This window comes from Scomber japonicus, chromosome 19 (genome assembly GCF_027409825.1).
Source record: "Scomber japonicus isolate fScoJap1 chromosome 19, fScoJap1.pri, whole genome shotgun sequence".
In the NCBI taxonomy this organism is placed as follows: Eukaryota; Metazoa; Chordata; class Actinopteri; order Scombriformes; family Scombridae; genus Scomber; species Scomber japonicus.
Window position 1 is genome coordinate 29,577,008 of NC_070596.1, and position 141,160 is coordinate 29,718,167.

At 41.1% G+C, this 141,160-nt stretch overlaps 10 protein-coding genes and 1 long non-coding RNA gene across 12 annotated transcripts; all 11 read left to right on the forward strand.

The window, feature by feature from the left end:
* Nucleotides 1-10,461: 10,461 nt before the first annotated feature.
* Nucleotides 10,462-12,224, forward strand: LOC128380150 (tripartite motif-containing protein 16-like). The gene has a single exon (XM_053339856.1). It carries the CDS (start codon nucleotides 10,480-10,482, stop codon nucleotides 12,154-12,156), a length of 1,677 nt encoding a protein of 558 aa, XP_053195831.1. The 5' UTR covers nucleotides 10,462-10,479; the 3' UTR covers nucleotides 12,157-12,224.
* Nucleotides 12,225-15,565: 3,341 nt separating this feature from the next.
* LOC128380148 (tripartite motif-containing protein 16-like) lies at nucleotides 15,566-17,334 on the forward strand. The gene has a single exon (XM_053339853.1). The coding sequence runs from the start codon at nucleotides 15,590-15,592 to the stop codon at nucleotides 17,264-17,266; it is 1,677 nt and encodes a 558-aa protein (XP_053195828.1). The 5' UTR covers nucleotides 15,566-15,589; the 3' UTR covers nucleotides 17,267-17,334.
* A 3,198-nt stretch (nucleotides 17,335-20,532) lies between these two features.
* LOC128380134 (tripartite motif-containing protein 16-like) lies at nucleotides 20,533-22,203 on the forward strand. Its single transcript, XM_053339837.1, has one exon. It carries the CDS (start codon nucleotides 20,533-20,535, stop codon nucleotides 22,201-22,203), a length of 1,671 nt encoding a protein of 556 aa, XP_053195812.1.
* Nucleotides 22,204-23,523: 1,320 nt separating this feature from the next.
* On the forward strand, nucleotides 23,524-30,278 carry LOC128380127 (tripartite motif-containing protein 16-like). Its single transcript, XM_053339827.1, has 2 exons — nucleotides 23,524-25,355; nucleotides 30,227-30,278. Exon 1 carries the CDS (start codon nucleotides 23,524-23,526, stop codon nucleotides 25,201-25,203), a length of 1,680 nt encoding a protein of 559 aa, XP_053195802.1. The 3' UTR covers nucleotides 25,204-25,355; nucleotides 30,227-30,278.
* Nucleotides 30,279-33,982: 3,704 nt separating this feature from the next.
* Nucleotides 33,983-38,525, forward strand: LOC128380126 (tripartite motif-containing protein 16-like). Of its 2 annotated transcripts, XM_053339826.1 has the most exons (2): nucleotides 33,983-35,614; nucleotides 38,499-38,525. In XM_053339826.1, exons 1-2 carry the CDS (start codon nucleotides 33,983-33,985, stop codon nucleotides 38,523-38,525), a joined length of 1,659 nt encoding a protein of 552 aa, XP_053195801.1. The 2 variants fall into 2 exon arrangements, with proteins under 2 accessions (XP_053195801.1, XP_053195800.1); XM_053339825.1 differs by lacking the exon at nucleotides 38,499-38,525 and having other exon boundaries at nucleotides 33,983-35,665.
* A 210-nt stretch (nucleotides 38,526-38,735) lies between these two features.
* On the forward strand, nucleotides 38,736-45,176 carry LOC128379917 (uncharacterized). The gene is made up of 9 exons (XM_053339555.1): nucleotides 38,736-38,821; nucleotides 39,506-39,674; nucleotides 41,061-41,154; nucleotides 41,363-41,404; nucleotides 41,569-41,640; nucleotides 43,967-44,094; nucleotides 44,414-44,534; nucleotides 44,623-44,693; nucleotides 44,955-45,176. Exons 1-9 carry the CDS (start codon nucleotides 38,736-38,738, stop codon nucleotides 45,174-45,176), a joined length of 1,005 nt encoding a protein of 334 aa, XP_053195530.1.
* Nucleotides 45,177-52,029: 6,853 nt separating this feature from the next.
* On the forward strand, nucleotides 52,030-80,213 carry LOC128379918 (uncharacterized). Its single transcript, XM_053339557.1, has 8 exons — nucleotides 52,030-52,137; nucleotides 58,086-58,311; nucleotides 58,629-58,827; nucleotides 76,955-77,123; nucleotides 78,984-79,077; nucleotides 79,471-79,512; nucleotides 79,675-79,740; nucleotides 80,053-80,213. Exons 1-8 carry the CDS (start codon nucleotides 52,030-52,032, stop codon nucleotides 80,211-80,213), a joined length of 1,065 nt encoding a protein of 354 aa, XP_053195532.1.
* Nucleotides 60,707-62,491, forward strand: LOC128380181 (uncharacterized). The gene is made up of 3 exons (XR_008323474.1): nucleotides 60,707-60,736; nucleotides 60,883-60,942; nucleotides 62,482-62,491. It is a non-coding gene; the product is annotated as an uncharacterized LOC128380181 (long non-coding RNA).
* Nucleotides 80,214-84,109: 3,896 nt separating the features above from the next.
* Nucleotides 84,110-91,615, forward strand: LOC128379919 (uncharacterized). The gene is made up of 10 exons (XM_053339558.1): nucleotides 84,110-84,378; nucleotides 85,522-85,720; nucleotides 86,899-87,064; nucleotides 88,425-88,506; nucleotides 89,151-89,192; nucleotides 89,341-89,403; nucleotides 89,750-89,877; nucleotides 90,197-90,317; nucleotides 90,406-90,476; nucleotides 91,394-91,615. Exons 1-10 carry the CDS (start codon nucleotides 84,186-84,188, stop codon nucleotides 91,613-91,615), a joined length of 1,287 nt encoding a protein of 428 aa, XP_053195533.1. The 5' UTR covers nucleotides 84,110-84,185.
* Nucleotides 91,616-96,295: 4,680 nt separating this feature from the next.
* LOC128380158 (zinc metalloproteinase nas-4) lies at nucleotides 96,296-101,960 on the forward strand. The gene is made up of 8 exons (XM_053339872.1): nucleotides 96,296-96,357; nucleotides 96,438-96,487; nucleotides 98,050-98,119; nucleotides 98,235-98,349; nucleotides 99,334-99,506; nucleotides 99,603-99,684; nucleotides 99,766-99,890; nucleotides 101,711-101,960. Exons 1-8 carry the CDS (start codon nucleotides 96,330-96,332, stop codon nucleotides 101,917-101,919), a joined length of 852 nt encoding a protein of 283 aa, XP_053195847.1. The 5' UTR covers nucleotides 96,296-96,329; the 3' UTR covers nucleotides 101,920-101,960.
* A 15,790-nt stretch (nucleotides 101,961-117,750) lies between these two features.
* On the forward strand, nucleotides 117,751-119,301 carry LOC128380138 (alpha-2B adrenergic receptor). The gene has a single exon (XM_053339840.1). It carries the CDS (start codon nucleotides 117,751-117,753, stop codon nucleotides 119,299-119,301), a length of 1,551 nt encoding a protein of 516 aa, XP_053195815.1.
* Nucleotides 119,302-141,160: the final 21,859 nt, after the last annotated feature.

The window sequence follows — 141,160 nt, forward strand, 5'->3', positions numbered from 1 at the left end:
AAGGAAGGAAGGTAGGAAGGAAGGAATGTATATGTATGAACAGTAATGAAGGAGGCGAGCAGAGCAGGATGAGGCTGATTAGGCAATCTAATGTCAGAAATGTCCTCAAGTCAAGGAAAGGAGGGAGGAAGGAAGGATGGATGGAAAGGAGGAAGAAGGAAGGAAGGAATGAGGAAGGGAAGGAGTAAGGAGGGAGGCGAGCAGAGCAGGATGAGGCTGATTAGGCAATCTAATGTCAGAAAGACAATAGTTGGAGGAGAGACCCCCGCCCAGCTCCTCGCAAATTGGAACCAGGAGACATCAGTGAATGAGTCCTCTGTGCTTTATCATGAGGCACACACACACACACACACACACACACACACACACACACACACACGCACACACACACACACGCACACACACACACACGCACACACACACACACACACACACACACACACACACACAGAGCACTTTTGGGGACATTACCTAGACTGTGATTCTGTTTACACCTGATGTTATTATGAGCTTCCTTCCTGCTTCCTCCCTCCTTTCTTTCTTCTTCCTCTCCTTCTCTCTTTCTTTCCTCCCTCCTTTCCTTCCTCCCCCCTCCTTCTTCCTTCCACCCTCCTTTCATTCCCTCCTTTCCTTCCTTTCTTCTTTCCTCCCTCCCTTCTACCTTCCTTCCGTCCTTCCTCCCCTCCCTTCCTTCTTTCTTCCTCCCTTCCCTCCTACCTTCCTTCCTTCCTTCCTTCCTTCCCTCCTTTCTTCCTTCCTTCCTTCCCTCCTTTCTTCCTTCCTTCCTTCCCTACTTTCTTCCTTCTTCCTCTCTCCCTTCCTTCCTTGACTCAAGGACAACAGGAGGGTTAAATTCGTCTTATGTCTCCAGCAGAAGTGTGTGCTAGAGACTGCTGCTGCTCTATCATTGTGAATCCGTTTGATCTGTGTTCGACATCATGGGCTACTCGTGAATGTGGTGCACATGCAATTAGTCTGAATACTCGAGCCTGTCTTGAATCAGTTTGATTGCGTGAACGTGGATTAGCCTGATCTCATTTGTTAGGCTCATTTAAGTCAGGTGTTCGACAATAAGCACAGCTTTTCCAAGCTTGCTTTATGGAACGGACCCCAGGTCAAACTGTACTCTTTAATTTAATTTAAAGAGACCCAACATTCTCCCATGAGCAGCATTCAGTGACAGCAGCAAGGACAAACCCCCCTTTAATGGGTAGAAACCCAAAGCAGAACTGGGCTCTAGGTAGGCGACCATCTGCCATGACTGGTTGGGGTTGCTTGAAACATTGTTATTAGCTCTTTATAGGGCTGGGTATCATTTAAACAACCAGTACCAATACAAGTACCCTTAAAGTGATACCAAATACCAATTGAGTACTTCATTTGATACCCATTCGACATTCTGTAAACTTCCTTGTATCCGAGCGTTTAGCATGGCTGTGGGCTGAGCAGCACTTTGGTTCAACTGAGGTTGTTTTTAAATATGCTTTATAAATAAACTTGACTTGACTTGACATGTCACATTAAATCCAAGAATGCTTGCATTGATTGGCTGTGAACAAGTTCATAGATAGTATAGTCCTATTTTCTCGCTCTGGGGGCAAAAAGGATCGACTGCAGGTATCGATTGACGGGAGACGTTTCCATACCACTTAGTATCAATTTATTTTGGTCCATACCTTAAAAGCATGGAGTACCAATACCCAGACCTAGCTCTTTAGCACTAACAACAAATCTGGTGCTTGTCTGACTGACGTAATAACTGTGAGCAGAGAACTTTGACTTTCTAGCAGAAGTGTTGAAGACAGCAACAAAATGAGATGAATAATATGTTGCTTTTCCACTACACAGTTCCAGCACTACTCGGCTCGACTCGACTCCAGGAACGACCTTTTCCATTACAAAAAAGTACCTACTCAACGTGGGCGGGGTTGTCATAGCAACGGCTCCGCGAAACTGCCGTGACTTCGTTTTATACGCGACACAAACACATAAACAATGGAGGACATGGAGGCGATGGTGTACTTGCTGCTGTATGTGGCTTTCTGTCACACACAAAGCGCCCTTCCTTCCTTCCCTCTGTCCCTCCTTCCTTCCTTCCTTCCTTCCTTCCTGCTGCTGTATGTGTCTTTCTGTCACACACAAAGCAACTAAATTGAGCCGTATGACTGTAACACTGTTGTTGGTGTTTAAAAATGGCGGGTTTGATTCTTGTGTGGGACGGCTCATGACTCTTCCAGCGACAACTCTTCTGACCAATCAGGGGCCGGTAGTCTGATGACGTCACATTTAGTATCGGCTCGGCTCGCTTGGAACCTCGGCAGAGCAGATACTAAAAAAGTAGCAGGTACCAGGTACTATCCCTAGTGGACACACAAACTGCTGTTTAGTGGAAAAGCGCCAATAGAGACAGATGTGAACAGAAATCAGCAATATGTCTCTGCTGTCCACTTGTGATCACTTGTCAGATCACCTGAGGCAGGTGTAAACAGGGCATTAGATTTGTTCCCATTACCACTACTTTCCTAAATCTTCCCTTTACCAAAACCTTACACTATCCATAACCTCAACCCCTGACCAAAAAATCAGCGCTTTCCAAATTAGGGACACAGCTTTTGTCCCCAATTGGACAAGTCTTCCCCAATGAAATGGTGTTGGATCTGAAATGAGTCCCCGAAAGTAGGATAGGACAGACCCCCTCCCCCCCACCACACACACACACACACACACACTCACACACACACACACACACACACTCCTCTCTTGTGGATGAAACTTTTGGGTAAATTGTGTAATCAGCCTCAGTGAGCTGGCAGTGTGCAGCTGTCTGGCTCGGCTCCTGATCACCATGGGCTTCAGTTTTCACTTCGCCTCCATGAGAACGCATCAGAAACCAGGCACAGGGGGGTCTTTTGAGGGCAACCTCCAGAAGAAACCCCCCTCTCCACCACCACTACCCCCATTTTTATTTACTTTATACTTCATTATGACTCAGCTGGGGAGGCTTTGGTTTAAAAACAACTCTTCTTCACACAAGTTCCAACAAGTAAAACACACATTCGTGTCATTAACTGGCTGGCAGCTGAATACAACGACCAGAAACATAAAGAAGGACAGAATGAAAGGAGGAAAGGAAGGAAGGAAGGGAGAAAGGAAGGAGGGAAGGAAAAAAAAGACAGAAGGAAGGGAAGAAGGAAGGAAGGAGGGAGGGAAGGAAGGACAGAAGGAAGGGAGGAAAGGAAGGTGGGAAGGAAGGAGGGAAGGAAAGAAGGACAGAAGGAAGGGAGGAAGGAAAGGAAAGAAGGAAGGAGGGAGGGAACAAATGCACACTCTATAGCAGGGGTGTCAAACATGCGGCCTGTGGGCCAGAACCGGCCCACCGAGGAGTCCAATTCGGCCCACTTTCCTTCCTGTCTTCTTTCCCTTCCATATTTCCATCCACCCTTTCTTCCTTCCATCTGTCCTTTCTTTCTTTTGTTCCTTCCTGTCTTATTCCTTCCATCTGTCTTTCACTCCTTCCTTCAATCTTTCCTTCCTTCCTTCCTTTTTTCCATCTTTCCTTCCTGTCTTCTCTCCTCTTCCTTCCTTCCTTCCTTCAATCCTTGCTTCCTTCCTTCATTCATTCTTTCCTTCCTTCCTTTCTTGCATCTCTCCTTACTGTCTTCTCTCCTCTTCCTTCCTTCCTTCCTTTTTTCCATCTTTCCTTCCTGTCTTCTCTCCTCTTCCTTCCTTCAATCCTTGCTTCCTTCCTTCCTTCATTCTTTCCTTCCTTCCTTTCTTGCATCTCTCCTTACCGTCTTCTCTCCCCTTCCTTCCTTCCTTCCTTCCTTCCTTTTTTCCATCTTTCCTTCCTGTCTTCTCTCCTCTTCCTTCCTTCCTTCAATCCTTGCTTCCTTCCTTCATTCATTCTTTCCTTCCTTCCTTTCTTGCATCTCTCCTTACTGTGTTCTCTCCTCTTCCTTCCTTCCTTCCTTCCTTCCTTTTTTCCATCTTTCCTTCCTGTCTTCTCTCCTCTTCCTTCCTTCAATCCTTGCTTCCTTCCTTCCTTCATTCTTTCCTTCCTTCCTTTCTTGCATCTCTCCTTACTGTCTTCTCTCCTCTTCCTTCCTTCCTTCCTTCCTTCCTTCCTTCCTTCCTTCCTTCCTTCTTTAATGGACCGGCCCACATAAGATCAAATTGGGCTGTATGTGGCCCTTGAATGAAGATGAGTTTGACACCTCTGCTCTATAGCATCTCAGCTGTGATGAGGTAATGAGTAACGAGGCAGATTTAGTATTTGGAGGCCGATTCAAGCAAAGGGGACGTCGGTTTGATACTGCTGAAACATAAACAAGATGGTGGCAGTCGAGTACGTTCCAAAATCAGCGGCAGTGAGGCAAAATAATCTGTTATTTTCTAAATTGAGAGCGTGAATGCCAAACACCAACAGACAATGACTGGAATATATGGAAGTCCTTTAGTTTATTAGAGAGGAAAACAGACAGGAGTCGAGGGACAGAGGTGGAGAAACATCTCACATGAGCCACGTCTGTTTCTGATATAGCACACGACACCAGTGAAGTATGACATCATTTATTATCACATATCCTTTCTTCCTTCCTTCCATCTGTCCTTCTGTCCATCTGTCCTTCCTTCCTTCCTTCTGTCCTTCTTTCCATCTGTCCTTCCTTCTTTCCTTTCTTCTGTCCTTCTTTCCATCTGTCCTTCCTTCCTTCCTTCCATCTATCCTTCCTTCCTTCCTTTCTTTCTTCTGTCCTTCTTTCCATCTGTCCTCCCTACCTTCCCATTTTCCTTTCTTCCTTCCTTCCTTCCTTCCTTCCATCTGTCCTTCCTCCCTTCCTTCCATCTGTCCTTCCTCCCTACCTTCCCATTTTCCTTTCTTCCTTCCTTCCTTCCTTCCTTTCTTCTGTCCTTCTTCCCATCTGTCCTTCCTTCCTTCCTTTCTTCTGTCCTTCTTTCCATCTGTCCTTCCTTCCTTCCTTTCTTCTGTCCTTCTTTCCATCTGTCCACGTCTGTTTCTGATATAGCACACGACACCAGTGAAGTATGACATCATTTATTATCACATATCAGTAGCCTGCGATTGTGGACTCGCTGTACATCAGGACACGACAAGTCAACCAGGCACCACAAACTCAATATGTGTGCTATCGTTCGACATACTTTAGTGCAGGGGTCTCAAACATGCGGCCCGCGGGCCAGAACCGGCCCATCTAGGGGAGCAATCCGGCCCACTTTCCTTCCTGTGTTCTTTTACTTCCTTCCTTCCATCTGTCCTTCCTCCTTTCCTTCCTTTTTTCCTTTCTTCGTTCCTTCCTTTCTTCCTTCCCTCTGTCCTTCCATCTGTGCTTCCTTCCTTCCTTCCTTCCATCCATCTGTCCTTCTTTCCATCTGTCCTTCCTTCCTTCCATCTATCCGTCCTTCCTTCCTTCTGTCCTTCTTTCCATCCGTCCTTCCTTCCTTCCTTCCTTTCTTCTGTCCTTCTTTCCATCTGTCCTTCCTTCCTTCCATCTGTCCTTCCTTCCTTCCTTCCTTTCTTTTTTCTGTCCTACTTTCCATCTGTCCTTCCTCCCTTTCTTCCGTCTGTCTTTCCTTCTGTCTGTCTGTCCTTCCTTCCTTCCTTCCATCTTTTTAATGATCTGTCCCACATGAGATCAAATTGGTCTGTATGTGGCCCTCGAATGAAAAAGAGTTTGACTCCTCTGCTTTAGTGTGAATAAACAGCGGTGAGCCTCCTTGCAGGTTGGAGTTGCGTAACCATGGTTACCCGTGCCAATATATAATATATTAGTAAGTGAAACCTTACTTAAATTAAAGCGTTACTGACGTTAGTGTCGAGTGCTTACAGACTAGAATATTTCCACTGGTTTCATGCTATGGTTTCGGATATACTACAAATCTAACAAACTGTTTTAGAGTATTAAATGACATGTTGTGTGGAGACCATAGCCATAGACATCCGTGACGTCACCCATTGGTTTGTGGACTGCTGCTCGGAAGCCAATAGTTTCTAATCTAGGCAGCGCCATCTTGAAAATTTCAGGTGCATGCTGGGAAAAATAAAAACACGGATTCTACTTATATGGGCATGAGGCGGAGTCATGGACGGAAGTATGGGCGGGACCAACGGCGGAGCGGGGAGGTTGCTATGGTTGCGAGGGCTGGATCTCAAGGATATTGGTCAATCAACTGTCAATCACAACGTAGCCACGTAGCCTGCTTTATCGTCACATATAAATTCAGGGAGGCCAAAATGTCACAAATGAACATCATACTGCATTGAAGAAGGCTTTAAACTAGCGATTGAGACCATAAACACATTTTGAAAACGTTTACTGAGGTTAGAAATCAAGTGAGAAGTTGGTGAATTCTCCATTGACTTGTATAGAGACGGTCGCCCCCTGGTGGCCTTTTGATAGAATGCAGCTCTAAGTTACTTCCGCATTGGCTTCTTTTCAGAGGACAGGAAATCCCCACCTGGTGGAGACATCCTTCATTTAATCTTAACTCTAAGAAATACAATGTTCTCCTTTAGCTGTTCAAACTATAATTACTTAAAATCAGAAACGGGTTTATTTGCCACGTGTTGAGGTGCATAACAATCAAAATAAGACACAACAAACAGTTACAATTCAATAAAAGTATATCATATTAGTATATTATAAGTGAACAGAGCTGCTACAAGTTTATTTTAAATTTCAAATGGAAATAATTTCAACTGTTAATTGGGTTAGAGTTAGGGTTAGTTACTACTACTACTTATTACTTTTGGCGAAATGTTTAAACCGCCATTACTTTTAGTTGGCTTCACATTATATTGAACTGTTTTAACTGTTTATCACTTTTATTTCATATCTGTAGTTTATTGCACTCCATACTAAAATTGCTTATATTTTACTTATAACTTATATTGCTTCATTGTTTATATCCTTTTTTCTGTCTGTGTATTTTACTTTGGAAATATGTGCGATGTCTTAACCTTCCTGTCGTCCTCCTGGGTCAAATTGACCCCGTCTGTTTAGACTGTTCCTTCCTTCCTTCCTTCCTTCCTTCCTTCCTTCTTTTCTCTGTCCTTCCGTCCTCCCTTTCTTTCTTTTCCTCCTTCCTTCCTCACTGCTACCGTCCTTCCTTCCTTCTTTCCTCCGTTCTTCCTTCCTTTCCTTCCTCCCTTCCTTCTTTCCTTCCTCCCTCCCTTCTGTCCTTCTTTCTTCCTCCCTTCCATCCATCCTTCCTTCCTCCTTTCTTCCTTCCTTCCTCCCTTCTTTCCTTGACTCGAGGACAACAGGAGGGTTAAATAGAAATACACCATTTAAGGTTAATGTAGTCGTAATGTCTTCATATTTGCTCAATGACAGTAAGGTTCTTGAATGTTGATCTTTCCTTTCCTTCCTTCCTTTCCTTCCTATGATGATAAGTGGTCAACTGGAAACTTCCTGGTTATTGTACATTTCCTATAGACTAGCATGGCACCAACATTATACAATCATAACTAGCTCTTCATTCCCCTCTATTGCACAAATATGTGGATATATTGTTTTTATTCAAATTATAATTTCCATTTTTTTTGGTTTGGTTAGTTGAATTAAGTGGAGTTCATTAATTGAGCTTTTAGTATTTTCTCCTAACTACTGAATGTGGCCTTCAGTGCTCCTCATTGAATGTACCCTAAGGTTCAAGTACGCCTGGCTGGGAATCACTGAATACTAAAGTACAAGTTGTGTCTGCTGTGAACTCGACACTGGTCAGTTTTTTCAAAGCCCTGAGCAGTTCCAAGAAAGCTTTTGCATCATTAGTGATGTAAGACCTTTTTTAATGCTCAACAGGGGAAGCACAGATACCCACACATACAAAACAAATAGCTTTATCTTCATTGAAAAAGTCTGGAGTGAGAGGCTGAAAGGGTTTTCTGCTGTTTATGAGGCTTCCTCTGAGAGTCTGTGAGAGCTGCAGTTTGTGTGTGTGACAGCCTCCTACTCTTTAGGTGCTGACGCATTATGTTTGAGGGTCAGTTTATAATGAAGTCAGGGTGTTGACAGCATTATTGATCGGTCACATAAGGCGCTGGCCTGCCCTCCTGCTGTGAAAACGATAAACAGACTGACTATTATCGCATTATTTCCTCACGTCCACAGGGAGGAAATGCGTCTTGCAGCTATGACACATTACTTTAAAGAGAAAAAGATGTGTTTACTGTTTCAACTGTCATAAGTTTTTAATGTAGAACACAACATTAGAAAAAAAAACCCAGCATGCAGTGTGTTACTGATGGTCTGAGGATCAAGATCAAGACGAAAGCACTGAAACGAATATCAACCACAAACAGACAGCTACAACTCCTCTCTCATGGGAAGTCTGCTGCTCTCGTCATTACATTTTTAATCATGCTATACTTCTACAGGTATTGGATTACCATGAAATTCAGACTGCAATGATCCTCTGACTTCCTCTCCAGCACCACCATGAGGATGAGTTTGAAATATCTCCACAACTATGTGATGGATGAAATTAGTTTTTCATATTCATGTTACCCAGAGGATGAATTGTAGTTGTAATAGAATGAGCAACTGCAGATGTCTTTGTGTTATTATTAGTAGTACTACTATTTATATTTGTAGTTCATTGATCGCAAGTTATTCTGGGTAAGTGTTAGCTAAATGTGTAAATGTATGTCCTCTCTCCTTGAGTCACAGTTTTGTATTAACCCTTGTGTCGTCCTCTCGGGTCAAATTGACCCCGTCTTATTCTTCTTTCCTCCTTTCCTTCCTTCCATCTGTATTTCTTCCATCCCCCTTTCCTTTTCTCCTTCCTCCCTCCTTTCCCTCCTTCCCTCCTTTCCTTCCTCCCGTCCTTATTTCCTCCGTCCCTCCTTCTCTTTTCTTTCCTCTGTCCTTCTTTCCTTCCTTTCTTCTTTCCTTTCCTCCCTTCTTCCTTCCTCCTTTCCTTCCTTCTTAATTTCCTGCCTCCCTCCCTCCTTCCTTCCTTCCACCCTCCTTTTCTTCCTTCTTCCTTCCTCCCTTTCTCCCTCCCTTCCTTCCTTCCTTCTTTCATTTCCTTTCCTCTCTTCCTCCCTCCTTTCATTCCTTCTTCCTTCCTTCCTTCCTTCCTTCCTTCCTTGACTCGAGGACAATAGGAGGGTTAAAGCATTTCCCTCTCCTGGCCTTCACTCCAGCACAGTCCTCCTCTGTAAAAGCCAGAAAACATGCATTACTCCTGCAGCAGCTTCAGATCGATATGAGCCAACACTGCCCCCAAGTGGCCGAATCCTGACATTACAGCTGCATGAAACACATTAACCCTCGTGTCGTCCTCCCTGGTCAAATTGACCCTGTCTGTTTTGGCTGTTCCTTCTTTCCTCCCTCCCTTCCTTCTCTCTTTCCTTCCTTCCTCCCTCCTTTCCTTCCTTCTTTCATCCCTCCTTCTCTCTTTCTTTCCCTCATTTCCTTCCTTACTTTCCTTCCCTCCTTCTTCCATCCCTCCTCCCTCCCTCCTTTCCTTCCTTCCCTCCTTCTCTCTTTCTTTCCTTCCTCCCTCCTTTCCTTCCCTCTTTTCCTTCCTTCTCTCTTTCTTTCGCCCCTCCTTTCCTTCCTCCCTCCTTCCTTCCTTACCTTCCCTCCTCCTTCCTTCCTTCCTTTCCTTCCTTCTTCCATCTCTCCTTTCCTTCCTTCTTCCGTCTTCCTTCCCTCCTTCCTTCCCTCCTTTCCTTCCTTCTTCCATCTCTCCTTTCCTTCCTTTTTCTGTCTTCCTTCCCTCCTTCATCCCTCCTTTCCTTCCTTCCTTCTTCGTCCCTCCCTTCCTTCCTTGACTCAAGGACAACAGGAGGGTTAAGTGAGTGCCTCGGATCTTTGCAACAACTGTAAACTAGTAGTATTAGTACTAGTAGAAAAAAAATCACTTTTCAGATTCATTGATTTATACTGATCAAAAACTAAGGTCCATCAGCTGATCTGGTTCATTCATGTCCTTTGGGATGATGTTAATGTTTGATATGTGATATTCTGGATTTGACCTGTTTTATCAAAAGTCTTTCTTACAAGTTTATTGTGAGAAAATTATCATTAAGCCATTAAATAAATTGAAAATACTTCAGTATAATAACTCCCTGTTGTCAGTCAGGTGTTTTTTTCTAAAGCAATAAATATAAATTGATCTGATTTCATGGAAAAGTTCTATCTATCTATCTAAAAGGTGAAACACACAGTCCTGATTTAAAGTGCTCCTCCTCCTGTAGTGACTCATTGATAACTCCTCCCTCTTCTTCCTGCTTTCAAACACAACAAGCTCCACTCTGTGCTCACACTCTATTTCCTTGTTCCCTCCCCTTCAGATCTACAGTTTGAAGATGGGTGTAACCAACATGTGATGCAATACAAGAGCTGTCAGCCTGCATTTATGACTGAATCACATGTTGTTCAGATCAGATATCAAACTTGTTTGACTTCTCAGTAAGTGAAACTCAAACAGTCGTTGCCACTGAGAGCTGAAATGGCACAGAAAGGAGATCAGCTGGACCGAGAATCCTTCTCTTGTTCGATCTGTCTGGATCTATTGAAGGATCCGGTGACTATTCCCTGTGGACACAGCTACTGCATGAGCTGTATTAAAGGATTCTGGGATGGAGAGGATCAGAGAAAGATCTACAGCTGCCCTCAGTGCAGACAGACCTTCACACCAAGGCCTGTACTGGTGAAAAGCACCATGTTAGCAGCTTTAGTGGAGCAGCTGAAGAAGACTGGACTCCAAGCTACTCCTGCTGATCACTGCTATGCTGGACCTGAAGATGTGGCCTGTGATGTCTGCACTGGGAGGAAGATGAAAGCCTTCAAGTCCTGTCTGGTGTGTTTAATCACTTATTGTGAGAAACACCTTCAGCTTCATTATGAATCTGCATTTAAAAAACACAAACTGGTCGAGCCTTCAAAGAAGCTCCAGGAGAACATCTGCTCTCGTCATGATGAGGTGATGAAGATGTTCTGCCGCACTGATCAGCAGAGTATCTGTTATCTTTGCTCTGTGGATGAACATAAAGGCCACGACACAGTCTCAGCTGCAGCAGAAAGGACTGAGAGGCAGAGAGAGCTCGAGGTGAGTCGACTAAACATCCAGCAGAGAATCCAGGACAGAGAGAAAGATGTGAAGCTGCTTCAACAGGAGGTGGAGGCCGTCAGTCGCTCTGCTGATAAAGCAGTGGAGAACAGTGAGAAGATCTTCACTCAGCTGATCTGTCTCCTCCAGGAAAGAAGCTCTGATGTGAAGCAGCAGATCAGATCCCAGCAGGAAACTGAAGTGAGTGGAGTCAAAGAGCTTCAGGAGAAGATGCAGCAAGAGATCACTGAGCTGAAGAGGAAAGACGCTGAACTGAAGCAGCTCTCACACACAGAGGATCACAACCAGTTTCTACACAACTACCCCTCAGTGTCACAACTCAGTGAACCTACAGACTCACCCAGCATCAATATCCGTCCTCTCAGATACTTTGAGGATGTGACAGCAGCTGTGTCAGAGCTCAGAGATAAACTACAGGACATCCTGAGGGACAAATGGACAAACATCTCACAGGCAGTGACTGAAGTGGACGTTTTACTGTCAGAACCAGAAACAGAGCCCAAGACCAGAGCTGAGTTCTTAAAATATTCATGTGAAATCACTCTGGATCCAAACACAGCACACACACTACTGTTATTATCTGAGGGGAACAGAAAAGTAGAACGAATGAGTCAACCACAGTCTTATTCTAGTCACCCAGACAGATTCACTGGATGGGCTCAGGTGCTGAGTAGAGAGAGTCTGACTGGACGTTGTTACTGGGAGGTGGTGTGGAGAGGGAAAGGAGTTCGTGTAGCAGTCGCATACAAGAATATCAGCAGAGCAGGACAGTCAATTGAATCTCTTTTTGGAAGTAATGACAAATCTTGGGCTTTATATTGTTACACTAACGGTTATAATTTTTGGTTCAACAACATTAAAACTCTCGTCTCAGGTCCTCTTTCCTCCAGAGTCGGAGTGTACCTGGATCACAGAGCAGGTATTCTGTCCTTCTACAGCGTCTCTGAAACCATGACTCTCCTCCACAGAGTCCAGACCACATTCACTCAGCCTCTCTATGCTGGACTTTGTCTTCACAATGTTGGAGCCACAGCTGAGTTGTGTAAACTCAAATAGACAGAAGTCATTTCAGACTTCATGTGTCAGATTCTTGATTTTTGTCTCCATGTTTCTGAACTGTACAGAGATCGTCTGTCATGCTAATAGGGATTGTCAACACTTTTTGTACTTTATATATGTGTTGTTGATATATTCAGTTTTTTTAAATGTGACTTTTTCCTGTGTGTTTTTATCCATGGAGGCTCTCACTGCTCATCACCATGTTTTTAACCTTCACTGACATTCCTTCAGATGACACTGTGAACTTCTCTTTGTTCTAAATGTTAGTTTCATGTTTGTATTGATGTATTTGTGTCTGTTGTTTCTTAAACAGAGAAAACAGCAGAACTTCCTTCATCACAGATATTTAGTTTTCACCACTTGTGAATGTTCAATCAAACTGTACAATAATAATTATCATGATAATAATCAACCAGGAGATAATAATGATGTTCTTGTACATAGCTGACACTCTTGGTTAAACTAACTGGATGTTTGGATGAAGTCAATCTGTTCATGAAATCATTGAACAAGAGTCATTGATCAGATTTAACTGATTGGATGTGTGAACAATCTGAAGCTTTACATATAATCAATAAAGATGATTTTTTTTCCTGTCATCTCAGGATCTCATTCAAAGCTTCTGAAGAAAAATGTGAAACTAGAATGAGAATTTATTTGAGGCAGTTTTCCTCCAGTATTTAATTTTGTCCTTTGCTTTGGATACAGTATGTATGCTATTCTATTCTATTCTCTCTCTCTCCCTATATATACAAGAGCTTTTACACACTTGAGTTTAAATTTGGATTAAATAAAACAATTATCTAGTACTTTAGCTATATCAAAAATATATTTATACATCGCCTTGCATATGACTTTATATTGTTAAAAACTTCCTTAAAAACATAATTTATGAAAAATGTATAAAAAAATCCACGTAGATCAGATTTTGTGGGTGGATTCTCCATTTTCTCACCTCTCTCTCTCTCTCACACAAACTCTCTCTCTCTCTCTCTCTCTCTCTTTCACACACACACACACACACACAGACACACACACCAGTGAGGTCAAGTCAACATGCTTTACATGATTCATTAAAACACCATTACAACACAAAATGCCAATTAAATGATTGGACTCATTTTTAAAGTTCAAACAGAGACATAAATCCAGGAGAAGTAAGAGGTTAGAAATACAGCTGTACTACAAAAGCTACAAAGGAAATAAAAGTGCAGCAGAGAAACGGGCCAAGATCAAGACAAAAGCACTGATCGAATATCAACCACAAACAGACAGCTACAACTCCTCTCTCATGGGAAGTCTGCTGCTCTCGTCATTACTTTTTTAATCATGCTATACTTCTACAGGTATTGGATTACCATGAAATTCAGACTGCAATGATCCTCTGACTTCCTCTCCAGCACCACCATGAGGATGAGTTTGAAATATCTCCACAACTATGTGATGGATGAAATTAGTTTTTCATATTCATGTTACCCAGAGGATGAATTGTAGTTGTAATAGAATGAGCAACTGCAGATGTCTTTGTGTTATTATTAGTAGTACTACTATTTATATTTGTAGTTCATTGATCGCAAGTTATTCTGGGTAAGTGTTAGCTAAATGTGTAAATGTATGTCCTCTCTCCTTGAGTCACAGTTTTGTATTAACCCTTGTGTCGTCCTCTCGGGTCAAATTGACCCCGTCTTATTCTTCTTTCCTCCTTTCCTTCCTTCCATCTGTATTTCTTCCATCCCCCTTTCCTTTTCTCCTTCCTCCCTCCTTTCCCTCCTTCCCTCCTTTCCTTCCTCCCGTCCTTATTTCCTCCGTCCCTCCTTCTCTTTTCTTTCCTCTGTCCTTCTTTCCTTCCTTTCTTCTTTCCTTTCCTCCCTTCTTCCTTCCTCCTTTCCTTCCTTCTTAATTTCCTGCCTCCCTCCCTCCTTCCTTCCTTCCACCCTCCTTTTCTTCCTTCTTCCTTCCTCCCTTTCTCCCTCCCTTCCTTCCTTCCTTCTTTCATTTCCTTTCCTCTCTTCCTCCCTCCTTTCATTCCTTCTTCCTTCCTTCCTTCCTTCCTTCCTTCCTTGACTCGAGGACAATAGGAGGGTTAAAGCATTTCCCTCTCCTGACATTCACTACACCACAGTCCTCCTCTGTAAAAGCCAGAAAACATGCATTACTCCTGCAGCAGCTTCAGATCGATATGAGCCAACACTGCCCCCAAGTGGCCGAATCCTGACATTACAGCTGCATGAAACACATTAACCCTCGTGTCGTCCTCCCTGGTCAAATTGACCCTGTCTGTTTTGGCTGTTCCTTCTTTCCTCCCTCCCTTCCTTCTCTCTTTCCTTCCTTCCTCCCTCCTTTCCTTCCTTCTTTCATCCCTCCTTCTCTCTTTCTTTCCCTCATTTCCTTCCTTACTTTCCTTCCCTCCTTCTTCCATCCCTCCTCCCTCCCTCCTTTCCTTCCTTCCCTCCTTCTCTCTTTCTTTCCTTCCTCCCTCCTTTCCTTCCCTCTTTTCCTTCCTTCTCTCTTTCTTTCGCCCCTCCTTTCCTTCCTCCCTCCTTCCTTCCTTACCTTCCCTCCTCCTTCCTTCCTTCCTTTCCTTCCTTCTTCCATCTCTCCTTTCCTTCCTTCTTCCGTCTTCCTTCCCTCCTTCCTTCCCTCCTTTCCTTCCTTCTTCCATCTCTCCTTTCCTTCCTTTTTCTGTCTTCCTTCCCTCCTTCATCCCTCCTTTCCTTCCTTCCTTCTTCGTCCCTCCCTTCCTTCCTTGACTCAAGGACAACAGGAGGGTTAAGTGAGTGCCTCGGATCTTTGCAACAACTGTAAACTAGTAGTATTAGTACTAGTAGAAAAAAAATCACTTTTCAGATTCATTGATTTATACTGATCAAAAACTAAGGTCCATCAGCTGATCTGGTTCATTCATGTCCTTTGGGATGATGTTAATGTTTGATATGTGATATTCTGGATTTGACCTGTTTTATCAAAAGTCTTTCTTACAAGTTTATTGTGAGAAAATTATCATTAAGCCATTAAATAAATTGAAAATACTTCAGTATAATAACTCCCTGTTGTCAGTCAGGTGTTTTTTTCTAAAGCAATAAATATAAATTGATCTGATTTCATGGAAAAGTTCTATCTATCTATCTAAAAGGTGAAACACACAGTCCTGATTTAAAGTGCTCCTCCTCCTGTAGTGACTCATTGATAACTCCTCCCTCTTCTTCCTGCTTTCAAACACAACAAGCTCCACTCTGTGCTCACACTCTATTTCCTTGTTCCCTCCCCTTCAGATCTACAGTTTGAAGATGGGTGTAACCAACATGTGATGCAATACAAGAGCTGTCAGCCTGCATTTATGACTGAATCACATGTTGTTCAGATCAGATATCAAACTTGTTTGACTTCTCAGTAAGTGAAACTCAAACAGTCGTTGCCACTGAGAGCTGAAATGGCACAGAAAGGAGATCAGCTGGACCGAGAATCCTTCTCTTGTTCGATCTGTCTGGATCTATTGAAGGATCCGGTGACTATTCCCTGTGGACACAGCTACTGCATGAGCTGTATTAAAGGATTCTGGGATGGAGAGGATCAGAGAAAGATCTACAGCTGCCCTCAGTGCAGACAGACCTTCACACCAAGGCCTGTACTGGTGAAAAGCACCATGTTAGCAGCTTTAGTGGAGCAGCTGAAGAAGACTGGACTCCAAGCTACTCCTGCTGATCACTGCTATGCTGGACCTGAAGATGTGGCCTGTGATGTCTGCACTGGGAGGAAGATGAAAGCCTTCAAGTCCTGTCTGGTGTGTTTAATCACTTATTGTGAGAAACACCTTCAGCTTCATTATGAATCTGCATTTAAAAAACACAAACTGGTCGAGCCTTCAAAGAAGCTCCAGGAGAACATCTGCTCTCGTCATGATGAGGTGATGAAGATGTTCTGCCGCACTGATCAGCAGAGTATCTGTTATCTTTGCTCTGTGGATGAACATAAAGGCCACGACACAGTCTCAGCTGCAGCAGAAAGGACTGAGAGGCAGAGAGAGCTCGAGGTGAGTCGACTAAACATCCAGCAGAGAATCCAGGACAGAGAGAAAGATGTGAAGCTGCTTCAACAGGAGGTGGAGGCCGTCAGTCGCTCTGCTGATAAAGCAGTGGAGAACAGTGAGAAGATCTTCACTCAGCTGATCTGTCTCCTCCAGGAAAGAAGCTCTGATGTGAAGCAGCAGATCAGATCCCAGCAGGAAACTGAAGTGAGTGGAGTCAAAGAGCTTCAGGAGAAGATGCAGCAAGAGATCACTGAGCTGAAGAGGAAAGACGCTGAACTGAAGCAGCTCTCACACACAGAGGATCACAACCAGTTTCTACACAACTACCCCTCAGTGTCACAACTCAGTGAACCTACAGACTCACCCAGCATCAATATCCGTCCTCTCAGATACTTTGAGGATGTGACAGCAGCTGTGTCAGAGCTCAGAGATAAACTACAGGACATCCTGAGGGACAAATGGACAAACATCTCACAGGCAGTGACTGAAGTGGACGTTTTACTGTCAGAACCAGAAACAGAGCCCAAGACCAGAGCTGAGTTCTTAAAATATTCATGTGAAATCACTCTGGATCCAAACACAGCACACACACTACTGTTATTATCTGAGGGGAACAGAAAAGTAGAACGAATGAGTCAACCACAGTCTTATTCTAGTCACCCAGACAGATTCACTGGATGGGCTCAGGTGCTGAGTAGAGAGAGTCTGACTGGACGTTGTTACTGGGAGGTGGTGTGGAGAGGGAAAGGAGTTCGTGTAGCAGTCGCATACAAGAATATCAGCAGAGCAGGACAGTCAATTGAATCTCTTTTTGGAAGTAATGACAAATCTTGGGCTTTATATTGTTACACTAACGGTTATAATTTTTGGTTCAACAACATTAAAACTCTCGTCTCAGGTCCTCTTTCCTCCAGAGTCGGAGTGTACCTGGATCACAGAGCAGGTATTCTGTCCTTCTACAGCGTCTCTGAAACCATGACTCTCCTCCACAGAGTCCAGACCACATTCACTCAGCCTCTCTATGCTGGACTTTGTCTTCACAATGTTGGAGCCACAGCTGAGTTGTGTAAACTCAAATAGACAGAAGTCATTTCAGACTTCATGTGTCAGATTCTTGATTTTTGTCTCCATGTTTCTGAACTGTACAGAGATCGTCTGTCATGCTAATAGGGATTGTCAACACTTTTTGTACTTTATATATGTGTTGTTGATATATTCAGTTTTTTTAAATGTGACTTTTTCCTGTGTGTTTTTATCCATGGAGGCTCTCACTGCTCATCACCATGTTTTTAACCTTCACTGACATTCCTTCAGATGACACTGTGAACTTCTCTTTGTTCTAAATGTTAGTTTCATGTTTGTATTGATGTATTTGTGTCTGTTGTTTCTTAAACAGAGAAAACAGCAGAACTTCCTTCATCACAGATATTTAGTTTTCACCACTTGTGAATGTTCAATCAAACTGTACAATAATAATTATCATGATAATAATCAACCAGGAGATAATAATGATGTTCTTGTACATAGCTGACACTCTTGGTTAAACTAACTGGATGTTTGGATGAAGTCAATCTGTTCATGAAATCATTGAACAAGAGTCATTGATCAGATTTAACTGATTGGATGTGTGAACAATCTGAAGCTTTACATATAATCAATAAAGATGATTTTTTTTCCTGTCATCTCAGGATCTCATTCAAAGCTTCTGAAGAAAAATGTGAAACTAGAATGAGAATTTATTTGAGGCAGTTTTCCTCCAGTATTTAATTTTGTCCTTTGCTTTGGATACAGTATGTATGCTATTCTATTCTATTCTCTCTCTCTCCCTATATATACAAGAGCTTTTACACACTTGAGTTTAAATTTGGATTAAATAAAACAATTATCTAGTACTTTAGCTATATCAAAAATATATTTATACATCGCCTTGCATATGACTTTATATTGTTAAAAACTTCCTTAAAAACATAATTTATGAAAAATGTATAAAAAAATCCACGTAGATCAGATTTTGTGGGTGGATTCTCCATTTTCTCACCTCTCTCTCTCTCTCACACAAACTCTCTCTCTCTCTCTCTCTCTCTCTTTCACACACACACACACACACACAGACACACACACCAGTGAGGTCAAGTCAACATGCTTTACATGATTCATTAAAACACCATTACAACACAAAATGCCAATTAAATGATTGGACTCATTTTTAAAGTTCAAACAGAGACATAAATCCAGGAGAAGTAAGAGGTTAGAAATACAGCTGTACTACAAAAGCTACAAAGGAAATAAAAGTGCAGCAGAGAAACGGGCCAAGATCAAGACAAAAGCACTGATCGAATATCAACCACAAACAGACAGCTACAACTCCTCTCTCATGGGAAGTCTGCTGCTCTCGTCATTACTTTTTTAATCATGCTATACTTCTACAGGTATTGGATTACCATGAAATTCAGACTGCAATGATCCTCTGACTTCCTCTCCAGCACCACCATGAGGATGAGTTTGAAATATCTCCACAACTATGTGATGGATGAAATTAGTTTTTCATATTCATGTTACCCAGAGGATGAATTGTAGTTGTAATAGAATGAGCAACTGCAGATGTCTTTGTGTTATTATTAGTAGTACTACTATTTATATTTGTAGTTCATTGATCGCAAGTTATTCTGGGTAAGTGTTAGCTAAATGTGTAAATGTATGTCCTCTCTCCTTGAGTCAGAGTTTTGTATTAAAGCATTTCCCTCTCCTGACCTTCACTACACCACAGTCCTCCTCTGTAAAAGCCAGAAAACATGCATTACTCCTGCAGCAGCTTCAGATCGATATGAGTCAACACTGCCCCCAAGTGGCCGAATCCTTACATTACAGCTGCATGAAACACATTAACCCTCATGTCGTCCTCCCTGGTCAAATTGACCCTGTCTGTTTTGGCTGTTCCTTCTTCCCTCCCTCCTTTCCTTCCTTCCCTCCTTCTCTCTTTCTTTCCCTCATTTCCTTCCTCCCTCCTTCCTTCCTTTCCTTCCCTCCTTCTTCCTTCCCTCGTCCCTCCCTCCTTTCCTTCCTTCCATCCTTCTCTCTTTCTTTCCTTCCTCCCTCCTTTTCTTCCCTCTTTTCCTTCCTTCTTCCTTCTCTCTTTCTTTCCCCCCTCCTTTCCTTCCTCCCTCCTTCCTTCCTTTTCTTCCCTCCTTCTTCCTTCCTCCCTCCTTCCTTCCTTTCCTTCCCTCCTTCTTCCTTCCTTCCCTCTTTTCCTTCCTTCTTCCGTCTCTCCTTTCCTTCCTTCTTCCGTCTTCCTTCCCTCCTTCCTCCCTCCTTTCCTTCCTTTCCTTCCTTCCTTGACTCAAGGACAACAGGAGGGTTAAGTGAGTGCCTCGGATCTTTGCAACTACTGTAAACTAGTAGTATTAGTACTAGTAGAAACAAAATCACTTTTCAGATTCATTGATTTATACTGATCAAAAACTAAGGTCCATCAGCTGATCCGGTTCATTCACGTCTTTTGGGATGATGTTAATGTTTGATATGTGGTATTCTGAATTTGACCTGTTTTATCAAAAATCTTTCATACAAGTTTATTGTGAGAAAATCATTATTAAACCATTAATTAATGTGATAAGACTTCAGTATAATAACTCCCTGTTGTCAGTCGGGTTTTTTTCTAAAGCAATAAATATAAATTGATCTGATTTTAGGGAAAAGTTAGAGAAATACGGAGCCATCACCAAACCCTGACATAACAGTGTTGTAGATCTACATTAAAAGCAGTTGTAATATGGTGATACTTCACTGTAAATGAGGAAACACAGTTTTAATTGACAGTGGTACTCCTCGCCCTGATGATCCCTTCCTGTTCTTTCAAACACATCAAGTTCTCCAGTCTGAGCACTTGGGAGTCATCTCAGATCCCAAACACACTTTGGCACCAGAAGCAGAGGTGAGCATTGTATTCAAATTAGAAATTAGCTCCATCTATCTATCTATCTATCTATCTATCTATCTATCTATCTATCTATCTATCTATCTATCTATCTATCTATCTATCTATCTAAAAGGTGAAACACACAGTCCCGATTTAAAGTGCTCCTCCTCCTGTAGTGACTCATTGATAACCCCTCCCTCTTCTTCCTGCTCTCAAACACAACACGCTCCACTCTGTGCTCATACTCTATTTCCTTGTTCCCTCCCCTTTAGATCTACAGTGTGAAGATTGGTGTAACCAACATGTAATGCAATACAAGCGCTATCAGCCTGCATTTATGACTGGGTCACATGTTGTTCAGATCAGAGTTCAAACTTGTCTCACCTGTCAGGAAGTGAAACTCAAACAGTCGTTGCCACTGAGAGCTGAAATGGCACAGAGAGGAGATCAGCTGGACCGAGAATCCTTCTCTTGTTCGATCTGTCTGAAACTGCTGAAGGATCCGGTGACTATTCCCTGTGGACACAGCTATTGCATGAGCTGTATTAAAAACTTCTGGGATGGAGAGGATCAGAGGAAGATCTACAGCTGCCCTCAGTGCAGAAAGACCTTCACACCGAGGCCTGTCCTGATGAAAAGCACCATGTTAGCAAATTTAGTGGAGCAGCTGAAGAAGACTGGACTCCAAGCTGCTCCTGCTGATCACTGCTATGCTGGACCTGAAGATGTGGCCTGTGATGTCTGCACTGGGAGGAAGCTGAAAGCCTTCAAGTCCTGTCTGGTGTGTTTAATCACTTACTGTGAGAAACACCTTCAGCTTCATTATGAATCTGCATTTAAAAAACACAAGCTGGTCGAGCCCTCGAAGAAGCTCCAGGAGAACATCTGCTCTCGTCATGATGAGGTGATGAAGATATTCTGCTGTACAGATCAGCAGAGTATCTGTTCTCTCTGCTCTGTGGAGGATCATAAAGGCCACGACACAGTCTCAGCTGCAGCAGAAAGGACTGAGAGGCAGAGAGAGCTCGAGGTGAGTCGACTAAACATCCAGCAGAGAATCCAGGACAGAGAGAAAGATGTGAAGCTGCTTCAACAGGAGGTGGAGGCCGTCAGTCGCTCTGCTGATAAAGCAGTGGAGGACAGTGAGAAGATCTTCACTGAGCTGATCCGTCTCCTCCAGAAAAGAAGCTCTGATGTGAAGCAGCAGATCAGGTCCCAGCAGGAAACTGAAGTGAGTCGACTCAAAGAGCTTCAGGAGAAGCTGCAGCAGGAGATCACTGAGCTGAAGAGGAAAGACGCTGAACTGAAGCAGCTCTCACACACAGAGGATCACAACCAGTTTCTACACAACTACCCCTCAGTGTCACAACTCAGTGAACCTACAGACTCATCCAGCATCAATATCCGTCCTCTCAGATACTTTGAGGATGTGACAGCAGCTGTGTCAAAGCTCAGAGATAAACTACAGGACATCCTAAGGGACAAATGGACAAACATCTCACTGGCAGTGACTGAAGTGGACGTTCTACCGTCAGAACCAGAGCCCAAGACCAGAGCTGAGTTCTTAAAATATTCACGTGAAATCACTCTGGATCCAAACACAGCAAACACACTATTGTTATTATCTGAGGGGAACAGAAAAGTACAAGGAATGAGCCAACAACAGTCTTATTCTAGTCACACAGACAGATTCACTGGATGGGCTCAGGTCCTGAGTAGAGAGAGTCTGACTGGACGTTGTTACTGGGAGGTGGAGCAGAGAGGAGGAGGACTTCGTATAGCAGTCGCATACAAGAACATCAGCAGAGCAGGACGGTCAATTGAATGTGTTTTTGGAAATAATGACAAATCTTGGGCTTTAAAATGTGACGCTAACAGTTATAATTTTTGGTTCAACAAGATTGAAACTCGCGTCTCAGGTCCTGGTTCCTCCAGAGTCGGAGTGTACCTGGATCACAGAGCAGGTATTCTGTCCTTCTACAGCGTCTCTGAAACCATGACTCTCCTCCACAGAGTCCAGACCACATTCACTCAACCTCTCTATGCTGGATTTTGTATTTACAGTGTTAGAGCCACAGCTGAGTTCTGTAAACTCAAATAGACAGAAGTCATTTCAGACTTCATGTGTCAGATTCTTGATTTTTGTCTACATGTTTCTGAACTGCACAGAGATCATCTGTCATGCTAATAGGGATTGTCAACACTTTTTGTACTTTATATATGTGTTGTTGATATTATCAGTTTCTTTAAATGTGACTCTTTCCTCTGTGTTTTTATCCATGGAGGCTCTCACTGCTCATGACAATGTTTTTAACCTTCACTGACATTTCTTCAGATGAAAATGTGAACTTCTCTTTGTTCTAAATGTTAGTTTCATGTTTGTATTGATGTATTTGTGTCTGTTGTTTCTTAAACAGAGAAAACAGCAGAACTTCCTTCATCATAGATATTTTGTTGTCACCACTTGTGAATGTTCAATCAAACTGTACAATAATAATTATCATGATAATAATCAACCAGGAGATAATAATGATGTTCTTGTTCATAGCTGACAATCTCGGTTAAACTAACTGAATGTTTGGATGAAGTCAATCTGTTCATGAAATCATTGAACAAGAGTCATTGATCAGATTTAACTGATTGGATGTGTGGACAATCTGAAGCTTTACATATAATCAATAAAGATGATTTTTTTCCCCTGTCATCTCAGGATCTCATTCAAAGCTTCTGAAGAAAAATGTGAAACTAAAATGAGAATTTATTTGAGGCAGTTTACCTCGAGTATTTACTTTTGTCCTCTGCTTTGGATACAGTATGTATGCTATTCTATTCTATTCTCTCTCCCTCTCTCCCTATATACACAACAGCTTTTAGACACTTGAGATTAAATTTGGATTAAATAAAATAATTATCTAGTACTTTAGCTATATCAAAAATATATTTATACATAGCCTTGCATTTTACTTTGTATTGTTAAAAACTTCCTTAAAAATATAATTTATGAAAAATGTATAAAAGAATCCACGTAGATCAGATTGTAGGTGGTGTAGTGTATTCAAATTAGAAATGAACTCCATCCATCCATCTATCCATCTTTCTATCTATCTATCTATCTATCTAAAAGGTGAAACACACAGTCCCGATTTAAAGTGCTCCTCCTCCTGATGTGACTCATTGAAAACCCCTCCCTCTTCTTCCTGCTCTCAAACACAACACGCTCCACTCTGTGCTCATACTCTATTTCCTTGTTCCCTCCCCTTTAGATCTACAGTGTGAAGATAGGTGTAACCAACATGTGACGCAATACAAGAGCTGTCAGCTTGCATTTATGACTGAATCACATGTTGTTCAGATCAAAGTTCAATCTTGTCTCAATTCTCAGTAAATGAAACTCAGACAGTCGTTGCCACAGAGAGCTGAAATGGCACAGAAAGGAGATCAGCTGGACCGAGAAACAATCAGCTGTTCGATCTGTCTGGATCTACTGAAGGATCCGGTGACTATTCCCTGTGGACATAGTTACTGTATGAGATGTATTAAAGGATTCTGGGATGGAGAGGATCAGAGGAAGAAATACAGCTGCCCTCAGTGCAGAGAGGCCTTCACACCGAGGCCTGTCCTGAAGAAAAACACCATGTTAGCAGTTTTAGTGGAGCAGCTGAAGAAGACTGGACTCCAAGCTGCTCCTGCTGATCACTGCTATGCTGGACCTGAAGATGTGGCCTGTGATGTCTGCACTGGGAGGAAGCTGAAAGCCTTCAAGTCCTGTCTGGTGTGTTTAATCTCTTACTGTGAGAAACACCTTCAGCCTCATTATGAATCTGCATTTAAAAAACACAAACTGGTTGAGCCTTCAAAGAAGCTCCAGGAGAACATCTGCTCTCATCATGATGAGGTGATGAAGATGTTCTGCCGCACTGATCAGCAGAGTATCTGTTATCTCTGCTCTGTGGAGGATCATAAAGGCCACGATACAGTCTCAGCTGCAGCAGAAAGGACTGAGAGGCAGAGAGAGCTCGAGGTGAGTCGACTAAACATCCAGCAGAGAATCCAGGACAGAGAGAAAGATGTGAAGCTGCTTCAACAGGAGGTGGAGGCCGTCAGTCTCTCTGCTGATAAAGCAGTGGAGGACAGTGAGAAGATCTTCACTGAGCTGATCCGTCTCCTCCAGAAAAGAAGCTCTGAAGTGAAGCAGCAGATCAGATCCCAGCAGGAAACTGAAGTGAGTGGAGTCAAAGAGCTTCAGGAGAAGCTGCAGCAGGAGATCACCGAGCTGGAGAGGAGAGACGCTGAACTGAAGAAGCTCTCACACACAGAGGATCACAACCAGTTTCTACACAACTACCCCTCAGTGTCACAACTCAGTGAACCTACAGACTCATCCAGCATCAATATCCGTCCTCTCAGATACTTTGAGGATGTGACAGCAGCTGTGTCAGAGCTCAGAGATCTACTACAGGACATCCTGAGGGACAAATGGACAAACATCTCACTGACAGAGACTGAAGTGGACGTTTTACTGTTAGAACCAGAACCAGAGCCCAAGACCAGAGCTGAGTTCTTAAAATATTCATGTGAATTCACTCTGGATCCAAACACAGTACACACAGAACTGTTATTATCTGAGAAGAGTGAAAAAGCAACATATATGAAACAAGAACAGTCTTATTCTAGTCACCCAGACAGATTCACTGAGTATCCTCAGGTGCTGAGTAGAGAGAGTCTGACAGGACGTTGTTACTGGGAGGTGAAGTGGAAAAGAGGGTTAGGAGTTTATGTCGCAGTCGCATACAAGAACATCAGCAGAGCAGGATGGTCAAATGAATCCGTTTTTGGACATAATGACAAATCTTGGGCTTTGTATTGTGACACTAACAGTTATACATTTTTATTCAACAACATTGAAACTCCCGTCTCAGGTCCTCGTTCCCCCAGAGTCGGAGTGTACCTGGATCACAGAGCAGGTATTCTGTCCTTCTACAGCGTCTCTGACACCATTACTCTCCTCCACAGAGTCCAGACCACATTCACTCAGCCTCTCTATGCTGGAGTTCGGCTTAATAGTGTTGGAGTCACAGCTGAGTTGTGTAAACTCAAATAGACAGAAGTCATTTCAGACTTCATGTGTCAGATTCTTGATTTTTGTCTCCATGTTTCTGAACTGCACAGAGATCATCTGTCATGCTAATAGGGATTGACAACACGTTTTTCTACTTTATATATGTGTTGTTGATATTATCAGTTTCTTTAAATGTGACTCTTTTCTGTGTGTTTTTATCCATGGAGACTCTCACTGCTCATCACCATGTTTTTAACCTTCACTGACATTCCTTCAGATGAAACTGTGAACTTCTCTTTGTTCTAAATGTTAGTTTCATGTTTGTATTGATGTATTTGTGTCTGTTGTTTCTTAAACAGAGAAAACAGCAGAACTTCCTTCATCACAGATATTTTGTTGTCACCACTTGTGAATGTTCAATCAAACTGTACACTAATAATTATCAATGATAATAATCAACCAGGAGATAATAATGATGTTTTTGTACATAGCTGATACTCTGGGTTAAACTAACTGAATGTTTGGATGAAGTCAATCTGTTCATGAAATCATTGAACAAGAGTCATTGATCAGATTTAACTGATTGGATGTGTGAACAATCTGAAGCTTTACATATAATCAATAAAGATGATTTTTTCCCCTGTCATCTCAGGATCTTATTCAAAGCTTCTGAAGAAAAATGTGAAACTAAAATGAGAATTTATTTGAGGCAGTTTTCCTCCAGTATTTACTTTGTCCTTTGCTTTGGATACAGTATGTATGCTATTCTATTCTATTCTCTCTCCCTATATACACAAGAGCTTTTAGACACTTGAGTTTAAATTTGGATTAAAGAAAACAATTACCTAGTACTTTAGCTATATCAAAAATATATTTATACATAGCCTTGCATTTTACTCTGTATTGTTAAAAACTTCCTTAAAAATATAATTTAAGAAAAATGTATAAAAAAGTCCACGTAGATCAGATTTTGTGGGTGGATTCTCTATTTTCTCACCTCTCTCTCTCTCTCACACACACACACACACACACACACACACACACACACACACACACACACCAGTGAGGTCAAGTTAAGATGCTTTACATGATTCATTAAAACAACATTACAACACAAAATGCCAATTAAATGATTGGACTCATTTTTAAAGTTCAAACAGAGACATAAATCCAGGAGAAGTAAGAGGTTAGAAATACAGCTGTACTACAAAAGCTACAAAGGAAATAAAAGAGCAGCAGAGAAACGGACCAAGATCAAGACAAAAGCACTGATCGAATATCAACCACAAACAGACAGCTACAACTCCTCTCTCATGGGAAGTCTGCTGCTCTCGTCATTACATTTTTAATCATGCTATACTTCTGCAGGTATTGGATTACCATGAAATTCAGACTGCAATGATCCTCTGACTTCCTCTCCAGCACCACCATGAGGTCGATTTTGAAATATTTCCACAACTATGTGATGGATGAAATTAGATTTTCATATTCATGTTACCCAAAGGATGAATTGTAGTTGTAATAGAATGAGCAACTGCAGATGTCTTTGTATTATTATTAGTAGTACTACTATTAATATTTGTAGTTCATTCATTGCAAGTTCTTCTGGGTAAGTGTTAGCTAAATGTGTAAATGTATGTCCTCTCTCCTTGAGTCAGAGTTTTGTATTAAAGTATTTCCCTCTCCTGAGCTTCACTACACCACAGTCCTCCTCTGTAAAAGCCATAAAACATGCATTACTCCTGCAGCAGCTTCAGATCGATATGAGCCAACACTGCCCCCAAGTGGCCGAATCCTTACATTACAGCTGCATGAAACACATTAACCCTCGTGTCTTCCTCCCTGGTCTAATTGACCCTGTCTGTTTTGGCTGTTCCTTCTTTCCTCCCTCCTTTCCTTCCTTCTTTTGTCCCTCCTTTCCTCCCTCCCTTCCTTCTCTCTTTCCTTCCTTCCTCCCTCCTGTCCTTCCTTCTTTCGTCCCTCCTTTCCTTCCTTCCCTCCTTCTCTCTTTCTTTCCCTCATTTCCTTCCTCCCTCCTTTCCTTCCCTCTTTTCCTTCCTTCTTCCTTTTCTCTTTCTTTCCCCCCTCTTTTCCTTCCTTCCTTTCCTTCCTTCCTTTCCTTCCTTCCCTCCTTTCCTTCCTTCTTCAGTCTCTCCTTTCCTTCCTTCTTCCGTCTTCCTTCCCTCCTTCCTCCCTCCTTTCCTTCCTTCCTTCCTTCCTTCCTTCTTCGTCCCTCCCTTCCTTCCTTGACTCAAGGACAACAGGAGGGTTAAGTGAGTGCCTCGGATGTTTGCAACAACTGTAAACTAGTAGTATTAGTACTAGTAGAAAAAAATCACTTTTCAGATTCATTGATTTATACTGATCAAAAACTAAGGTCCATCAGCTGATCCGGTTCATTCATGTCCTTTGGGATGATGTTAATGTTTGATATGTGATATTCTGAATTTGACCTGTTTTATCAAAAATCTTTCATACAAGTTTATTGTGAGAAAATGATTATTAAACCATTAATTAATGTGATAATACTTCAGTATAATAACTCCCTGTTGTCTGTCAGGTGTTTTTTTCTTAATCAATAAATATAAATTGATCTGATTTTAGGGAAAAGTTAAAGGAATACGGAGCCATCACCAAACCCTGACATAACAGTGTTGTAGATCTACATTAAAAGCAGTTGTAATATGGTGAGATTTCACTGTAAATGAGGAAACACAGTTTTAATTGAACGTGGTACTCCTCACCCTGATGATCCCTTCCTGTTCTTTCAAACACATCAAGCTCTCCAATCTGAGCACTTGGGAGTAATCTCAGATCCCAAACACACTTTGGCACCAGGAACCAGAGGTGAGCAGTGTATTAAAATTAGAAATGAGCTCCATTGTTGACAAAAATTTCCCCTAGGGGATCAATAAAGTTCCTATCTATCTATCTATCTAAAAGGTGAAACACACAGTCCCGATTTAAAGTGCTCCTCCTCCTGTAGTGACTCAGTGAAAACCCCTCCCTCTTCTTCCTGCTCTCAAACACAACAGGCTCCACTCTGTGCTCATACTCCATTTCCTTGTTCCCTCCCCATTAGATCTACAGTTTGAAGATGGGTGTAACCAACATGTGATGCAATACAAGCGCTGTCAGCTTGCATTTATGACTGAATCACATGTTGTTCAGATCAGAGTTCAAAGTTGTTTGACTTCTCAGTAAGTGAAACTCAAACAGTCATTGCCACAGAGAGCTGAAATGGCGCAGAAAGGAGATCAGCTGGACAGAGAATCCTTCTCTTGTTCGATCTGTCTGGATCTACTGAAGGATCCGGTGACTATTCCCTGTGGACACAGCTACTGTATGAGCTGTATTGAAGGATTCTGGGATGCAGAGGAACAGAGGAAGATCTACTGCTGCCCTCAGTGCAGACAGGCCTTCACACCGAGGCCTGTCCTGAAGAAAAACACTGTGTTAACAGCTTTAGTGGAGCAGCTGAAGAAGACTGGACTCCAAGCTGCTCCTGCTGATCACTGCTATGCTGGATCTGAAGATGTGGCCTGTGATGTCTGCACTGGGAGGAAGCTGAAAGCCTTCAAGTCCTGTCTGGTGTGTTTAATCACTTACTGTGAGAAACACCTTCAGCTTCATTATGAATCTGCATTTAAAAAACACAAACTGGTCGAGCCTTCAAAGAAGCTCCAGGAGAACATCTGCTCTCGTCATGATAAGGTGATGGAAATCTTCTGCCGTACTGATCAGCAGAGTATCTGTTATCTCTGCTCTGTGGAGGATCATAAAGGCCACGACACAGTCTCAGCTGCAGCAGAAAGGACTGAGAAGCAGAGAGAGCTTGAGGTGAGTCAACTAAACATCCAGCAGAGAATCCAGGACAGAGAGAAAGATGTGAAGCTGCTTCAACAGGAGGTGGAGGCCGTCAGTCGCTCTGCTGATAAAGCAGTGGAGGACAGTGAGAAGATCTTCACTGAGCTGATCCGTCTCCTCCAGGAAAGAAACTCTGATGTGAAGCAGCAGATCAGATCCCAGCAGGAAACTGAAGTGAGTGGAGTCAAAGAGCTTCAGGAGAAGCTGCAGCAGGAGATCACTGAGCTGAAGAGGAAAGACGCTGAACTGAAGCAGCTCTCACACACAGAGGATCACAACCAGTTTCTACACAACTACCCCTCAGTGTCACAACTCAGTGAAGCTACAGACTCATCCAGCATCAATATCCGTCCTCTGAGATACTTTGAGGATGTGACAGCAGCTGTGTCAGAGCTCAGAGATAAACTACAGGACATCCTGAGGGACAAATGGACAAACATCTCACTGACTAGGACTGAAGTGGACGTTTTACTGCCAGAACCAGAACCAGAGCCCAAGACCAGAGCTGAGTTCTTAAAATATTCATGTGCAATCACTCTGGATCCAAACACAGCATACCCACATCTGTTATTATCTGAGGGGAGTAAAAAAATAACATATATGACACAAAAACAGTCTTATTCTAGTCACCCAGAAAGATTCACTGTGTGGCCTCAGGTCCTGAGTAGAGAGAGTCTGACTGGACGTTGTTACTGGGAGGTGGAGCGGAGAGGAGGAGTTTGTATAGCAGTCGCATACAAGAATATCAGCAGAACAGTAGGGTCAAATGAATCTCTTTTTGGAAATAATGACAAATCTTGGGCTTTGTATTGTTACACTAACTGTTATACATTTTTGTTCAACGACATTGAAACTCCCGTCTCATGTCCTGGTTCCTCCAGAGTCGGAGTGTACCTGGATCACAGAGCAGGTATTCTGTCTTTCTACAGCGTCTCTGAAACCATGACTCTCCTCCACAGAGTCCAGACCAGATTCACTCAGCCTCTTTATGCTGGACTTCGGCTTAACAGTGTTGGAGCCACAGCTGAGTTGTGTAAACTCAAATAGACAGAAGTCATTTCAGACTTCATGTGTCAGATGTTGTAATTCTTCATGTTTTTGTCTCCATGTTTCTGAACTGCACAGAGATCGTCTGTCATGCTAATAGGGATTGTCAACACTTTATTTTACTTTATATATGTGTTGTTGATATTTTCAGTTTCTTTAAATGTGACTCTTTCCTGTGTGTTTTTATCCATGGAGGCTCTCACTGCTCATCACCATGTTTTTAACCTTCACTGACATTCCTTCAGATGAAAATGTGAACTTCTCTTTGTTCTAAATGTTAGTTTCATGTTTGTATTGATGTATTTGTGTCTGTTGTTTCTTAAACAGACAAAACAGCAGAACTTCCTTCATCACAGATATTTTGTTGTCACCACTTGTGAATGTTCAATCAAACTGTACACTAATAATTATCATGATAATAATCAACCAGGAGATAATAATGATGTTCTTGTACATAGCTGACAATCTGGGTTAAACTAACTGAATGTTTGGATGAAGTCAATCTGTTCATGAAATCATTGAACAAGAGTCATTGATCAGATTTAACTGATTGGATGTGTGAACAATCTGAAGCTTTACATATAATCAATAAAGATGATTTTTTTCCCTGTCATCTCAGGATCTCATTCAAAGCTTCTGAAGAAAAATGTGAAACTAAAATGAGAATTTATTTGAGGCAGTTTTCCTCCAGTATTTACTTTTGTCCTTTGCTTTGGATACAGTATGTATGCTATTCTATTCTATTCTATTCTATTCTCTCTCTCTCCCTATATATACAAGAGCTTTTAGACACTTGAGTTTAAATTTGGACTAAATAAATAATCTAGTACTTTAGCTATGTCAAAAATATATTTATACATAGCCTTGCATTTTACTTCGTATTGTTAAAAACTTCCTTAAAAATATAATTTATGAAAAATGTATAAAAGAATCCACGTAGATCAGATTTTGTGGGTGGATTCTCCATTTTCTCACCTCTCTCTCTCTCACACACACACACACACACACACACACACACACACACACACACTCTCTCACACACACACACACACACACACACACACACCAGTGAGGTCAAGTCAAGATGCTTTACAAGATTCATTAAAACAACATTACAACAAAAAAAGGCAATTAAATGTTTGGACTCATTTTTAAAGTTCAAACAGAGACATAAATCCAGGAGAAGTAAGAGGTTAGAAATACAGCTGTACTACAAAAGCTACAAAGGAAATAAAACAGCAGCAGAGAAACGGACCAAGATCAAGACAAAAGCACCGATCGAATATCAACCACAAACAGACAGCTACAACTCCTCTCTCATGGGAAGTCTGCTGCTCTCGTCATTACATTTTTAATCATGCTATACTTCTACAGGTATTGGATTACCATGAAATTCAGACTGCAATGATCCTCTGACTTCCTCTCCAGCACCACCATGAGGAAGAGTTTGAAATATCTCCACAACTATGTGATGGATGAAATTAGTTTTTCATATTCATGTTACCCAGAGGATGAATTGTAGTTGTAATAGAATGAGCAACTGCAGATGTCTTTGTATTATTATTAGTAGTACTACTATTAATATTTCTAGTTCATTCATTGCAAGTTATTCTGGGTAAGTGTTAGCTAAATGTGTAAATGTATGTCCTCTCTACTTGAGTCAGAGTTTTGTATTAACCCTTGTGTCGTCCTCTCGGGTCAAATTGACCCCGTCTTATTCTTCTTTCCTCCTTTCCTTCCTTCCATCTGTATTTCTTCCATCCCCCTTTCCTTTTCTCCTTCCTCCCTCCTTTCCTTCCTTCCCTCCTTTCCTTCCTCCCGTCCTTATTTCCTCCGTCCCTCCTTCTCTTTTCTTTCCTCTGTCCTTCTTTCCTTCCTTTCTTCTTTCCTTTCCTCCCTTCTTCCTTCCATCCATCCTTCCTAGCTTCCTTCCTTCCTTTCACTCCTCTTTTCCTTCCTCCCTCCCTCCTTCCTCCTTTCCTTCCTTCTTCCTTTCCTGCCTCCCTCCCTCCTTCCTTCCTTCCACCCTCCTTTTCTTCCTTCCTCCCTTTCTCCCTCCCTCCCTTCCTTCCTTCCTTCCTTCCTTCCTTCCTTCCTTCCTTCCTTCCTTCTTTCATTTCCTTTCCTGCCTCCCTCCCTCTTTCCTTCCTTCCACCCTCCTTTTCTTCCTTCTTCCTTCCTCCCTTTCTCCCTCCCTTCCTTCCTTCCTTCTTTCATTTCCTTTCCTCCCTTCCTTCCTCCCTCCTTTCATTCCTTCTTCCTTCCTTCCTTCCTTCCTTGACTCGATGACAATAGGAGGGTTAAAGCATTTCCCTCTCCTGACCTTCACTACACCACAGTCCTCCTCTGTAAAAGCCAGAAAACATGCATTACTCCTGCAGCAGCTTCAGATCGATATGAGCCAACACTGCCCCCAAGTGGCCGAATCCTGACATTACAGCTGCATGAAACACATTAACCCTCGTGTCGTCCTCCCTGGTCTAATTGACGCTGTCTGTTTTGGCTGTTCCTTCTTTCCTCCCTCCCTTCCTTCTCTCTTTCCTTCCTTCCTCCCTCCTTTCCTTCCTTCTTTCGTCCCTCCTTTCCTTCCTTCCCTCCTTCTCTCTTTCTTTCCCTCATTTCCTTCCTCCCTCCTTCCTTCCTTCCTTCCCTCCTTCTCTCTTTCTTTCCTTCCCTCTTTTCCTTCCTTCTTCCTTCTCTCTTTCCTTCCCTCCTTCTTCCTTCCTTCCCTCCTTTCCTTCCTTCTTCCGTCTCTCCTTTCCTTCCTTCTTCCGTCTTCCTTCCCTCCTTCCTCCCTCCTTTCTTTCCTTCCTTCTTCGTCCCTCCCTTCCTTCCTTGACTCAAGGACAACAGGAGGGTTAAGTGAGTGCCTCGGATCTTTGCAACAACTGTAAACTAGTAGTATTAGTACTAGTAGAAAAAAATCACTTTTCAGATTCATTGATTTATACTGATCAAAAACTAAGGTCCATCAGCTGATCTGGTTCATTCATGTCTTTTGGGATGATGTTAATGTTTGATATGTGATATTCTGAATTTGACCTGTTTTATCAAAAATCTTTCATACAAGTTTATTGTGAGAAAATGATTATTAAACCATTAAATAATGTGATAATACTTCAGTATAATAACTCCCTGTTGTCAGTCAGGTGTTTTTTTCTAAAGCAATAAATATAAATTGATCTGATTTTAGGGAAAAGTTAGAGAAATACGGAGCCATCACCAAACCCTGACATAACAGTGTTGTAGATCTACATTAAAAGCTGTTATAATATGGAGAGATTTCACTGTAAATGAGGAAACACAGTTTTAATTGACTGTGGTACTCCTCGCCCTGATGATCCCTTCCTGTTCTTTCAAACACATCAAGCTCTCCAGTCTGAGCACTTGGGAGTCATCTCAGATCCCAAACACACTTTGGCACCAGAAAGCAGAGGTGAGCAGTGTATTCAAATTAGAAATGAGATCCATTGTTGACAAGAATTTCTCCTAGGGGATCAATAAAGTCTATCTATCTATCTATCTATCTATCTATCTATCTATCTATCCATCCATCCATCCATCCATCTATCCATGTATCTATCCATCCATCCATTCATCCATCTAAAAGGTGAAACACACAGTCCCGATTTAAAGTGCTCCTGCTCCTGTAGTGAATCATTGATAACCCCTCCCTCTTCTTCCTGCTCTCAAACACAACAAGCTCCACTCTGTGCTCAGACTCTATTTCCTTGTTCCCTCCCCATTAGATCTACAGTTTGAAGATGGGTGTAACAAACATGTGATGCAGTACAAGAGCTGTCAGCCTGCATTCATGACTGAATCACATGTTGTTCAGATCAGATCTCAAACTTGTTTGACTTCTCAGTAAGTGAAACTCAAACAGTCATTGCCACAGAGAGCTGAAATGGCACAGAAAGGAGATCAGCTGGACCGAGAATCCTTCTCTTGTTCGATCTGTCTGGATCTACTGAAGGATCCGGTGACTATTCCCTGTGGACACAGCTACTGTATGAGCTGTATTAAAGGATTCTGGGATGGAGAGGATCAGAGGAAGATCTACAGCTGTCCTCAGTGCAGAAAGGTCTTTGCACCGAGGCCTGTCCTGATGAAAAGCACCATGTTGGCAGATTTAGTGGAGCAGCTGAAGAAGACTGGACTCCAAGCTGCTCCTGCTGATCACTGCTATGCTGGACCTGAAGATGTGGCCTGTGATGTCTGCACTGGGAGAAAGCTGAAAGCCTTCAAATCCTGTCTGCAGTGTCTGATCTCTTACTGTGAGAATCACCTCCAGACTCATTATGAATCTGCATTTAAAAAACACAAACTGGTCGAGCCTTCAAAGAAGCTCCAGGAGAACATCTGCTCTCGTCATGATGAGGTGATGAAGATGTTCTGTCGTACTGATCAGCAGAGTATCTGTTATCTCTGCTCTGTGGAGGATCATAAAGGCCACGACACAGTCTCAGCTGCAGCAGAAAGGACTGAGAGACAGAGAGAGCTCGAGGTGAGTCGACTAAACATCCAGCAGAGAATCCAGGACAGAGAGAAATATGTTAAGGAGCTTCAACAGGAGGTTGAGACCGTCAGTCGCTCTGCTGATAAAGCAGTGGAGGACAGTGAGAAGATCTTCACTCAGCTGATCCGTCTCCTCCAGAAAAGAAGCTCTGATGTGAAGCAGCAGATCAGATCCCAGCAGGAAACTGAAGTGAGTGGAGTCAAAGAGCTTCAGGAGAAGCTGCAGCAGGAGATCACTGAGCTGAAGAGGAAAGACGCTGAACTGAAGAAGCTCTCACACACAGAGGATCACAACCAGTTTCTACACAACTACCCCTCAGTGTCACAACTCAGTGAACCTACAGACTCATCCAGCATCAATATCCGTCCTCTCAGATACTTTGAGGATGTGACAGCAGCTGTGTCAGAGCTCAGAGATAAACTACAGAACATCCTGAGGGACAAATGGACAAACATCTCACTGACCAGGAATGAAGTGGACGTTTTACTGTCAGAACCAGAACCAGAACCAGAGCCCAAGACCAGAGCTGACTTCTTAAAATATTCATGTGAAATCACTCTGGATCCAAACACAGCAAACACAGAACTGTTTTTATCTGAAGGGAACAGAAAAGTAGAACGAATGAGCCAAAAACAGTCTTATTCTAGTCACCCAGACAGATTCACTGAATGGCCTCAGGTCCTGAGTAGAGAGAGTCTGACTGGACGTTGTTACTGGGAGGTGGAGCGGAGAGGAGGAGGAGTTCGTATAGCAGTCGCATACAAGAACATCAGCAGAGCAGGATCATCATATGAATGTGTTTTTGGAAATAATGACAAATCTTGGGCTTTAAAATGTGACACTAACAGTTATATTTTTTTCGTCAACAACATTAAAACTCCCGTCTCAGGTCCTCAGTCCTCCAGAGTCGGAGTGTACCTGGATCACAGAGCAGGTATTCTGTCCTTCTACAGCGTCTCTGAAAACATGACTCTCCTCCACAGAGTCCAGACCACATTCACTCAGCCTCTCTATGCTGGAGTTTATCTTTACAATGCTGGAGCCACAACTGAGTTGTGTAAACTCAAATAGACAGAAGTCATTTCAGACTTCATGTGTCAGATTCTTGATTTTTGTCTCCATGTTTCTGGACTGCACAGAGATCATCTGTCATGCTAATAGGGATTGTCAACACTTTTTGTACTTTATATATGTGTTATTGATATTATCAGTTTTTCTTTAAATGTGACTCTTTCCTGTGTGTTTTTATCCATGGAGGCTCTCACTGCTCATCACCATGTGTTTAATCTTCACTGACATTCCTTCAGATGAAAATGTGAACTTCTCTTTGTTCTAAATGTTAGTTTCATGTTTGTATTGATGTATTTGTGTCAGAGAAAACAGCAGAACTTCCTTCATCACAGATATATTGTTTTCACCACTTGTGAATGTTCAATCAAACTGTACAATAATAATTATCATGATAATAATCAACCAGGAGATAATTAATGATGTTCTTGTACATAGCTGACACTCTGGGTTAAACTAACTGAATGTTTGGATGAAGTCAATCTGTTCATGAAATCATTGAACAAGAGTCATTGATCAGATTTAACTGATTGGATGTGTGGACAATCTGTAGCTTAACATATAATCAATAAAGATGATTTTTTTTCCTGTCATCTCAGGATCTCATTCAAAGCTCCTGAAGAAAAATGTGAAACTAAAATTCTCTCTCTCTTCTAAATTTGGATTAAATAAAACAATTATCTAGTACTTTAGCTATATCAAAAATATATTTATACATAGCCTTGCATTTTACTTTGTATTGTTAAAAACTTCCTTAAAAATACAATTTATAAAAAAGTCCACGTAGATTAGACATTGTGGGTGGATTCTCCATTTTCTCACCTCTTCCTCTCTTTCTCTCTTTCACTCACACACTCACACTCACACCAGTGAGGTCAAGTCAACATGCTTTACATGATTCATTAAAACAACATTACAACACAAAATGCTTATTAAATGATTGGACTAATTTTTAAAGTTCAAACAGAGACATAAATCCAGGAGAAGTAAGAGGTTAGAAATACAGCTGTACTACAAAAGCTACAAAGGAAATAAAACTGCAGACCAGTCAGTGTCTCAGTAGAGCACACCTTGAGATAAAATTAATAATCTGTACACTCTCTTTCACTTTACTTTCCTGGTGCTGAGGAATGTGGCCCATCTGGTTTTTATCTGCTCCACAAACTGGTTTTGACACGTCTGAATGAAGCAAAATCTTCACTGGGAGTCACAATAAATCAGAGCTGCACTCGTTAAACTCTGATACTGAGGAGCTTTTTACAAGATCACTTTCCTTTCAAACTGTTTTTATTTATTACTCAAGTAAATTAATTGCTGCAATGAATCAGTACTAATATTCCAATTATATATAATCAATACTAGAAAGCCAATTTGCATAATGAATACTTTCACTTTTCATTCTTTAAAATACATTTTGTAACCAATGCTTGTGAACTATTCTAATTAAAAGTATACATAAACATTCATACATTCATTCATTTTAAAGTTCTGTGTGTCCCAGTAAAATAAAAAGACTGAAAAATGACATTAAGGTCTCAATGGGCCAGATGCAAGAATATGTTCATATTTCTCTTCTTCAATCTGTCGTATTTTTTTCGTGAGGTGGAATTTACGAGTGATTCATCAAACACTCGTATCACCAGGAAACAGTCGTAAATGACATTCGTAAACATGATGAATCCCACCTGTCCTAAATGAACGCCCCCAAAACACCATATAAGGTCAGACGTCTGGCAGGTTGTAGAAGATCCATTAATGAAAATTACACTAAAGACTAAGTCGGAGAACTTTACAAGCTCTCAGACTGAGGTGTTCCTGCCTGCATCTTACTGTACACCCCATTACTACTGTATGTGCTGAACTGTCTCAGGAGCATCTTTGCACATCCTGCACCTGGAGTCCTGTCTGCTGTGGTAGACCCCCGCCTCTATTGATCTTGATATTGTGCTGCTATGATAACTGCTTCTGGAGTCTGTTTAGGATGAGTCAGTAAATGAGGTGAGTGCGACCTGAGTTGGGAAGGAAAGGGAGAGAAAGGGAAAATCCAAGAAGTAATAAGCAAACATCCAAACTTCAATTTGGAAGAAAGGAGAAAGAAGTAAAAGACAAAGACAGAACAGTAAGCATACAAAGAAAATGTCATAACTTGGCTCTAACTGGTTAATTTAGTTGCTGCTCCAGCTCCATGTTTGGGAGGGGGGGAGGGGGGGGGGGGGTTCTTCTCTATTTTCAGTTTGACTTTTCTAATTGTGCAACTTCATTCATTTCCTAGTATGACTATGTTTCTGCAACTAAGACTGTGTGTGTGTGTGTGTCTGAGCCCCGCCCTCATTCAACTCCAACTCAGAACGTACCTGTGTGTGTGTGTGTGTGTGTGTGTGTGTGTGTGTGTGTGTGTGTGTGTGTGTGTGTGAGCAGCTCGACTTTAACAGGAAACACAGTAAAGACGCTCGGTGTAGATTTTCTCCTCTTCATGCAGTGATCTGTCTGCTTTGCTTGCTGGATTTTTGTAGATTTAGTTGTTAAAATCTGAAACTTTTTAAACAGTTTCATACTTGCCAGTTTCTGTTTGACAAGTAGTAACAGGGACTTGTTGTGCTTTTGTGTCCACAAAGATGTTTGGAGATATATCCAAAACAGTTGTGAAGCATCTGGGTGCTGAGAAGGATCTCATCTACAATGGAAATGTCAACAATAGGATTGAGATGCTGACGCTGGTCAAAGTCAGAAGGAACTTCTTCGGCATCACCAGGTACGGGATCTTTGAGACTGTAACACTGCTTGACCTGCTGGAGGAACCGGACTTTACCCCAGGTATAATACCAAAAACACACAGTATAAAATTGTTTATTATCTATTATGAGATACTTTATTGAAATTAAAAGATATTAAGTAAAAATTGTGAGATTTTTAATGAAAATGATGCAATAGAAATACTGAGTTAAATGTCCCTGCAGATGTCACAGAGGAAGATCTGGTGGTGGATTTTGAGAACCTGAGAGGCAGATACTGTCACGGCTCTGCATCGGCAGGAGTTGATGCACCTCAAATTAAACTGCAAGTGGCTGCATCGATGGACACTGTGGACGGAGTGTCTTCCTTCACTCTGAAGAAAAAGACAGTGGACATCAAAAAACTGGGAGGCAGAACGAATGACAAGTATGTTCCTGGTTCCTGTTTGTCTTTGAGTGTCTCTGACTCCAGTTTCTCTGCACATGTAAAAAGCTTTCAGTCAATTATCATGAGGATAACAAAATGTTTGAAATGAGCCTAAATTATTTGGAATAATAATCAAGGAGAACTCGACCTGGACAGTACATGTTAATAATAATAATAATAATCTATTACTATACATCAGTCTGGCTCTAATCGGCACTTTTTATTTACAGTTATTAATAATATCATTACATGTTAACACAAACATATTTATTTTAAGAAACATTCTGTATCTACATACTTTAATGACACATTTTTCCTGTTGTGATGATAAAATAATAACTATGTATTTTCTGTTGTAAAATAATACTGGAGAGTAAATGTTGTAAATGTCCACTGACTACACTGCAGCTACCTGTTACCTGTGAGCTAATATAAGATAAGTACTTTATTAATCCGTTAGAGAGGAAATTGAATGTCACCTTCTCACAAAAACAGCCAACATACAGCAAGTTAACATATAGACTCAAGCAGTGTAAGTAAAGCACCTGAAGAGCACATTAGCATCACTAGTTTACAGTCTTACAGTGGTTTCATTAATATGTAACCCCCCAGCCTCCTCCTCCTCCTCCTGCTCCCTTATCCCATCCTCATCCTCTCATCTGTGTTCTCTGACTGTCTTTACAGGAAGCTAAAGATAAAGATGGTGGAAATGCTTAAACTAAAGCCGGGAGAGAAGCTGACTTGTGTTTACCAGATGGTCTACAACACCACTCCTGTCATATTGTCTTGCATAGCTGGGTCGGGCGGTTTAGTGTCGGGAATGTTCAATAAAATACTCCATTTGTCGCTGTTGGTGAGTATTTGTGTCTTTTCCTTCCCCTTACCTCAAATCAGGCGGGGAGTTCTGGTCCTCTGAAATGAAGCCAACGCAGAAGTAACTTAGAGCTGCATTATATCAAAAGGCCACCAGGGGGCGACTGTCTCTATACAAGTCAATGGAGAATTCACCAACTTCTCACTTGATTTCTAACCTCAGTAAACGTTTTCAAAATGTGTTTATGGTCTCAATCGCTAGTTTAAAGCCTTCTTCAATGCAGTATGATGTTCATTTGGGACATTTTGGCCTCCCTGATTTTATATTTGATGATAAAGCAGGGTATGCATTAGGGCGTGGCTACGTCCTGATTGACAGGTTGATTGCCCAATGTCCTCGAGATCCAGCCCTCGTAACCATAGCAACCTCCCCACTCTGCTCATGACTCTGCCCATGGCCCCGCCTCATGCCCATATAAGTAGAATCCGTGTTTTTATTTTTCCCAGCATGCACCTGAAATTTTCAAGATGGCGCTGCCTAGATTCGAAACTATTGGCTTCCGAGCAGCAGTCCACAAACCAATGGGTGACGTCACGGATGTTACGTCCATTTCTTTTGTACAGTCTATACCTCTAACCAGCAGATTCAGGGTCACAGTCAGTTTCATGTAAAAACAATAAACTGATAAGAGTATGTTCACACTCATACCCCTTTTTCACCAAAGCAGTTCCAGTGCTGATGCCGGTTCACAGTCGGTTCACAGTCGGTTCAACAGCGAACCAGCTGAGAACCAATTTTGCTTTCCCATAAAGACTCGCACCAACTTCGAAGCAACAACAATGATAGCAGACTAGGCGTTTGTACAGCTGTTGCTCCTGGCTTGCATCCGAACACGGCAGATACAAAGTGTTTGTGCTGCTCAACAGGATTGAGATAGTTACGTTAGCCTTTGTTGTAAGCTAACGTTAGTCGGTAGAGCACAGCTAACCCACAACCCGAATGTGTATGATTTTCACCATCAGTCAAATGTTAAAGGGATAATTCACTCCTTATCTATTCACCACTATGCGGTCTTGTTTATTGTGGTTCTTCTAGTCCAGCAAAGACTTGATACGGTTTTTCTGGCCAAGAGACGGTTCTTTGTCTGTCAAAACAGGAAAACTGGTTCCAAATCAAGCACTGGCCCAGAACCAGCACTGGAACTGCTTTGGTGGAAAAGGAGCATCAGAAGCCTGTCAAGCTATGGAAGCGAATCCTGCATTATTTGACTCATAAATAAAATGAATGATCAATCATCCTATTTGCATTTTAATTTTCTTCTTCAAGACTGCTCATTCTTTCACTTCATTAAAATGAAAAAGAAAAAGACATTTGAGATTTAAGTTTCAAAATACGCCCCAGCAAATCCTGTGTTTGTTCCATCAGGGCAACAAAAAGGAGGAGACGAGCTATACTGTCCCCGAAGACACCACCTTTGCTTACGGCCTGATAGAGATCAACACTAAGGGCGGGACTCTGGGTAAGACATCACTCTGTTTATGTAAATGTGTCTCTACTCTGCATAAATCATGTCAGTGCTTCTGTAAATCACATCTGTAGAGTTTGGACACGTTCTTTTAAAGACTGAAGCTATCTCTTCCTGTTTACCCCAACCTAAAGACAAGTTAATATAACAGCTGGCAGGGATGGATCAATAATTCAATAACTTCTATTTCACCTTTGTTCAGGAATTAAACCACGAATCACGAAAGAGATACGTTTTGGGAAAGGTTTGTTTCTTGTTCTTATTTCAACTTTTAAACTGATTTTTACTGAGAAATCAGAAGCTCAGTTCTGTTGTTGACTACTCATCTCTGTCTTCAATGTTACACTGATGCTGTTGTTGTTCTTATTTTCCAATAACTATAAACTGACACCATGGAAACCTCGGCAGGATGGGCATGCAACATCAGCTTCGATGGTGATGGAGACGACTCCTGTAAGACGCTGGAAAAACTGAAGGAAGGTCAGTTTGAGTCTTACTCTGTAACCTCATTTACCAATGAACCAATTAGCTTTTCCACAGCTCTATGGTTAGGGAGCCACGTCATTACGTCACCGTATACGTCAGTTACGTCGCTGCTTTCCCGTAAAGACTCGCGCCAACTCCGAAGCAACCACAACAACAACAACAACAATGGCAGACTAGCGTTTGTTTCTCCTGGCTCGCATCCAAACGCGGCAGATACAACGTGTTTGTGCTGCTTGACAGGATTGAGATGGTTACGTTAGCTTTTGTTGTAAGCTAACGTTAGTCGGTAGAGCACAGCTAACCCACAACCCAAATGTGTATGATTTTCACCATCAGTCAAATGTTCACGGGATAATTCACTCCTTATCTATTCTCCACTATGCGGTCTTGTTTGTTGTGGTTCTTCTAGTCCAGCAAAGACTTGATATGGTTTTTCTGGCCGAGAGACGGTTCTTTGTCTGTCGAAACAGGAAAACCGGTTCCAAATCAAGCACTAGTATCAGAAGCCTGTCAAGCTATGGAAGTGAATCCTGCATTATTTGACTCATAAATAAATTTAATTTTGGCAGAGCACAGCTAACCCACAACGCTTGAATTTCACCATCAATCAAGGGATAATTCACTCCTTATCTATTCACCACTATGCGGTCTTGTTTGTTGTGGTTGGTCTCAATAACCCCGCCTCCTCCCCCCTAATGTAAGCGGTTCTTTGTTCTAGTACAGCAAAGAACTTGTGCCACTCTGGAACCAGTTTTTCTGGCCTGGAGCCAGCTCTTTGTCTGTGTGAACAGGAAATCAAATTCAAATTAAGCACTGGCCCCGAACCAGCACTGGAACTGCTTTGGTTTGAAAGGGGTATCAGAGGCTGCAGACTTATCAACACATCAGTCCTGCTGCTGTCAGATGCTACACTAATTTAATGAACACAAGGAGAAACTTCAGTATAAACAGCTGTGGATAGCAGATACTGTAAGAATTGCCCACATTCATTTTCCTCTTGAGAGTCATTTTCCACAAAAACACCAACAACTCACTTTGTGCTGCGTATACATTTAGTTCTCGTTAAAATGGTTTTGTTCAGTCGTGGAGCAACAGGTAAACTCAGCAGGGTCTTAACTGCTGAAAGTATGGAAACCTAATCAATGTCATCTCAAGAATATGCGTTAAATATTGTTCAAAAACGATTTTAATCACATTAACCCTTTAAACAGTTGCTGGCCTGTCTGCAGCGTCATTCTCCAAGGTGCTTAGTCCAACACAAACATACACACTAGCGGAAGGCTCAATCTAATTTAATCCTTTATTTTTGCAATTAATTAATTCTGATAAATATTAAAACTAACCTTTATGTTTTTAAAAATATGTTGATGTAATCCTTTTTTTTTTTTGCACATTTGTGTCTGGCTGTCTGTCCCTGTGTGAGTAACAAGCCGAGTGTGCACGCATTGTTCACCCACTTATTAAAATCTTGATAATGTGCCCTTAAAATAACAGTGAGATACACGCTGTTGACTTCAGACCTGTTTTTGTTGATCAGTAGCACAATCACTTTTTCTCTGCCTAAAAGTAGCAATGTGCCAACAATGCACCTGGCCACACCTCATTTTGAGGTTTGTGTACAGATGAGTGCAAATGCATTTTCTATTTAAACAATGTGGGCGCTGAACTGGAAAATAACATGCCTGCCGCTGTGCCAGGGGCATGAGATAAAGAACATAGTCTGAAAAACCTGTTGTTCATGGTCTGCCTCATAAAAGCTGTTCTCTAGTGGATCAGTCCTTCCAAAAGTTCTCTGCATTCTTTGTTTAGTTTTTTTAGATTATTGCTTCCAAAACTGCTTAATTTTGCAGTGGCTCACAAAAATTGTGATAGTATTTGTGATTATTTAATGTGCTCTCTTTGCATTAAAGTTAATGTGCTTTATTTCCTCCTTGATTTTAGACACTGGGAGATATTAATGACAATGAATATTGAGGATTGTATTATTATTAATTAAATCAGACGTTCTGAAGTTGATATATGCTGATGGATGTGACGTATAGCAGCAGGAACGCGCATGTCACCAAGAGAAGAACTGGACTGTGATGTTGTGAGTGACCACAATTTATGAGCAGTGTCACTAAGCAGAAACTGTACAAATAAATATCAAAAGTAGTCTGGAAGTATACAGGCAGGGCAGAGGAAGGCTTATTTTTCTTGACAGGCAGTGAAATCAGATGCACATTTAGCATCATTATACTGAACTTTTTTATGTTGTGTTTAATTCTTCACTACTTTACTCAGTGGATTAAAATGGAAGGTGCTGGTGTGTTTCTTGCAGAAATATCAGAAAAGGCATTTCTTCTGCAGCCGCTGGAAACACTTCCTGAGTCAAGCCGTCGTAATCTGCTGAAAGCGCTCCGTGAGATCGTGCATGACAGAGATGCTCTCACGCTGCTGGAGGAAACAGTAAGACTCATGTCCACAACCACACAACCATAGTCAGGGTGAAAACCTGTGTGAAGCTCTGTGTGGTCATCCAGAGGTGTCTGATGGGAACATTTAAAGTCTTCACTTTTACCACTTACTGGACATATGATGTATGTTTGTAATCTGAAAATGAATAAATAGCACATATACACATAAGTACTGTATGAAGACTTGAAACAACCTGAACCTGTCGTTTAAGTTCTGACTTTATCACTAACTGAAGACGCAAAGTTGTAGTTCAGGGAGAAAGCAGCAGCCTGTCAGCTGACACACCTCCTCCTCTGTTTCCTCTCTTCAGTTGGATAAAGAAATGACTGAGTGTCCACAGTCTCAGAGTGTCTCTTCATTCATGGCTCTTCTTCGTGAAGCCTCTTCCAGACAGAGAGATGCTGTTAATCTGCTGGTCACAGCCTTGGACAGTAAGGACAGACTCAAACTGATTTGACAGAATCTACAGCACATGATGAATGAAATAAAGATGTTTCTCTGTTTATTTATTCTCCTCAGGTCTACCAGACGGTGCTGCTGCTCTTCTGACTGCCTGCAGTCCTGAAACACTGACAGTTCTCCAGCAACTGGTTTGTTTCCTTCACCAACATTTACATGCCAATCCCTGCAGAATATCACAGGGTGTTTTTGTGATTATTGGAGGCAAAAACATTTGATTTTGCAACGACTGTTCTCAAAGCAACTTCAGTTACCATAACAACAAATGTGATAATTGGGTCCAAATTCTTGCAAATAATGCTGAGATTTTTTGAATTTGTGTTAATTATTGCGATTGTAAACTCATAATTTCCTGGAAGGACTGACTCTGTCTGTCTGTGTCTGTTGTCCAGGTGAGTTGTCTAATGGAGGACGGTCAGGCCAGACTCCCAGAGTCTTTGCCCGTCTCCCTGCAGGAGGGAGGAGAGCTTCGCTGGTTGGCCGAGCTTCTCTGTTTGACCGATCAGAAGCTGAAAGAGATGAAAGTTCAGTGGGACAGACCAGAGTTACCATCAGAGATGCTGCTGCAGCTTCTGTGTCTTGTCGTGAAGGGACTCAGCCCGATGGAGCCTTAACTACATCTATAATGTAGCCTGCTCTTCTTACATGTCCATTTTAAAAGGAAGGCACCACAACTTGTCAAGTGTCATTCAGGTGTTTATATGAAAGTGCTGTAATCATTCCCCCTGCTCATACTGGCTATTAAAAGATCCCCTTCAAATGTGCCTGGGTCAAAGTTGATTTGAAGCTTACACGAGGCTGCAGGCCTGTCATCTCAAGACAAAGGACACTTAGTCATAAATTGATTTGCTAAAAAATAAGCTATAGTTACAGTCGACTGGCAGACGCCATTTAGCAGCTCTGATAATTGTGACACAGGGAAGTGATGCAATGTGAAGAACAAAGGACTTGCGGAAGTTGAGTTTCTGGAGGACTTCCTTTTGGCGCTTTTCCAAAACACAGTTCCAGCTCAACTCGGCGCGGTTCCAGGAATGACCTTTTCCATTACAAAAGGTACCTACTCAACGTGGGCGGGGTCGTCATAGCAACGGCTCCACGAAACTGCCGTGACTTCGTTTTATAGGCGACACAAACACATAAACAATGGAGGACATGGAGGCGATGGTGTACTTGCTGCTGTATGTGGCTTTCTGTCACACACAAAGCAACATTGAAAAAATGCCGGGTTTGATTCTTGTGTGGGACGGCTCATGACTCTTCCAGCGACAACTCTTCTGACCAGTCAGAGGCCGGCAGTCTGATGACGTCACATTTAGTATCGGCTCGGCTCGCTTGGACCCTCAGCAGAGCAGATACTAAAAAAGTAGCAGGTACCAGCTACTATCCCTAGTGGAAACACAAAAAAACGAGTCGAGGCGAGTTGAGTCGTGCTGGAACTGTGTAGTGGAAAAGCGCCATTTGTTAGAGACTTGAAACATGTGGGCATCTGGTGAGACCCAGCATCATCCCTTTGGTCTCATTCATTAACCAACAGACCAGTGGTAAACACTAGCTAAGCACCCAAAGTCAGACTTACAAACAAAAAGCATGATAAGCAACAACAGCGTAGTCCAAAATACATATTAGTCTAATTATTCTAATGCTGAAATGAATGTATTATTATTCATCAACAACTGGAACACACTACCAGCAGAACTGAAATCAGCCCCAACTAACATTTTTAAATCCAGGTTAAAAACACTTTTCTTCTCCTGTGCTTATGATTGAGCTCTTTTAAAGCCCTTAAGCGCAGTTTCAGGAGCGGGAACACACACCAATTACACCCCTTCCGGCTCCTATATAAACAGACCCAACACCTTCCCCCTCGTTCACTCCCGCTGTCGAGTTTCTGGAAATTGACGGTATTTAGGACACGTTACGATTAACTAATCGTAAAGTTTAATACCGCAGTTAATCGTGAAAACGGGTAATCGTGACATCCCTAGTCCTCATATGGGGACATTTTGGGTTTTCTGGACCTTCTACTTCATTCTGCTTCACTTTGACTTGTTCTCAGTCATAAACATCATTTTTATGCCACTTAGTTTTAACAAAAGCACAACTTAGTATGAAACTATCATTGAATAGTGACTACGGATGCAAATTAGCAACTTGCTATAATTCGGTATATTTACAAAGATGTCTAACATTTATGTTCATTAATATGCACTGTCCCTATCCAAAAATAAATAAAACTATAAAATAAATTATAAAAATAAATAAAACAGTCAGCAGGCATTTGGCCAAGTCAACCAGCAGTGGAGTTCTACTTTAATGAGCAAAGTCACAATCTAACAGGAATAAGTTGTAATATTTTGAGGGAAAAAAACTGAAGAATTAAGAAGATAAGTGACCAACTGTAAAAACTTTAAGGACTTTATTCTCATACTGAAAATACTTTTTTTTCTGTTTTCTTTCAAACGATGTTGTATAATCTAATCTTGTATCTAATATTATGAGTTTTTCTTGTAGAAATCAGACTGAATCTCATCATATGAAGATGTTTTCCACAGATTGTGGCATTAATACTCTATATTATAATACAGAATACTATGATGGGCTGTTAGTGTTGTCTGCAGTTGTTTTTTTTTGTTTTCTTGTTGTTGTTTTTTTGCATTTAAAAAAAAAACATCAACCAGCTGAGGAACCAAACTATGACATCACATTCTCTTATGGCTCTGGAACCACGATGATGTCATACAGCTCGATGACTTCATAGGGCCACATTAACTCAGAAACTCTGAAGTCAGAGACCATCGAGGCAGGAATCATTTTCTCAGTGAAACCAGAGCGTCCACTAAGAAAAAGTTTTTCACCCACTTCACACAAACTCTCTATAGATCTGATAGAATCTGTGTTGAACCGAAAATGGCGAGAAGAAATATCTCAAGACATCAAGTAAGAATTTTTTTTTAACCAGAAATTCTTTGGGCAAATTTTTTTTTATCTACTTATTTGATTCAACCAAAAAATCATTGTGTAAAAGTGAAAGATTTTAAATTGTTAGTTTGATATGTTGCAGTTGGGTGTTGAAATTACAGAAACTATATTTGACAGACTGAAACAATCGTATCTTGTTGCATGCAAATGATTTACTTGTAGTTGTTAAGGCTTAAAATAAAACATGGACTTTAAGACAGTGCATACGGCGACGTAGAGCTGCCAACCATGTAAATATAGTTTGACTCAGTAACATGTTATAACGTGAAAGGTTTCACGTTATAACGTGATATTTATTACGTCATAACGTGATATATATCACGTTATTTCATGATAGGAAACCATCATGTTATTACATGATATGGTATTTTCACGTTATAACGTGAAATTATCATGTTATTTCTTAATGAGAAATGATGCAACGTCAAGCGGGTCGGATTCATTCTTTCTTCGGTACAACCCCATGCTTTTCAAAATCCTTCGGAGAGTGCGCATACTGACAACAATACCATCTACAGTGTTCAACAACTGTAGAATGTCACCATGTCTTAAACCAAGCTTGAAATAGAACTGAATCAAGTCATGTAGACGAGCCATGGTCCTTGACTGAACCTGTGAAGTGTTGGAGTGCTGAATGGCCTAATATCATGAAATAACATGATGAATGCTTAACATGAAATAACGTGATAGTTGCATATCTCAGAATAACGTGTTAATGTGTTATCTCAGAATAACGTGATAATGTATTATCTCAGAATAACGTGATAGTTGCATATCTCAGAATAACGTGATAATGTATTATCTCAGAATAACGTGATAATTGCATATCACGAAATAACGTGATATTTTCATGTTATAACATGATAATTTCTTGTTATAACATGAAAATACTGCATCATGAAATAACATGATAATTTCACATCATGAAATAACGTGATAATTATCACGTTATAACATGATAAATATCACGTTATAACATGATAAATATCACGTTATAACATGAAACTTTTCACGTAATAACATGATACTGAGCCAAATATATATTGGGCTTGGCAGCTCAGCGCTTCCGTAAGTGCATGTACATAATGTTACTGTTTGAGAATAATTATTATGATTAATGATGATTAAAAAAGTATCTCACATCCTGTTAGATATTTCAGATGTATTTTTATTTAAATATTTTCTCAGGAGAATGAAACAATTAGTTTTAATGGCAGCAGATCATTCAGCTGTATAAATAAGTGTAAAGATGAAGTAGTATCTACAGTGAGAATGGGACAGTATTTTTATCTGCATTTACATTTCTGTTTTTCAGGCATTTAGCCAAATGCAGCGCGATAATAGTAATATCGTGGAGTCCCTGCGTCAAGCGCTGCTGGACTCGATAGCAGAAAACAAGAAGCTGGTCTCAGAAGTCTCTGCTATAAAGCAGCAGCTGGCCGACCGAGAGATGAGCAGCGAGCAGGAACGAACCAAACTGCTCAATGAAAAAGACACTTTGGCTGCAAATCTGTCTCGGGCCAATAAAAAGTTGAGTGACATGGAGGGAGGCACCAAGCAGCTTCAGAAGCAGTTTTATGACCTGCGCTGGGAGATGAACAAAAGACTCAAACAAAAGGGAGAAGTTGTTCCATCTTTGAAGCAATCTGTCCAACTCTCCATCACTGCTGACCAAAAACATCAGCAGGAGGATGTGGAGACGAAGCTGCAACAGGTCAGCCAGGAGAAGGCCGACATGACGGAGATCATGAGCCAGAAGGAGAAGGAGCAGCTTCAGAAGCAGCTGTACGATCTGCGCTGGGAGATGAACGAAAAACTGAAAGAAAAAGAAATAGAAGTTCAATCCCTGAAGCAATCACTCCTGGGTTCCTCTCTGGAGAAGCGTCTCTTACAGGAGGAAGAGGTCGCAAAACAGGCCAATAAAAAAATCAGTGACATGGAAGAAGATGCAAAACAGCTTCAGAAGCGGTTTTATGATCTGCGCTGGGAGATGAACAAAAGACTGAAACAAAAAGAAGAAACAACTCAATCCCTGAAGCTATCTCTCCAACAGGAAGTCACTAAAATAAACACTGAATGGCAAAGCAAGCTTCTTAAAGAGAAAGAGGCTGCTGCTGACCTGGAGACGAAGCTGCAGCAGGTCAGCCAGGAGAAGGCCGACATGATGGTGATCATCAGCCAGAACAAAGCTAAATATGAAGCTCTGGAGAAACGTCTCTCTGATGAGGAAGCAGAGAGAAAGTCCAGAGTGGAGAAAGAACAGGAACTGAGTCTGAAAGCAGAAGATGAGCGACTCCAGAAAGAGCAACACATGGAGGAAGAGATCGCTAATCTGTCTCAGGCCAATAAAAAGATCAGTGACATGGAAGAAGATGCAAAACAGCTTCAGAGGCAGATGTACGATCTGAGCTGGGAGATGAACGAAAAACTGACTGAAAAGGAAAAAGTAGTTCAATTTATGAAGCAATCTCTTCAACAGGAAGTCACTGAACTAAACAGCAAGCTCCTTAAAGAGAAAGAGGCTGCTGCTGACCTGGAGAGGAAGCTGCAGCAGGTCAGCCAGGAGAAGGCCGACATGACGGCGATCATCAGCCAGAAAGAGAAGCAGCTGATGGACAGTCTGGCTGAACTGAGCCAAAATGAGATCACCATCAAGACAAATGAGTCTGAGTGGAAAATGAAATACGAAGCTCTGGAGAAACATCTCTTACAGGAGGAAGCAGAGAGAAAATCCAGAGTGGAGGAAGAACAGGAGCTGCTGAGAGAAAATCTGAAAGTCAAACATGAGCGACTCAAGAAAGAGAAACACATGAAGGAAGAGATCGCAAATCTGACTCAGGCCAATCAAAATCTCAGTGACATGGAGGGAGGCACCAAGCAGCTTCAGAAGCAGATGTACGGCCTGCGCTGGGAGACGAAACAGAAACTGAAACAAAAAGAAGAAGAAGTCCGATCCCTGAAGCAATCCCTCCAACAGGAAGTCACTAAAATAAACACTGAATGGCAGAGCAAGCTTCTTAAAGAGAAAGAGGCTGCTGCTGACCTGGAGAGGAAGCTGCAGCAGGTCAGCCGGGAGAAGGCCGACATGATGGTGATCATCAGCCAGAAGGAAGCTGAATATGAAGCTCTGGAGAAACGTCTCTCAGAGGAGGAAGCAGAGGAAATGGCCGAATTGGAGAAATTACACGAGCTGCAGAGAGAACGTCTGGAGCTCCTGGAACAGCAAAATGCTAAACTACAGGTACGAACATTCACATCTGACTAAGCTATTTAATAGTTATTTATTTCAGAGTTTCACTTTTAAACACAGAATCTAATGATTCATTGATGTTTGTTGGTTTGTTTCAGGAGCTGGCTCAACTAACTAAAATAATGTAAATACTAAAAATAATATTTTTATAGTAAATTATATATTTATAGTAAATGATATATTTTTATATTAAATCATATTTTTATAGTAAATCATATTTTTATAGTAAATCATATATTTTATATTAAATCATATTTTTATATTAAATCATATATTTTTTATAAATAATCATGTATCCTATAATAAAAACTATATATCTGTAAATATCTGTATATATAGTTTAATAATAAATAAATAAAATAATATAAAATAAATGAAAAGTTTCAGGGGTTTATTGTACTTTTATTTGTCAAATAGTCAAGGAGCCACTTTGTTTAAAATAATAATATAAGAAAAACATCAAAAAGCAAAGACTCATGAGACAAATCATGAATCATGTTGGTGCGCTTCTTAAAACGGCCACTAGATGGCACTGCAGGCCTTTAGACTGAAGCACAGTCATTCATTCAAATTCATCACATCTTAATCTACTAAAAATCAGCAAATCTCAAAGCAAAATAGAACTGCATGTATAATTATTATGTTGTTAAAAGATTTAAGTTGAGGGCAGGGCCTTAAACATCTGCCATGACCAACAACATTAGACACACACGCACGCACCTCGTGAGGTCTGCCATAGACGAGCAGGAGGACGTCTCTCTGTATCGGCTGCTATTTGAGACTCGACGTTCTCCGTAATGTAAATCACTTTGGTCTTGTAGACTGAACATCTGGGGTTAGGGTTAGGGTTAGGCAGTGCTTAATTTGTAAATCATAAGGGCTCATCAGCTCAGGGATGACGAGACGGGCTCAGGTCCCGGGACGTATAAGAAAACGTGCTGAAAACAACATGAAAATGCCCACTCACCACGCTGTGGGACTTACAAGCCTCAATTTCAAATAATATCCACGATATAAATGTTATGACGATCATTTACAATCATTTTAGACTATACTCCGCACAGCACAGGCCAATGCCCACATCACCACAGGTGGGACTTACAGTATACAGTCAACAGGTCTAACGTAAATCACACATATCTTCCATTATTATTATTATTCAAAGATTGGCACGGCGGCCTATTAATAGACAGTAGACTCACCATATTTAGTTGTCCAAAACACCCCACATCACGAGCATGTCGCTGGACGTCCCACACTCCTCTCCGCTCAATGCCTCTCTTCCCCTTCTCAATCTTCCTGCTCCAAGCCAGCTGATGTCGCGGTTCCCGCCTGTTGCTCCGGCTGTACCGGGCTAGCTGGTGCCAGGGTACCTGCCTATTGCTCCGGCTGTTGTACCGGGCTAGCGGATGCCAGGGTTCCCGCCTCTTGCTCCGGCTGTTGTACCGGTGTTACAAATCAACTGGTTTTCACGTTAACTGGTTACCTTTGTTTGTAAACATTAGGTCTCTGTCACCGCTACTGCAGAGGCCTGTACTACGAAGCTGGATTTTCTCTTATCGAGGTAACTTCAGGGTTAACCCTGGGTTTTCCGTACTACGAAGCTGGTTCACTTCTTACCGGGGTAAATCACCATGGTAACTTATGCTGAACGGCTAACCTGCTCCGGAGCAGGTTATGTTCTGGATAAGAGATCAATGAGTACAAAAGCACCACCTCCTGACCAATCAGCTCTCTTAGAAAATGACCTGCCCATTCTTAAAAGATCCTGTCAACACTGGTGCGCGGATCGTGAGAGGAGCGCTTAGGAGAGAAATAGTTTTTAGGGATAGATGCAATTTTTTAATTGGCCAAAATATATATTTAAAAAATAATCATTGAGGCACGTGGGGGATATTATTCTGTATGTTATACAGTTGGTTTGAAATCATTCACTCAAATGGTTGAAGCGCATAATAGGTTTGTATTTTGAATGTTGAATATTAAACTAACTTAATGTCTCTATGAAAGGAAGGGCACTGAGGAAGCGCTCTGCCCCAAACGTCTGTGTCGTAATAAAGTGACATTGTGTGATCAGAGTGCTGTCCGTTTATATTGTCTGATATATTAATATTGTATGATCTCATGAATTTACACATTAACAGAGTCGGCAATTTTCTGCCAGCATTCCTTGCTGGCTTTTGCTGCAGCAACAGTGTTGCTTTTGGCCTGGATGATGTTTGAATTCTTCATATTTATGAAGAATAATTGTCTGCTCCTCCATGGTAAAGGGTAAAGTAGGCTGCTCTGCAGGGTTTCTGCATGTTTGTGATTGGTCAGACGCTGCAAACACCTCCCCTTTATGTGAACGCGCAGAGATCCAGATGGGAAAACCCTGGGTTGATTTACCGAGTTGATATCCAGCTTCGTAGTACCGCTTATCCTGGACTGCGAAGATCTGGTTAAATCAATCCAGGTAACGGAGAGAGATCCTGGATAGGTTAATCCAGCTTCGTAGTACAGGCCTCAGATGTTCCAGTCACGGAGAGAAAATGTAGCTGACCTCGCGAATGCCTGAATGCACGTCCATATATATATATATATATATATATATATACATACACATATATATATGTATATATATATATATATATATATATATATATATATATATATATATATATATATATATATATATCTGACGATCTCTCGCTGCACCTGCTTAATCCAAGCATGATGCCTCATGTTGTGAAGTACAGTTGTGGGATCCAAAATACCGGACACCATATTCTGTATACGTGTTCAAATAAAAATAAATAAATAAGAAGTCACCCGACACGGGATTTGAACCAACTGCAAAATATTCTCAGCCTAGTGATTTACCATTAGGCCACGTATCTACACAGCAAGTCCTTGTCATAAGTGACACTGACCACTGTTATTGCAATGATAACACTTTAGCACTTTACAGGTTCAGCTTGTTGCACCTCTGAAAAACATTTCACGATGATCAAAGATCACGTTTGGTAAAGGTGGTTCGAGGAAAATCGCGCATTTGATGTTTTGGACACGTTTACGTCCGTGTGTTGTAAATCATGTTGGAGCAACAGTGTATAGAAATAAAACAATTTGAAGTCGAGCGGATATCTATCTATCTATCTATCTATCTATCTATCTTCATTTGTATAGCGCTAAATCACAACAAAGTCATCTCAAGGCACTTTACACCTAGAGTAGCAGGTCTAAACCGAACTCTTCAGGTTTTCATTTTAAAGAGACCCAACATTCCCACATGAGCAGCACTTGGTGACAGTGGAGAGAAAAAACTCTCTTTTAACAGGAAGAAACCTCAGAACCAGACTCAGAGTGGGAGAACAAAACATATATCAATCCTATCTAACTAAATAGCCACAGGAAACAAAAATGATCTTTTAGGCTCAATTTCATATTTGGTCATATTGCTTTCCTCGCTCCACTACCCATCCATCCATTCAGTCAAAACTTCCTCAAATCAACAAGTGATGTGATGAATGATTTTATAACTGAGTATGCCAATATGTGTGGATATCCTATATGCCACACGTTGCTCGACTTCAAATTGTTTTATTTTACACACTGTTGCTCCAACATGATTTACAACACACGGACGTAAACGTGTCTAAAACATCAAATGCGTGATTTTCCTCGACCACCTTTACCAAACGTGATCTTTGATCATCGTGAAATGTTTTTCAGAGGTGCAACAAGCTGGACCTGTAAAGTGCTAAAGTAATATCATTGCAATAACAGTGGTCAGTGTCACTTATGACAAGGACTTGCTGTGTAGATACGTGGCCTAATGGTAAATCACTAGGCTGAGAATATTTTGCAGTTGGTTCAAATCCCGTGTCGGGTGACTTTTTATTTATTTATTTTTATTTGAACACGTATACAGAATATGGTGTCCGGTATTTTGGATCCCACAACTGTACTTCACAACATGAGGCATCATGCTTGGATTAAGCAGGTGCAGCGAGAGATCATCAGATATATATATATGGACGTGCATTCAGGCATTCGCGAGGTCAGCTACATTTTCTCTCCGTGACTGGAACATCTGCAGTAGCGGTGACAGAGACCTAATGTTTACAAACAAAGGTAACCAGTTAACGTGAAAACCAGTTGATTTGTAACACCGGGCTAGCTGTTGCCACGGTGCCAGCCTCCTGCCCCGGCTTGGCTAGCCGTTGGTGAACCCGGCTAGCTGTTGCCACGGTGCCAGCCTCCTGCCCCGGCTTGGCTAGCCGTTGGTGAACCCGGCTAGCTGTTGCCACGGTGCCAGCCTCCTGCCCCGGCTTGGCTAGCCGTTGGTGAACCCGGATAGTCGTCGGTGCCGGCTAGCTGTTGGTGAACCCGGCTAGCGTTGCCATGCCATGGTGCCAGCCTCTTGCCCCGGCTTGGCTAGCCGTCGGTGTACCCGGATAGCCGTTGGTGAACCAGGCTAGCCGTCGGTGTACCCGGATAGCCGTTGGTGAATCCGGCTAGCTGTTGCAGTGCTAGCCTCCTGCTGCAGCCGGTTTTGACCATCAACATGACTGCTGCAGCTGCCCTCGTCGTCGCTTGTGGAGGCTTTTCTGACTCGTTTTGAAGTGTCATTCAACTCTTCCTTCTTTTTGAAAAAAGAAAAGTAAATTTAACCTCTTAATGCACGCTGTTCCACCTACGGGACGGGAGGAGGTAGTGACACACTCTTCTGAATGTTGTAACTGTCTTTTTGACATGTTTGCGTTGAAATAGTAACAGTTTTTTCCTCTCTGCTCCTCAGATGCAGCTAATTTCATTTTTCTTTTTTTTGTGTCAGAGGCGTTGAGTTTGCTAGCCCAGTTTTTCAGTGCGTCAACAGATCTCCAATTCTTTCAAATGGCGTTAAATCTTAATAAACAACATGAAATTCTTGGGTTTTGTTCTGTAAATTAATATATGCATATTATTATTTTATTTTAAACATTTTAAGATGTCTTTTTTTTTTTCTTTTAATGAGAGGTACCGGATCTGCCCAAATAAGTACCGGAACACAGGGAGGCCAAAATTGAGAGGTGCCGGATCTTGTTCCGGCAGGATCCGGCTCAAATTAACCCCTGGGGTTAGGAGCTGAATTTCCCGCTCATAAGATCCTTTCTTTCTATATTTCTGTTTGTTTTCCTAAATGTTACTGCAGCATCGCTTCCTTGTTTCCAAACTACAGGCCGGGACAAGGGTCAGACGGGCGCGCGGTGACTTTGACAGTCCTAATATATATTTGTGTGTGTGTGTGTGTGTGTGTGTGTGTGTCAGAGTTACTGTAGGTAGTTAACTAAAACTAACACTAAAACTAAAACTAGCAGTGAAAAAATAATTGAGTTAATTGAAATTAAAAAAGAGAGTTTTGTTAAAACGAAAACTAAATAAAAACTAGCTTAGTATTAGTTTTTTTTTTTTCATTTTCTCAATTTTTACTGTATTGTGCTCAGGGTTAGGGTTAGGGGTTAGGGTTACAGAAACAGAAACTGAAACAAAAAGAAGAAGTAGTCCGATCCCTGGATCCAGGTCAGCCAGGAGAAGGCCGACATGACGGCTATCATCAGCCAGAAGGAAGCTCAGTTTGACTTGTTGAGATAATGGGCTAGTACCAGTAGAGAGACCACAAACACAGCTCATTTGACCTCAGTGTCAGCATTATTTCATCCTTTACAGCTTCTACTAATCAAGGCTTTCCTCCTAATACCTGAAACACTAAAACTAAGACTAAAACCAAATAAAAACTCAACTAAACTAGTCAATTCCTCAAAATAAACACTAAACCAGAACTACTTCATTACTTGTTAAACTTTATGTGTGTGTGTGTGTGTGTGTGTGTGTGTGTGTGTCTGTTTATATGTATGTATACATTAGGGCTGCCAAAGTTAACGCATTAATAAAACGTTCACCCAAAGTGTGAAGGAGAGATATCGCAGGTCCTTCCTCCCAGCAGCTGTCATATCATACAAGCAGCACTGCTCCCAGTAAACCACACAGACCACTGACCTAATTGTCGAGGTTGGTGAAGGAGTCTCTTGCTGAAGGAGCGCTCCAGTGCAGTCAGAGTGTCCCACATGGGCTGGGAGATGTTGTTTATCAGAGATGACAGCTTGGCCATTGTTCTCCTTTCTCTCACCACCAGCTCAGTGATGACAGGTCCCACGATAGATCTGGCCTCCTTGATTAGCTTATCCAGTGTCTTTCTGTCCGCAGCATAGATCAATATCATAACTGACATTATCATCACTGTTCAACCTGTACATGTTATCAGTGAAGCATACACCAGTACCACTTTCTCCTGTTCTTCACATGTTACAACTAACCCAGACTCTTGTATCCATGAAGTATCTCTCCTTACAGCTAACAACTAAAACATCAGCAATAACAACTTGCATGAAATATATCTACACAGACACAAAAGTAACATACTTTAAATCTTAAGAGTTTATCTACAAAGCAGGCAATGTTATCACAAAAATATATGTGAAGTGGCGTGTGTCAGTAAATGACATGAGTACGACCTCAGGAGAGAGAGAGAAAGGGAAAATAGTAATAAGCAAATATCCAAACTTCAATTCAGAAGAAAGGAGAGGAAGTAAAAGACAAAGACAGAACAGTAAGCATACAAAGAAAAGGTCATAACTTGGCTCTAACTGTTTGTGAATTATTAATTTAGTTGCTGCTCCAGCTTCATGTTTGGGGGGGGGGGGATTGGGGGAGCAGGAGTTATGAAGATGTGATGGAGGTATAAGTTTAAAAAGAAAACAACTGAATGTTATGAAAGTTCAGTAAACTACTGATTCAAAGCAGACTTTTGGTTAAACACACACACACACACACACAATAACCAGAGGAAATAGTTAGACTTTTATTTTGTTTACCCAGATTGTTCATTTCCTGTATGACTATGTTTCTATGCTATGTGTGTATGTGTGTGTGGGTGTATTTTTCCTTATCTGAGCCCCGCCCTCAGTCAAACTCCAACTCGGAAAGAACCTGTGTGTGTGTGTGTGTTCGTGTGTGTGTGTGCGCGTGTGTGTGTGTATATATATTTTTCCGTGTCTGAGCTTCGCCCTCAGTCAAGCTCAGAAAGCTCCTCTGTGTGTGTGTGTGCAGCTCAACTTTAACAGGAAACACAGTAAAGACTCGGTGTAGGTTTTCTCCTCTTCATGCAGTGATCTTTCTGCTTTGCTAGCTGGATTTTTGACTTTTTTTAAGAGTTAGAATCTGAAACTTTGGTTTTTAAACAGTTTCCTTCTTGCCAGTTTCTGTTTGACAGATAGTAACAGGGACTTGTTTGGACACAAAGATGTTTGGAGATATATCCAAAACAGTTGTGAAGCGCCTGGGTGCTGAGAAGGATCTCAACTACAATGGAAATGTCAACCAGAAGTTTGAGATGCTGACTTTAGTGCGAGTCAGAAGGAACTTCTTTGGTATCACCAAGTACGGGATCATCAATAAAACACTGCCCGACCTGCTAGAGGGGCCGGACTTTACCCCAGGTGTGTAACATAAAACTACATGTGAAGAGCCGTAAAGACACCAAAAACACAGAACAATTACTTAGTCTTGCACTTAAAATTAAAGCATCATCAGTTTCTTATTTGTATTGAATAGGATCATCATGTTTTTTACTATAAAATCTTACTTCTAGCTATAGCCATCATGTAATATGTGTGTATTAAGTAGTATAAAATGGAAATACTCAAGTAAAAATATCTCAAAGTGTACATCAGTACAATATTTGAGTGAATATACTTTACATAAACATGCATGCACAGAAAAAGTTCGGAAATACTAAAGTAAAATGTCCCTGCAGGTGTCACAGACGAGGTTCTGGTGGAGAATTTTAAGATCCAGAGAGACACAAGTGGTGAAGGCTCTGTAGAAGTAGGAGCTGATGTACCTCAAATAGAAATGAAAGTAAATGCATCGATGGACACTGTGGACGGAGTGTCCTCCTTCACTCTGAAGAAAAAGACAGTGGACACCAAGCAGTTGGAAAGACTGGTAGACAAGTAAGTTTGTGTTTGTCTCAGAGTGATCAATATGCAGATAATGATATTAGGGAGTAAAAGAATTCCAATATAATCTGATAAATTTATACAGAATATATACATAAACACATTTTTTGCAGTGATCCCTCACATGTGGTTATCAAACACTGTCCTCATCCTCCTCTCCTCTGTGTTCTCTGACTGTCTTTACAGGAAGATGAAGATGAAGTTGCTGAAAGACCTCAATCTGAAGAAAGCGAAGCTGACTTGTGTTTATGAGATGGTCTACAACACCGCTCCTGTCACATTTAATGTCAAAGCTACAAGGAGCGGGTCATTTTGGGCGGTGTTGAGTAAAATATTCAAGCTGTCGCTGTTGGTGAGTATTTGTGTTTTTTTCTTCCTCTAACCTCTAACCAGCAGATGATCGGGGTCACAGTCTGTTTTTATGATGAGAATATGTTGACACTCAGAAGCAAGCCTGTCAAGTTCAAGAAGAAAAACATGTAGAGTAGAAGATGGACAGATTTTTGACAGAGGAAAAGAAAAAGAAAACTAACCCAACTCTAGTGTTAGTGGATGTTCATATTATTATCATTACAGTTATCACTCTTCGGCCTGATTTACTAAATGTCTGCCTGTGTAAAAACGTGTGCAAACTTGACATTACCTGCAAAAAATATACAAGCTGATCTACTAACGCAGCGCACTGAGGTTTGTCTTTCAACTGTGCAAGATAATACACACTGTTCATTTAGTATGTTTAACGTAATGGATATGCAAAGTGGGGCATTTCAACCCCAGTGTGCAAAATACACGGAGGAGAAAATGCAAATATGTTATTTAGCACACGCATTGTGATTTACCAAACCTGAAGGTAATTTTACTGACTCTGACTGCGTCTATAAATAAAACCTTTAAAAAGCAGGTATTAACCGGCTGTTACTATGGAGATGAGTAGACGGAGGCACAATGACAAAAAACACACAGGATGGATTTTTTCCACCTGTGTTAATATTTTTGGAGTGGAATATTTTTGATTTTACTAACAGCATTGACTTTGTCACAATAATCTCCCATATGTTGGTTTTTCTGGTAATATCTGTTTTTGTTATAACTCTCTCAACTTATAACTAATATATTAGTATTATATTATTAACCTCTTCCACTAGAACCTGATCACATTTCATTTTGCGCTTGCGGCTTTCTGCTCGTCCAAACTCTCCATTAAGACACAAAACCCTCATTTAAATACTGCTGTCTGCACCTGTTGCTCCTGTTTCCATTTACACAGTTATTCTTAGATTACCTGCACACAAAATGTGCAATCTATTGCACTGTGCAAGCAATTTAGTACCCACTATTTGGGATCTTAGTAAATCACGCCCTTAGTGCTTGCAGCTTTAATTATCATTATAGTTATCACTCTTAGTGTGGACGACCCTTTATCCTTTAAATCTCATGTGGATTTTATCCTGATGTGAGACTCATGAAATGTGTGAGTGTAAACATCTCTCTGTGTTTGTTCCATCAGGGCAACAGGAAGGAGGAGGCGAGCTTCACTGTTCCCAAAGACACCACCTTTGCTTATGGCCTGATGGAGATCACCACAGAGGGCGGGACTCTGGGTGAGACATCACTCTGTTTCTGTAACTGTGTCTCTACTCACCTGCATAAATCATGTCTGATGTCTCCAATGTTAAATATAAAGGAAATGAATTTCACAAATTCATCAAAATTAACTGTATACATGAGCATTTGATGGACAAATCTCTGAGCACGCTACATGCTTTTGTTTTTTTATGTGTTTATATGTCTAGTGTTTAAATCCAGATCGACATCACAGGTTAATATAACAGCAAGCTGAGACAAATCAATAACTTCATAACATCTGCTTCACCTTTAGGAATTCCTCCACGAATCATGGAAGGTTTGTTTTTTGTTTTCTTTCAACTTTTAAACAGATTTTTATTGTTTACTGCTTATCTCTGTCTTCAATGTCACAATGATGTCACTGTTGTTGACTCCATGTTATATCCAATAACTAATAAACTGACACCATGGATACTTCTGCAGGGAACATCAGTTTCGACGGAGATGGAGACTCCTGTAAGACGCTGGCAGACCTTGCAGAAGGTTAGTTTGAGTTTCTGAGACTTGTACATCAACAGCAGGATTGGTTTATGTGCCTCTAGCATCTCAGGGGAGTGTCAGGTTGAGCTGAAAGGGCAGGACACGAGTGGGGCATGAAACAAGACAATCTGACAGGGGACAACTGAAGAAGATCAGTATATAAAATGGAGACTCAGTGGAAGAACTAATGATGATAAGGGCCAGCAGGGGAATGAGTTGATAGCAGGAAGGCGAGCGGCAAGATCTGTAATGACAAAAAGAGTTAGTAAATGAAACCAGATGAACAGAAAAAACAAAAACAGTCCTAAACAGCTGACCCTATGACAGAAGACCCCCTGCTCCAGGGACAGTGTAGGCTAGAGTGCCCCCAATGGCTGAAGCGGACTCTCCTTAAAAGGTCTAAACTGTGAAATCTGGAATGTGGGATGGACCCTCATGGAGTGAGGTAGGTGGAGGTGGATGGGACGACTCCTCATGAACCGTAAAGCCAGCTCCCTGGATTCCACCCTTAAAGGCAGATCTCAGGTAGAAAGCCATACTTTCTGATCAGGGGTGTAGTGAGGGGCAGGAGTGCGAGGAGGCGTCCCTCCGATAGCGGTTGCAAGTGCGAAGCAGAGTGGAGCGGGCCTGTGAAGGAAGGCCTGACCTGATGAAACCCTGGCCTCCCACTCCTGCACTGGGAAGAGTGGTGGTTGATACCCCTGGGAGCATTGGAAGGGGGGGAGTCCAGTAGCTAAGCTTGGGAGTATGTTGTGGGCATATTCCACCCATGTGGAAAACAGTTGTTTGGACCAGGAACAAGGTTGCGGGATGACAGGCATCGCAGGGCCGTCTCCATCTCCTGATTCATTCCCTAGGTTTGGCAGTTGGACTGTGTATGGAGGCCTCTGGACTTACTGGTGAGCCTGACCTTTTACTGGACATGAAACCACAAAGTGACCTGGCCACAGGACAAAAACCTGTTCTGCCGTAGGCGGTGCTGACATTCCTCCAGAGAGAGACAAGTCCGCCCCAACTGCATCGGCTCTGAAGAGTCTGACAAGGGGCTCGGGGGAGTGAGGCAGTTATGTAGTTAATAATGGTTTTCTCTTGATATGTTGATGAAGAAGGAAACCACCGCTGACACGTCTCACTTGTATATTTTAAAGATTTTATTACAAAAGAGAACAGTGTCAAATATCTAATCTTGAGACAGCTCTTGGTGCTGGTCTCTCTCTCTACCCCAGTTTTAACAACACAATACATAGCTTCCTGAATCCTATCTCTAAAATCTCCACCTTCTGAACAATTGGTCAATCTGGAAAAACAGCCTCTGGTCCTTTAACTATATATGGCTTTTAACCTTTAACCTAAAAAAACATGTACTTGCAGGTCACAGAATGCCACAGGAAAAAAGCAGAACAGATACAGACGTGGAGGACCCTGAGTAGTAGTAGACAATGCTCGTGGATAGGTTTCACTTTATAATGAGGAACTGACACTTAACGTGAATATATAATATATATATATATATATATTATAACATGATGATTCTTCTTGCAGAAATATCAACAAAAGCACTTCTTCTGCAGCCGCTGGAAACACTTCCTCAGTCGAGCCGTCGTAATCTGCTGAAAGCTCTCAGTGAGATCGTGCGTGACAGAGATGCTCTCACGCTGCTGGAGGAAACAGTAAGACTCATGTCCACAACCACACAACCACAGTCAGGGTGAAAACCTGTGTGAAGCTCTGTGTGGTCATCCAGAGGTGTCTGAAAATGAATAAATAGCACATATACACATAAGTACTGTATGAAGACCTGAAACAACCTGAACCTGTCGTTTAAGTTCTGACTTTATCACTAACTGGAGACACAAAGTTGTAGTTCAGGGAGAAAGCAGCAGCCTGTCAGCTGACACACCTCCTCCTCTGTTTCCTCTCTTCAGTTGGATAAAGAAATGACTGAGTGTCCACAGTCTCAGAGTGTCTCTTCATTCATGGCTCTTCTTCGTGAAGCCTCCTCCAAACAGAGAGATGCTGTTCATCTGCTGGTCACAGCCTTGGACAGTAAGGACAGACTCTAACTGATTTGACAGAATCTACAGCACATGATGAATGAAATAAAGATGTTTCTCTGTTTATTTATTCTCCTCAGGTCTACCAGACGGTGCTGCTGCTCTTCTGACTGCCTGCAGCACCGACAGTTCAACACTGACAGTTCTCCAGCAGCTGGTTTGTTTCCTTCACCAACATTTACATGCCAATCCCTGCAGAATATCACAGGGTGTTTTTGTGATTATTGCAGCCAAAAATATTTGGCTCATATACTGTTCTCAAAGAATAACCATTTTTATGTGCTCTTTTTGTGGTAAAATTGTGAGAATCTGGAAAAATGGCAAGCAAAGGAAAATGCTATAATAATAAAAAACTAGCAATGAAGAGTCATATCACTTCCTTTGATAAAAAGAATACTGCATATCACAGACACACATTTTCAGTAAAACTGTGCTTGAGTTCTATTTATAAGCCTTCATTAAATAAAATTTCAGCTCAATATTAGCACCAATAAAATCAGTCAATAATGGCTTTAAAACAAATCCATGAACATGAAAAATAAAGTCCATCTTTGCTGTCTGAACATCAGCTTGTATTCTTCAGACTTACTGAATCAAACATCATTTGAGAACATTTAGGAATTGTTTTGCTCGATCTGTGGCGTACTTTTTGTAGGCGGATGAGATTTGTCTATCGTCCATCTGAAAGTGCCTGAAACCTTTTTGAATGTGCTGCAATGACGTCAGTTACCACAACACCAAATGTGAGAATTGGGTCCAAATCACAAGCACTTGTTGATTTGGCCATTTCATGCAGAGAAGTTGTGGTAATTTAGCAAAACTTGCAAACTCTTGCAAATAATGTGGACATTTTTTGAATTTGTGTTAATTATTGCGATTGTAAACTCATAATTTCCTGGAAGGACTGACTCTAAATGCTTCTGTATTAATCTCAGCACGACAACATTAAGGAACATATCTCTCTGTCTGTCTGTGTCTTCTCTTGTTGTCCAGGTGAGTTGTCTAATGGAGGACGGTCAGGTCAGTCTGCCAGAGCCGTTGCCCGTCTCCCTGCAGGAGGAAGGAGAGCTTTGCTGGGTGACTGAGCTTCTCCGTTTGACTGATCAGAAGCTGAAAGAGATGCTGCTGCAGCTTCTGTGTCTTGTCGTGAAGGGACTCAGCCTGATGCAGCCTTAACTACATTTATAATGTAGCCTGCTCTTCTTACATATAAGAGTATATTTTATAGAAAGGGACCACAACTTGTCATGTGTCATTCAGGTACTTGCTGTATTCAGTCCTCTTCTTCATATTGGCTATTAAAGTCCGTGTAAAGTAAGAATAAATATTGTTCTGAGTTTGACATACCACAGAAAAGTGTGTTGTTAACCACCCTTCCAAATTTGAATGATTAAAAAAATTGCCAAATATATGAAATTAGGCTTCAAAGTTGTGTAGAAATCAGCCTCTTTCTCTGCTCCCAAACGCTGTGGGCGTGGCTGCCGAGTTCGCTGAAACCCCGCCCCCTACCAAGTGTCACCTGTCAATCAAAGTCACCACCTCTACCCGAAACATGGACGCTATATCTCTTTCTGCTGCTAGCTCGACGGCTAACTCAGCTAACTAGCTAACTGTAGACTGTAGTAGTAGTCTTAGATGTGGTAACAATATCTGGCCACTAGGCAGGTTAACCACTGAGGAGAGCGGACTCTCGGTCTTATACAGTAGGGGAGGGACCAAGGGTACGCAGGCTCAGAAAATCAGGAAAAATGAGAAGCTGAGAAACAGTTTAAGGCTCCATCTCCACAATTCAGTACCGCATAGTTATCAGCCTTTTCACATGTTTTCTGTAGCCATTTTCCAACGTGTATAATATGTTTAGAAGTAAATCAATGAATTGACTTTATACAGACTTTAAAAGATCCCCTTTAAATGTGATTGGGGTCCAAAATCTACAGTGTGTCTATGCAGTCTTTTCTTTGTTGCAATAGAACATAAAGAATGATTTTAAATCAAATAAACACACATACATTGACACTGACTTAACTAAACAGTCCTGTGCTTCAGCTGTACGCCGTTCTAAACTTTGCCCATCACATTACAAAGTTCATAGAAGTAGAGAGATGGTTGGTGGAGTGATTGATTGATTCTTGTGACATGGAAGCTCTGAAAGGTTAATAAGAATTTTAGTCTCTGAAGATCCAGTTTCTAACTCTGATCTAAATATGTTTCTCTTCTGTGTTTATGAGCCAACAACAGGGGAAAAATGTTTGATTTGATTTTGATTTCAGCCACAAGAGGGCACAAGTGTACCACTAGTTCTTATTCTAAATAAGACTTTTCTTCCTGGCAAGCTTTAAGTTTTGTGTAACAAACGGTACATACAGTATATTGTCTGTTAGCAAGTTATATAACATTACTCGCAGCTTAGCGACAGTATAGTCAGTATAGCTAACCACATTAGCATTCCTACTCAGTCACAGAGCAGCAGGATGACTACATTACTGTGGTGTCTGTTCTGCCTGTTATCTTGTGACATTCTGTCTCTGTCCTGTGGGATACCGTTAAATCCAAACCAGATGTTTTACTGTTTTTTATGCTGTTAGCCTAAATGACATGCCCAAGTTGTGAGCAGCACAGATCCCACATAGTTTGAGACTCAGAGATGTGTCTGGTATCATTGGAAAGGAAACACTCTCAGGATTCTTGTAAAAGTGTCTGTGTGATTCTGTGACTTACTGACAAAGAGTGGCAGAGGTTACAATGATGGGGTTGTTTACTCGCCCATAGGTTTGTCTTTACAATGACATGTGTACAGACATTCAGGGACCTCTCAGCAGGATATAGACACAATGAGGCCACAGCCACAGGTCTTGGCTTCATGCAGTCCAAATGTGGAGTCAAAAGACCAAAAGATGAATTTTTCAGAGTTATTTTTCAACAGGTATGTCCATGCGTTTTCCTCAGGTCCTTTTTGGAGACTCCAAATGGACACTTGGTTACCATGGTTACCAACGCTGTATAACCACAATCAAACACTTACTTCACAACCCCTTTGTCTCTAATGAAAGCTGACACCATATTATTATTATTAATATTATTATTATTATTATTATTACATATAACCATATATTTTTTGTTTGGCCATATCTATCTATCTATCTATCTGTTTATTTTGCTATAAGTCATATGTCAAGTCGAAGAAGAACCAACCGTGTACCAAAATGCCGTGTGCGTAATGATATATGGTTCAACTCTTTTACGCACCGGGCGCACGCCGGTTACGCTTGGAGTTTGTTTATGGACAGCCAAACCTGATAGCTTAGTGTCATACACCGTTGGAAACCTCTGACTATTGGCTAAAAGGTAGAAACTGATGTACAAACATAATTTCTCACCAACCAGTTATTATATTTGGAATAATGAGGACATTCTGTACAAAAACAGACGATCATTGTTTTACAAGGACTGGATGGAGCATAACATTTTATTAGTTGACCAACTTATTAATGATCATGGCTTCTTACTTTCTTATGAAGAATTTTTGTTAAAATTTCAATTCCCAGTCACACCGAATCAATATGCTGTGGTTTTTGATGCTTTACCTCAGGGTGTGCTTCAGCTTCTTAAAGGGACTGAAAGAATTATCGCTGTCCCACAAAATTATACTTGTGATATTTTTGTGGGCGGAGTAGATATTACAAAAAGATCCTGCTCTAACAGATTTTTGAGAAGCTGCTTACAAACCAAGACTCTACCTGGAGGTCAAACTAAATGGGCTGCACAGTTTGGAGAAATTAACTGGAATAAAGCATGGTTGGTTGGTTGGTGAGAAATTCTGTTTCAATAATAAGGTGAAAGAAATCTCGTTCAAAATTTTACATCAAATCTACCCTGCAAAGAAAACCCTTGAAAGATTTAAATTAGATATTGAATATGTATGTGATTTTTGTGGACTTGAAGATGAAACCATTTCTCACTTGTTTTATCATTGCACTTACAGTAAAACTTTTTGGAATGATGTTCAACACTTTGTGCAAGAGAAAACAGGAAGAATGATTCATTTCCAGGAAAAACATATTTTTATTTATTATGATGACCAAGACAAAGACCTGTGTTTTTTCTGTCAGTTAGTCTTGAGTTTGGGGAAATTTAACATTCACAAAAACAAATGGGCCAAATCTAAACCGAACATTGTACTCTTTAAACATGAACTGCACCGTTATTCTGCCACAATCAAGGATATCAGTAGTAAGAAAGCTGCCAAAACTTACTTTATTATGGAGAAATTTTGTGCCAATGATTTGTAAAAACCTCTGACTGTTTTATGTTGGTTTGTTTTGTTTTGTTTTGTTTTTGTTTGTTTTTTTTGTCTGGTGTGTTGTATTTTGTTGTTTGTCTTATTAATAAAAAAATAATAATAAAAAAAAAAAAATTGGCTAAAAAGGTTATCAACTTCATTTCACCGAATATTTCCATAGGCTAGAACAGCAGTCAATCAAAGCCATGTCGTCATTGTTGTCGGTCACATGTCCTCATTGGCTTTGGAGACATGTACTGCCTAACCCTGAGCACCGATTGGCTTGTGTGTGGTGTTGTCAGAAGCAGGAGAGGCTCGCGGTCGTAAACATCTAGTCACGTGTACTCTGAGATGGACGCGCAGGTCAGGAAATGACGTAAACGGACCGTATATGGTTTGTTATTTGTGTTATTACGTTACGTGTTGGACTAAATACATGTTGACATATTGAGGAAAGTATTCCGGTTAGAAGGAAACGGATTTCATATTTCAGCAGAATGGATACTTGGCGAGCTGTACAGGAAGTCCTGAGTCATAAGATGATCGTTGTGGATAAAGGGAAGACTTTGAAGGTATGTAGCATTATAGCTGTTAGCTTACTTTAGCTGAGTGGCTAGCCGAGCTAATCGCTAATACTATTACGGCTGTGAGCAACCATATGAGTCGTGAGTGGTCTTGAATGAATCAGGAGAATCTAAGCTTTCCAACAATGTACGGCATGAATATATATGTTTAAGGGTTGGTGTTTAAAACATTCAGAATAACGTGTCGCTTACCTCTTAACATCCGTCCCGTCCCGTAGACGGAACAGCGTACGTTAAGAGGTTAAAGGGTAAAAGTCATAGGTCATGAAACAGAGGGTTTTACTTAAAAGGGTTAAAAGCTAGCCATAGATGAAGGACCAGGAACAAGGTTGCGGGATGACAGGCATCGCAGGGCCGTCTCCATCTCCTGATTCATTCTCTCGGTGTGGCAGTTGGATTGTGTATGGAGGCCTGAGGATGGGCTGAATGAGGCGCCAAAGAGACTACAAAACTCACACTAAAAACAAGAGGTGAATTGGGGCTCCTGGTCAGAAACAATGTCTCTGTCTTCAGGCGAAATACATGCCGTAACATGAGTTTGGCAGTTTGTTTTACTTACATACAGTACATGAAGGGCCAGAGGCTGTTTTTACTGCCTGACCAAGTGAAAAAGACTCAGATTCATCAGTTCATACTGATCAATAAATGAGCTCCATCAGCTAATATAGATCATTCATGTCCTTTGAATGATCATAAAGGCATTAAATCATTTAATCACACTTCAGTTTAATAACTCACTGTTGTCAGTCAGGTGTTTTTTCAATCAATAAATATAAATTGATCTAGGGAAGAGTTAGAAGAATATGGAGACATCACCAAATCCTGTCATGCCAACAAGTATTTTACATCTAAACTAAAAACTGTTTTAAAATGTTGAGTCAGTTTAATTTTAACTTTAATTCACAGCAGCAATCCTCATCCTGATGATCCCTCTCTGTTATCTCCAACACAACAAGCTCCACTCTGTGCCCATATTCTTTTTCCTTGTTCCCTTCCCATTTGCAGATGTGTGTGACCAACATGTAAAGCAGTACAAGAGCTGTCAGGCTAACATCAGAGCTCAAACTTGCCTCACCTGTCAGGAAATGAAACTCAGACATTTGTTTCTACTGATACCCCTTTTCCACCAAAGCAGTTCCAGTGCTGATTCTGTTCTGAATTTGGAACCGGTTTTCTTGTTTTGACAGTCAAAGAACCGGCTCTCAGCCAGAGAAACCGGTTCCAGATTTGCACCAGTTCATTGCTGGACTAAACATTAGGGGGGAGGGGCGGGGTTATTGAGACCAACCACAACAAACAAGACCGCATGGTGGTGAATAGATAAGGAGTGAAATATCCCTTGAACATTTGACTGATGGTGAAAATCATACACATTTGCATTGTAATAGCTGTAATCTGCCGGCTAACGTTAGCTTACAACAAAGGCTAACGTAACCATCTCAATCCTGTCGAGCAGCACAAACACGTTGTATCTGCCGTGTTTGGATGCGAGCCAGGAGTCTGCCATCGTTGTTGCTTCTTCTTCTTCTTCTTCGTATTATTGTTGCTTCGAAGTTGGCGCAAGTCAAATGCTACTGTATGAGCTGTATTAAAAACTTCTGGGATGGAGAGGATCAGAGATAGAGCTACAGCTGCCATCAGTGCAGAGAGGCCTTCACACCGAGGCCTGTCCTGAAGAAAAACACCATGTTAGCAGCTTTAGTGGAGCAGCTGAAGAAGACTGCATTTTATTTAAAGGCGCCTTTCAAAGCGCTCAAGGACACCTTACAAGGCACATATAACACAACAACAGTACTACAAACAATATAAATCAGGTGACATTTAGTGTAAAGATAAAGAACAAATATGAATGTGACTACAAAGTGCATTAGGACAATAAATAAACAAGAACTAAGATTGTATAGTTAGTGTGAGAAAGAGTATGCTGCTCTGAATAGGTGCGTTTTCAGGCAGGATTTAAAGGTGGAGAAGAAGAAGTGAAAATGTCTGGTGGGAGAGAGTTCCATAGGCGGGGGGCTGATCGGCTGAAAGCTCTTGACCCCATGGTGGTTAAGTTGGCAGATGGAGCGAAGAGCTGGTTGGCAGAGGAGGATCGGAGAGTTGGAGAAGGTGTGTAGATGTGAATAAGTTGAGAGAGATATGATGGTGCCAGGTTTTGAAGGATCTTGAACGTAAGGAGTAAAATCTTAAAGTCAATGTGGGATTTGATAGGGAGCCAATGAAGTTGCTGCAGGGCAGGAGTGATGTGTTCAATAGAGGGAGTTCTTGGAGAAGACTGGACTCTAATGGCGCTTTTCCACTACACAGTTTCCAGCACGACTCGACTCTGGGTTTTTTTGCGTTTCCACTAGGGATAGTAGCTGGTACCTGGTGCTTTTTTAGTATCTGCTCTGCTGAGGTTCCAAGCGAACCGAGCCGATACTAAATGTGGCGTCAACAGACTGCCGGCATTTTTAAATATCGGCAACAGCGTTACAGCCATACGGCTCAGTTTTCTTGCTTTGTGTGTGACAGAAAGCCACATACAGCAGCAAGTACACCATCGCCTCCATGTCCTCCATTGTTTATGTGTTTGTGTCGCGTAGAAAACGAAGTCACGGCAGTATCGCTGAGCCGTGCTATGACGACCCCGCCCACGTTGAGTAGGTACCTTTTTGTAATGGAAAAGGTCGCTCCTGGAACTGTGTCAAGTTGTGTCGAGCAGAGTAGTGCTGGAACTGTGTAGTGGAAAAGCGACATTACCATGAGGAACACCCCCAGCCCCATTATGGTGCAGCTCTCTGGTAAACCTGTAGGCCTACATGCTATTGACATTCTTAGTAACACCCCCAGGCGAGTGCTGTCCGAAACAGTCATACCACCTTCCCCCATTCCCCATCCCCATGTTACAACTAACTCAGACTCTTGTATCCATGAAGTATCTCTCCTTACAGCTAACAACTAAAACATCACCAAAAACAACTTGCATGAAATATATCTACACAGACACAAAAGTAACATGCTTTCAGTTTTAAGAGTTTATCTACAAAGCAGGCAATGTTACCACAGAAATGTCCTGTGTCTACCACAGCGTGCTACTTCTTCACATGTGGACTAACAAGGACTAAATTTAGCATTTGCAGAGTGAACCAAGTGATTTCTAATTTGTTCCTAATTGGAGAAATTCAAAGATTTATAACTAATTAATTTAGTTATAACTAAACTTTATTTAGGTATGCATTTATGTTCTATTGTAATTGTAATGTAATTGGTTGTATTTATTTTAACATGGACCCCAGGAAGAGTAGCTGTTGTCTGAGTAACGGGGCTAATGGGGATCCAAATAAACTAAACTAAACTCATATTACAACCATCCACAGTTTCCCCTACCAGAAAGTGAAACTGGCACAGTGAGACTGTTTAGGCAAGGCAGCTTTATTTAGCTTTGTTTAATGCAGCTGAAGGAGGCCGAGCAAGGAAACACTTTTTCTCTACATAGAGGTGAGGGGTTGAGGTTTTTGACATGAGGCTCTTCTGTTTCCTGTCATGACTGAAATCGTGTAGATAAATCATTAAATGACATAAGTGTGAACTCCACCAGTCTGCCTCTTTGCCTCTTTTACCCTGGGTGTGCAGATGGCTGAGAAAGGGAAGGTCCAGAGAGTCAAGAAGCAATAAGCAACCATCCAAACTGCAACTCAGAAGAAAGGAGAAGAAATAGAGACAGAGCCAAGTTATGACATTTTTTGAATGCCTACTGTTTTAACTGGTTGATTTAATTTCTGCTCCAGCTCCATGTTTGGGGGATGGTGGGCTGGGGGTGGGGAGGGGTGGGGGGGGGTCATCAAAGTTCTTCTGTTTTCTGTTTATAGAAATGTGGAACTGTGATCATGTAAACCAATAAGACATTTTGTAAAACACACACACACATAAAAAACAGAAGGAAACTATTTTTACAGTGTTCTCATTCTGCATAGCTGTAAAACTATGACCACATGTGTTTGTCTTTTTTTCTGTGCCTGAGCCCCGCCCTCAGTCCACTCCAACACATAAAGCAGCTGTGTGTGTCTGAGCCCCTCAGTCAAGCTCAGAAAGCTCCTCTGTGTGTGTGTGAGCAGCTCAACTTTAACAGGAAACACAGTAAAGACTCGGTGTAGGTTTTCTTCTGTTCATGCAGTGATCTTTCTGCTTTGCTAGCTGGATTTTTGACTTTTTAAAGAGTTAGAATCTGAAACTTTGGTTTTTAAACAGTTTCCTTCTTTGCAAACCTTTGTGTTTGACAAATAGTAACAGGGTCTTGTTGTGCTTTTGCATTCACAAAGATGTTTGAAGATATATCCAAAACAGTTGTGAAGCATCTGGGTGCTGAGAATGATCTCAACTACAATGGAAATGTCAACCAGAAGATTGAGATGCTGACGCTGGTGAAAGTCAGAAGGAATTTCCTCAACATCACCAAGTACGGGATCACCAACAAAACACTGCTGGACCTGGTGAAGGAGCCGGACTTTACCCCAGGTCTGTATTCTAACATAAAACTACATGTGAAGAGCAGTAAAGACACCAAACACACAGTACAACATGACTTAATCACATGTTGAAGTCCTGCATTTAAAATGAAAGCATCATCAGCTTTGTGGAGTTAATATTTTAGAGTGGAAGGACAAACATGTAACCAGATGTTTATTTCTGAAGAATCACAAACACAGAGTGATGAATCTTCCTCTTTAATAACCCTTAAACAGGCAACGTGCACCAGGAGATACAGACTCTTTAACAGCCTGTTAGGAGCAGGATTGGTTAAGGTGATAGTTCAGTAGTATGTGCCTTGAATTGATAGAACTGGATTGGTAGAATTGAAGCTTGTTGTAGGTCTATACTTTGATATAAATGGTAAAAATCAGTTTAGAAACTAGTATTAATGACCAAGGAAGGCAAGAATGTACCTCTTCATTCAATTATTTACCATTATGACCATTTTAATACATTAACCCTTAAACAGACAACGTGCACCAGGAGATACAGACTCTTTAACCTTCCTGTTGTCCTCCCGGGTCCTTCCTCTGTCCTTCCTTCCTTCCTTCCTTCCTTCCTCTGTCCTTCATTCCTTCCTTCCTTCCTTCATCTGTCCGTCCTTCCTTCCTTCCTCAGATCTAAGTTCAGCTGTTAGGGTAAATGTTCCCTCCTTCTGTCCTTTCTTCCTTCCTTTATCTGTCCTTCCCTCCTTTCCTTCCTTATTCCTCCCCTTCCTCCATCCTTTCCTTCCTTCTTCCCTCCTTTCCTTCCTACTTTCCTTCCTTCCTCTCCTTCCTTATTCCTCCCTTCCTTCCCTTCCTCCCTCCTTTCCTTCCTTATTCCCTCCTTTCCTTCCTTCTTTCCTTCCTCCTTCCTCCCTCCTTTCCTTCCTTATTCCCTCCTTTCCTTCCTACCTTCCTTCCTTCCTCCCTCCTTTCATTCCTTCCTTACTTGAGGTGCAAATGACATAACTAGTAAGGTCTGTTTAAGGGTTAATAGGGGCAACGTATCCTTTTGGACATACAACTCATGAAATTCCAAGTATAATAAAAAACATATATTTGTGGAAATGAGATAACTAGTGACATCATATAGTGTTTCACTCCTGCCTGTTTAAGGGTTAATCAAACCTGCACAGAGGACACACAGTCGTTCTGACCTTTCTAACAGACTGGATCAACATTTATACCTTAACTCTTGTGGAAATTTGAAGATTAAAGAGAGGGTAATACAGTAATGAAGTAATGAAGTACATGAAGCAACCAATGAACTGCTAAACCTTTGCTGACCTCCTCACATATTAGACACAGTCAGTTCTACTACCAGGTGTCTACTACCCTGATACTCCTTCCTTCTTTCCTCCATCCTTCCTTCCTTCCTCCTTTCCTTCCATCCTTCCTTTCTCCCTCCCTCCTTTTTTCCTCCATCCTTCCTTTCTCCCTCCTTTCCTTCCTCCCTCCCTTACTCATGCCTTCTTTCCTCCATCCTTCCTTGCTTTTCTTCTCCCTCCTTCGTTCTTTCCTCCGTCCTTCCTTTCTCCCTCCCTCCTTCTTTCCTTCCTTCCTTCCTTTCTCCCCCCTTTCCTTTCTTTCCTCCCTCCTTCTTTCCTTCCCTCCTCTTTTCCTTTCTCCCTCCGTCCTATCTTCCTTCCTCCATTCCTTCTTTCCTTTCCTCCCTCCTTTCCTTCCATCTTCCTCCCTCTTCTATCCTTCCCTCCTACCTTCTTTCCTCCATCCTTCCTTGCTTCTTTTCTCCCTCCTTTGTTCTTTCCTCCGTCCTTCCTTCCTTCCTTCCTTTCTCCCTCCCTCGTTCTTTCCTCCATCCTTCCTTTCCTTCCTTCTTTCCTTTCTCCCCCCTTTCCTTCCTTCCTCCCTCCTTATTTCCTTCCCTCCTCTTTTCCTTTCTCCCTCCGTCCTATCTTCCTTCCTCCCTTCCTTCTTTCCTTTTCTCCCTTCCTTCCTCCCTCCTTTCCTTCCATCTTCCTCCCTTCCTTTCATTTCCTCCCTCTTCTTTCCTTCCTCCTTCTTTCCTCCATCCTTCCTTTCCTTCCTTTCCTTCCTTTCTCCCCCCTTTCCTTCCTTCCTCCCTCCTTCTTTCCTTCCCTCCTCTTTTCCTTTCTCCCTCCGTCCTATCTTCCTTCCTCCATTCCTTCTTTCCTTTCCTCCCTTCCTTCCTCCCTCCTTTCCTTCCATCTTCCTCCCTTCCTTTCATTTCCTTCCTTCTTTCCTTTCTCCCTCCTTTCCTTCCTCCCTCCCTTACTCATGCCTTCTTTCCTCCATCCTTCCTTGCTTTTCTTCTCCCTCCTTCGTTCTTTCCTCCGTCCTTCCTTTCTCCCTCCCTCCTTCTTTTCTCGATCCTTCCTTTCCTTCCTTCTTTCCTTTCTCCCCCCTTTCCTTCTTTCCTTCCCTCCTCTTTTCCTTTCTCCCTCCGTCCTATCTTCCTTCCTCCCTTCCTTCTTTCCTTTCCTCCCTTCCATCTTCCTCTCTTCCTTTCATTTCCTCCCTCTTCTTTCTTTCCTTTCCTCCTACCTCTTTCCTTCCTCCTTCCTTTCCTTCCTCCCTTCAGTGTCCCTATCAGTGTTTTTTTGCTTTCGTAGTAATTTTTGTTTGTTATACTTTGTGAAAATGATGACATATCCAGTTAAACTTATGAGATACTAAATCAAAATAACAAGATATGTAGTCAAAATGATCTGTTTGTCAGGAGGTATCAAAAAATGTGCTCGGAAAAAGTTCTGAAGTAAAATGTCCCTGCAGGTTTCACAGACGAGGTTCTGGTGGTGGATTTTCAGAAGATGAAAGACTCAAGTGCCAAAGCCTCTGTAACAGCAAAGGTTGATGCACCTCAGATAGAAGGGAAAATGAATGCAGCGATGGACACTGTGGACGGCGTGTCCACCTTCACTCTGAAGAAAAAGACAGTGGACACCAAGCAGTTGGACGGACTGGAAGACAAGTAAGTTTCTGTTCAATGTTGGATTTTTGTGACTGATGCTGATAACGATATTAGGGAGTAAAGGAATTCCAATATACTCTCATAAGTTAAGTTAGTAATAAGTCAGCGGGCTAAAATCCCCCCCCCCCCCCCCCCCCCCCCCCGCTGAGGGGTCCAATCCGGCCCACTTTCCTTCCTGTCTTCTTTTCCTTTCTTCCTTCTGTCTTTCCTTCCATCTGTCCTTCCATCCTTCCATCTGTCCTTCCTCCCTTTCTTTCTTCCTTCCTTCCTTTCTTCCATCTGTCCTTCCTCCCTTTCTTTCTTCCTTCCTTCCTTTCTTCCATCTGTCCTTCCTCCCTTTCTTCTTTCTGTCCTTCCTTCCTTTTTTCCTTCCTTTCTTCTTTCTGTCCTTCCTCCCTTTCTTCTTTCTGTCCTTCCTTCCTTCCTTCCTTCCTTCCTTCTGTCCTTCCTTTTTTCCTTTTTTCTTTTTTCCTTCCTCCCTTCCTTCCTTTCTTCCTTCCATCTGTCCTTCCTTAGTTTTTTTCTTCCTTCCTTCCTTCCTTCCTTCCTTCCATCCTTCCTCCCTTCTTTCCTTCCTTCCGTCTGCCTGTCTTTCCTTCCTTCCCTTCTTATTTCCTTCCTTTCCTCCTTCCATCCTTCCATCTTTTTAATGATCTGGCCCACATGAGATCAAATTGGGTTGGATGTGGCCCTCTGGTTTACAGGTTAACAGCCAGTTTAAAAAGGTGTTTTTTTAGGAGTGATTTGAAGGTATGGGGGTCTGTACAGTGTCTGGAGGGTTTAGGGAGTGAATCCCAGAGGGTGGGGGAGGCAGTGGAGAAGGCTCTGTCCCCCCCGAGTTTTATTGCAGGAAACATTCTTCAACTACATCCTTCAATTAAACATTTGCCTGTTATGATAAAATAATAACTGTTATATCTTTTTACTGTTATAAAATCATACTGTACAGTCCACTGACAACACTGCAGCTGCCTGTTACCTGTCAGAAGCCAAAGGGGGAGTCAGTGTGGGTTCATATCATAGACTGTATAAAAGAAATAGACATAACATCCGTGACGTCACCCATTGGTTTGTGGACTGCTGCTCGGAAGCCAATAGTTTCTAATCTGGGCAGCACCATCTTGAAAATTTCAGGTGCATGCTGGGAAAAATAAAAACACGGATTCTACTTATATGGGCATGAGGCGGAGCGGGAAGGTTGCAATCGGTTGCGAGGGCTGGATCTCAAGGACATTGGTCAATCAACCTGTCAATCAGGACGTAGCCACGCCCTAATGCATACCCTGCTTTATCGTCACATATAAAATCAGGGAGGCCAAAATGTCCCAAATGAACATCATACTGCATTGAAGAAGGCTTTAAACTAGCGATTGAGACCATAAACACATTTTGAAAACGTTTACTGAGGTTAGAAATCAAGTGAGAAGTTGGTGAATTCTCCATTGACTTGTATAGAGACGGTCGCCCCCTGGTGGCCTTTTGATAGAATGCAGCTCTAAGTTACTTCTGCGTTGGCCTCATTTCAGAGGACAGGAACTCCCCACCTGGTTCATATATCTTTCACTCCATATTCTTACATTTCATTTAATATCCTCAACCTTCCTCCTCCTCCTGTCCTCGTCCTCCTCCCGTCTGCGTTCTCTTTACAGGCCGATAAAGATGAAGTTGGTGGACAGGCTGAGACTAAAGAAGAAAGAGAAGCTGACTTGTGTTTACCAGACGGTCTACAACATCACTTCTGTCACATTTGATGTCAAAGCTACAAAGAGCGGTTTCCTGTCGGGAATGTGCAATAAAATGTTCAATTTGTTGCTGGAGGTGAGTATTTGTGTTCTTCTCCTCCTTTAACCTTCCTGTCGTCCTCCTGGGTCACATTAACCCGTCTGTTTTGACTGTTCCTTCCTTCCTTCCTTCCTTCCTTCCTTCCTTCCTTCCTTCCTTCCTTCCTTCCTTCCTTCCATCTGTCCTTCCTCTCTCCTTCTCTCTTTCTTTCCTTCTTCTCTTTCCTCCCTTCCTTCTTTCCTTCCTCCATACCCCTTTCTTCTTCCCTTCTTTCCTCCCTCCCTCCCTCCTACCTTCTTTCCTCCGTCCTTCCTTCATCCCTTCCTTCTTTCCTCTGTCCTTCTTTCCTTCCTTCCTCCCTCCCTCCTACCTTCTTTCCTCCCTCCCTCCTACCTTCCTTCCTTCCTTCCTTACTTCTTTCCTCTGTCCTTCCTTCCTCCCTTCCTTCTTTCCTTTCCTCCCTTCCTCCACCCCCCTTTCGTCCTTCTGTCATTCCTTCCTCTCTCTCTCCTTCCTCCCTCCCTCCTACCTTCCTTCCTTCCTTACTTCTTTCATCTGTCCTTCCTTCCTCCCTTCCGTCTTTCCTTTCCTCCCTTCCTCCACCCCCCTTTCTTCCTTCTGTCATTCCTTCCTCTCTCTCTCCTTCCTCCCTCCCTCCTACCTTCCTTCCTTCCTTACTTCTGTCCTCTGTCCTTCCTTCCTCCCTTCCTTCTTTCCTTTCCTCCCTTCCTCCACCCCCCTTTCTTCCTTCTGTCGTTCCTTCCTCTCTCTCTCCTTCCTTCCTTCCTCCCTGCCTTCTTTCCTTTACTCCCTCCTTCCTTCTTTCCTTTACTCCCTTCCTTCCCTCCCTCCCTCCCTCCCTCCTTTTCTTCCTTCTTCCTCCCTTCCTTCCTTGACTCGAACACAACAGGAGGGTTAACTATTTTTAAGCTGATTTTTGACACACTATCAGATACTATGAGGATCATTCTTCCAACAATGAACTGATCTACTAACAAGTGTTGTGTGTGTGTGTGAATCAAAGCCTGATATATCTTATTCCTCTGTTGGTGTCCAAATACTATTAAAAACATGTCAGTGAGTCACATGTTCCATCAATATGAAGATGTGACTTACTTTAGAAATGGAAACAAAGAGTAATAATAGTAAGATCATGTTTTCAGGAAGTAAACTATAGAAAACCACCTGAATAAAGGCCAGTCCACACCAAGAGCTAGAACTACAGCAATATAGTTTTAACGACATCAACAGTGAGATCCATAAACCATACAGCATGACAAATCTGCATCTAGCCTGATAATTATATGGTATTGTAAAGGCAATACTCGTGAAAGTTAAAAACTGTGTGTGTGTGTGTGTGTGTGCATGCAGAGGAGACACTTAAGCACAAGGTATCAGAAGGTTGAGGTGCTGGGAGCGCAGGAAGTGATGCTGATAATGAGATGATGTGCAAAGTAAGGGTTGTACTTTTCAAACAGGACACACCTGTAACCTGTAAATATGGATCTGTTTGCTCTGCTGCTGTGGGTCGGCTCAATATGGACATCACAGCAACTAGAAATACTTCTGATCAACACACTGATTCATCAGCACCAAGCCTGTCAACCCTTCTGCTTTTCTTTTTATATCTCTGAACAACATACAGCAGTAACAGCTCACCAGTATCTATTTTCATCAGCTGGAAGCAGCAGCTGAGAGACAGGAAGTTATAGTTCCTGAAGTTATAGAAGCCCTATTGTATCTGTAAACCAACATGCATGGGGGCTTCTTGCAGCTTTAATTATCATTATAGTTATCACTCTTAGTGTGGACGGCCCTTTATCCATTAAATCTTATGTGGATGTGAAACTGATGAAATGTGTGAGTGTAAACATCTCTCTGTGTTTGTTCCATCAGGGCAACAGGAAGGAGGAGACGCACTTCACTGTTCCCAAAGACACCACCTTTGCTTACGGCCTGATGGAGATCACCACAGAGGGCGGGACTCTGGGTGAGACATCACTCTGTTTCTGTAACTGTGTCTCTACTCGCCTGCATTGATCATATTAGTGCTGCTGTAAATCACATCTGTAGAGTTTGACATGTTCTTTTAAAGACAGAAACTATCTCCTCCGTTTTACCACTAAATATTTAACAGTAATAATTAACATATAAAGCATTAATGTTTATAACTCACTATAACATAGCTGTCAGCAGCGTATTAGTCAACAGTTATAACTCCTCCTGTGGCTCCCAGAAGTGTTTGCTGCTGTATAAACAGATCATGAATGGAAAATACAGTGAAACACATGCTGTCATAATATATAATATGTCCTCATAGAAAATACTGAACTTAATAAACTCGTCAATTGTCCTTCATAACTTCTGCTTCACCTTTATTCAGGAATTCCTCCACGATTCACCAACGTGACACGTTTTGGGAAAGGTTTGTGTTTAGTTTTCTTTCAACTTTTAAACAACTTTCACTGAGAAATCAGAAGCTCAGTTCTGTTGTTTACTGCTCATCTCTGTATTCAACGTTAGACTGACGCTGTTGTTGTTGTAATATCTAATAATGAATAAACTGACACCATGGAAACCTCTGCAGGATGGACGGGGAACATCAAGTTCGACGGAGACGAGGACAGTAAGACACTGGAAGACCTGAAGGAAGGTTGGTTTGAGTTTCTGAGACTCCTACATCAACAACAGGATCATTCTATGTGCCTTTTTGTGTTAATTTAAAAAAAGAAGCTACTACCAATGAAGAGTCATATCTAATCAGTTCCTGCATGCTGCCATGCTGTATGTTACCAACACAAGATTTGCCACAATTGGTGGAAATAACCATCAGTCTGCTGATTTGAAATTACAAGCTTTCAAAAATATTGCATATTTTTTATATTGACCTTTGTTATGTTGTGTTCAATTCTTCACTACTTTACTCAGTGGATTAAAATGGAAGGTGCTGGTGTGTTTCTTGCAGAAATATCAGAAAAGGCATTTCTTCTGCAACCGCTGGAAACACTTCCTGAGTCGAGCCGTCGCAATCTGCTGAGAGCGCTCAGTGAGATCGTGCATGACAGAGATGCTCTCACGCTGCTGGAGGAAACAGTAAGACTCATGTCCACAACCACACAACCATAGTCAGGGTGAAAACCTGTGTGAAGCTCTGTGTGGTCATCCAGAGGTGTCTGAGGGGAACATTTAAAGTCTTCACTTTTATCACTTACTGGACATATGATGTATGTTTGTAATCTGAAAATGAATAAATAGCACATATACACATAAGTACTGTAGGAAGACCTGAAACAACCTGAACCTGTCGTTTAAGTTCTGACTTTATCACTAACTGGAGACACAAAGTTGTAGTTCAGGGAGAAAGCAGCAGCCTGTCAGCTGACACACCTCCTCCTCTGTTTCCTCTCTTCAGTTGGATGAAGAAATGACTGAGTGTCCACAGTCTCAGAGTGTCTCTTCATTCATGGATCTTCTTCATGAAGCCTCCTCCAAACAGAGAGATGCTGTTCATCTGCTGGTCACAGCCTTGGACAGTAAGGACAGACTCTAACTGATTGGACAGAATCTACAGCATATGATGAATGAAATAAAGATGTTTCTCTGTTTATTTATTCTCCTCAGGTCTACCAGACGGTGCTGCTGCTCTTCTGACTGCCTGCAGTCCTGAAACACTGACAGTTCTCCAGCAGCCCGTCTCCCTGCAGGAGGAAGGAGAGCTTCGCTGGGTGGCCGAGCTTCTCTGTTTGACTGAAGAGAAGCTGACAAAGCTGAGAGATCAGTGGGACGGACAAGAGTTACCACCAGAGATACTGCTGGAGCTTGTGACTCTTGTCGTGCAGGGACTCAGCCTGATGCAGCCTTAACTACATCCACAGTGTGCCTATGCAGATAGTTCGCATTTAAAAGATGATTTGAAGCCTTTATGGGGCTTTAGGCATGTCCTCCCAAGAAAAAGGACACTATTGAGCCACCAAAAATGACCTATAGCTATGAGCAGAGGTGGAGAGTAACAAATTACATTTACAATTTACTAAATCTGTAATTTTACTTTTACTTAAGTATGTTTTGTGTTAAGTATTGTACTTCGCTACATTTGAATCACATCTGTTTCTGAGTAAAAACATGTTGGTGATCGTACAGCATGATTAACCAGCATGATACAATAACTTAACATTCATAGAGTATTAAAGCCTGTGACAACCTGGCAGCTAGCGCTCATAGCGACATATAAACTCTAACTGAACACAACAAACTCACATATTTATGGACGAACACTAAAAGAAATGTCCATTACATGTTGTGCCATTATCTGTCTCACTCTGCAGCTGTCTCACTCTGAAGCTGTCTCACTATGAAGCTGTCTCACTCTGCAGGTACAGGCATTCAACATGATGCATTCATGTAAAATGGGAGAATTGAGTGAATGGTGCACAGGGGCAGAGCCTTTTTAACAGGGGTACTTACAGGGGTACTTAAAAGTTCGGTCTTCTTTGGGTCATTTTAAAGAAAGGCTCTTCGGGTTTTGAGAGACTATGGTGGTTTTATTTTTAATTTTAGGGGCGCAGAGATCAAATTTAGGGGTGTGTTGTTTGTAAATGCTTTATGGGATGGTCTTCACTAAAATGACATATACCTCCATAAATGTTTTAAATGTTGTGTGTCGACATATTTTATAATTTTGTCATTGAAGTTGAATTTGTAAATGTATAACTTTACCTTTAATTAAAACAACCAAAGATTCATGGGCCATCATCTTCGTCCTTTTTGAACTACTTACTTGTACTCAATACTTTTACTTGAGTAGAATATTTCAGAACTCTTTCCACCTCTGGCTATTCGTGAGTGACAGATGCGATTTAGCAGCTGTAGTAATGATGAGCAGGGATGCACATGAAGTTGAACAGGCACAGAATAAGTAAACATCCAACAGGACCATGTGTACGCTGCAGCCAACAGGGGACAGTTGATCACATAGACATAATACATGTATATATACATCTATGGTTGATCATGTATTACTGGAGTACAATGCATATAAGGAGGGGTGACAGGAGTTGGTGAAACTATTTAAGTATGAAAAACTGGACATAACATTAAGGAGTTTGTTATAGTGTTTCACAGAAAGATGTGGGTGGTATGGAGGTTGCAATACAAACTATTGTCCAGTAGGTGGCGGTAAATGTATGCCAATTAAATATATATATACCAGCTACTTCTTTGTGTATCTTCTTCCTGATCAGATATATAAACATATACATATACATATAAGTATATAATATTATCATATTGTCATCACTGTTAAACTTATATGTAACTCATCTATAGATATAATAGTATACTGTATATGCACCCCTTCATGGTAATACTGCTGCCATGACGGGGTGCACTTGGTCTACAACAATACTTTGGTGGTTCATGTCAAAGTAACACCCACATGAATACCAAGACCCAGGATTTGTCACAGGGTCATTAATCTCTCTCCCACCAGACATTTGCACTTCTGACTCTGTCTCCATATTTAAATCCCACCTGGAAACGCTCCTATTCAGAGCAGCATACTCTGTCTCCCACTAACTATGCAATCTTAGTTCTTGTTTATTTATTATATTAATGCAGTTGGTGGTCACAGTCATATTTATTCTTTATCTTTGCACTAAATGTTACCTGATTTATATTGTTTGATGTACTGTTGTTGTGTTTTATGTGCCTTGTAAAATTAATAATAATTATTATTATTCACTTCGCCCATCCAGTAGTTTTAATGTTTTGGCTGATCAGTGTACATATATATATACATACACAGATAGATAGACAGATAGAAACCTGCACAGTTGAATTGAAAGTAATAGGACATGCATTTGTGAAACTGTCTAGGTTGGGAGTCTGTAGTTTACTGGGAGCAGTGCAGATTATAATATCTGAAAGCTGCAAAGAGGAAGGACCTGAAACATCTCTCTGTCTCTCAGCGACTGAGATGACAGCTTAGCCATCACTCTCCTACACAGACACAAACTTAACATGCTTTAAGTTTTGAGAGTCTATCTACAAAGCAGGAAATGTTATTGTAATGTTGACTCATAAATGAAAAGTACACCAGAGTCTCAACAAGTGCCGTTTACTTCAGGCTGATTTATACTTCTGCGTCGGACCGACGGCGTAGCTATGTGTAGTGTTTTCTGTTATTAGAGCATATAGCGCAATGCTACATGCTACTGTGACCGGAAGATAAACAAGGATAAAAATAGAGACTCCTCTGAAACCACACACACACACACACACACACACACTACCCAAGCAACACGTTCCCTCGACGCAAAACTTTGAAAGGACAACAACGGCGTCCCTCCTACGCAGAAGTATAAATCAGCATTTAGTAAATAACAAAAGTAGTTCAGTAACAACTTAGCACTGTGTACATTGTAGTAGCCATCTTGGAATTGTATCTCACTCTCACTCTACTGCGTGTCACCGTCCTTACATCACTACACTGCCACCTCGTGGTATAAAGTAGCAGTTACATAAATGAAGAACAACAGTTGTCACAAAAATATGTGAAGTAAAAAAAAAAAACAAGTAAACCAAGTGATTTGTAATTTGTTCCTAATTGGACAAATTCAAAGAGTTATAACTAACTCATATTACAACCATCCACGGTTTCCCCTAACAGAAAGTGAAACACAGTGAGACTGTTTAGGCAAGGCAGCTTTATTTAGCTCTGTTTAATGCAGCTGAAGGAGGCTGAGAAAGGAAACACGTTTTTTCTACACATAAGTGAGGGGTTGAGGTTTTGACACGAGGCTCTTCTGTTTCCTGTCATGACTGAAATGAGATGTCGTAGAGCATGAAACTCAAAGATGTGAAAGTAAGTTTCGGGATGTGTGCTCTCTTTAGGATGTATCAGTACATGACGTCGGTGCCAACTCCGGGGCAGGAAGGAAAGGGCAGGGAAAATCCAAACTTTGCTTCGGAAGAAAGGAGAGGAAATAAAAGACAAGGACAGAACAGTAAGCATACAAAGAAAATCTCATAACTTCCAACTTGCCAGTTTCCATTTGACAAGTAGTAAAAGGGACTTGGTGTGCTTTTTTGTCTACGAAGATGTTTGGAGATATATCCAAAGCAGTGGTGAAGCAGCTGGGCACTAAGGACCTCATCTGCAATGAAGATCTCATCCAGGATATTAAGATGCTGACTCTGGTCCAACCCAAAAGGAACAAACTCGGCATCACTAAGTACATGATGAAAGATAAAACACTGCTCGACCTGCTGGAGGAGCCACACTTTACCCCAGGTGTGTATTCTGACATAAAACGACATGTGAACAGCTGTAAAGATACCAAAAACACAGTATAAAATTACATAAATTCCTAAGTCTTTAAAGACCATGTAAAGTGAATTCAGACTTTTTTTCTAAACACATTAAATCGGTCATAAATGTATTTCTAAAAAAGGTGTAAAAAGCATTTCAACCATTTAGATTTGAATTGTGGAGCTAGGCTTCACAAACTGTGTTTCAACATTTCTGTGTTCAGGATTTAGTGATTAGCATAAACCTGCCTCTGCTGCTGTAGAGATATAAATACATTCAGCACACACTACTACTACAGTCTACAGTTAGCTGAGTTAGCTGCCGAGCTAGCAGCTGAGTTAGCTGCCGAGCCCGCAGCTGAGCTAGCCGCCGAGCTAGCAGCTGAGTTAGCCACTGAGCTAGCAGCAGAAAGCTCTCAGACGTAGCGTCCATGTTTCTGGTAGAGGTGGTGACTTTGATTGACAGGTGACACTTGGTAGGGGGCGGGGCTTCAGCGTTTGAGAGCAGAGAAAGAGGCTGATTTTTACACAACTTTGAAGCCTAATTTCATATATTTGGCGATTTTTTTTTAATCATTGAAATTTGGCAGGGTGGTTAACAACACACTTTTCTGTGGTATGTCAAACTCAGAAAACATATTTATTCTTACTTTACACAGACTTTAACTTTTTTTTAAATTTAAAGCATCATCAGCTTTGTGTAGTCAAAGTTCTAGATTAAAAGGACAAATGTATTATTTGTATTTAATAGGATCATCATAATTTTTTATGAAATCTTACTTATAGACATTTTTTATTAGATGTTTCTCTGAAGAATCACAGACATGGTGTGATGAATCTTTCTCTTTAATCATACCTGCACGGAGGACACACAGTTCTATTTATACTGTATCGTGGAAATTTGAAGAAGAGAGGTTAGTAAAGTAATACAGCAATAAAGTTACAAAGTCATAAAGTACATAAACCAACCAATGAACACTGATAAACCTTTGCTGACCTCACAAATTAGACACAGTCAGTTCTACTACCAGGTGTCTTTTCTGAATGAACAAAACCCCTGATACTTAGGCGTTCACAGGAGTTCAGGCACACACAAAAATAATCCTGAGGTTAAATGTCCCTGCAGATGTTACAGAGGAGGTTCTGGTGGAGGATTTTAAGATCCAGAGACGGAAAGGTGGCGAAGGCTCTGTAGCAGCAGGAGTTCATGATGCAGCTCAAATGAAAATGAATGCATCGATGGACACTGTGGACGGAGTGAAGGAGGGCTTCACTCTGAAGAGAAAGACAGTGGACACCAATGAGTTGGAGGAAATGGAAGACAAGTATGTTTCTGTTTGTCTGTTTCTGTATATATACACAGAATATATACATAAACACATTTTTTGCAGTGATCCCTCTAATATGGTTATCAAAGATATAGAGCCTGTGATATTTTACAGTTGAACAAAAACAAATGTCTAAAAGCAACCAGCAGAACTGAAATCAGCACCAACTGTGAACATTTAGGTTAGAAACACTTCTCTTCTCCTAGCTGTGCTTATGATTGAGCTCTTTTAAAGCACTTTACATTTTAATCTTTCATTTGCACTCTATGTCCTTTTAATGATTTTAATACAAACCAATACAAAAGTAAAACAATCAAATATACATAAAAACATAAAATGCTGCCTTTAAAAAACTTTTAGAAAAATGGTTGAGAGGCCAATATCGACTCAGTTGGGTTCTAGTCGGCACTTTTTATTTACATTAATTACATCTTTACATATTTTCACAAGCAGATATTTATTGTAGGAAACATTCTGCAACTACATACTTCAATTAAACATCTGTCGGTTATGATGATAAAATAACTATTATATCTATTTTCTGTTGTAAAATAATTAGGGCTATCAAACGATCGAGGTTAATCGCAGAATTTCCATAGTTAATCACGATTAATCGCGTTTTGAATTGCATTGCTTGGCTGCACCTGGGTGTTTAGCGTGGAGGTGCTAACTCAAACTCCACGTACTCCGGTGGTAGTTAAACTCCGTTTGACACAGGTTGCATTTTACTTTTGACTTGTCAACTGAAGCGTCTGGAAGTGTTTTAAAGTTAAACAAGCCGTTCAAAAGTCCAGTAGCTCTCTTACTTTCCATCAGCGCGGTAGGTTTACTGCAGGAGGCCACTTCAAAGCATAGCGCTACAGCTAGAGGAGCCGTCTACGGGGGAGTAGAAGGGACAAAAAGGCTTGCATCATTAAAATGAGATTTAAAAAAATGAACGCGTTATGGATTGCATTAATCTAATCGTGATTAACGCATTAACGCTGACAGCACTAAAAATAATACTGCACAGTAAATGCTGAAACTGTCCACTGACTACACTGCATCTCACATTTCATTATATATCCTCAACCTTCCTCCTCCTCCTCATCCTCATCCTGTCCTCCTCCTCCTCCTCCTCATCCTCATCCTGTCCTTGTCCTCCTCTCGTCTGTGTTCTCTGACTGTCTTTGCAGGAAGATAAAGATGAAGATGGTGGACAGGTTTAACCTACAGAAAGAGAAGCTGACTTGTGTTTACCAGACGGTCTACACCACCACTCCTCTCACATTTTATTCAGAAGCTACAAAGAGCGGTTTACTGTCGGGAATGTGCAGTAAAATATTCCATGTGTCGATGGCGGTGAGTATTTGTGTCTTTTTCTTCCCGTCACAAGCTTGTCATGTTTCAGGAAGAAAACCTTGTAGAGTAGAAGATGGACAAAGGAATTTAAAAATAGTACTCACCCTAACTCATGCGTCAGACAATTTCTACAACACTATCAGATACTATGAGGATCATTCCGCTAATTTTCTGTATTTTAGTTCATTCTTGGATCCAAACCAACAATGAACTGATCTACTAACAAGTGTTGTGTGTGAATCAAAGTCTGATATATCTTATTTCTCCTTGTTTAGAAACTGAAACAAAGACAAATAACAGTGATCATGTTTTCAGTAGTTCTGTGTTATGTGTTCTCATCTGCAATATTATTTACATGAACTTTAAGTATATTACCTCATATGTTCCACATATGCTCCCATATTGTAGGGTTTGCACTTTATTCTATTGCTGTCTTGTGATGTCATATCCTGCATTTTGTTGTGCACGTGAAGATGAGTGATGTGAAAACCCGGTCATGCTATTGCTACTGATGCATTTACAGCACTTTCTCAATATGGGCAACAAAGTTCAGAATCCAACAATCACTTTAAATATATAGTTTTTAACATGGTACTAACTCCATTGGGTGACGGAGTCCACACTACAACTATAATGACGTAGTGGGAATATCGTTGGATCACTTTTCATAGCAATTTGATGAACCATAGAAATACTGACAGCCAATCAAAATCCTTCCTATAAACCAAACAGCAAGACAAAATCTGCATCCAGCCTGACATTAACAGTAAAACTTCATCTAAATTATGGAAACTGACTGATGACTTTATTTATTTATATGTATTTATTGTAATTCAGCTTTGCTCCTCTCTCAGCACAGATTCAGAGGTGATTTCTTTAAAGAGGTTTGTCTCTGTTTATTACACAAAGATGCTGGAGCTTTGTTCTCTATTATAATGTGATATAAATCTTCTCACGTTCAGATGTGAGCTTATACTGTGAGTCTCTGCTTCAACATGTGCTGCTGTGGGTCGGCTCAGTTTGGACATCACAGCAACTAGAGTCTGAAATACTTCTGGTCATCACACTGAATCAGCACCAAGCCTGTCAACCCTTCTGCTTTTCTTTTTATATCTCTGAACAACATACAGCAGTAACAGCTCATCAGTATCTATTTTAATTAGCTGGAAGCAGCAGCTGAGAGACAGGAAGTTATAGTTCATACGTGTAGATGCTCACATCATTATCATTATAGTTATCACTCTTAGTGTGGACGACCCTTTATCCTTTAAATCTCTTGTGGATTTGATCCTGACGTAAGATTCATGTAATGTGTGAGTGTAAACATCTCTCTGTGATCCTCCTGTGTTTGTTCCATCAGAGAAACAAGAAGAAGGAGATCAGCTATAAAGCTCTCAAAGGCGCCACCTTCGCTTACGGCCTGATGGAGATCAAGACAGCGGGTGAGACTGTAACTGTAACTTTCTGTAACTGTGTCTCTACTCGCCTGCATAGATCATATTAGTGCTGCTGTAAATCACATCTGTAGAGTTTGACATGTTCTTTTGAAGACAGAAACTATCTCCTCCTTTTTACCATTAAATATTTAACAATAATAATTAACATATAAAGCATTAATACATGTTTATAACTCACTATAACATAGCTGTCAGCAGCGTATTAGTCAACAGTTATAACTCCTCCTGTGGCTCCCAGAAGTGTTTGCTGCTGTATAAACAGATCATGAATGGAAAATACAGTGAAACACATGCTGTCATAATATATAATATGTCCTCATGGAAGGTATGAAATACTTAATAAAAACATAAAACTTAATAAACTCGTCAAATGTCATCATATCTGCCTGTAAGTACATTATAGTATGTTTTAAAGCAAACTACTTAGATACTGATTATTAAACATAATGGTCTGTCTAAAAGCTACTGATGAGTTTTCATCTTCGAAGTAAACAGAAGTCTGTCATGTGACCAGATTGTTGGTATGTGTTTTTACATCTGGTGTAAATCCAGATCAGCATCACAGGTTCATATAACAGAAAGCTGAGACGAATCAATAACTTCATAACTTCTATTTTACTTTTATTCAGGAAGTCCTCTGCGAATCACAGAATTTAAACGTTATGAGAAAGGTTTGTTTTCACTTTTCTTTCAACTTTTAAACAGATTTTTACTGAGAAATCAGAAGCTTAGATCTCTGTATTCAATGTTACACTGATGCTGTTGTTGTTATATCCAATAACTAATAAACTGACACCATGGAAACCTCTGGATCCGCAGGATGGAACATCAGTTTCGACGGAGATGGAGACTCCTGTAAGACGCTGAAAAAACTGAAGGAAGGTTGGTTTGAGTTTCTGAGACTTCTACATCAACAACAGGATCATTTTATGTGCCTTTGTGTGTTAAATCATATCTAATCAGTTCCTGCATGCGGCCATGCTGTAGGTTACCACCACAAGAATTTTGTAACCGACTGATTTAATCTGCTTGACTTGAGACACTGGGAGATATTAATGTCACTGAATATTGTGGATTGTATAATTATTAGTTTAATCAGACTTCCTCAAGTTGATATTCTGATGGCTGTCATACAGCAGCAGGAAAGAGCAAGTCACAATGAGAAGAATTGGACCGTGATCTTGTGAGCAACAACAATTTATTGGAGGTGCTGGTGTGTTTCTTGTAGAAATATCAGCAAAGGCACGTCTTCTGCAGCCGCTGCAAACACTTCCTCAGTCGAGCCGTTGTAATCTGCTGAAAGCTCTCAGTGAGATCGTGCATGACAGAGATGCTCTCACGCTGCTGGAGGAAACAGTAAGACTCATGTCCACAACCACACAACCATAGTCAGGGTGAAAACCTGTGTGAAGCTCTGTGTGGTCATCCAGAGGTGTCTGAGGGGAACATTTAAAGTCTTCACTTTTATCACTTACTGGACATATGATGTATGTTTGTAATCTGAAAATGAATAAATAGCACATATACACATAAGTACTGTATGAAGACCTGAAACAACCTGAACCTGTCGTTTAAGTTCTGACTTTATCACTAACTGGAGACACAAAGTTGTAGTTCAGGGAGAAAGCAGCAGCCTGTCAGCTGACACACCTCCTCCTCTGTTTCCTCTCTTCAGTTGGATGAAGAAATGACTGAGTGTCCACAGTCTCAGAGTGTCTCTTCATTCATGGATCTTCTTCGTGAAGCCTCCTCCAGACAGAGAGATGCTGTTCATCTGCTGGTCACAGCCTTGGACAGTAAGGACAGACTCTAACTGATTGGACAGAATCTACAGCACATGATGAATGAAATAAAGATGTTTCTCTGTTTATTTATTCTCCTCAGGTCTACCAGACGGTGCTGCTGCTCTTCTGACTGCCTGCAGTCCTGAAACACTGACAGTTCTCCAGCAGCTGGTTTGTTTCCTTCACCAACATTTACATGCCAATCCCTGCAGAATATCACAGGGTGATATTTGGCTCATATACTGTTCTCAAAGAATAACAATTTTTCTGTGCTCTTTTTGTGGTAAAATTGTGAGAATCTGGAAAAATGGCAAGTAAAGGAAAATGCTATAATAATAAAAAACTAGCAATGAAGAGTCATATCACTAAAAACTATCCTTGAGTTCCATTTACAAGCCTTTATAAAATAAAATTTCAGCTCAATATTAGCACCAATGAAATCAGTCAATAATTCCATTAAAACAAACCCATGAGGCGCGCAGGTGGTCAAGTGGGTAAGAGTGCATGCCATATACGCAGCGGACCCCGGTTCGAGTCCCGGCCGGTGGACCTTTCTGCATGTCACCCCCCTCTCTCTCCCATAATTTCCTGTCTCTCTACTTTCAAATAAAGGTGTCTATGCCAGAGAAAATCTTTAAAAAAAAACAAATCCATGAACATGAAAAATGATGTCCATCTTTGCTGTCTGAACATCAGCTTGTATTCTTCAGACTTACTGAATCAAACATCATTTGAGAACATTTAGGAATTGTTTTGCTCGATCTGTGGCGTACTTTTTGTAGGCGGATGAGATTTGTCTATCGTCCATCTGAAAGTGCCTGAAACCTTTTTGAATGTGCTGCAATGACGTCAGTTACCACAACACCAAATGTGATAATTGGCCATTTCATGCAGAGAAGTGGTGGTAATTTAGCAAAACTGCAAACTCTTGCAAATAATGTGGACATTTTTTGGATTTGTGTTAATTATTGCGATTGTAAACTCATAATTTCCTGGAAGGACTGACTCTAAATGCTGCTGTATTAATCTCAGCACAACAACATTAAGGAACATATCTCTCTCTGTCTGTGTCTTCTTTTGTTGTCCAGGTGAGTTGTCTAATGGAGGACGGTCAGGCCAGACTCCCAGAGTGTTTGCCCGTCTCCCTGCAGGAGGAAGGAGAGCTTCATTGGGTGACTGAGCTTCTCTGTTCGACTGATAAGAAGCTGACAGAGCTGAGAGATCAGTGGGACAGACCAGAGTTCCCACCAGAGATGCTGCTGCAGCTTCTGTGTCTTGTCGTGAAGGGACTCAGCCTGATGCAGACTTAACTACATTTATAATGTAGCCTGCTAATCATTTATTCTTTTCATATAATTTAGTCTTTTAGCCTCTTTTAGTCTTTTTAGATAAGATTTGATTCATTTCTTGCAAAGAAGCATGTAGTCACTTTTAGTCAAGTCCTTGTAAAGCAAGAAACATCCATGTTTAGAATGAAGTTTGTTATGTACTCATGTCACGTATGCATATGTGAAAATGGTATGAATTTATATGCAGGCCATATGTGGGTTCAGCAGTTGGAGGTATATATGCTGCGCTTCCTGTGGTTCACTGAGCTAGTTTCCTGTTTCATATGCGCTGAGATTACAGAGCGAAAGTAAAGATAGTCTCTAATTCTGACCACATTTTTGCAAGTTTAAAGTTAGACTGTGAGTGAAACTTAGATGCGTGGTGATGAAATTAGATAAGATAAGAAAATTCAGTACAAAAATCCACCTAAGGTCAACCCTCACTCTCAGGGGTGAGACTCTGGCTGTGGCCATCTGACTTTTAAGAGCATAGGAACACCAGAGATTTGAGCTTTTAACACAGTTTGACCACAGCCAGTTACCAAATTTAGTCTCAAAGATAGATAAGACATAGAAAATTATGAGGGACTAAAATTAAGAGGTCCTTTTCACCGAATTTAAATATTATAACCTATAAGCCTGAATGTAAAGGCATGTGATCCCTGAACCAAACAGTTCACCCATTTTTATTTCTTTGTATTGACCCTATAACCACCTGTACTACTGACTGAATAAACACCACATAACTACATACAAGCTCCGGTGTGATAGAGTTTCTCTGAGCGAGGCTAACAAAGACAAACATCCCAGCTGTCCGGAAGTTCAGGAAGTCAACCGCATATTGAATGGGATACAATCTGCCAGGATCTGGAGCAAGTATTGAGCCAAGACACTACCATGACACGAAACTGAAAGAAAAAACTTTGAAAGTTTGAAACTCTGTGTTTGAAAGCGTACAAAAGATTTGAAACTTAAGGTGTATATAGTGTTTTGAAAAAATATTCAAATCTCTGAAAACATTATTTTTCATTCGAATTTTCATTTCAAATCTTTGCATCTTAGTTTTTTTCTTTTCCTTCTTCACAACTACAGCACTGTTTTTACAGTGTTTCAAATTTGGCACTGTTCTCCCATAGTATAATTTTGTCATGCAGTTTTGAAACCTTGTAAATGGTGATCTGAAAAAAACTCTGAAATAAAAGATTAGAAACTCTGAAAGAAGTTTTGAAACTGAAAAAAAGATCTGAAACTCAGAAAAAAGATTGACGAGATTGACAGACTGCTCCACCAACGCTGTGACCAAGCAAGACTAGGAGAGCATGCCAGTAAAGCGACAGAAGAAGGAGACAAGAACAAACACGAGGCAGGTGAGAAGAATAGCATGATCCTTTCATGTGTTACACTTAGAAATTTTACAGTTTTGAGTTTTGTGGTCCTGGTATCAATACCAAATATGCAATAATAAAGACATAGGGCATATTCAACGCAAAATGGGCACTCTCAATGCAAATAAAAGCATCTAATTGGCAAAGACCAGTGCAAATTGCCACCAGCAATTAGGGTGGAGATGGTGTGTTCAGAGATTTGATGTTAACTGTTCTCTCTTCCTTTCAAAGGTCCACCGGCTGGGATTCGAACTTAGGTCTGCTGTGTTTGTGACACGCACGCTTAACTACTCGACCACCTGCGTGTCAATCAATCAATGTGGCAAAAGTGGAGAAAACCACAGTAAAAGAGGCCAAAACCTTCTTTAAACAGCCCAAAGAGGGGGTGGGCTACAAGTCTGGTGGGTTGTGGGCAACGCTCTTTGGAGCTTTACGTTTATGAAAACTGGGTTTCTGAAATCGTGCAGATGGTCTCACTTTGGGGGGGGGGGGTCCAAAGTGAGACCAAAATCACCCCATGCCAAAGGGTTTGGTATACCACACTGCAGAGCTGAAACAGAAAAATGTTCAGCTTGGAGCTTCGTGGTCCTGTAAGAATAGGTACTGTATATATTGCAGCCAATTGGAGACAGTTGATGATGTATTACTGGAGTACAATGCATACAAGGAGGAGCGACTGGAGTTGGTGAAACTATATAAGTATTAGAAACTAACATGAAGGAGTTTGTTAGGGAGTGTTTCGCAGCAAGATGTGGGTGTTCGAGCGACATATTTGGAGGACACAGGTATGGAGGTTGCAATACAAACTCTAGTCCAGTAGGTGTCGGTAAATACACGCCAATACAACCCAAAGGAAGAAGAAGAAGTAGCACAACAACAATATTCAACCTCCTGAAACTTTCCTCATGTTCGTGAGCACAAACAGTTTGTTAGTCAGAGAGGAGACATGCAGGGTTTCACCGACCAGGAATACAAGAGCGGAATGAAGGAGAACGAGAACCCGGAGTACCGCACCGACATCCCTGTTAAATGGAAATAATCAGATCCACCATCTGCTAGTCTACGAATAAACAGGTCAGTGTTATGACTTCATGATCAAACAAAAAAACAAATCAGTTCTGGGTTTTGTGTTTACGAGTAATGTATTTTAGTACTTATTCTACCTTCTCTTTGCCACTAGACTCTCAATACTTGTTGTACTCTGTGGTCTTTATATTTAGTTACAGTCAGCTTTTTGGATGAGCTGGGTGACGAAGCCAGTGTTTTCCAAACAGCCAGGTATATGTGCAGAGGCGGTCCTGGCTAGTTTTGCACCCTGGGCGGACCGACTATCGGCGCCCCTCCCTACAAATCCTTCATAACACAAAAAACAAGATAAATAAATTAAATATAATAGCCTATGTAAACGCCAAAGTAAATTACACACATCTGTCATCATACAAATGAATAAAATAAAGTAAATAAATGAAAAATACTAATAATTAATGTAATCTGACAGACTTTCAACCTTTTTACAACTGGCATTAAAATGTTTTCTGGGTGATTAGATTGCTATCAGGGAGTGCTTGACCACATGAAAGTGCAGGTGTAAAGTTATTTATTTATTTATTGCATTTTCACATAACCCAATAATTTACATGTAGCTATAACGTGTCTGTATTAATTTTTATAAATGTATTACTATTTATTTGGAAGCAGCAGTTTGTGTTGTGTGGCCTGGGATCATAATCATCACAGGTCAGTCTATATATATTTTTTTTTGAGGGCGCACTTTTCTTTTTTTGAGGACAGACTTTTTTTTTTGAGAGAGAGAGCTCGTGCGCCCCCAAGTAGATTGCGCCCTGGGCGGTTGTCCACATTGCCCATAGCAAAAACCGCCACTGTATATGTGGTCTACAAAGTGTCTGTCAGTCAAGACGAATACAGCACGGCCAGAAATGTGATTTGCTGTTGTTGCCTTGGTCTTCATAGTCAACTTTGGAAAGCAGGTCGACATGGCCTTGAGCCATTCTGACACCATGTAGATGTGTAATAAATGCACCAGACAGTCTGTTCAACTTACTTGCTGCTCTTTTTTTATTATCTTCACGTTACATTAACACACTGTGGCTAATAACAACAATCTGACTTACTGTTCTGTGTGGGCTTGAGTGTAGTCTCCATGAACCCTGGCAGTAAGTAACCATGACAACACATTCTACACAATGAACAGGAAGATCTTCAGGATCCACACACAGCTTGGCAACATCATAAAGCACACAGTCTGGTTCATGTGCATTGCAGTCTGAAAGAAAGTATTTTCAATCTACATGTTGTAGCCTCTGAAATGGGTTTGTAGTAAAAAAAAAAAATTAAATTTAAAAACGCATATGAGGAGAAACTGCACCAAAGAATACCCAAGAAGAAATGGCTGTTGCATATTAAAAAGGCATATGACTCTCTGTGGAGAAAGGGGCTACTGAATAAAATGAGTCAGCTTGATATAGGTGGAAAGATGTATAGCTGGATATTAGTTTTGTGGCCACCAAAGGTTTTTTCTACATGCTTGAAAGAGGAGGTTATTACAGTTGGTTGCAATCTGCTACTTCACCACTAGATGCTGCTAAATCCTACAATTTGCTCCTAAAAGAGGATATTGTAACTGCAGAGTTGACAAGATTACAAGATTTTAACTCCATGTTGTATATAATGCAAATTTTCATACATTGTAGTAAATATAATGCAGAGAGGGAAATATTTAGACATACAGTACATGAGACAGAGCAGTTGAAGGGAGTTTAAAATCACTGCTGAGCTCAGGGCAGGACTATTGATCAATCAGTATTCAGATGATCTAATTCTGTGACTCTACACACTCTGAAACAGTAGGTGGCGTTATGCACCTTCAAAGTTGATTTGTGAGCCACCAATAAACTCAAAGAAGAAGAAATGAGTCAGGTAGACAGGTGCTCACAGGTGATTTTACTTAGTCTGATGATAAGGGTATGTCAGTGTGGCCAGACCTCTGTGAACATGCTGCATCTGATCCTGGCTGCACTTTTATCCACTGAATATTTCAAACATGGTAAGAAGTCAATGTCTACATCTGTATTTGATTTTTTTACTCTAAGGGAAAGATTTTAAATTTCTCTCATCTGTTATGTTTCAGTTGACAGCAGTCCTATACGGGAGTCCAGTAAAGGTAGAGTTGTTCGAACTTCAGTAGAAATGTTGACATGAATGTTGGTTTTAATATTTCTATTAATCTGCAAACATGTTTTTTTTTAAATTCAGCATTTAAAGAAAACGGGGTCGGCATAGCGTCACATTATATGGAGTCTTACCCAGAAACTTTAGAAGGTGAGGGACTGAGTTGTAAATGCTGTGAGAAAAAGCAGAAATCTGTGTTAATGTGTGTTTTGTTGTGACTTTATTGACAGAGCTGGAGTCTCATGACATGCCAATGATGGAGGGTGACATGATACTGTCAGTGAGTGAAACTACCTCCTTATTCAGGATATTCTTATAACTGTTTTAATTGCTTTGTACACCCAGCGAGCACTTTTATTTAATTATACATTTTGAGTTTTTGTTGACATTGTGATAATTCTACTTCTTGTATGTATAAGCTTTGTAAAGTACTAAATTAATAAATTCATTAATCACTAGAGCAAAGAAAAACTCTGGGTATAAATTTACAGATTAAGTGGAAGTTGAATTCCAGTTCAGAAATTTTTTAGTCATTTGAAGTCTTTGAAAATATGACCAAAGCTGAAGACTGTTCCTTTCATCTCTTAATTCTGACTCTAGAATAAACAGCTGTGTGTTATTCATCCTACATGCAGCTTTTCTCTGCACATCTAAAGCAGGAATTGGAAACAGGAATGCAAAAGTTAGTTTATTAATCGTTTAGTCAATCAACAGAAATTTGAACAGTTTTAAATTTCAACTGTTTTGATAATTGTCTTTGTGCATTGTAGATGATTGGTAGAGTAGAGTAGGCACCAGGGTTTGACAAGGAATGTGTGGAATAATAGAATAAAAAAAGACACCTCTGGTTCTGCTGCATTGAAGAACATTTAGTCAAAACTTGACCAACTAATCAGAAAAGGACTCTTTAGATTCTGTGAGCTCTGTTTGGTGACTACTAGGCTTTACACGATCAGGATTTTGGGGCCGATCACCGATCAGTGAGTTTATATAAACCGATCACCGATCCGATCACGTCTTCTTTGTCCACGCTCCGTTTCTTAAACTCGGCTTCTCCTCCTCGTGTTCCCTTCAGGTACATTTGTGGTGTTGAAACATTTTGCAGATGCTTCCCCACGAGGTTCTTTAGTGTTGCACAGATTGCAAATAGCTTGTGTTTTATCTGTCCGCCCACAACACCCACATGTTGGTTTGAATCCGACAGCTAATGATTCAAGATTAAAAAAACTTCATTGTCCGTCACATCGTACAGGGCTCAAAACTAACTGTCGGATTCAAACAAACATGTCGGTGTTGTGGAACTTCTTCAGAGTAAATCAGATAAAACACAAGCCATCTGCAATCAATGCAACGGGAGCATCTGCAAAAAGTTTCAACATGACGACATTGATCGGCGAATTAAAACATTACAGCCGATCTTACTAATGGGCGGACTAACTGGGCGGCTGTGGGCAGGAGGTAGAGCGGTCGTTCTTCAATTGGAAGATTGGTGGTTCGATTCCCGGCTCCTCCAGTCCACATGTCGATGTGTCCTTGGGCAAGACACTTAACCCCAAATTGCTCCCGTTGCTGTGCCAACGGTGTGTGAATGTGAATGAATGATTAAATTCCCCTGATGAGCAGGTTGGCACCCTGCGTGGTAGCCCCTGCCATCAGTGTATGAATGTGTGTGAAAGGGTAATATGACATGTCATGTAAAGCGCTTTGAGTGGTCGCACAGACTAGAAAGGCGCTATATAAGTACAGTCCATTTACTAATTACATAAAATGCTAAATATCGGCCGATCAGATCGGCGTAAAGCCTAGTAACTACATTTATTTACTTATTTACTTCTCCTGCAGACTGACAGGAACGCAGTGGACCGCACATGGCCAACAACACACATAGCGTATGTCATCAGCCCAGAGTTAGGTGAGCTGTCATGTCACGTTACTGTCTATGGATTAAAGAAATGTATATATCTACCTATCTCACTGGCCCATGTGTTCTTAATTTACTGTTTTTAATTTTTAATTTCATTTTGCAGCCAATCGGACAGACGACATCCTGTCTGCTATGAAGATGGTGTCAGAAAACACTTGCTTGTTCTTTCACGAGCGAGACTCTGAGACGGACTACCTGTTCTTCAACACCAGCAGAGGGTATAAAAACACAATCACCACACACATATGTAGGCTACATACTAATAAAATAATGCTGCATAGGGTCAAAATAGACACCATAGGTTCAAACATCACATCAAGAATTAAAGTCTTAACCAAGGTAGAGAATAACAGCAGTCCATCTCGTTATGAATATAGGTGTTTTTAGCTGTAGGATGTGTTTGGTTTTTTTCTTTTTTTGTATTTAGTAGTTTTATTGTCATAATATTGAGGGTCAGACAACAATATAACGACATTTAGATAGCACTCCTCCCCCATAAGAACACTTAAGACGATTTAAAAACAAATTTAAGACATGAATAAAACATTGATAATCTATAAGAGCAAGAGGGTCAAGCCATCTTTTATTAGTTTAACAGCTTGGGGGAAGAAGCTGTTTTTCAGTCTTGTAGTGTGTGACTGAGTTATCCTGTATCGCCTGCCAGAGGGAAGTAGTTGGAAGTTTTGGTAGCCAGGATGTGTTGGGTTTCATCGAATTAATAATATTTTTCTTGCTATCATCAACAAATATATATTACATAGCACTGATCAATGATAAACTGGGGTTCAGGTGCTTTTTCCAATAAGAAAAGTATTGTGTCCTTTCCAGAATGTCTGTATTTTGGGGAAATCCCAGAAAATATGACTATGATCCCCAACCATACCACGGTTTCTGCAACATTTGTCAAACGTGAACAATTATTTCCATCAATAATTCATCTACTGATTATTTTCTCATGTCTCGATTTAATCATTTGGCCTATAAAATATCATAAAAGAGTGGAAAAATATCTTAAGTGATGTCTTTAGATGTCTTGTTTTGTTGGATAAACAGTCCAAAACCTCAAAGTGTGCAGAAAAATACATCCTGTCACATGAGATGAAGAAAGCAGCAAATTCACTTTAATCAAGTAAAAGAAAAGGTATCTCAAACATGAAATTGGTGATGATTAATTTGGGTATCAACTATACTACATACTGCAGCTGTGCTTCATTTGTGGGCATCATCGGTGGCCTGCAGCCCATATTCATGGGGTCGAAGTGCAAGGTGGGTAATATCGTGCACGAGATCCTTCACGCTCTGGGCTTCCACCATGAGCACACCCGGATGGACCGCGATCAATACATCACAGTTCTCCATCATAACGTTATGGAAGGTATGGTTTGTACTCCTGTATAATTAGATTTTTTTGGGTTCATGTTTTTGTGATTGAGTGAAAATATAAGAGTTTGTGGGGTTTGTATGTTTTCAGGGAAGGAGAGAAACTTCAAGAAGCAAGACGGCGAAACCTTTGGAATTCCTTACGACATCAAGTCTATCATGCACTATGGAGGGTAACATGTCTGAAATCTAAGCACAGTTCAGTTTTTCTCTGTCAAAGCTGTGTGACCATGCTGTTTTCATTCCTGCTTCAGTGGGTTTTTTTCAGCTAACGGTCTGCCCACCATCGTACCAAACACTGATGATGCTGAGGGGATGGGACAGAGAACCGAAATGACAGAAGAAGACATCAAGAGAGTTCGTCACCTCTACAGCTGTGGTATTATTCCTTTTTATATAATCGAGTTACTGTTGGATGCTGCAGACTATCAAAACATTAAAGGATAATTACCGTTTTTTACAACCTGGACCTTATTTCTAGCATCAAATATGATCATTTACTCACCCAGACAACTTTGGTGTCATTTGGAGTCGTTCTCCAGTGGAGCGCTGCATATATCCGTATAATGCGAGTATACAGGGCACCGAAGCGCAGCCTCTATATAACACATTATCTGCCACCAAGCTAGTTCATTTCACCAATATTTAGTTATGATACGTTAGTGCTATTCCCCTCCGAGCCCGTGGTGGCATGTTATCAACATCCGGGGTCTGTAGGTTGACCTGCTAATCTCTGATCTGGATGATGTCGTTGAAGGTCTTAGCCATGGTGAACTATAATAAGAAATGACACCAAAATTGTCTGGATGAGTAAATGATCGTATTTTATGCTAGAAATAAGGTCCAGGTTGTTAAAAAACGGTAATTATTCTTTAAATCAGCACTTAACAAAGTATTTTTCTGTCCTGCCCAGAAGCCATTCAATGCTCTCTATATGCAGATGGTTTCAATCTTAAACATTAAACTTAGTGAAATATTGAGCTAATAGTCCGACTTAGTGTGATTCATGGAGCCAACTGTCAATCATTGCCCACACAGACATCAAAGCTAATCCACATCAGATTTATTAGAGGGCCTGAATTTAGAGATTGAGACCAGAATGACTGACTCGTTAAAAACAATGATTGACTTTAAATTGTAAGTGCATTATGAAAATACAAATACTAAGTGATGGGGGCAGTCCTCCTTCTTTTGAGTAAAAATATCTGAAATTTGTCTGAAGAGGATTTGAAGCTTCAGTCGCCCAAATTGGTCAAATCATGCATGACAAGGATTTTTAATGTTAAACGGATTTTGTTCTCTATTACTTCCATTGGAAGCACATTTGAATGGGATCTAATGGTCCGTATGAACAGGAGGAATGATTACAGGGAGGAAAATCTCTTTCATTGTTCATATGGACATCTGACTGCTGGTTTAAGACACACTAGCAAAATTGTGAACCTGTCCTTTTTTAATGTCTTTTTTTGTATATCATGTAAAGCACTTTGGGTTACCTTGTTGTTTAGAGCTGCTGCACAAAGAAACCTGCTTTGCGTGGCATCAATTGTAACCTGCACTAAAAGCTAATGTAGCAGAATAGATGATGTAATAACTAGGGCTGTCAAACGATTCATTTTTTTTTAATGGCGTTTTGAATTGCATGTTTAAAATCCTGTTATTTTCCATTTGAAGGCAGTTTTAAGCCCATAATGTAAAGCATTTCTTACCAGAGTGTCTTAACTGGGAATCAATCACGGCTCTGCTGCGACTCCCACACTCCAAAATGGTCCTTTGGTGGAGCTGAGGCTGACTTGGCTGCACCTGGGTGTTTAGCGTGGAGGTGCTAACTCAAACTCCACGTACTCCGGTGGTAGTTAAACTCCGTTTGACACAGGTTGCATTTTACTTTTGACTTGTCAACTGAAGCGTCTGGAAGTGTTTTAAAGTTAAACAAGCCGTTCAAAAGTCCAGTAGCTCTCTTACTTTCCATCAGCGCGGTAGGTTTACTGCAGGAGGCCACTTCAAAGCATAGCGCTACAGCTAGAGGAGCCGTCTACGGGGGAGTAGAAGGGACAAAAAGGCTTGCAACATTAAAATGTGATTAAACAAAATTAACGCGTTATGGATTGTATTAATCTAATTACGGTTAACGCTGACAGCCCTAGTAATAACAGATGAACATGTTTAATTCTCCCTCATCTTTCCTCTCTCTGTCAGACTCCACAAAGAAACACACTGATGCAGAAAGGGGTGAACGTAAGAAGGAGAGCGATACAACCAAATACATATTGCTTCATGATGTGAAGACCTCCAAGAAACCACAGAAAGATGACAATCATACAACCGCAGCTGTGTCTGAGTCGCTGCAGAAACTCCATGCTGCCACTGGAGGGCGCCATAAGACCAGCAGAGGGAGGAAAGCCTAAACTGAGCTGAGGCTGATTCATTTATTAATAAAACCAAACACACAGTATGTGATAGATTTTTTTGTCTTTTCTGACAGTTTAACAATCTAAGTTTTTTTATTAGTCCGTCATAGTTTAAAAGGGAAAATGCTGTAAAGCAGGGGTGTCAAACATGCGGCCCGTGGGCCAGAACTGGCCCGCCGAGGGGTGTGATCCGGCCCACTTTCCTGTGTTCTTTTCCTTCCTGTCCTTCCTACTTTCCTTATATCCTTTCTTTGTTCCTTCCTTCCTCCCTTTCTTCCTTCTGTCCTTCCTCCCTTTCTTCCTTCTGTCCTTCCTCCTTTCCTTCCTTCTGTCTTTCCTCCCTCCCTTCCTTCTGTCCTTCCTCCCTTCTTTCAGTCCATCCCTCCTCCCTTTCTTCCTTCTGTCCTTCCTTCCATCTGTCCTTCCCCTGTTTCTTCCTTCTGTCCTTCCTTCCACCTGTCCTTCCTTCCTTCCTTCCCTTCTTATGTCCTTCCTTTCTTCCTTCCCTCCCTCCATCTTTTTAGTGATCTGGCCCACATGAGATCAAATTGGTCTGTATGTGGCCCTTGAATGAAACTGAGTTTGACACCTCTGGCTTAGACCATCAATTTGAAAAAGGAAAAAAAAATGGAAGAAATTTGAAGAGCAGCAGAGTAGTGATGAAACCTTTCTCAGTGAAGAGGACTAAACTTCCAAGGCTATGTTCACATTAAATACTGAAGTGGCCCAAACCAGATTTTTTTTTTTTTTTGCCTCCGAGTGACTCAGATGAGATTGTGAAAAAACCAAATCAGATTTTTGTTTTGTCCCACTTACATAAGAGGTCTTAGATGTGATTCATATCTGATCTCTGACTTGTGAGACTGATTTTAAAATGCCCAGATCAGACTAAATGTTTTTCAAGTTCATGCCTCTCTGCACATATCACCTGTCAACATGAGTCAGTGTCAGCGCCTCGCAGCCTGGTAGCAGGAAACATGGAGGAGAGGAATGACAGCGATGGTGATCAATGGAAAGATGAGTTTGTTGGAGAAGCTTCTGTCCAAACTGAAAATGATCTTCTTGTTGTACACGTGCTGCTCATATTTCAGTTAACCCTCCTGTTGTCCTCGAGTCAAGGGAGGAAGGGAGGAGGGAGGGAGGGGAAGAAAGGAAAGAAGGATGGAGGGAGAAAGGAAGGAGGACAGAAGGGAGGAAGGAAGGAGGGATTGGAGGAAAGAAGGATGGAGAGAGGAAGGACAGAAGGAAGGAAGAAAGGAGGGAGGAAGGAAAGTATGAAGGACAGAAGGGAGGAAGGAAAGTATGAAGGACAGAAGGGAGGAAGGAAAGTATGAAGGACAGAAGGGAGGAAGGAAAGGAAGGAAGGACAAAAGGGAGGAAACAAGGAAGGATGGAAGAAAGGAAGGAAGGACAGAAGGAAGAAAGGACAGAAGGGAGGAAGGCAGGGAGGGGAGGAAAGAAGGATGGAAGGAGAAAGGAAGAAAGGATTGAAGAAAGGGAGGAAGGAAAGGAGAAAGGAAGGAAGGAAAGGAGGGACAGATGCAAGGAAGGTAGGAAAGAAAGAAGGAAGGACAGAAGGAAGAAAGGAAAAAAGGGCAGGCCGGTTCTGGCCCACGGGCCGCATGTTTGACACCCCTGGTTTAATACATGTTAAGAGGAACCTACCTGCATGGAGATACATATTTGGAAGTGTTTTAATGTTCTCGAAGAAGCAGGAAAGAACATGTTTGGTAACTTCTTAGGGTTATTAAAAGTTTTAAACAAACTCGGTAGACATGAAGTGCTTTTTTGGCATTTGATGTTACTCGAGCAGGATTCAGGGGTTTGTTCATGGTTGTAGGAGATAAACTGACCTCACTCTCTTGTGTCCTGCATTCTTTAAACCTTACCTTGTTTCTCTTTATAGATGTCTCTGCTTTAACGCTCAGATATCAGCTCCACATTTTCAGAAACACTGCCGCAGTTCTTAAAACACTGATAGTAATCACCACACCGCTTACTGAGCAGCATTTCAATTGATTCTTCATTAGGTATGAAGACAGGACCAAGGCCAGGATTAGACAATGACATCAGGGGTTGGTCCGTGAAAATCAGAAAGACACATACTGTAGAAGTGTTTTATGGTCTGATTAGCAGATCCGCATCGTCTGCCACTTACTTCCAAAACCAAAAAACAAAATGCTGTATGATGTGAAGGTGATGGAGAAAGATCATGCTTTATTACTTCCTTAAAAGATAAGGCTGTCAATTATCTATATTTTTCTTCTTGTAAAGAAAACTCATGTTTGGATCCAAACCAACAATGAACTGATCTAAGTGTTGTGTCAAAATCCAAAGTTAGGTTAGGTTACTTTATTGGTCTCCTAGGGAGAAATTTATCTTGGAGACAGGGACAGTGTTGCATAAATAGCATACAATAAAAAACAAAACAACATGCAATACAGACATACGGTAAAAAGACAGACAGTGGTGGAACAAACGCAACCTGACATTGGATGATCCTACTCATGTACCGCCATATACCCCCTCCTCCCCATCAAAGCATTCACACAGGCATTCACATCACCTCCCATCACCCCCTCCACATCACCATAGCAACCTACCAAAAACATTCATTCCATCATAAATATAGATCACATCCCAGCATTCCATCACAGACACTCATAGATCCGTTCATTCACATACATCCACCCATTGTCTGGAGTCATAGTACACAAATTCATTTCCATACATAAAACCATCACATACATTCATTTCTGGTTGTTAAGAAGCTTAATTGATATAGGAACAAAAGAGTGTTTATATCGATTGTGCCTGCACAAAGTGTGATATATCTTGTTCAAAAACTATTAGAAAGCTGCACTTGGTGACATTATGACTGAGTTTGGTAATGTTAGTTTGTTTAGAAACGGAAACAAAGACTAATAACAGACGCTACTGAGCATGTGCAGGAGGCAGTTCTGTTCATATAGATTCTCTAGCTTGTTGTGTTATATATCAGTGGTTTCCAACTTTACAAATAAACACACCCACAACCCTGCAGATATGTCCCACATAATGATCTAATGATGTCATATATAATAATATATCACTCACAGGGACCAAACCACTACTTGCATTACTGCAAACTTAAATAGGAAGAAAGAAAAAAAGACATAGTCACCATGATGTCGCCCACTGGTTTGTGTACTCCCGTTTTGAAGCCTACAGTTTGCATTTTGACCTTTGACACAAATGACTATATTTGAACGAGAAGGTGAAGGCACTGGCTTTAGTTAGTGTGGTGCATTTACAGCCTATTGTAAACTTTTTGAATAAACAGGCTTACAACCATTAAACAGAATGTACTTAGAACCTTTTAGTACAACCAAACACTGAACAAGACTTTTTCAGGTGACCAAAAGGTTATAATTAACTTTGATGAATTGAAAACAAACTGAAATAGTGATTGCTATGACAATGCCTATACTCTATGAATCTGAGGTTATGCTGTTACTTTACCTGACCAACACTGTTGCTGTGGTAACAACTTGCCTGTGATTGCCCCTTAATTATGCACAACTTTAAACCTTAAATGTCCGTGTAAAGTAAGAATAAATATGTGTTCTGAGTTTGACATACCATAGAAAAGTGTGTTGTTAACCACCCTGCCAAATTTGAATGATTAAAAAAATCGCCAAATATATGAAATTAGGCTTCAAAGTTGTGTAAAAATGTCTATATTTCTCTGCTCCCAAACGCTGTGGGCGTTCCCGCCGAGTCCGCTGAAGCCCCGCCCCCTACCAAGTGTCACGTGTCAATCAAAGTCACAACCTCTACCCAGGCGGGGAGTACCTATCCTCTGAAAAGAAGCCAATGCGGAAGTAACTTAGAGCTGCATTCTATCAAAAGGCCACCAGGGGGCGACCGTCTCTATACAAGTCAATGGAGAATTCACCAACTTCTCACTTGATTTCTAACCTCAGTAAACGTTTTCAAAATGTGTTTATGGTCTCAATCGCTAGTTTAAAGCCTTCTTCAATGCAGTCTGGTGTTCATTTGTGAAATTTTGGCCTCCCTGATTTTATATTTGACGATAAAGAAGGCTACGTGGCTACGTTGTGATTGACCAATGTCCTTGAGATCCAGCCCTCGCAACCAATCGCAGCCTCCCCGCTCCGCCGTTAGTCCCGCCCATACTTCCGTCCATGACTCCGCCTCATGCCCATATAAGTAGAATCCGTGTTTTTATTTTTCCCAGCATGCACCTGAATTTTTCAAGATGGCGCTGCCTAGATTCGAAACTATTGGCTTCCGAGCAGCAGTCCACAAACCAATGGGTGACGTCACGGATGTTACGTCCATTTCTTATATACAGGCTGTGTCTCAAATGGCGCACTTGCACACTTCAAGCACTATGTTTTAGGGCATAGTGCGTTCACACTGAAGAACAAGCGAAAACTCAGTGCTCTGAAAGTACCCGGATGGTGCACTTATAACGGACAAAAAATCCAGTGTGAGATGATGGACACTACTCACACTAAACGGACGCCATTTTGCCTACGTAGCGGAAGGGGAGGGACTTTTTGCCCAGTTTTCTGATTTCAATTGGCGGCCAGCAGCGACATGCAAGCCCGTCACTTCCGCTAAGTGCAAAACGCCAGTGCTCCATTTCAGACAATACTTACCCACGACAGTGTGCACCACAGAGGTAAGTGCTCAGTGCGCACTACGCACTACATTCTGGTGCACTCACGTAAGTGCTCCATTTGAGACACAGCCACAGTCTATGCCTCTACCAGAAACATGGACGCTAAGTTTGAGAGCTTTCTGCTGCTAACTTAGCAGCTAGCTCGGCGGCTAACTCGGCTGTTAGCTCGGCGGCCAGTTGGAAACCACTGATATATAACACAACAAGCTAGAGAATCTATATGAACAGAACTGCCTTCTGCACATGCTCAGTAGCGTCTGTTATTAGTCTTTGTTTCCGGCATGCTAGCTCGGCGGCTAACTCAGCTAACTGGCTAACTGTAAACTGTAGTAGTAGTAGTGTGTGCTGAATGTATTTATATCTCTACAGCAGCAGGGACGGGTGTTTAAACAGGTAGGTTGTATAAAACTTCCCCCTCTGTGTCATGTGACAGTTTGTTAAAGAGACCAGACCTGATGTTTGTACCAGGCTGTTTATTACTGATGTAAAGTTGGACATTTTAACATGGGGGGGTCTATGGACATTGACTCGCTTTTGGAAGCCACCCCCAAGTGGGCATTTCGAGGAACTTCAGTTGTTGTCACCTTCATGTTGGCTTCATTTTTCAGCCCTGTAGATTACTGCTTGTGTAAGACTTTTACTTGATATTTAAAGTATTTGTACATTAGTGTTTTGGTATTTTATACTAAAGTATCTGAATACTTCTTCCACCACTGTATGCTTGTTCAAAAGCAGCAGTGAAAACCAATAATAACTGCACACACACACACACACACACAGAGAGTCTCTTTTGTTTGAGCAGGTGTGATGAATTTAGAGATGCATTAATGATCACTGACTGTTCCAAAAAAAACAAACAAACATATAATTCCCACACAGTAGCAACCAAAACATCATCTTCTGCTTCTCTTGCATGTATCCGCCTACAGAAACACTCACATGTATTCTTCTATATCAGATATCCATCTACAATCCTGGCAGTTTGATCTGTAATTAAAATGTGGAAAAAATATTAATCCAGTGATCACAGGTTTTAAATTAAAACAAAAGAGAAGGAATCCTAAACAGGCTCTAATAGTCTTTTAATTACAGAGGCTGTTGTGTGGAGGCCATTAGGAGACGGGGCTGAGGGTAATTGAAGGAAACCATTCAGTCAAACGTGGCTAACTTACAACAACAAACATGAATCTGGAGCGGAAATGAGGATGAGTCTGACTCTGTTATTCACTTTCCTTCAGTGTGTGATGGGAATGTGGGCCAGAGAGGATTCATCCAATATCCTCTGAAGGTATCGATGTCAGTTGACCGCTGGGAATGCAGCTTACATGAGTTTATATTTGCTCTGGATCTGAGCTTAGTGATGATTATTGTACCGCAATACCAGATAAATAATGTGGGATAGATGTGTGGCAGCGTCCTCTCTGTTCTTTCACTGAGAGAGATTTTTAAAAGCAGGTGAACGCCACTGATCAGAGTGAGTTCACAGGTGTTGGAGAGTACATTACATTCAGTAGCAAAGATATTAATGCTGAATGTTTGAGTAAAATGTTCAACGCCTGAAATAACTGATCATGCAGCACAATATCCACTCAGCATTTGAAACAGTTTCCTGGTCCTGTTTAGTCTCTGGCAGCCCTCGGTTAGTGAGAGATCAACTAGTCCTCCAGATTAAACCTCCAAATTCATTGTTTGACCAGAACGTCTCACACCACTGTTGAACAATAATGATGTTTTATGGTGTGACAGCGCTGTGGTCAAGGCCGTAGCCGGGATGTTTCAAATACTGAGGTCAAAAATAAGACCACAACATGCAAGTCCAGTGTAATCCATGATGTATTTATATAAAAAGCTTTCTAGCTGTGTATTTCTCAGTCATGATCACTCTGGTGCTTCACTTCTTTCCTATCACTTCCAATTTTGCAACTTAAACCAACTCCTATTTCAGTCTTCTACAACTTCCATGGTTGTATATCTAAAGAGTATAACTGCAATATATTATTTTCTTTGTTTGATAAAATGTGGAATGGAGCAAAGCATGCTGGGAGAAAAGGGCTCGTCCAATGAATGAACAGTTTGTGAAATCGGGTCATGTCCAATTCACAAAAGTAGAAAACATATTTCGCAGTTCAACATCTACTGCAGCGAATATGTTTTCTGGAAGTGAGCACTATATAACTGTGACTTCAGTAATGTGCTGTTATGTATATTTGTGACGAATCTGCTGACGGAAGCTCAACACAGCTGGAGCTGTTCAGTAAGGAAACCAGTTAAATTAGAAACCAGTTGGGTCATAACACCGCTGGATTTCAAGGCCTCACTCTGCCACTGGCGTTTTGACATGGCAGCGGTATCTGCTAGTACAAGTCAAGTTGACCGTCCATTGATGCTCTTTTCACTTCACAATGAAACAAAACTTAAAGAAAAAATACTGAGGACATGAGCTCGGTGTCCTCGATGGTAGCTACGGTCATGGCTGTGGTTAAGGTCTGGTTAGGTTTAGGGAGAGATGATGGTTGATAAGATACAAACAGCTTTCTCCTGTAGCAAAGTCCTCTGTTGTGTTAGTGCCTCCATCCACTCCTCCTCCTCTGAATGAGAGAATTTGTCCATGCATCATAATTATTACAACCACTAGATGGCGTCTGTCACTCAAACGTTACAAAAGGTAGTCTTTTGGGCGACTGACATTACGGCCTGTTGTGTTGTTTGTGTTGGAACACCCATAAACTCAATTTGATGTGTAAAATCAGTGGAATTCATCTATTTTCTTACATTTTTTGTTAGTCGTATTTCCTTCTTTCATAGTCGCCTTTTATTGTTTCTGGAAGTGAGCACAAAAAACTGCAACTTCAGTAATATGCTGTTATGTATATTTGTGAATTCGTGACGAATCTGCTGACGGAAGCTCAACACAGCTGGAGCTGTTCAGTAAGGAAACCAGTTAAATTAGAAACCAGTTGGGTCATAACACCGCTGGATTTCAAGGCCTCACTCCACTGCTGGCTATAGGCGACTACTTTTGGTTTTGACATGGCAGCGGTATCTGCTAGTATGTGTCACGTGATGGTCTGTTGATGCTATTTTCACTTCACAATGAAACAAAACTGTCCTCGATGGTAGGTACGGTCATGGCTGTGGTTAAGGTCTGGTTAGGTTTAGGGAGAGATGATGGTTGATAAGATACAAACCGCGTTCTCCTGTAGCAAAGTCCACTGTTGTGTTAGTGTCTCCATCCACTCCTGTCCACGTATATACATCATAATTACCACTAGATGGCGTCTGTCACTCAAACGTTACAAAAGGTAGTCTTTTGGGCGACTGATATTACGGCCTGTTGTGTTGTTTGTGTTGGAACACCCATGAACTCAATTTGATGTGTAAAATCAGTGGAATTCATATATTTTCTTACATTTTTTGTTAGTTTTTTTCCTTCTTTCATAGTCGCCTTTTATTGTTTCTGGAAGTGAGCACAAAAAACTGCAACTTCAGTAATGTGCTGTTATGTATATTTGTGAATTTGTGACGAATCTGCTGACGGAAGCTCAACACAGCTGGAGCTGTTCAGTAAGGAAACCAGTTAAAATGGAAACCAGTTGGGTCATAACACCGCTGGATTAAAGACCTTACTCCACCGCTGGCTATAGCCGACTACTTTGGTTTTGACATGACAGCGGTATCTGCTAGTATGAGTCACGTGATGGTCTGTTGATGCTATTTTCACTTCACAATGAAACAAAACTGTCCTCGATGGTAGCTACGGTCATGGCTGTGGTTAAGGTCTGGTTAGGTTTAGGGAGAGATGATGGTTGATAAGATACAAACAGCGTTCTCCTGTAGCAAAGTCCACTGTTGTGTTAGTGTCTCCATCCACTCCTGTCCACGTATATACATCATAATTATTACAACCACTAGATGGCGTCTGTCACTCAAACGTTACAAAAGGTAGTCTTTTGGGCGACTGACATTACGGCCTGTTGTGTTGTTTGTGTTGGAACACCCATGAACTCAGTTTGATGTGTAAAATCAGTGGAATTCATCTATTTTCTTACATTTTTTGTTTGTTTGTTTGACTGTTCCTTCCTTCCTTCCTTCCTTCCTTCCTTCCTTCCTTCCATCTGTGCTTCCTCTCTCCTTCTTTCTTTCTTTTCTACTTCTCTCTTTCTTCCCTTCCTCCATCTCCCTTTCTTCCTTCCTTCTGTCCTTCCTCCCCCCTACCTTCCTCTCTTTCTTCTTCTCTCCTTCTTTCCTCCCTCCCTCCTACCTTCTTTCCTTCCTCCCTCCTACCTTCCTTACTTACTTCTTTCCTCCATCCATCCTTCCTTCCTCCCTTCCTTATTTCCTTTCCTCCCTTCCTTCCTTCCGTCCTCCATCCCCCTTTTTCCTTCTGTCGTTCCTTCCTTTCTCTCTCTCTCCTTCCTTCCTTCCTTCCATCTGTGCTTCCTCTCTCCTTCTTTCTTTCTTTTCTACTTCTCTCTTTCTTCCCTTCCTCCATCTCCCTTTCTTCCTTCCTTCTGTCCTTCCTCCCCCCTACCTTCCTCTCTTTCTTCTTCTCTCCTTCTTTCCTCCCTCCCTCCTACCTTCTTTCCTTCCTTCCTTCCTTCTTTCCTTCCTTCCTCCCTCCCTCCTACCTTTTTTTTCTTTCTTTCATAGTCGCCTTTTTGTTTATTGTAATTCTGCCCCTGTTGTGTTTTAGCTTCATACCTCCTTCCTCCCTTCCTTATTTCCTTTCCTCCCTTCCTTTCTTCCGTCCTCCATCCCCCTTTTTTCCTTCTGTCGTTCCTTCCTTTCTCTCTCTCTCCTTCCTTCCTTCCTTCCTCCCTCCCTGCCTTCTTTCCTTTACTCCCTTCCCTTCCTTCCTTGACTCGAACACAACAGGAGGGTTAAAATAGGTTCAGGTTAATTTTGTATCGGAACAGTTTGTATGTGTGAAAATTAAAAATGTAGAACAAACACAAAAACTGAAAGAAACATAAACCTATCCTGCTATATATTAAAAGTTAACCCCTAAACAGACAACGTGCACCAGGAGATACACACTCTTTACCCTTCGTGTTGTCCTCCCGGGTCCTTCCTCTGTCCTTCCTTCCTTCCTTCATCTGTCCGTCCGTCCTTCCTTCATCTGTCCTTCCTTCCTTCCTTCCTTAGATCTAAGTTCAGCTGTTAGGATAAATGTTCCCTCCTTCTGTCCTTTCTTCCTTCCTTCATCTGTCCTTCCTTTCTTTCTTCCTTCCTCCTCCCTCCCTCCTTCCTTTCCTTCCTTCTCCCTTCCTCCCTCCTTTCCTTCCTTCTCCCTTCCTCCCTCCTTTCCTTCCTTCTCCCTTCCTCCCTCCTTTCCTTCCTTCTCCCTTCCTCCCTCCTTTCCTTCCTTCTTCCTCCCTCCTTCCTTTCCTTCCTTCCTCCCTCCTTCCTTTCCTTCCTTCCTCCCTCCCTCCTTCCTTTCCTTCCTTCTTTCTCCCTTGCTTCCCTTCCTTCCTCCTTTCCTTCCTTCTTCCCTCCTTTCCTTCCTTCCTTCCTTCTTCCCTTCCTTCTTCCCTCCTTTCCTTCCTTCCTTCCTTCTTCCCTCCTTTCCTTCCTTCCTTCCTTACTTTAGGTGCAAATGACATACTAGTAAGGATTTTTTACATCTAATTTTCCACTCCTGCCTGTTTAAGGGTTAAACAGGTGATTTTTAACCTCCACATGTGACGCTGACAGATGCATGTTTCTCTCTCTGCTGTCCGGACTGTAAAAAAAAAAAAAAAAAAAAAGCTGCGCGTAAAAAAGCGCGTCCTCGTTTATCCGGTAACATCCGCATCTCTCCTCCACAGCGGAGTCAGTCAGCCTCCAGCGCCCCGGAGAGGAGTCACACACACCGGGACACGAAGAGAAGGATTTAGCCCCATTTCATCTTTCTGTCTACTTTCTGCAGAAACTTAAACTTCCAATCTCCATTTTTTCGATTATAAGCGCACATCTGATTACATTCCTCCTGCTGTGCGTTTCAGTCCTGACCAGCGTGTTCAGATCAAAGCATCCAGAGTCCAGTCCAGAGACTTTCTTGCCTCCGTTTCTTGGATATGAAGAAGCGGTGGTGCGTTACTGGAGAGTTTTTCCTCAGCTCCAAATTCTGCATATTTATGTGAAGAAAAAGCAACTTTGACTAACTTCTTAACATGGAGTGATCCACTGAGGAGAGGATCCACACACATTCCTGTAAGTACACTGCTGCTGCTGCTGCTGCACGTTTTTAAATGATGATAATATTTATTTTAGAGGATGAATGATGAGGTTGAGTAACAGTGTATGAATCAGGTAGCACTAAACTGAAGAAAACAAGGCTGTGAGGACATTTAGGGAACATAAATCAGAGTTTATATGTTTATTTTTTATTAATATTTATCTCGTTTTATCATCTCAGACCTGCATATGTGTACTTAGAGCTCTACAGTATCTCTCATATTTCTTGTTTGTCTGCCTAATTAATGAATCTGGTGTGCTTCTTATCCTCATTTAGCCTGTCTTTTATTTATTTATTTATTATATTGTAGTTGTTTTTTTCCCCTTAACCCTTAAACAGCCAGGAGTGCGAAAATGAGATGTGAAAATTATTCTTTTTTTTTAAAATTATTTTGATGTTACTAGTTATCTCATTTGCACCTAAAAAGCACACAAATAATTATTTCCACAAATAATTTTAAAAATATTTTGTATATTTTATGAGTTGTATCTCCACTATAGGAAACATTACCCCATATTAAGGTATTTAAAAAAATGTCTTTATGTATGTTTATCCTGGTGCACATTGCCTGTTTAAGGGTTAAAGGACAGTGTCATATTTTTTTTAGTGTGTATTAAACAGCAGTCAGGAGTCAAGCTTCATGCCTCACTGTGTGGAAGACATCATTATTTTATCTGTAAGGCGTCATCTTTGGCTTGACTTTGCTTTTCTAACGCTGTAAAACAAAATATAACAAGCAAATATTTATTATATGATAGAAGCAATGAATCCATGAGTTGAATTCATTGGTTGGCAGGAGGAATGGGGTGTGTTCAAGACAGCAAATACACCAAAATGCCAAAATGTAGCGGCAATAATTCAACAATATTGGTCTGCTTGGACTGCAATCCAAGATATATACGACATTAAATAGATGGATAATACATGCATACACTTATATCTAACGTTACTGCACACACACACATATACACTCACTGAACAAAATGTGTGTGTGTGTGTCACTGATAATCTGTTCAAAATTATAATAATCAATAATATGGGATTAAAGTGTAAATAAGTGTAAATGACTTGTGAGACTCATTATGATCCGATCAGTCAAACCTCTGAGCTCTCTGGGAAGCATCTGACCTCACATCGTATCTCATGTAGTGTGAATGCTGGCGTGTCCTGATGCGTCTCCAGCCTAGAACATAACAGGAAAACACCTCATTAATACAGGATGTTGTGTTGTGTTGGCAAAAGTGTGACAAAGGTTAAAAAGGTTGATGAGGAGCACAGATGTAGAAGGTTACAGTAATCTGAACATTTGAAACAGCTCGTACATGTTTATTAGTTCTTGAAACATTTTTATTTGCTCTTTCGCCTGCACTAACTAATATTACGCTTGTCTGACGTGATAACTGCACAGGCTGTTTGAGCTTCTAGCAAAAGTGACATAAGCAGCAATGAAATATGGACTCAAGTGGTCAGTTTGAGATGCTTAACAGAGGGGACAATGCTAAATACAAGCTTAAAGTCCGTGTAAAGTAAGAATAAATGTGTGCTCTGAGTTTGACATACCACAGAAAAGTGTGTTGTTAACCACCCTGCCAAATTGAATGATTAAAAAAATCACCAAATATATGAAATTAGGCTTCAAAGTTGTGTAAAAATCAGCCTCTTTCTCTGCTCCCCAAACGCTGAAGCCCCGCCCCCTACCAAGTGTCACCTGTCAATCAAAGTCACCACCTCTACCAGAAACGTGGACGCTAGGTCTGAGAGCTTTCTGCTGCTAACTCAGCTGCTAGCTCGGCAGCTAACTCGGCTGCTAGCTCGATGGCTAACTCGGCTGCTCGATTGGCGGCTAGCTCGACGGCTAACTCAGCTACTAGCTCGGCGGCTAGCTCGGCGGCTAACTCAGCTAACTGGCTAACTGTAGACTGTAGTAGTAGTAGTAGTGTGTGCTGAATGTATTTATACCTCTACAGCAGCAGGGGCGGGTTTATGCTAATCACTAAATCCTGAACACAGAAATGTTGAAACACAGTTTGTGAAGCCTAGCTCCACAATTCAAATCTAAATGGTTGAAATGCTTTTTACACCTGTCATTTGACATTTGACCCTCTGTAGTGTAAATGCTAAAATGTCCTGATGCATCCCTGGCCCGGACGTAACAGGAAAATGTGGCGGATGTGGCGGTGGTTTTGGTAAAGTGTTGAAACAGGAAAATATGTCATCAATGCAGGAAGTGGCGGTGGTTTTGGTAAAGTGTTGAAACAATGAAGTTGAGCCAGCTAGCATGTTCATGTGGGCCCCATATGGGTTAAATGCAGGCTATGTGAGTACTGAGAGGGCATCTCCGTTAATCCCGGTCCAGGATAATGTTATAAATTAGCGTAGAGCCGGGGGTGATTATGTCAAAAATCAAAATCACGATTAATTGATCTTTTAACCTGGATTAGGATTAATGAAGGATTATCTCCACTCTTGATGAACTATGATGTATTTGCACAGTTTCTTTATTTTAGTATTTTCCACTGCTGCCCTCACACATGAGGATCTTTAGGGAGTGAAGATAAAGATGTTTTAAGGTGTGACGCTGTGGTTAATGTCTAGCTTACTTGATTAGAACTATGTAAAGATGAAGGAAGGAAGGAAGGAAGGAAGAAGGAAGGTAGGAGGGGGGGAGAAAGCAAAATAGGAAGGGAGGGAGGAAGGAAAGAAGGACAGAGGAAAGGAAAGAAGGAAGAAAGAAAGAAAGAAGGGAAGGAAAGAAGGAGAGAGGGAGGAAGTAAAGGAAGGGAGTAAAGAGAGGAAGGAACGAAAGAGAGAAGGAGGGAGGAAGGAAGGAAGGAAGGAAAGGAGGGAGGGAGAAGGAAGGAAGGAAAGAAGGACAGAGGAAAGGAAGGAGGGAAGGAAAGAAGGAGAGAGGGAGGAAGTAAAGGAAAGGAGTAAAGGGAGGAAGGAACGAAAGAGAGAAGGAGGGAGGAAGGAAGGAAGGAAGGAAGGAAAGGAGGGAGGGAGAAAGAAGGAAGGAAAGAAGGACAGAGGAAAGGAAGGAGGGAAGGAAAGAAGGAGAGAGGGAGGAAGTAAAGGAAGGGAGTAAAGGGAGGAAGGAACGAAAGAGAGAAGGAGGGAGGAAGGAAGGAAGGAAAGGAGGGAGGGAGAAGGAAGGAAGGAAAGAAGGACAGAGGAAAGGAAGGAGGGAAGGAAAGAAGGAGAGAGGGAGGAAGTAAAGGAAGGGAGTAAAGGGAGGAAGGAACGAAAGAGAGAAGGAGGGAGGAAGGAAGGAAGGAAGGAAAGGAGGGAGGGAGGAAGGAAGGAAGGAAAGGAGGGAGGGAGAAGGAAGGAAGGAAAGAAGGAGAGAGGGAGGAAGTAAAGGAAGGGAGTAAAGAGAGGAAGGAACGAAAGAGAGAAGGAGGGAGGAAGGAAGGAAGGAAAGGAGGGAGGGAGAAGGAAGGAAGGAAAGAAGGACAGAGGAAAGGAAGGAGGGAAGGAAAGAAGGACAGAGGGAGGAAGTAAAGGAAGGGAGTAAAGAGAGGAAGGAACGAAAGAGAGAAGGAGGGAGGAAGGAAGGAAGGAAAGGAGGGAGGGAGAAGGAAGGAAGGAAAGAAGGACAGAGGAAAGGAAGGAAAGAAGGAGAGAGGGAGGAAGTAAAGGAAGGGAGTAAAGGGAGGAAGGAACGAAAGAGAGAAGGCGAAGGAAGGAAGAAAGGAAAAGAGGAAGGAAGCTGTGGTTAATGTCTAGTTTACTTGATTAGAACTATGTAAAGATCATGGTTTGGGTTCAAATGGTTTGGGTTCCTTCTTTCTTCCCTTCCTCCCTCCCTCCTTCTCTCTTTCTTTCCTCCCCCCTACCTTCCTTCCTTCCTTCTTTCCTCCGTCCTTCCTTCCTCCCTCCTTCTCTCCTCCCTTCCTTCTTTCCTTCCTCCATCCTTCCTTCCATCTGTTCTTCCTCCCTCCCTCCTTCTCTCCTCCCTTCCTTCTTTCCTTCCTCCATCCCCCTTTCTTCTTCCTTCCTTCCTTCTTTCTTCCCTTCCTCCCTCCCTCCTTCTCTCTTTCTTTCCTCCCCCCTACCTTCCTTCCCTCCTTCCTTCTTTCCTCCGTCCTTCCTTCCTTTCCTTCCTCCATCCTTCCTTCCTTCCTCCCTGCCTTCCTTCCTTTCAATGAGTGTCCTATAAAGGGTTAAATAAAGTATCTTGTTATATCAATCTGATTTAATATACAGTTTCTGCCACGTGCACTAACCATATATTACCATACACCATATATAGTTTCTATTTAGAGGATGGGTCTTGTATATATCTCTATTTTTTCATCTCTTTGTGTGTTCTCATGTTTCTGTCTTGTGATTCGTGTGTGTGACTAGGATGCTGTAACACTGCAATTTCCTACTGAGATTAATAATACTCTCTATCACTAACTCTAGCTGTATCTATCTCTCGCTGCCTTGTCTTTGTCTTTTGGATTTTGAGGTTTGAGGTAGTAGTGGATTTTGGAGGTGTACTGGAGTGTGTTAAACTGAAAAGTGTTTCTAATATTATGTCCACTCCATTAACATAAATAAGGTCAGCAAAATGGTAGTAGCTGTAAGCACTTAGCCTCTCAATTTTTCTTTTTTTTTTTTTTAAATGTTGTGCTAATGTTTTTTTGCTTATTATCTGCAAAAATCTGAAAATATATTTGAAAATACTCATATACAGACAGCAGCCATGTGTCTTAAACCGTGTCTCTCTCTTGTAGATCTCCCTCTCGGTGTAACGATCAGATGGCTGACTGACTCTCAGTCTCTCCTCTCGCTGGGGAAATCCTGTTTCTCAATGGTTTACCACAGAAACATCCTCCTGCTGCTGCTTCTCATTCTGTAAGAGACTGTTGATAAAGCCCCCCCCCCCCTCATCCTCCTCCCTCCCTCCCTAAGTGTCACCATCATCACCACCACCATGGCAGCAGCTCCACATGCACCCTGCCTGTCGGAGCTCGGTGGACTTCCCGGCAAGAACATCAGCCTCGTCTCTGGCACCCGACCCTGCAACCGTAGCACCGTCAGGGCCTCGACCTACTCACCGCAAGCCACCGCCGCCTTCGCCATCGCCATAACGTTCATGATGCTCATGACCATAGTTGGGAACATCTTGGTCATCATCGCCGTGCTGACATCCCGATCCCTCAAAGGAGCTCAGAACCTTTTCTTGGTGTCTCTGGCTGCTGCAGATATTTTAGTGGCTACGCTTATTATCCCTTTCTCGTTGGCTAATGAGCTGCAGGGCTACTGGGCCTTTAGCTCCATTTGGTGTGAAATTTACTTGGCGCTGGATGTTCTCTTCTGTACTTCCTCTATTGTGCACCTGTGCGCCATAGCACTGGACCGCTACCTGTCCATCTCGCGGCCGGTGACCTACGGTGCCAAACGTACCCCCATACGCATCAACGCAGCCATTATTGTAGTCTGGCTGATTTCGGCGGTCATCTCATTCCCTCCTCTTCTCACGCTGGACAAGAGCGAAGGGGGCGAAGAGTCGTGCGAGCTGAACAATGAGCGATGGTATATTCTCTACTCAACCATTGGCTCCTTCTTCGCCCCCTGTGTGATCATGATCCTGGTTTATGTGAGGATTTATCAGATTGCGAAGAAGCATACACGCCACCCGCCTGGGAAGAAGAATAAAACAGCGGTGGCGGGTGTCAGCGTTGTAACCAGTGAGCCTGGGGTGAAGTTAGCCGGACAGAACGGAGATCAAGGAGGTACAACTGTGGGCCAAAACGAAGAAGTCCTACCCAAAATGTCCAACTCGGATTCCACGCCGTCATCACTTCAAAAAGAGAATGAGAACATCACGAGCACGGACACTCAGCACTATCCTCCTCATTCGAGTACTGCTCAAGTCCAAAAATCCACTTCTAACCCCTCAATCCCCCAACAAGGAAGTCAAATCCTCTCAGCTGTTCCTCATAAACAACTCAAGAAAAGATGGAAAGCACAGACAGATGAGCTTGACAACTCTTCCAGCTCTGGCTCCGAGGCCGAGCTGGAAATCTGCGAGAAACGTGTTGCAGGTAAAGAAGAGGCAAACAAGACTGACGAGCAAAGCAAAAGGTTTAAAGTTCAGATGATGAATCTGGCGTGCAGATACAAAAACACAATGGCCACATCGTCTGGCACCAAACTGGTTCCTGAGGGAACTCCTAAGATTCATGGGACGCCCATCTCCCGCCGCAAAGCCATGGTGAACCGGGAGAAGCGGTTCACCTTTGTCTTGGCTGTGGTGATGGGAGTGTTTGTGATCTGCTGGTTCCCCTTCTTCTTCTCCTACTCTCTCCAGGCAGTGTGCCCCGAGACCTGCAGCATCCCCAACCCCTTGTTTAAATTCTTCTTTTGGATAGGTTACTGCAACTCCTGCCTCAACCCGGTCATTTACACCATCTTCAACAAGGATTTCAGGAAGGCCTTCAAGAAGATACTGTGCAAGAACACAAAGGGTACGTTCTTCTAAAAAGGAGTGTTGTTATGTTTTGACCTGCCGGCGGACCGAAAGACCTTTCATCTGAAGATAGTGTGTCTTTCTTTATGCATTTCTTTCCTGCAGTATCAACATAAACACTTGTACATAAAGGAGGAAATTCATTTTCTATGCTGCTTCTGTTTGGAGTCAGACTGACAAAGGGGGAGATTTCAGAAAGCCACAGTCAAGTGGCTGAATCAATTATCCTTAATGTTATTTAAGAATACAGTGTAATTGTATATTCAGTGACTCTGAAGAAGATTGATTTGATTATATTTTGAAACGGATGTCAAAAGGATACAGGGTCTGTGGTTAGTACTTCAAAGAGTACATACAAGCTAGGATGGTGTGTTTGTGTTTTTCTGTTTGTGTGTACGCACGGTTGTAGGGGAGAATCGCCTAAGGGTCTTACTGGAAGAGAACAAATATCACTAAGTGTCCTTTATCGGAGATAAAATGGGCACTCAAGGAACACAAGATCAGGGAAAATGTGAGCATCCTCCTCTCTGTGCCTCTGCCTCTTTTTCTATCTTTCCTTCTCTATTTCTTCCTTCATCTAAAGCTGTGAGTCGGAACATGTACATTATGACGCCTTGAAGTCTTTTCCCCCCCTGTATATTCACTTGTATCTGCAAACCATTGAATGTTACACTTCGTACTGGGAATTGCTCATTAAGGTGATAGCCAGAGGCTTTAACAGGAAAGTAGAACAACAAAGCTGAAAATCAGCCGAGGTTGCATGAAAAAGATAAAGACTCCATGAGTGAATCTGGTTCTTAGAGGCATCAGGAGCTGAGCTGTTCACTTCCCCCGACTTGCTTTAATCTTTCTTCCCCTTTAATGTTCTTTTTCTCCTCCTGTAAACTAAAAAATGACACAGGGAGTTGTTGCTGTTGCAGCTTAAGGTGTGCTTTCATTGAGATTTTAATTTATTTGCGATATTTAATGAACTTGATGGACAGCGAGCTCTCTGCCTAAGCAATAGAGACTGAATCTGAACGCGGCGCTGACCGGCGATGAGCAGAATCGCTGATGAAGATGTTCCTCTTCGCTCTGGACTGATCTTACTGTATGGGATATGTGGGTGTGAATATGTGAGTGTGTGTGTGTGATTGTGTGTGTGTGTGTGTGCAGCTGCATGTTTTTTTTTTTTTTTTCAAAATGCACTTCTTCTCTTTTGAAAGCCAACAGAAATTTGCTCGAGTACTGTACACACATGTAAGATAACACTGGTGTCAGAAGCAGCTTTGTACAGTATTAGCTTAAACATGAAACAATATTCTTGCTTGTTGTTTTAAAGTCCAACTGAAATTAAATTGCATGTTTTTTTCTGCTACAGTACAAAGATCTGTTCTTTCAATTACATAGACTTGTTTACCATTTTCATTTCATCTTAGTTTAGTGTCTTTGTCTCCCCCTTCTGGTTGTGAGAGTAATTACATATAGGCGCCACCATAGCCTTATCCTCCACTACTGTTGCAGCTGTAAAATGACATTTGGGACATCTAGAAGAGCTGCACTATTCAATTATTACCATATTTATATCTATATGTAAAAATAATCGTACACTTCGGGTTGAACATGCTAACATTTGTTAATTAGCACAAAACACAACGTGCAGCTGGGGCTGATGGGAATGTCAATAGTTTAGCAGGTATTTGGTCACTAGATGAAAAGTTGTGCTCGATTTAGTTTTTTCTGACATTTTACTGAACAAACAAATAATTGAGAAAAAATATTTTAATGGCATTTTAATGTTGCAAGCCTTTTTGTCCCTTCTACTCCCCCGTAGACGGCTCCTCTAGCTGTAGCGCTATGCTTTGAAGTGGCCTCCTGCAGTAAACCTACCGCGCTGATGGAAAGTAAGAGAGCTACTGGACTTTTGAACGGCTTGTTTAACTTTAAAACACTTCCAGACGCTTCAGTTGACAAGTCAAAAGTAAAATGCAACCTGTGTCAAACGGAGTTTAACTACCACCGGAGTACGTGGAGTTTGAGTTAGCACCTCCACGCTAAACACCCAGGTGCAGCCAAGCCAGCCTCAGCTCCACCAAAGGACCATTTTGGAGTGTGGGAGTCGCAGCAGAGCCGTGATTGATTCCCAGTTAAGACACTCTGGTAAGAAATGCTTTACATTATGGGCTTAAAACTGCCTTCAAATGGAAAATAACAGGATTTTAAACATGCAATTCAAAACGTGATTAATCGTGATTAACTATGGAAATTCTGCGATTAATCTCGATTAAAAAAAATCTGTCAAAAATCGTTTGACAGCCCTAATTGATAAGAAAATAATTGTTAGTTATAGTCCTAGATGATTTGTTTCCTTTCTTTTGTGATTGCAATGTAAAACACAGGAGTAATTCAGGCTATAATATTGTTGAACTTATAATGGACAGTTAAAAAAAAAAAAAAAATCAATGCTGCAAAATAGGAAGTCTTTTTTACTCCACACATTCTTCTTTCCTGTCAAAACTTGGCGACTACATTACCCACAAAGCAACTTGCCCACTGAAAGTTAGGTTGGAGATTAGGGTGATTTATGTCGGTACATATCAGACTATTTGTGGTTTTCTGTTATTTATATCCTGCTGTGATGTCAGATTTTAGTTAAAAAGTTATCTCTACGTCAGATTGTTCACATATGCCTATAAAAGGTGATACGTTATGTAATCCTGGTTGCCAAGGAGGTTGCAAAGGTTGTTGCTAAGGTGGTTGCTAAGGTGTTTCCAAGTTGTTGTTCACATTTCCCACTCTCATATTTCAGATGTGATTCAACTTCAACATTTACAAATGGATTAGAGAAGTTGACATTTGGAGTAAAGAAGGATAAAAAGAAGTGAAATCCTTCTGCTATAGTTAGTTTATGTAGAAGCTGACAAATCAGAGCAGAGTGGGCTCATCAGGAGGGGTGGGGATGGTGGGGGGGGGGGATTTCTGGCTCAACTTCACCTATTCCCAAGGTGCATGGAGAAGGAAAAAGGCTATAAAGTTGTCATATACAGAACTACTTTATTGTTAGACTGTATAAAAGAAATGGACGTAACATCCGTGACGTCACCCATTGGTTTGTGGACTGCTGCTCGGAAGCCAATAGTTTCTAATCTAGGCAGCGCCATCTTGAAAATTTCAGGTGCATGCTGGGAAAAATAAAAACACGGATTCTACTTATATGGGCATGAGGCGGGGCCATGGGCGGAGCGGGGAGGCTGCTATGGTTGCGAGGGCTGGATCTCGAGGACATTGGTCAATCAACCTGTCAATCAGGACGTAGCCACGCCCCCTAATGCATACCCTGCTTTATCATCACATATAAAATCAGGGAGGCCAAAATGTCCCAAATGAACATCATACTGCATTGAAGAAGGCTTTAAACTAGCGATTGAGACCATAAACACATTTTGAAAACGTTTACTGAGGTTAGAAATCAAGTGAGAAGTTGGTGAATTCTCCATTGACTTGTATAGAGACGGTCGCCCCCTGGTGGCCTTTTGATAGAATGCAGCTCTAAGTTACTTCCTGGTTGGCCTCATTTCAGAGGACCAGAACTCCCCGCCTGAGACAGTGCTATGCTTTAACCCTTTATCCTTCCTTCCTTCCTTCCTCCCTGCCTTCTTTCTTCCCTTCCTCTTTTCCTTTCTCCCTCCCTCGTTCCTTATTTCCTCCGTCCTTCCTTCCTCTCCTTCCTTCCATCTGTTTTTCCTCCCTCCCTCCTTCTCTCTTTCTTTCCTTCTTTCCTTCCTCCATCCCCCGTTCTTCTTCCTTCCTTCCTTCCTTCCTTCTTTCTTCCCTTCCTCCCTCCCTCCTTCTCTCTTTCTTCGCTCCCCCCTACCTTCCTTCCTTCCTTCTTTCCTCCGTCCTTCCTTCCTTTCCTTCCTTCCATCTGTTCTTCCTCCCTCCCTCCTTCTCTCTTTCTTTCCTTCTTTCCTTCCTCCATCCCCCTTTCTTCTTCCTTCCTTCCTTCCTTCTTTCTTCCCTTCCTCCCTCCCTCCTTCTCTCTTTCTTCCCTCCCCCCTACCTTCCTTCCTTCCTTCTTTCCTCCATCCTTCCTTCCTTTCCTTCCTCCATCCTTCCTTCCTTCCTTCCTTCTTCCCTTCCTTTAAATGAGTTTCCTATAAAGGGTTAATTTGAAACCATTTAATAGTAAGTGTTGAATTAAGGACATAGTTCCTTCCTTCCTTCCTCCCTTCCTCCCTTCCTCTCTCCCTCCTTACTCCTTTCCTTCCTTCCTTACTCCTCTCCTTCCTTCCTTCCTTCCTTCCTCCTAGTGTGACTATGAGCAGTGACGGCCCTCGCTTGTTGTTTCAGAGGAGAGTGGGTGGGTGGGATTGACTGTGAGCACTTACAGAGCAAAAAAAGAATAATGGAATCAGACAATTTACCATCCTTCCTTCCTTCCTTCCTTCCTTCCTTCCTTCCTTCCTTCCTCCTTACTCCTTTCCTCCCTCTCTCCCTCCTTACTCCTTTCCTTTCTTCTTTTCTTCCTTCCTTCCTTCCTCCCTTCCTCTCTCCCTCCTTACTCCTTTTCTTCCTTCCTTCCTTCCTTTCTTCCTTCCTTCCTTCCTTCCTCCCTCCTTACTCCTTTCTCCCTTTCATCCTTCCATCCATCCATCCATCCTTCCAGCTATCCTTCCTTCCTTCCTTCCTTACTCCTTTCCTCCCTCTCTCCCTCCTTACTCCTTTCCTTTCTTCTTTTCTTCCTTCCTTCCTTCCTTCCTTTCCTCCCTTTCTCTCTCCCTCCTTCCTCCTTTTCTTCCTTCCTTGCTTCCTTCCTTCCTCCCTCCTTACTCCTTTCCTTTCTTCCTTCCCTCCCTCCTTACTCCTTCCCTTCCTTCTCTTCTTCCTTCCTTCCTTCCTCCCTTCCTCTCTCCCTCCTTACTCCTTTTCTTCCCTCCTTACTCCTTTCCTTTCTTCCTTCCTTCTCTCCTTCCTTCCTTCCTTCCTTCCTTCCTTCCTTCCTCCTAGTGTGACTATGAGCAGTGACGGCCCTCGCTTGTTGTTTCAGAGGAGAGTGGGTGGGTGGGATTGACTGTGAGCACTTACAGAGCAAAAAAAGAATAATGGAATCAGACAATTTAGCGTCGCTGCTTTCTGTCAGAGTGTTTTAGGATAATTATCTTTGTCTGTTTCGCTGACCTTTGACCTCAATATAATATCCACGTGAAAACAAAAGTAAAATAAAAGATGAAGTTCGGTGATAGAAGAAAAATATATCCAGAGTGATTTTAGAAAAAAAAAATACTACATATCTTAGAAATGTATGAATATACCTGTTATATTCAGAGGTGAAGCAAATCTACTCAACTTTAACCCTTCTGTTGTGCTCAGGTCAAGGAAGGAAGGAAGGAAGGAAGGAAGGAAGGAAAGGAAGGAACAAACAAAATGAGGAAGGAACGAAGGAAGGGAGGAAAGAGGAAGGAAGGAAGTGGGGAAAGAAGGAAATGAGGAAGGAACGAAGGAAGGGAGGAAGGAAGGGAGGAATAGAGGGAGGAAGGAAGGAAGGGAGTGGGGAAAGAAGGAAATGAGGAAGGAACGAAGGAAGGGAAGAAAGGAGGAAAGAAGGAAGGAAGGAAGGAAGGAAAGAGGAAGGAAGTGAGAAAAAAGGAAATGAGGAAGGAAGGAAGTAACGAAGGAAGGAGGAAAAGAGGAAGGAAGGAAGGAAGGAAAGGAGTAAGGAGGGAGACTGGAAGGAAGTAAGGAGAGAAGGAAGGAAGGGAGTAAGGAAGGAAGGAAGGAAAGGAGTAAGGAGGGAGGGAGGAAGGAAGGAAGGGACAGTCAAATTCCCGGGTTACATTGACCCCGTCGCTTTTGACTGTTCCTTCCTTCCTCCCTTCCTCCCTCCTTCCTTCCTTCCTTCCTTCTTTCCTTCTTTCCTCCCTTCCTTGACCTGAGGAGGATTAATACCAATACTTGCAGGACTTTTGTTATATTTTCCATTGTGATGTCTTTAATATAAGTCCAATATCTGAGTGCTGCAGGTTTAATATAAAAGGAGATAATTACCAGACTCATATTAGCTCATAATGTTCTGTTTACTCTAGTTTACTTCTTGCAGTAAAGACACACTGATTATTTAAATGTAGATGATTAAGGTCATTTAAATGTGCTGAAACCCTCCAGCGGTATAATTTGGTGTAATTATGACGGCTCAGGATTTAAATGACAAGAGGAGCAGCACTGAAAACTAACAGTTGGTCATTGCAGCTTTAATTATTAATATTATTGGAGATGGAAAATGACACATATGCTCTCCAGACTGGATTAACCCTCCTGTGGTGCTCAGGTCAAGGAAGGAAGGAAGGAAAGAAGGAAGGAAGGAACGAACAAACAAAATGAGGAAGGGAAGAAGGAAGGGAAGGAAAAGGACGGAAGGAAGTGGGGAAAGAAGGAAATGAGGAAGGAACAAATGAAGGGAGGAAAGGAGGAAAGAAGGAAGGAAGGGAGGAAATGTGGAAGGGAGGAAAAGAGGGAGGAAGGAAGGAAATCCCTTCCTTCCTCTTTTCCTTCCTTCCTTCCTTCCTCCTTTTCTTCCTTCTTCCTTCCTTTCTTCCTTCCTTTCTTCTTTCCTTCCTTCCTTCCTCCTTTTCTTCCTTCTTCCTTCCTTCCTTTCTTCTTTCCTTCCTTCCTTCCTCCTTTTCTTCCTTCTTCCTTCCTTCCTTTCTTCTTTCCTTCCTTCTCCCTCCCTCCCTTCCTTTCTTCCTCCCTCCCTACATTCCTTCCTTCCTTCCTTTCTCCCTCCCTACCTTACTTCCTTCCTTTCTTCTTTCGTCCTCCCTTCTTTCCTTCCTTCCTCCCTCCTTCCTTTCCTTTCTCCTTTCCTTCCTTCCTTGGCTCGAGGACAACAGGAGGGTTAAGGGAACGTTTAGAGCAGGGGAGTCAAACTCATTTTCATTCGAGGGCCACAAACAGCCCAATTTGAGCTCATGTGGGCCGGATCATTAAAAAGATGGAAGGAAGGAAGGAAGGAAGGAAGGAAAAGAAGGAAGGAAGGAAGGTGAGAAGGAAAGATAAGGAGAAGGAAGAAAGGACAGGTGGAAGGAAGGAAAGAATAAAAGTGAGGAAGGAAGAAAGGAAAGATTGGAAAAGAAGACACGGAGGAAAGATGGAAGGAAGGAAGGAAGGAAGGGAGGAAGGACAGATGGAAGGATGGAAAGATGGAAGGAAGGAAGGGAGGAAGGACAGATGGAAGGATGGAAAGATGGAATGAAGGAAGGAAAGATGGAAGGATGGGTGGAAGGAAAGAAGGAAAAGAAGACAGGAAGGAAAGATGGAAGGAAGGAAGGAAGGAAGGACAGAAGGAAGGAAGGAAGGAAAGACAGGGAAGGAAAGTGGGCCGAAGTGGACCTCTCGGCGGGCCGGTTCTGGCCCACGGGCCGCATGTTTGACACCCCTGATTTAGAGGCAACTCGAATGTCTCAGTGTCATAAAATCCATTCAGGTGTCGAGTGATCTTATGGAAAACAGACATTTGACAAGATGAGAATATTATATTTATGATGACTGTTTCATAGCTCAGGGGCATTATGGCATTATGGTATTTGATTTTTAATGTCTTTTTTATGACGCCATATTAAATCTCATCTGACATCGTTTGTTAATGTCAGTCACGATGTACAGTGACGGTTCATGAATCAGTTAAAGACAGTACTGGAGACACGAACCGCTCGGTGACAAAAAAACAGATTACTGGTTTTATGTCCAATCATAAAGTCACAATTATTAATAGTAATGATTAGAAAACATAATGCAGGAACAGAAATCCAGCCTAACTTTGTCCTGTCTGTGTGTTCTTTTTAACCCTAAACATATTTTACATTAATAACCAGCCAGCATGTCCATGTGGGCCCCATAATGGTTGAATTTGGGCAGCAAATATGGGTCCAAACCATAGACTGTATAAAAGAAATGGACGTAACATCTGTGACGTCACCCATTGGTTTGTAGACTGCTGCTCGGAAGCCAATAGTTTCGAATCTAGGCAGCGCCATCTTGAAAATTTCAGGTGCATGCTGGGAAAAATAAAAACACGGATTCTACTTATATGGGCATGAGGCGGGGCCATGGACGGACGTATGGGCGGGACCAATGGCGGAGCGGGGAGGCTGCGATTGGTTGCGAGGGCTGGATCTCAAGGACATTGGTCAATCAACCTGTCAATCAGGACGTAGCCACGCCCTAATGCATACCCTGCTTTATCGTCACATATAAAATCAGGGAGGCCAAAATGTCCCAAATGAACATCATACTGCATTGAAGAAGGCTTTAAACTAGCGATTGAGACCATAAACACATTTTGAAAACGTTTACTGAGGTTAGAAATCAAGTGAGAAGTTGGTGAATTCTCCATTGACTTGTATAGAGACGGTCGCCCCCTGGTGGCCTTTTGATAGAATGCAGTTCTAAGTTACTTCCGCATTGGCTTCTTTTCAGAGGACCAGAACTCCCCGCCTGGTCCAAACTGCAGTTTCCATGGTGACGCCACCTGTGTTTTCCCATATGGGGTCTAAGTAGGATCAGAATGGACCTTAGCATGACTGAGAAATGCACAGCTAGAAAGCTTTTTATATAAATACATCATGGATTACACTGGGCTTTCATGTTGTGGTCTTCTTTTTGACCTCCTGGCTACGGCCTTAACCACAGCTCTGTCACATCATAAAACATCATTATTGTTTAACAGTGGTGTGAGACGTTCTGGTCAAACAATGAATTTGGTAGTTTAATCTGGAGGACTAGTTGATCTTTCACTAACCGAGGGCTGCCAGAGACTAAACAGGACCAGGAAACTGTTTCAAACACTGAGTGGATATTGTGCTGCATGATCAGTTATTTCAGGCGTTGAACATTTTACTCAAACATTCAGCATTAACATCTTTGCTACTGAATGTAATGTACTCTCCAACACCTGTGAACTCACTCTGATCAGTGGCGTTCACCTGCTTTTAAAAATCTCTCTCAGTGAAAGAACAGAGAGGACGCTGCCACACATCTATCCCACATTATTTATCTGGTATTGCGGTACAATAATCATCACTAAGCTCAGTTCCAGAGCAAATATAAACTCATGTAAGCTGCATTCCCAGCGGTCAACTGACATCGATACCTTCAGAGGATATTGGATGAATCCTCTCTGGCCCACATTCCCATCACACACTGAAGGAAAGTGAATAACAGAGTCAGACTCATCCTCATTTCCGCTCCAGATTCATGTTTGTTGTTGTAAGTTAGCCACGTTTGACTGAATGGTTTCCTTCAATTACCCTCAGCCCCGTCTCCTAATGGCCTCCACACAACAGCCTCTGTAATTAAAAGACTATTAGAGCCTGTTTAGGATTCCTTCTCTTTTGTTTTAATTTAAAACCTGTGATCACTGGATTAATATTTCCACGTTTTAATTACAGATCAAACTGCCAGGGTTGTAGATGAACATCTGATACACCAAATCTCTCAAAGCTTAACTAAATTTGATCATTTTGGCAGCAGCACCGAAACAATCCTGCTACCAACAATAATCAACCAGTCAAACAATCAGTGGTGGAAGAAGTATTCAAAACCTTTAACTTAAGTAGAATTACAATTACAATACAACAATGTCAAAGTACTGCAGTATTATAGTGATGTAGTATGCAGTATTACAGTAAAAGTACTGCAGTATTATAGTGATGTAGTATGCAGTATTACAGTAAAAGTACTGCAGTATTATGAGTGATGTAGTATGCAGTATTACAGTAAAAGTACTGCAGTATTATGAGTGATGTAGTATGCAGTATTACAGTAAAAGTACTGCAGTATTATAGTGATGTAGTACTGCAGTATTACAGTAAAAGTACTGCAGTATTATAGTGATGTAGTATGCAGTATTACAGTAAAAGTACTGCAGTATTATAGTGATGTAGTACTGCAGTATTACAGTAAAAGTACTGCAGTACTATGAGTGATGTAGTATGCAGTATTACAGTTAAAGTACTGCAGTATTATAGTGATGTAGTATGCAGTATTACAGTAAAAGTACTGCAGTATTATAGTGATGTAGTATGCAGTATTACAGTAAAAGTACTGCAGTATTATAGTGATGTAGTATGCAGTATTACAGTAACAGTAGTGATATATTATTATATATGACATCATTAGATTATTAATAGTGAAGCATCAGTGTTAGAGCAGCATGTTACTGTTGTAACTGCTGGAGGTGGAGCTAGTTTATACTACTTTATATACAGTTAGCTAGTTTATACTACTTTATATACAGTTAGCTAGTTTATGTTACTTTATATACGGTTAGCTAGTTTATGTTACTTTATATACAGTTAGCTAGTTTACACTACTTTATATACAGTTAGCTAGTTTATACTACTTTATATACAGTTAGCTAGTTTATACTACTTTATATACAGTTAGCTAGTTTACACTACTTTATATACAGTTAGCTAGTTTATGTTACTTTATATACGGTTAGCTAGTTTATATTACTTTATATACAGTTAGCTAGTTTATACTACTTTATATACAGTTAGCTAGTTTACAATACTTTATATACAGTTAGCTAGTTTATACTACTTTATATACAGTTAGCTAGTTTACACTACTTTATATACAGTTAGCTAGTTTATACTACTTTATATACAGTTAGCTAGTTTATACTACTTTATATACAGTTAGCTAGTTATACTACTTTATATACAGTTAGCTAGTTTATACTACTTTATATACAGTTAGCTAGTTTATACTACTTTATATACAGTTAGCTAGTTATACTACTTTATATACAGTTAGCTAGTTTACACTACTTTATATACAGTTAGCTAGTTTATACTACTTTATATACAGTTAGCTAGTTTATATTACTTTATATACAGTTAGCTAGTTTATACTACTTTATATACAGTTAGCTAGTTTACAATACTTTATATACAGTTAGCTAGTTTATACTACTTTATATACAGTTAGCTAGTTTACACTACTTTATATACAGTTAGCCAGTTTATACTACTTATATACAGTTAGCTAGTTTATACTACTTTATATACAGTTAGCCAGTTTATACTACTTTATATACAGTTAGCTAGTTTATACTACTTTATATACAGTTAGCTAGTTTATACTACTTTATATACAGTTAGCTAGTTTATACTACTTTATATACAGTTAGCTAGTTTACACTACTTTATATACAGTTAGCTAGTTTACTCTACTTTATATACAGTTAGCTAGTTTACACTACTTTATATACAGTTAGCTAGTTTACACTACTTTATATACAGTTAGCTAGTTTATACTACTTTATATACAGTTAGCTAGTTTACGCTACTTTATATACAGTTAGCTAGTTTACACTACTTTATATACAGTTAGCTAGTTTATACTACTTTATATACAGTTAGCTAGTTTATACTACTTTATATACAGTTAGCTAGTTTATACTACTTTATATCCAGTTAGCTAGTTTACGCTACTTTATATACAGTTAGCTAGTTTACACTACTTTATATACAGTTAGCTAGTTTAGTCCAGTGGTTCCCAACCTAGGGGTGGAGCCCCTCCAAAGGGTCAGCAGATAAATGTGAGGGCTGCTAAGATGATTAATGGGAAAGAAGAAAAAACAAAGTTCTGATACACAAATGTGTTTTCAGTTTTTGGACTTTTTCTCTAATCTTTGATTTTTGCTGAAATATTGGATCATTTGAACATTTATTGAAATGAAAGCATGTGAGAAGTTTAGAGGGAAGAATCAGTATTTGGTGGAGCTGTTAACAACTCATAGACATCTGAAATGTGAGCCGACTACACACTGCTGACTGGTTTCATCTTTAACAATGTGTTGTATTTTAAAAGCTTATTATATTATCCATTGTGTCAAATCTGCATCTGAAAAGTAACTAAAGCTGTTAAATAAATGTAGTGGAGTAGAAAGTACAATATTTCCCTCTGAGATGTAGAAAGTACCATCACATGGAAATACAAAAAGGTTTGACAAGTCTTTCTCTAAAGCACCAAATGTGTAATAATCCTCCAAACTAAAATAGTCACTAACAGACGAAGAGTTTCCTCCTGTTTTGTTTGCTAAAAATCAGAGTGACCATCTGTTTCACGAAATTACTGAATCTGCTGAATCATCCAATATGGATGTAGTTACTCGGGGTTCTGGTCCATTTACAATCTCTCTCTCTCTCAGTGCCTTCACTTAATGCCACAGTTTACATTAACATCACAGCGCAGCACCACACACTTAAGCCATCATGTTGAACACTGTATGTGTGTCAGAGCCTCCGACTGTCTCCGTGCTGCAAACACAGACTCTCTGAACATTACAACTGAGTGAACTCATGATTACCTGGGAGAGAAAAAGTGCTGTGAATAATTCAGACGGATTACATATTGATGGTGCTAGGTCATGAAGATTGCAGTGCGTGTATGGGCATTATTTAAAATTGTATTACATAAAACATCTTAAACTGTCCCTCACGTAACTCCCCAGGCTGTGCTGTAATCAGTGTGAGTCACAACATGAGCGCAGGACCTCCGGTACCTTTGTGTATGTACATGTAGCCTTTGTGTATGTTTGTGTATTTAATAAGAAATAAGATTATAACATGAACATACAGGAGCAGAACTGTCACAAGCAGAAAGTCACAGATACTCTTCTTCATCCCAATGTATGTTTTATAAGAGACAGGTGATCTGACAGCAACGAGCATTTAGCATCAACACCTGACGTAGATTAGAAGAGAATATATTATATTATTATAAATTATTACTAATTTGATTAAAGGACGAGTTCAGTGTGTGTTTCAACCTTCCTGTCGTCCTCCCGGGTCAAATTGACCCTTTCTGTTTTGACTATTCCTTCTTTCCTCCTTTCCTTCCTTCCTTCCGTCTGTCTTTCCTTCCTCCCTCTTTCTCTCTTCCTTTACTTCCTCTCACTGTCCTCCTTTCCGTCTTCCATCCCCCTTCCTTTCCTTCCTCCCTTCCTTCTTTCCTCATTCACTCCTTCTCTCTTTCTTTCCTTTCCTTCCCTCCTTCCTTCTATTCTTCTTTCCTTCCCTCCTTCCTTCCTTCCTTCCTTCTTTCCTTTCCTCCCTCCCTCCTCCCTTCATTCCCTTCTTCCTTCTTCCTCGGGTCAAATTGACCCTGTCTGTTTTGACTGTTCCTTCTTTCCTCCTTTCCTTCCTTCCTCCCTTCCCTTTGTCCTTCCTTCCTCCCTCTTTCTCTCTTTCTTTACTTTCTCTCACTGTCCTCCTTTCCGTCTTCCATCTCCCTTCCTTTCCTTCCTCCCTTCCTTCTTTCCTCATTCACTCCTTCTCTCTTTCTTTCCTTCCCTCCTTCCTTCCTTCCTTCCTTCCTTCCTCCTTTCATTTCCTTCATCCCTTCCTTCTGTTCTTCTTTCCTTCCTTCCCTCCCTCCTTCCTTCCTTCCTTCCTCCCTTCATTCCTTCCTTCCTTCCTTCCTCCCTTCTTCCTCCCTCCCTTCCTCCTTTCCTTTCTCCCTTCCTTCCTCCTCCCTTCCTAACTTGATTCCTTGACCCGAGGACAACAGGAGGGTTAAAACAACAGTCAGACTTGTTTATCTTGCTGTAATGATTCCTCCTGTTCATACTGACCATTAAGGCTCATTTATGCTCAACGTTAAATACAGATCCAGACGGAGCCTTCTGTTCGTGCTCTGCATTCTCTGCACGTTTCCATAAAGCTTACGGATACGGACCAAACGGAGCAGTACCACTGGAAACCATGGGGGGGCAGTGGTGCTGTCACTACTCGATTTAATCATAGACTTTGTATAAGAAATAGACGTAACATCCGTGACGTCACCCATTGGTTTGTGGACTGCTGCTCGGAAGCCAATAGTTTTGAATCTGGGCAGCGCCATCTTGAAAATTTCAGGTGCATGCTGGGAAAAATAAAAACACGGATTCTACTTATATGGGCATGAGGCGAGGCCATGGGAGGACATTGGTCAATCAGGACGTAGCCACGCCCTAATGCATACCCTGCTTTATCGTCACATATAAAATCAGGGAGGCCAAAATGTCCCAAATGAACATCATACTGCATTGAAGAAGGCTTTAAACTAGCGATTGAGACCATAAACACATTTTGAAAACGTTTACTGAGGTTAGAAATCAAGTGAGAAGTTGGTGAATTCTCCATTGACTTGTATAGAGACGGTCGCCCCCTGGTGGCCTTTTGATAGAATGCAGCTCTAAGTTACTTCCTGGTTGGCTTCATTTCAGAGGACAGGAACTCCCCGCCTGATTTATATCCTACTGCATTGAAGAAGGCTTTAAACTAGGAGAATTCACCAACTTCTCACTTGATTTCTAACCTCAGTAAACGTTTTCAAAATGTGTTTATGGTCTCAATCGCTAGTTTAAAGCCTTCTTCTTCTTTTATGCTAAGTTTTTAAATCAGATCAATCCCAACATGAGCATTTGCATGTTTTAATTTATTATTCTGTTTGGCTTGTATCAGTATTTATATTCTACATTTGGTTTTTTAATATATATATTGCATGATTTATGGCTTTCATTTCAAGTTTGTCATGTTCAGACTGAAGTTTAAGGTGATGAAAGTCAGCTGTGAGGCCCTTTATTTTAACATGGCTGTCTTTTATTTCTTTTTAGCTTAGGAGCATTTTTCACTCTTTTATGTGATACTTCATTCATCTTAATAAATTATTTAAAGTTCTCCCGTAGCTGTCCGTCTCTTAAACAGTAATATTTTTTTGCTGATATATTAAAAGAACCTCACGCTGTTGTTGCTCGGAGCTAAACACTCACATAAGCATTAAAACTGGAGATACTGTACAGGGCAAATTACAATCATCAAAAAAGCTTTGTGCACACCAGGAGACTACGACACTATTTTATTCATTCTTCAGATTTTTTTTCACCAGTAAGAGTCACTGAGGTTTTTCGGCTTTCAAATGTGCAAAAATATTAGCAGTTTACCGTAATGAATGTAATATTAGTAGTTTACCGTAATGAATGTAATATTAGTAGTTTACCGTAATGAATGTAATATTAGTAGTTTACCGTAATGAATGTAATATTAGTACGTTTACAATAATTAATGTAATATTAGTACGTTTACCGTAATGAATGTAATATTAGTAGTTTACCATAATGAATGTAATATTAGTAGTTTACCATAATGAATGTAATATCAGTAGTTTTCCATAATGAATGTAATATTAGTAGTTTACCGTAATGAATGTAATATTAGTAGTTTACCGTAATGAATGTAATATTAGTAGTTTACCGTAATGAATGTAATATTAGTAGTTTACCGTAATGAATGTAATATTAGTAGTTTACCGTAATGAATGTAATATTAGTAATTTACCGTAATGGATGTAATATTAGTAGGTTACCGTAATGTAATATTAGCAGTTTACCGTAATGGATGTAATATTAGCAGTTTACCGTAATGAACGTAATATTAGTAGTTTACCGTAATTAATGTAATATTAGTAGTTTACCGTAATGAATGTAATATTAGCAGTTTACCGTAGTGAATGTAATATTAGTAGTTTACCGTAATGAATGTAATATTAGCACGTTTACCGTAATGAACGTAATATTAGTACGTTTACCGTAATGGATGTAATATTAGTAGTTTACCGTAATGGATGTAATATTAGTACGTTTACCGTAATGAATGTAATATTAGTAGTTTACCGTAATGAATGTAATATTAGTACGTTTACCGTAATGAATGTAATATTAGTAGTTTAACGTAATGAATGTAATATTAGTAGTTGACCGTAATGAATGTAATATTAGCAGTTTACCGTAATGAATGTAATATTAGTACGTTTACCGTAATGAATGTAATATTAGTAGTTTACCGTAATGAATGTAATATTAGTAGTTTACCGTAATGAATGTAATATTAGTAGTTTACCGTAATGAATGTAATATTAGTAGTTTAACGTAATGAACGTAATATTAGCAGTTTACCGTAATGAATGTAATATCAGTAGTTTACCGTAATGAATGTAATATTAGTAGTTTAACGTAATGACTGTAATATTAGTAGTTTACCGTAATGAATGTAATATTAGTACGTTTACCGTAATGGATGTAATATTAGTACGTTTACCGTAATGAACGTAATATTAGTAGTTTACCGTAATGAACGTAATATTAGTAGTTTACCATAATTAATGTAATATCAGTAGTTTACCGTAATGAATGTAATATTAGTAGTTTAACGTAATGGATGTAATATTAGTAGTTTACCGTAATGAATGTAATATTAGCAGTTTACCGTAATGAATGTAATATTAGTACGTTTACCGTAATGAATGTAATATTAGTAGTTTACCGTAATGAATGTAATATTAGTAGTTTACCGTAATGAATGTAATATTAGTACGTTTACCGTAATGAATGTAATATTAGTAGTTTAACGTAATGGATGTAATATTAGTAGTTTACCGTAATGGATGTAATATTAGTAGTTTACCGTAATGGATGTAATATTAGTAGTTTACCGTAATGAATGTAATATCAGCAGTTTACCATAATGAACGTAATATTAGCAGTTTACCGTAATGAATGTAATATTAGCAGTTTACCGTAATGAATGTAATATCAGTAGTTTACCGTAATGAATGTAATATTAGTAGTTTACCGTAATGAATGTAATATTAGTAGTTTACCGTAATGAATGTAATATTAGCAGTTTACCGTAATGAATGTAATATTAGTAGTGTATCGTAATGAATGTAATATTAGTAGTGTATCGTAATGAATGTAATATTAGTAGTTTACTGTAATGAATGTAATATTAGCAGTTTACCGTAATGAACGTAATATTAGTAGTTTACCGTAATGAACGTAATATTAGTAGTTTACCGTAATGAATGTAATATCAGCAGTTTACCATAATGAACGTAATATTAGCAGTTTACCGTAATGAATGTAATATTAGTAGTTTACCGTAATGAATGTAATATTAGTAGTTTACCGTAATGAATGTAATATCAGTAGTTTACCGTAATGAATGTAATATTAGTAGTTTACCGTAATGAATGTAATATTAGTAGTTTACCTTAATGAATATAATATTAGCAGTTTACCGTAATGAATGTAATATTAGTAGTGTATCGTAATGAATGTAATATTAGTAGTTTATCGTAATGAATGTAATATTAGTAGTTTACCGTAATGAACGTAATATTAGTAGTTTACCGTAATGAATGTAATATTTGTAGTTTACCGTAATGAATGAAATATTAGTAGTTTACCGTAATGAATGTAATATTTGCAGTTTACCGTAATGAATGTAATATTAGTAGTGTATCGTAATGAATGTAATATTAGTAGTGTATCGTAATGAATGTAATATTAGTACGTTTACCGTAATGAATGTAATATTTGTAGTTTACTGTAATGAATGTAATATTAGCAGTTTACCGTAATGAATGTAATATTAGTAGTTTACTGTAATGGATGTAATATTAGTAGTTTACCGTAATGAATGTAATATTAGTAGTTTACCGTAATGAACGTAATATTAGTAGTTTACCGTAATGAACGTAATATTAGTAGTTTACCGTAATGAATGTAATATTAGTAGTTTACCGTAATGGATGTAATATTAGTAGGTTACCGTAATGAATGTAATATTAGTAGTTTACCATAATGAATGTAATATTAGTAGGTTACCGTAATGAATGTAATATTAGTAGGTTACCATAATGAATGTAATATTAGTAGGTTACCGTAATGAATGTAATATTAGCAGTTTACCGTAATGAATCTAATAGTAGTTTACTGTAATGGATGTAATATTAGTAGTTTACCGTAATGGATGTAATATTAGTAGTTTACCGTAATGAATGTAATATTAGTAGTTTACCGTAATTAATGTAATATCAGCAGTTTACCATAATGAACGTAATATTAGTAGTTTACCGTAATGAATGTAATATTAGTAGTTTACCGTAATGAACGTAATATTAGTAGTTTACCGTAATGAATGTAACATTACTAGTTTACCGTAATGAATGTAATATGAGGCGTTTTAACCCCAGTGTGCAAAATACAGGAAGGAGAAAATGCAAATATGTTATTTAACACACGCATTGTGATTTACCAAACCTGAAGGCGTCTATAAATGTTTCTGTCCACCTGAGAGCGCTGAGAGTAAAACCCAAACAGTAAAGTTGCAGCCGGACAGCCGAACAATGAGCTGAAACTCTGAAACTTGACTATAAACCTCCTTAAAGCCGAGAGGAGCTACAGAGTCTCTGATAATTCTCTGTAGGTTCATCACTATGAGACACAAACACATTTAACCCTTTATTGGGCAAATAATTATATTTGGTAACTTCTGTAAATATCCCAAAATATCCTTCCTTCCTTCCTTCCTTCCTTTCCTTCTTTCTTCCCTTCCTCTTTTCCTTCCTCCCTCCCTTGTTCCTTATTTCCTCCGTCCTTCCTTCCTTTACTTCCTTCCATCTGTCCTTCGTCCCTCCCTTCTTCTCTCCTCCCTTCCTTCTTTCCTTCCTCCGTCCTTCCTTCCTTCCTTCCTTCCTTTCCTTACTTCCATCTGTTCTTCCTCCTTCCATCCTTCTCTCCTCCCTTCCTTCTTTCCTTCCTCCGTCCTTCCTTCCTTCCTTCCTTCCTTTCCTTACTTCCATCTGTTCTTCCTCCTTCCATCCTTCTCTCCTCCCTTCTTTCTTCCCTTCCTCCCTCCCTCCTTCTCTCTTTCTTTCCTCCCCCCTACCTTCCTTCCTTCCTTCTTTCCTCCATCCTTCCTTCCTTTCCTTCCTCCCTCCTTCCTTCCTTCCCTTCCTTCCCTCCTTCCTTTTAAACACTGATAGATCAGACAGTGTTATGAAAAAATATAAATTATAGTTGTTTCTAGTATCTAGAGTTAGAGTGTGTGTGTGTGTGTGTACGTGTGTGTGTGTGTGTGTGTGTGTGTGTGTGTGTATCTGTGTGTGTGTGTGTGTGTGTGTGTGTGTGTGTGTTCCTCCATTCACATCCTATTAGTCTCCGCATTGATGGGGTCTGACATTTAACCATGTCACAGCAGACCCCCGAGCAGAACAGCTACTTTCTAACAGAATAACATCCTTATTTGTTTGGACCAAGCTGAATTGGATTATAACACACACACACACACACACACACACACACACACACACACACACACACACACACACACACACACACACACACACACACACACACACACACACAGCATCGTCTCCATCCAGATAGTGTTAGTCTGTGTTTGCTTGTATTTTCACACTAAAGATAAGGAGAAGGAAGAAAGGACAGGTGGAAGGAAGGAAAGAATAAAAGTGAGGAAGGAAGGAAGAAAGGAAAGATTGGAAAAGAAGACAGGGAGGAAAGATGGAAGGAAGGAAGGACAGATGGAAAGATGGAAAGATGGAAGGAAGGAATGAAGGAAGGAAAAGAAGGAAGGCAGAAAGGAAGGAAGGAAAAGAAGGAAGGCAGAAAGGAAGGAAGGTGAGAAGGAAAGATAAAAAGATAAGGAGAAGGAAGAAAGGACAGGTGGAAGGAAGGAAGGAAATAATAAAAGTGAGGAAGGAAGGAAGAAAGGAAAGATTGGAAAAGAAGACAGGGAGGAAAGATGGAAGGAAGGAAGGGAGGAAGGAAGGAAGGGAGGAAAGATGGAAGGAAGGAAGGGAGGAAGGACAGATGGAAGGACTATCAATCATTTTAGTGTGATTTCTTTCTGCCACTGATAGGAAGGAAAAGAGGAAGGAAGGGAGGAAAGGAAAGGAAAGAAGGACGGAAAAGAGGAAGGAAGGGAGGAAAGGAAAGGAAAGAAGAGAAGGAAGGAAAAGAGGAAGGAAGGGGAGAAAGTAAAGAAGGAAGGAAAAGAGGAAGGAAGGGGAGAAAGGAAAGAAGGAAGGAAGGAAGGAAGGAAGGAAAGGAGGGAGGAAGGAAGGGAGGAAGGAACTGAGGCTTTTACAACCTCATGCTGTACATTATTCAGTAAATGACAGCGTGGCTCACCCTGGATTCACCTGCTGCTGCTTTCAAGCTACGACACGTTATAGCTCGTCTTCCTCGTCTTCCTCGTCTTCCTCGTCTTCCTCCCCCTCAGCTCGTCTTCCTCCCCCTCAGCTCGTCTTCCTCCCCCTCAGCCTCAGCCGCCTCCTCCCTCTGACACTTGTCACTTATCTTGAGAAGCTGTCTGCGAGTACAAAACAGAGCATGAGCTGTCGCCTGAGGGAGGAGGGAGGAGGGAGGAGGCAGCCGCCATGAAAGCACTACAGGCAATGAAGAAGAAGAAGAAGAAGAAGAAGAAGAAGCACAGAGAAACAACAAAAGGAAAAGGCCAGCAGTCACAGTGTCTCCTTTTGTTACTTCTTTCCTCCCTTCTTTCCTTTCCTCCCTGCCTTCATTCTCTTCTTTCCTCCCTTCCTTCCTCCCTCCCTCCCTTCCCTTCCTTCCTTTCCCTCCCTTCCTTCTTTCCTTCTTTCCTTTTCCCCCCTTCCTTCCTCTTTTCCTCCCTTCTTTCCTTCCTTCCTCTTTTCCTCCTTTCCTTCTTTCCTTTTCACCTCCCTTCCTTCCTTCTTTCCTTTCCTCCTTTCCTTCCTTCTTTCCTTTCCTATCTTCCCTCCTTTCTTTCCTTCCTCCCTTCCTTCCTTCCTCTTTTCCTCCCTTCCTTCCTCCCATGAGCTGTCGCCTGAGGGAGGAGGGAGGAGGGAGGAGGCAGCCGCCATGAAAGCACTACAGGCAATGAAGAAGAAGAAGAAGAAGAAGAAGAAGAAGAAGAAGAAGAAGAAGAAGAAGAAGAAGAAGAAGAAGAAGAAGAAGAAGAAGAAGAAGAAGAAGAAGAAGAAGAAGAAGAAGAAGAAGAAGAAGAAGAAGAAGAAGAAGAAGAAGAAGAAGAAGAAGAAGAAGAGAGAAACATCCAGAGTGAAACAACAAAAGGAAAAGGCCAGCAGTCACAGTGTCTCCTTTTGTTACTGGAGCGGCTCAGAGTTCCCTTTCTTCCTTCCTTCTTCCTCCCTTCCTTCTTTCCTTTTCTTTCCTCCCTTCCTTCCTCTTTTCCTTCCTCTATTCTTTCTCCATTCCTTCCTTCCTCTTTTCCTCCCTCCTCCTTTCCCTCCTTCCTTCCTCCCTTACTTTCCTTCCTTCCTCTTCCTTTCCTTCCTCCCTCCCACCTTCCATCCTTCTTCCTCCCTCCTTTCCTTCCTTCTTTCTTTCCTCCTCCCTCCTCCTTCCTTCCTCTTCCTTCTTTCCTTTCTTTCCTCCCTTCCTTCCTCTTTTCCTTCCTTCTTTTCTTTCCTCCCTTCCTTCCTCTTTTCCTCCCTTCCTCCTTTCCTCCTTCCTTCTCCCTTACTTTCCTTCCTTCCTTCCTTTTTCCTTCCTCCCTCCCACCTTTCCATCCTTTCCTTCCTCCTTCCTTCCTTCTTCTTCCTCTTCCCTCCTTCTTTCCTTCTTTCCTTCTTCCTTTCCTTCCTTCCTTTTCCTTCTTCTTTCTTTCCTCCTCCTTCCTCTTTTCCTCCTTCCTTCTTTCCTCTTCCTCCTTTCCTTCCTCTTCCTCCTCCTTCCTTCCTTCTCCTCCCTTCCTTCCTTCCTTCATTCCTTTCCTCTTTCCTTCCTCCTTCATTCCTCTTTTCCCTCCTTCTTTCCTTTCCTCCTTCTGTCCTCTTTTCCTTCCTTCTTTTCTTTCCTCCCTTCCTTCCTCCCTTCCTTTCCCTCCTTCCTTCCTTCTTTCCTTTCCTCCCTTCTTTCCTCTTTTCCTTCCCTCCTTCCTTCCTCCCTCCTTTCCTTCTTCCTTCTTTCATCCTCCCTTCTTTCCTTCCTTCTTCCTCCCTTCCTTCCTTCCTTCTTCCTCCCTTCCTTCCTTCCTCC

Bases quoted from the DNA above. Each gene is read 5' to 3' on its own strand.
- LOC128380138 (XM_053339840.1), top strand. From the start codon at position 117,751: ATGGCAGCAGCTCCACATGCACCCTGCCTGTCGGAGCTCGGTGGACTT.
- LOC128380148 (XM_053339853.1), top strand. From the start codon at position 15,590: ATGGCACAGAAAGGAGATCAGCTGGACCGAGAATCCTTCTCTTGTTCG.
- LOC128379917 (XM_053339555.1), top strand. From the start codon at position 38,736: ATGGACACTGTGGACGGAGTGTCTTCCTTCACTCTGAAGAAAAAGACA. The intron at 39,675-41,060 runs GTGAGTATTTGT...TTGTTCCATCAG, and splicing joins TACTCCATTTGTCGCTGTTG to GGCAACAAAAAGGAGGAGAC. The intron at 41,155-41,362 runs GTAAGACATCAC...ACCTTTGTTCAG, and splicing joins CACTAAGGGCGGGACTCTGG to GAATTAAACCACGAATCACG.
- LOC128379919 (XM_053339558.1), top strand. From the start codon at position 84,186: ATGTTTGGAGATATATCCAAAGCAGTGGTGAAGCAGCTGGGCACTAAG. The intron at 87,065-88,424 runs GTGAGTATTTGT...TTGTTCCATCAG, and splicing joins TATTCCATGTGTCGATGGCG to AGAAACAAGAAGAAGGAGAT. The intron at 88,507-89,150 runs GTGAGACTGTAA...ACTTTTATTCAG, and splicing joins GATGGAGATCAAGACAGCGG to GAAGTCCTCTGCGAATCACA.
- LOC128380134 (XM_053339837.1), top strand. From the start codon at position 20,533: ATGGCACAGAGAGGAGATCAGCTGGACCGAGAATCCTTCTCTTGTTCG.
- LOC128379918 (XM_053339557.1), top strand. From the start codon at position 52,030: ATGTCGCTGGACGTCCCACACTCCTCTCCGCTCAATGCCTCTCTTCCC. The intron at 58,312-58,628 runs GTGTGTAACATA...ATGTCCCTGCAG, and splicing joins GGGGCCGGACTTTACCCCAG to GTGTCACAGACGAGGTTCTG. The intron at 79,513-79,674 runs GTTTGTGTTTAG...AAACCTCTGCAG, and splicing joins CGTGACACGTTTTGGGAAAG to GATGGACGGGGAACATCAAG.
- LOC128380150 (XM_053339856.1), top strand. From the start codon at position 10,480: ATGGCACAGAAAGGAGATCAGCTGGACCGAGAATCCTTCTCTTGTTCG.
- LOC128380127 (XM_053339827.1), top strand. From the start codon at position 23,524: ATGGCACAGAAAGGAGATCAGCTGGACCGAGAAACAATCAGCTGTTCG.
- LOC128380126 (XM_053339825.1), top strand. From the start codon at position 33,983: ATGGCACAGAAAGGAGATCAGCTGGACCGAGAATCCTTCTCTTGTTCG.
- LOC128380158 (XM_053339872.1), top strand. From the start codon at position 96,330: ATGGAGTCTTACCCAGAAACTTTAGAAG. The intron at 98,120-98,234 runs GTGAGCTGTCAT...TTCATTTTGCAG, and splicing joins TGTCATCAGCCCAGAGTTAG to CCAATCGGACAGACGACATC. The intron at 98,350-99,333 runs GTATAAAAACAC...TACATACTGCAG, and splicing joins TTCTTCAACACCAGCAGAGG to CTGTGCTTCATTTGTGGGCA.